The sequence below is a fragment of the Lacerta agilis genome, chromosome 7, assembly GCF_009819535.1.
Source record: "Lacerta agilis isolate rLacAgi1 chromosome 7, rLacAgi1.pri, whole genome shotgun sequence".
NCBI lineage: Eukaryota > Metazoa > Chordata > Lepidosauria > Squamata > Lacertidae > Lacerta > Lacerta agilis.
The window spans coordinates 77433264-77577442 of NC_046318.1; the positions used below are offsets into that span (position 1 = coordinate 77433264).

The 144179-nt window shown below is 44.8% G+C and overlaps 1 protein-coding gene across 2 annotated transcripts; it reads right to left on the minus strand.

The window, feature by feature from the left end:
* Positions 1 to 27304: 27304 nt before the first annotated feature.
* Positions 27305 to 99344, minus strand: ZFAT (zinc finger and AT-hook domain containing). 2 transcript variants are annotated; one of them, XM_033155890.1, is made up of 16 exons: positions 99244 to 99344; positions 93010 to 93180; positions 86282 to 86548; positions 82068 to 82241; positions 79160 to 79316; positions 77149 to 78593; positions 73368 to 73600; positions 60025 to 60112; positions 58322 to 58471; positions 53298 to 53471; positions 50678 to 50766; positions 45785 to 45923; positions 40009 to 40127; positions 38345 to 38462; positions 36766 to 36896; positions 27305 to 27829 (listed from the first exon to the last, which is right to left on the minus strand). In XM_033155890.1, the coding sequence occupies exons 1-16, from the start codon at positions 99260 to 99262 to the stop codon at positions 27587 to 27589; spliced, it is 3717 nt and encodes a 1238-aa protein (XP_033011781.1). In that variant the 5' UTR covers positions 99263 to 99344; the 3' UTR covers positions 27305 to 27586. The 2 variants fall into 2 exon arrangements, with proteins under 2 accessions (XP_033011781.1, XP_033011782.1); XM_033155891.1 differs by lacking the exon at positions 99244 to 99344 and adding an exon at positions 96052 to 96074 and having other exon boundaries at positions 27587 to 27829.
* Positions 99345 to 144179: the final 44835 nt, after the last annotated feature.

Genomic DNA, 144179 nt, shown 5'->3' on the forward strand with positions numbered 1-144179 from the left:
CTTGAAAGTGTACTTTTAACAATAGTTAATTCCTCCCTCTGGACATTCCTTGCCTGGCAGTGCCATGACACTGAGCTTCTCCCTCCTTTCTCTTATCTGCCCACCGACACCCTTTAGATTGTAAGCTCTTTGGGGCAGGAACCTGCCATACCCATTGGTGCAACTTTACCGATAGTAGTGAGGGCTGTGCTGTTTTGCACATTTCTCACATCTGTTAATTTGAAAGGGGGGATTACAGTGAGTCACTGTGGCATGAAGTGCTCCAGAGCATCTTTTTTTGATCCAGCGAATCACTGACGCAGAGAGGGAAGAGGAGATACAAATGAGCTGCTGGAGCGGAAGGGATTGCCAATCCATGAAACAAAAGAGCAGAATGGGGGGGGGGACTCTGCACAAATTTTAGTATCATTAGTGAAAGTTGGGGGTCTCTGGAGGCAGCGAACTTTGACCAGCAATAAAACACAGTATTTACTCAAAGCCGTTCAGTGTGCACAAATCATTTGCTTTAGCGCAGTAAGCCTTACGATAACCACATCAGTATTATTTCCCCCATACCGCAGAGAGGGATGGGCAAATCTTTCTATTTTGGTTTCTCTCAATTTCCAGTTTTTCCCATCTCAAGTTCAGTTCTCCACAGTCCCACATCAGTTTTCTTAAAAGAAAAAAAGTCTTCGTGAAAATTCAACAGCATTTTATTAAGATGTCTTTTTTTTGCAAAGCATTTTCCTCCCATATAATGCATTTCTGTGTTATTTTTTTGCTAATATTTGAGTTTTTAGGCACACTTTAGCCTAGCAAATATATTTTGTACACATTACTGGGCCGGAGAACTTGCATTGCAAAATTCAGAAAAGTACACATTTTGGACAATTTCTTTCAGTTTGGGTATCATACTGGAAAATATAAATTATGTTGTTGTTGTTGTTGATGATGATGTTGTTGTTGTTCAGTCGTTCAGTCGTGTCCGACTCTTCGTGACCCCATGGACCAGAGCACACCAGGCACGCCTATCAGTTCACCTTTAAATGTGAATGGAATCAAATTCCTCCTCCATCCCTAACCGCAAGGGATAGTTACAGGTGGGTAGCCGTGTTGGTCTGCCATAGTCGAAACAAAATAGGAAACAAAATAGGAAATTCTTTCCAGTAGCACCTTAGAGACCAACTGAGTTTGTTCTTGGTATGAGCTTTCGTGTGCATGCACACTTCTTCAGTGTGCACACGAAAGCTCATTTGCAAGGGATAGTGGCAGCTGAGCTTTTTTTAAATCTCCATCAGTTGCCTACGGCATGGAGACAGTTGCAAATGGGAGAAAATAAAGAAGCAATGATCATTAAACAGAAAAACGAAAGAATCTCCAAGTCAGCTCTTGATTATTTTATGCACCGCTGTAAATGATGAAACAGCAAGGCAGAAAAGATATTTTAATTTGTGTGATCCATCAAAAATATTTGGGGACTAGTCTTGTTTAAGGACCCTGGACTGAATTGTTTCTAAGACTCAGCATTCTGGCAAGTATATCTGCTGTGACCTACTAGTCCTTTGAGGATATCCACCATCTTACGTGGTGTGCATGATCAATGTTCATCACAAGTTCCTCCTTGTTTTGCCGAAGCTTATGCTGATCTAAGGGAGTATTAATGAGCTAGAACTTCTGGTTTTCCCTCTATGCTTTCTTTGTTCTCAGCCCTGAACTAGAGAGAGGTCTAATCCTCTATTGACTGGAGGTGATGTAAACGACACATTTCAATTTACCTGATCGATCGTGGCAGCTGTGGGGAGTCAGAGGCTTCTGAGATAGGTATTTCTCTACCATCAGCTCGTAAATATATCTTTCATTCATGACATGCACTTTTAAAATGTAGAGATCAAATTTATGGCCCCTTGAAGTATCAAGGTATCTTAGCTGGTCACATGCTGAATGTGAGGCAGCTGTGTGATCCAGCTACAAAAAATAAAATAAAATAAAATGAAGCTAATACAGACTAAAGATGCATTTACACAGGAACGTAATGTCCAGAACACAACCACTAATAACTCCATCCTATTTCACACTGGTCAAACTGCAAGTTGGTAAGGGCGGGAGACAAATAAGATTATATTTGCATTTTAATGAGAACCTACCTAATTTGCACTTCCCAAACCAATCTGTGATTCAAAACAGAGCTATCCTTCAGAATTCACATTTCTCTGAATTTTGAAATGCAGTCCTCCAATGTGTACAAAAATGGATATATTACTGAAAATAATATACAAAAAATATTAGGGGGAATTGCTTGCAAAAAATGTCAAGAGTGAATTACAAAAAATGTATATATTGGGAGAAATTTGCACTAAATTGCTAACATTTTCACGATTTTTTTTTAAAAAACATACAAATAAATCACAAATTACTTTGGAAACATGGAGAACGAATTGGGGGGGGGAATGAGAAACTGAAATGATCAAGGGGGTGGATCAACTCCACTATGAGGAAAGGTTGCAGCTTTGGAAAGTCATCCATTTGGACAAAAAGCAAGCAAGAGGAAACTTGATAGAAGTTTATAAAATTCTGCACAGTATGCAGAAAGTGGATAGAGAAAAGTCCCCCCCCCACCCTCTGTCCTAAGACTCAAACTCAGGGTTGTCTAATGAAGCCAAATGTTGGAAGACTCAGAATAAATAAAACAAATCACTTTTTCATGGAGTGCATAGTTTTACACATCACTTGGGAAGACAGCGAACTAATGCCAGTGTACTGGAAGGAGCAAAGGTCACCAGTGTCGAAGCGATGATTCTTCAACATCAACTTCGTTGGACTGGTCATGTTGTGCGGGCGCCTGATGATTGTCTTGCAAAGCAATTCCTTTATTCCGAACTTAAAAATGGAAAGCGTAATGCTGGTGGTCAACAAAAGAGGTTTAAAGACAGTCTCAAGGCAAATCTAAAAAAAAATGTAGTATAGACACCGAAAACTGAGAAACACTTGTCTGCGAGTGCTCCAACTGGAGAACAGCCTTTACCAAAAGTGTCATGGGCATTGAAGACACTTGAACTCAGGACAAAAGGGAGGAATGAGCTAAGAGGAAGGCACGCTTGGCAAACCCTTGATCAACTCCCACCTGGAAACCAATGTCCCCACTGTGGAAGGACGTGTGGATCCAGAATTGGCACCCACAGTCACTTACGGACCCATTGTTAAAATTGTGTTTATGGAAGACAACCTTACTTGGCTACGAGTGATCGCCAAAGAAGAAAACATGCAGGATATATTCTGCACAGGTGTATTGGTGGGCAGCATTTATTTTCTGAAACGCAGGGCAGCGTCAGGAGCCCAGGCTGCCATCCTGATAACACAGCACACAAGTCATAATTAGCTGGAAGATTTATTGGAAAACAAGCAATTAGCCTCTAACGCTCTAGCCGAGCGTCCGTGTCTTATGATTCAGTTGACCCTTCTAAGGAATGTTTCCAGCTTCTGCAGAATATCCTGAACCTATGACCCTTACATTTCTGGTTTTGTCTTCTGTCTAACACCTTTCCCATTCATCTACTCCTGGGGCTCATGGGGTTAACTGCCTCCTCTTCCAGTGAGGAAATGACCCCCCCCCTGCATTCTGATCCTGCCTCTCCAGCCTGCCCTCTGCTAACGGCTTATCTACATTCCTTTCAGTATCAAGAAGGGGGGGGGCATTCTCTATTGTTCGCTTGTGCTTCTTTGGCGGTGAGAGGACTGACACCAAACCCTACATATATTAACTAAAACAGAAACACCGTCACCCCCACCCCACTCATTTCCCCATCCCACCCACTTCTCTCCCCCTTTTCTTCCTAATGTCTCAACAACCAAAATGTTACATGGGAAAAATACGAGAGAGACATTGCACACACCTTTGTAAACCAAGAAAATCTTTAATAAAAAAATACTTTAAAAATGAAGAAAAAAGAAGGATGATGTATAGATGGCACATTACCCCAGTTAAACTAGCAAAGATGTATAAGTCAGATAATAAGTGTTGGAAATGTAAAGAAAGTGTCAGTACCTTTTATCATATGTGGTGGGAGTGTAAGAAGGTGAGAATGTATTGGGATATGATATATCATGCGTTAAGAAAAATGTTGAAATATAATTTTGTTAAGAAGCCTGAAGCTTTCCTATTAGGTATTGTAGGTACAGACATTGAAAAGAAAGACATTAGACTTTTCCAATATGCAGTGACTGCAGCTAGAATTCTTCTAGCACGAAAATGGAAACAAGAAGAATTACCGACGGAAGAAGAATGGACAGTGAAATTGACTGAATATGCAGAACTGGATAAAATGACGGGAAGAATCCGGGAACAGCGGGACCAGAAATTCATCAAAGACTGGTTAAAGTTTACAAACTATTTAAAAGACAATTTACAATTGAATACACTAATAGGATTTCAAGAAGTTTTGTAGTTATTGTGTAGAAATATTATTGTAAGTAGGGTAGTAAAAGTAGGAAGGAATCTTATGATAATGTAAGCAATGGTTGATTAAAGAAGTATAATATCAAGATATAATTCCGAAAGCCATGTGGAGGGATTGAGGGAAGTCATGGCTTTGTAAGCCAAAGCGGAAAATGTATGAAAATGTTTGAATTTTATATTGTAGTAGTATAGTGTAAAAATAATAAAAATTATATTAAAAAAGAAGAAGAAAGAAGGGGGAGGGAGTTGACAGCCGACTGCTTCCAGCTGTCTGAGAGAAAAGCAAGCCTCTCTGTTGCTGGCTACCTTCTAACTCACGCTGGACATCTCTACTTTGGACAGACGTGCTCATGACAGGAAGGCCTTTTACTCAACGCTGAAGTCCTAGCTCTCTCTCTTGCTATGCAGCCTATCTTTCAACAACACCCCCCCCGACTCTCTTCCTCGCGTGCCTCCTTTTCAAAGCTTCACGCCCAAGTTTCTCCAGGTGTATTGAATTGTTGGTACAACTCAGCGCAGCAGGAGGGGGAGATGCTCTAAAGCTTATCAATCAGCAGCGAAAAGAATTTCTTGTCTGTCTCGTAGATCAGTAGCCCCGGATAGATAATGGAAAACTAGCCCCTTGCTAGAAATCATTATCAGAGTCCGGGTCAAGCAGGAAGGCAGCGGGGGCGGCTATTCACGTAGAAAACAGACGGTTGCTAGCTCTCGGAGGAACGGGCAGCTCTTTTACTCAGGAGCTCCTTGAACATTATTTATGGGACTGTGGAATGTTAATATATCCATGCATCTAACACATTGTACATTATACACCTGGGCTTTCTTAACTTTCTCGTGGAGTTGGGGAGTGGGGTTGAGCTTCAATGGTTCTGCTCCTACCTCCAGGGACATTTCCAGAAAGTAGTCATGAAAAGTTAGCGTTCAGCCCCATGGGAGTTGTCCGGTGCTGTCCTGCAGGTTTCCATATTGTCCCCCATGCTATGAAGCCTCAGGAGATTTGGGGTGATGCGTCACCAATATGCAGATGACATCCAACTCCATCTCTCTGTCCCAGCTGACTCCAGAGAGGCAGCGGATGTGTTAGCCAGTGCTTGGACATGGTGATAGGTTAGACATCGACCAATAAGCTGAAGCTCAATCTTGGTATGATGTGTCCCAGGTTCTCATGTCTGGAAGTGAGTAAACAGAGAGTTATGGGTGGGTTGCACCTCCACCCCAGTAAGAGGAGGTCCGCAGCTTGGGGGGCGCTCCTGGATTCAACACTGTCACTGGAGGCTCAGGGGACTTTGGTGGCAAGGAGTGCCATTTTCAGGCTCTGGGTGGTTTGCCAGCCACAGTCCCCTTTTGGACAGAAACGACTCGGCCACTGTACTCTGTGTTCTGGTAACTTCCAGGTTGGATTACTGCACTGTGCCCTGCTTGGGGCTTCCTTTGAAGAGGACGCGAAAACCCCACTTGGTTCAAAATGCATTGGCCAGATTACTGGCTCAGGTTCCGTTAAGATCTCACATATCTCCTGTATTGGAAGCAGCTGCATTGGCTGCCGGTTTGTTCCTGGCTAAACTCAAGGGGCTCACATGAGTGTTTAAAAACCCTAAACGACTCAGAACTCAAGCTACAAGAAAGGAGACTGCGACTAAACATCAGGAAGAATGTTCTGACAGTAAGAGCTGTTCAACAGCGGCAGAGACACCTTCAGAAGGTGGCGGCCTCTCCTTCCTTGGAGGTTTCAAAGCAGAGGTTGGATGGCCATCTGTCAACAATGCTTTAGCTGAGATTCCTGAATTGCGAGGGGTTGGGCCAGTGACCCTTGGGGTCCCTTCCAACTCTACAATTCTATGATTCTACCTGAAAGACCATCTCCTTCCTTACAGACCCCCTCAGGAGATAAGATTGGCAGAGGGATGTGTATGTCCTACGGGTTGCAGGAGAGGTGACCCAGGGGGGGAGGGCCTTCTCTGCCGCAGCCCTTCCTTCCCCACAGAGTTGCTTCTGGCATCTTCATTCTACAGCTTTGGACAATGCTGAAGATACGACTCTTTGCCCTGGTGTTTGACCCCGGAGATGCATTTTAGGACCAACCTTATTTCTGCAACTAAATTGTTTTCAGGTGTTTCGAACATTGCGTTTGCAACCCACCTGTAGTGGAAACTCGCGGAAGATCTTTGTAATCACGAGGAGTCAGGTTACATGTCCTATTCCCTTTTCCTCCTCTAATTAGCAAAGTAAGGTTGCTTGTGAGGAGTCGAGAACACCTTCAGCTGCCAATGACCTTGGCCAAGCCACACTCAGGTGCCTGATTCCCTGACCATTCGGGAATGGTGCCTGATGGCCAGGTGAAAACAATCAAACTTAAGTCGGCTATATAAGCAAGGGAATGGAGGGGACAGATCGGGGCTTCGCCACAGACTAGGTCTTGGGTGCTGTGGGGTTTCTGGTGTGAGGGATCTCTCCCGCTGCTCTCTTGAAGCCCCGGGCGGCAGAAGAGGAGGAGATTTGTGTTTGGGCGTTGGTCAGGTACGCTACGTTTGTCTGATTGTATCTAGAAAATTAAAGCATACTTTTTTTTGTGTTCTTCTTCCATCTGTGTGTTTTATTGGATCCAGATTCAAAAAAAGGAGAACCCTGCCCCTTGGCAGAACATTTGGCGCTGTGAGCAGGATCTGGAGACAATGCCCTGGTGGAAGAAGAAAAGCCCTAGGCAGGAGGATGGCCAGAGCCACATCCCTGGTTGGCCCAGCACTAGTGCTTGGGCACCAGTGGCTCAAATTTTGAACCAGTTGACCCCACCAGTGTCATGGGATGCTGAGATGGCTGGGTTTGGAGGTGCTACCCCTATGGCTGTGTCTAAGTGTTTGCAGCTAATGGGGATAGAGAAAGGTGCGGGGCAGAAGACAGTGGGGGGGCTTGGATGGGTCCTACTCACTGCGCTCCGGAGTGTTTGGGAGCAATTAGAAGCCTCTCAGAGGAAGGTACAGCAGCAATTAGAGGACATCGCTGCTTTAAAGGACCAGCAGGCAATTCTTAAGGAGGTGCTAGAAAGCGCTCGGGGGAGGGAAGAACTGGCTAAGGAGCGGGCTGCCACTATGGCTATTCGCTTCGCTAAAATGAAACACCCAAAGCGGGTAAGAAAGAAGCGTATCCCTAACCCTCGGAAGGTTAGAGCCCTCATTGCTTCCCGGGAATGGGACCCCAAGACATGGAGTGGGGACATTTGGGATTCTAGTGATGAGGAGTCAGAATGGACAGAGGGAGAAGATGAGGGGAATGAAGAGGAATGGGTTGCTGAGGCACGTCCTCTAGTGACCAACAAGAGTAAGGGACCGCCAGGTAACCCACAAGCGGCCCAGGCCACCCGGATAGTACGGGATTACACTCAGCAGGAGTTGGCGGAAATGGCAAAGACAAACAGGCAAAAACCCGGGGAGGGGCTGAGCCAATGGCTGGTTAGGTTGTGGGACCAGGGAACTACCAGTCTTTACTTGACGGGGGAGGAGTTGGTAAAATTGGGGACCCTATCTCGTGATACATTGGTTAATCAGTTTTTGCGCATGCCTAATTTGGGTGCAACAGGTTCCCTATTTCAGTGGTGTGTAGAGGCTGTATACGCCAGATACCCCGCCCCAATGGATTGGGAAGAACAGCCAGGCCCCTGGCAAACCATTGAGGAAGCCATAGAACAGCTGCGTGGCATGGCTTTGCAGGCTGGGATCTATCAGCAAGGGTTCCAGGGACCAGAGAGTCAGCGTCTCACTGCCGGCATGAGGGCGCGGCTGTTAAAGGGCGCACCTTCACATATGCGTGGCCCATTGTTAGCGCTGCTGGGCCCCGCCCAAGGGAGACCTGTTGGTGAAGTTGCTCTCTTGATAGGACAATTAGGGGAGGCAGAGAGAGAAAATGTCGCTAAACCCCGCGCCCGAATAGCACAGGAGACGGGAAAGTCAGGGACTGATAAGAAGTCCTTCACCAGGACAGATAAAACATCCTCCACCCCTAAGGTGACGAGGAAGCAGATGTTTTTGGAATTATTGGAAGCAGGGGTTCGCAAGGAAGATATAGATGGCATTCCCACTGCAGAAATGTACAACTTGTGGAAGCAAAAATGTGCAGGGAAAATTAAAAAGGAGGGGACTGGCCCCCGGGTCAGGGGCACGGTTACGCCGACTGCCCCACCCCCGGAGTCACTGTACCCCTCTTTGTCAGAACATAGGTGGGAAATACCCCAACCTACTGGATAGGGGTGTGGCAGGGCTCCAGCGGTGAGGCCAATAAAGACGGCTATCCCTGGGGACCCGCGCCCACACATTCCCTTAACCATTCATTGGTCCAAAGCAAATGTGCAGCGAGTGTTAGCTCTCATGGATACTGGAGCTGAGGTCACTCTGATATATGGTAATCCAGCAAAACATAAGGGAGAGATTGTATATATTAACGCGTATGGGGATGGGGAAGAACTCACCACCCGAGTAAGACTGCGTGTGGCTTTGGGGGATTCGCTCCCCTTTTGGGCAAGAGTCTACATATCCCATGTACCAGAGTACATCATTGGGATAGACCTGTTGCAAGGTCGGGAGTTTTATACCCCGCTAGGAAGATACGTTTTTGGGGTCAGAGCAATCACAGTAGGTAGGGCCAAGTGGACCCCACTCAAGATACCACCACCTGCCAAGCCTGTAAATGTTAAACAATATCGGCTTCCAGGTGGCCATGAAGAAATATCTCGTACAATCCAAGGGCTCCTTGAGGTGGGGATATTAAGGCCGGCTGCATCTCCCTTTAACGCCCCCGTGTGGCCAGTGAAAAAGCCTGACGGTACATGGAGGATGACGGTAGATTATCGTCAACTGAACAAACATGCCCCGCCCCTGGCCGTAGCTGTACCTGATATGGTAACTTTGTTAGAACATATTGAGAAGAACGCCGGGGTGTGGCATGCGGTAATTGACTTAGCAAATGCCTTCTTCTCTATCCCAATTGATGCAGAATCGCAAGATCAGTTTGCTTTTACATGGGAGGGAAGACAGTATACTTTCCAAGTCTTACCGCAAGGGTATCTGCATAGTCCCACCTTATGTCATGGGCTAGTGGCTAGGGACCTGCAGCAGATTACACTGAGCCTAGCCCTGTTTTTAGCCCACTACATTGATGATGTCTTTATCTCGGGACCCACGGAAGAAGATGTGCAGCAAGGGTTAATAACAGTGATTGACCATATGCGGTCCCGAGGGTGGGAGATCAACCCCAAGAAAATTCAGGGCCCTGCTCAGCAGGTACAATTCCTAGGGGTGGTGTGGGCTGGACCAGTGAGGCATATCCCTGAAAAAGCTCTGAATGTAATCGCTACCCTCCAGGCTCCTACGTCCAAAACCGAAGCCCAGCGGCTGGTAGGACTGATGGGGTACTGGAGACAGCATATACCACATCTAGCCCAGATACTAAGACCCGTGTATAACGTGACACGAAAGAAGGCTCAGTTTGAATGGGGGGAGATGCAGGAGAAAGCTCTGTCTGATGCCAAAGCGGCCGTGGCAGCTGCTATGCCTTTAGGTCCTTACCTTAAAGGGCAACCATTTGAGTTACAAGTCTCTGCAAATAAGGAAGTTGCAGTCTGGAGCTTGTGGCAGAAAAGCCTGCAGGGGAAGCGCGTCCCCCTAGGATTTTGGTCTCGTAAATTGCCCACGGTTCAGTACACCCCTTTTGAAAAGCAGCTTTTAGCATGCTATTGGGCCTTGGTTGAAACTGCTAGGCTAACTGGATCCGACCCTGTTGTATTACGACCAGCCATTCCTATCATGGCTTGGGTGAATGATGATTCTACCAGTCCCAGGGTAGGGAGAGCTCAACAATCTTCCCTTATAAAGTGGAAGTGGTATATTGCAGAAAGAGCTAGACCTGGTTCTCATGGGGTGAGCGCACTGCAGGAGCAAGTGTTGGCTGTGACTCCTACAGGGGAAGAAATCCAAGAAATTCCTAGCTTAGAACTTAAAGATCCCCCAGCACAGGAAGCTCCCCCGTATGAGCAGGTTACTCATGACGAAGTCTGGTTCACCGATGGCTCCGCCCGTTACCAGGGAAATGAGCGAGTCTGGCGTGCCGCCGCTTTAAATCCTCGAAAACAAATTACTCTGACCAGAGGAGGAAAAGGGAAGTCCAGCCAATATGCTGAGTTAATGGCTGTATTAATGGTCATGGAACATGCAATTGAGCAAGGAGGGGATGTTGTATATATCTATACTGATTCTTGGGCTGTGTTTAAAGGGCTGACTGTATGGTTTCCAAAGTGGAAACAGGATGGCTTTTGCATCCACAACCGACCATTGTGGGGGCAGGACCTCTGGATAAAACTGGATCAAATGCTCTCAAAAGTACAAATGCACATTGGACATGTAGATGGACATACAACAGGGACACCTGTTGCCCTGTACAATCAGGCTGCTGATCGGTTAGCAAGAGTACGGACAGCTACTCCAGAAGACGAAGACGAAGAGTTATTGGTATTAGCACGCTGGGCGCATGTCAAGGCAGGGCATCTGGGGGCCAAAGCCACCAAAGAATGGGCCATCAAGAGAGGCATTCCATGTTCAGTGAGTGCCGCTGCCACAGTGGTTGCTAATTGTCAAGTGTGCTCCCAGGTGAGACAGATGCCTCTGTCTAAGACACCCATGGGAAAATTACATCGGGGAAGTGGTCCTGGGCAAATATGGCAGATTGATTATATAGGACCCTTACCCAAATGTGGACGTTGGCAGTATGCATTAACCATGGTAGACACCTTTTCAGGGTATCTTTTGACTTACCCCTGCGCACGAGCGAACCAGCAGAACACCATAAAGGGGTTGGAGATGTTAATACGGAGGTATGGAGCGCCCCTTCAGGTACAGAGTGACAATGGGAGTCATTTTGCAGGGGGAGAGGTAAAAGATTGGGCAAATGAATGGAATATCCAGTGGATATATCATATTCCTCACCACCCACAGGCTTCTGGGTTGGTAGAACGGCTAAATGGGTTACTAAAGCAAAAGCTTAAACAGTTGACCCCCACCCATACCCTGAAGGGGTGGGGTAAAGTTCTAGATCAGGCGGAATTTGAACTAAATAGCCGTCCACTATGCGCTGGCCAAACACCATTGCAACGAATGATAAGTTTGCCAGCGCCAGCACCAGTGGAGTACCTAAAGGTCTGGAAACTCCAACCTTATGGCCAGCCACCCCTCCGAGCGACGCCCGATAGTGCTGGGGCTGACCTCATAACCCCTAAGGATGTGGTGGTACCAGCCGGAGGGCAGGTACTAGTACCCTTGGGGATTGGGGTCACCGTTCCCCATGGAACCTATGGGCGCATCGCACCTCGATCCAGCCTAGCCTTAAAAGGCTTGCAGGTTTTAGGAGGGGTGGTGGACGCCGACTACCAAGGAGAAGTAAAGGTGCTCCTCCATAATGTCAGCACTCAAGATGCATCTCTGCTAACAGGACAACGAATAGCGCAACTCATTTGCGAGCGTATCAGTGTACCCGATATTCAGGAAGCACCAGGTCCACCTCCATCTACTGTCAGGAGGAGAGGAGAGTTTGGATCTACAGATACCACTCTCACCTCTGGACAGAAGGTATGGGTGGTATACCCCGATCAGCCAAACAGACCTGGAGAGATTGTTAGTAAGGGACCTGGGGCCACCTACTGGGTGCTTTTGGCAAATGCTACTGCACCCATATGTTTAGATGCAGCCAAGCTGAAGCGGCGAGAATAATGACTCTCCTATTTCTTTGTAATACGCCATAATAATTTTCTTATTATATGCTTCTAGGACACCATGAATTGGTGGTGGTGGGTAATAGTCTGCCTCTGTGCGCACATCTATGACCAATCGAATCCTCCTGAGTTGAACACGACTACGCTGCTGCTGTGTGAACAACCAGCTCTGTCTCAAAGGCGATGGCTCCCCGGCATCCATGGCAGATGTATGAATGTGACTGGACAGGGGACATGGATGATGTCTGCCAAACAACTGAACTTCTCCATCCCATGGACATATGATAATTTTATGCTGTCATGGTCCATTACATGGAATACAACGGATAACGCAGGGGAGTTGGCGGGATAAAGATCCCAGAGGACAGATTGAGGGGGGATCATATAGATAGTCATGAGTATAGTTTTTTCTTTGTAAATTTGATTAAAGGAATGATGTTAAAAATTAAACATGAGGGAGCGGAGTTAGTGCGAGTGATGCGAGATGTTGGGGATCTCACTGTGCATCATTGGTGGGACATATTCTCCGGATGGAGTCCCACCATGACCAATATTTTGAACCTGGCCTTGCATCCGGTTATCATTGTTTTGGTGATTATATGTATTTCCATGATCTTCACTTGTTTTTTGTTTGTTAAAATTAAGCAGCTGTATGCAAAGGTGCAACCTATGTGGGCTATACTCAATCAAATGACACCGAGGATGAAAAGGAAATAGGATATGTTAAGGGGTGGAGTGTAGTGGAAACTCGCGGAAGATCTTTGTAATCACGAGGAGTCAGGTTACATGTCCTATTCCCTTTTCCTCCTCTAATTAGCAAAGTAAGGTTGCTTGTGAGGAGTCGAGAACACCTTCAGCTGCCAATGACCTTGGCCAAGCCACACTCAGGTGCCTGATTCCCTGACCATTCGGGAATGGTGCCTGATGGCCAGGTGAAAACAATCAAACTTAAGTCGGCTATATAAGCAAGGGAATGGAGGGGACAGATCGGGGCTTCGCCACAGACTAGGTCTTGGGTGCTGTGGGGTTTCTGGTGTGAGGGATCTCTCCCGCTGCTCTCTTGAAGCCCCGGGCGGCAGAAGAGGAGGAGATTTGTGTTTGGGCGTTGGTCAGGTACGCTACGTTTGTCTGATTGTATCTAGAAAATTAAAGCATACTTTTTTTGTGTTCTTCTTCCATCTGTGTGTTTTATTGGATCCAGATTCAAAAAAAGGAGAACCCTGCCCCTTGGCAGAACACCACCCTGGGACCTTAGCTTGAAGGACAGGTAATTAATACTGGTAATTATCATAATAATAATACTCCAAACAACTGAAGTAAAAATGGCTGCTGTCCTGGGTTTTCTCTGCTTGTGCTTTCCTAAAATACTTCCCCTCGCATGCATCTGCCCACCCACAGAATACTATGGTTTCTATGATCACACGTAGGCAGCTTTCCCCTCTGAGGTGTCAACCTTATGAGTACCTGACGCTGCTAATTAGTGAGAAAATTAAGAACACTCTAAAATCAGCTGCATTTCTATTTGGGGTAGCAGGTTGGGGGGGAGGTTAAATTTGTCCATAATTATATATTATTTTTAATTTTAATTTCATAGTGAAAAGCACGCTGTATGAGGATGATCGTATGTGCAATTAACATTTAATGGCTTTTCAATATCTCTCTGTCTTACTCAGACCCTATTCAGGCTTTTCCCTGAATATCGGCATGTTTAATTTTTATGTTCCGTGTCCCGGAATTTGAGATCTTATTAAAAATAAAAAAGCAACAACATTAAATTGGTGCCTCAAGTTAATGAAACCATGTATTGCTGCTGTCTTTGTTATTCAATCTGGGCTTGAAGAAGCGTGCAAGCATTTCCTATCTGTGGGGGAAATATTTTACAGCTGTTCTTTTAATAATTCATGGCGGGTTGAAGTGACAAGGGAGAGAGAGCACTGGTGTGTGCCTGTGTGTCGGCGGATGGCCAACCACGATTTATTCTGCCTGAGTGACAGCGGTGGCTCTGACACCCAGCCTGTATCTTTGACTATCTGCCCACAAGACATTTTGCTGTCCTTTCTTTGTCATTCAGAGGATGAGATTGCAGTGACAAGTGTGACACCACCTGTCATCATTTCCACCTTCCGATAACAAATGGGTGACGTGGCCCCCACCCCGCTCTCTCTCTCCCCCCACCCCTAAGACAATGCTCTTTGCATTAATGAGATTCCATTATCACATTCTGTGTGTGCCCCCGCCCCCCCGCAGCCTACCTGAAATAACCATTTTGGAAAGGGACCACCTCTGAAAAACCCTCTCTGCCAATGCAGCACAATGATGTCCCTGTGGGATATTCCTCTGTGTGTGGGATTCTGCAGTTCTTGCATTTTCAGATGAAACACCCAATGACGGAGCTGTTTGACAGTGGAATTTGCTGCCAAGGAGTGTGGTGGAGTCTCCTTCTTTGGAGGTCTTTAAGCGGAGGCTTGACAGCCATCTGTCAGGAATGCTTAGATGGTGTTTCCTGCTTGGCAGGGGTTGGACTGGATGGCCCTTGTGGTCTCTTCCAACTCTAGGATTCTATGATTCTACAGAGTCGCTGGTGTGATGTAGGATCAGCTTAAGCTTACGCAGTTGGCTGCTGTGGACCTGGTTGTGGCACCATGGCATTTTTTCTCTCTGCACTCTCCCCAGAGGCCATTTCTCCTCTGGTCACTGCTATGGACACACGACTTGACTTACTGTCTCCAGGCACTGCGATAGTCTACAAGGGATTCCCACATGGCGGGTTGATCTTGTCAGCCTTCATGTCACGTTTGAAAACATCTTTGTAACGTAGAGTTGGTCTGCCAACTGGCCTGGTGCCAGAAGCCAGCTCCCTGTAGAGCATGTCCTTGGGGGGATCCTGCCATCTTCCATTCTGTGGATGGGACCAAGCCAGCGTAGATGTCGCTGAGACACACGCTGGGAATGTGGGCTTGTGTCAGGCGGCAGAGGAACCAAGCCCCGCGGCAGGTTGACAGGAACGGATAAGGCAAGGAAAAGTCCTTATATCTGCTTTTATTCAATATTTACAAAGGGAGGCTTGGGAATGTAGCCTCTTGGAATAATGGTGTTGTTCTGTGTGCACCCCACTTCTCTTCCACTTCTTCATTCATCATCAACAACAACACACACACACACACACACACCCACCCATGGCTGCCACTTAGGGCCATCTGTCTCTGAGCCCTTTGCTCTCCTACTTTTAAGGCTCGCCAGGTTCTGGGAGATGGTGGGTCTGGAATGGTTTCTAGTGATAACGCGCCAGCCAGCTGCTCTGGCTCCTCTCCCTCTCCCATTATTTCCCAGCTTCCCCCCTCATCTTCCTCTGAGCTGTGACCTCCCTCAAACCCCTGCTGTAATTCTGAACTGTCATCTTCTTCTCTGGAAGGGTCAAGCTGGGGAGGCTGTCTCCACCATTCCTCCTCTGCCCAGTCCTTGATTGACAGCTTGGGAGAGAACATTTTTGTTTGGAATTCTGTCCTGCCATTTGAGTTCCACCATAACCAGCAACCTCTCCGTTGATGCTGAACTGGACAAGCGTATCGGCTAGGCAGCTACAGCAATGCCTCTCCTCTCCAAAAGAGTTTGGGGGGATGTGATGAAAGTCTACCAGTCTTGAATGCTGCTTTATGGAAGTGAGCCATGGACCATGGGCCATTGTCAGGAGCGATGTCTCAACAGCTTCCGCATGGGCTGTCCCAGGAGGATTTGGAGTATCAATATTGTATTAAAATACAACATCAACAGTAATTTGAAACAATTTATTCCCCCCCTCTCCCTTCAGTTATGCTATAAAGTGCCATATAATGATGGTTCTCTAGGTGTTGATAAAAAAAGAAATGGCACACACTGATATTTGAAGCACGCAGCCCCTAATTCTCACATGAGGATTTCAAAATAATCTGCTTCCTCGCAAAAGCCTTGGCTTATTATGTTCAGAGCCACGGAGATTTCGCTGCTCCTTCTTTCCCTCTTCCAGGTGACAAAAGTTCACATTCTGTTATGAACAGTCGATTACAGCCGCCGAGGTTGCTGTTGGCTAGCAAAGAAGATTGTTTCTCCCTGCGCTGGGGGCTTGCAAGCAGAAAGGTCACCCGGCCTCCGCAGTGGCAAGATGAACCTCGCAGAAGTTGCAGTTTCTGCAGAGGCACAGCGTAATTACCTCTGCAAGCTTGCAAAAGGATTAAACAGACTTTATTGGGTTGACTCCAGCATGAGCCAGCCATTGCCATTGTTTCGTAATAATTAACATGCAGATTAGAGAAAATAAAGTTGGAAGAATTTTTTTTTAAAAAAACTTGCATTAAGACAAATATTTCCTTTCAAAATGCCAGTGGCCTTTCATGTCTTATTTTAGCACTTGTCTGCTAGTAAATGTTTGCACTCAGTCCTATTATTTTCTGTAAAGAATGAGACAGTCTTGTACGTTTCCAAGCCTTTTAATAAAACGCTGTATCCAGATGCTATATCTATTGGGTTCAAGAAGAGCACAGCCTCACAGCAGCTTAGATATAAATTGACTTACGGACTTCAGAGCCTGGTTGCAAGATAAGATGGCTCTTAAAAAAGAAGAAGCAGCACTCCTTATTTTATTGCATTACACTTAAGCTAAATAATGCAGTCCTTTTTTATGTGGGATGCAATTTAGAATAACAGAGTATGCAAATTAACAAATGTTTAGGAAAGATCTTCCACTGTTAGGAGAGAAAACATTCTTATTCACTTTCTCCACACCATTTTATACACCGCTAGCATTCAGAGTCTTGGCTCATCACAAAATACCAGCCTAACAAGAGCCCTTCTGGATTAGACTAAATGTCCCTCTAGAACAGTGGTGGCGAACCTTTTAGAGACCAAGTGCCCAAACTGCAAACCAAAACCCACTTATTTATCGCAAAGTGCCCAGAGTTGTTGAGCTTTATTGGGGGAGCTGGTGACCAACTTTTGGAGCTTTTTGGGGGGGAGTGCAGAAGGTGCTTTGCTTTTTTGGGGGGGGGACGCCCCAAAGCTGCTGAGCTTTTTTGGGGGGGAGGTGCTGACCAAAGTTTGGGATCTTTTTTGGGAGGGAGGGTCACCAATGTTGCTTTGCTTTTTTTTGGGGGGGGGGAGAGAGAACAGAAATAAACGACGAATGATACCTTCGCTGGAACTAACGTGCAGCACCGACATCATCGTCTGCCAAAGCGCCCCCCCAAAAAAACAGCACTGAAAGGGTTAAAAAATGAACACTGTTACACCCAGTCAGAAACAGCCACTGCCACAGCAAACTGAAAAACAGACCAATTGCCGAACGCAATCTCTGGCTACCGGCAAAAAAAAAAAAAAAGGTTCCAGGATTTAACAGTGGAGGCACGCTGTAGCGTGTGTTGGGATACATAGAATGTTGTGTAGCCTAGTAAGTCTGCAGGCTTGAGCTTGCTTGAAAAGTAAAAGAAGCGGATGCAATAGACCTGCAAACCTTACTGTTTCAGAGTGACTCAGCAAGAGTGGGCCGACGGCTGATTGGCTGTTGTCTTGTATTAAAGGGGAACCTGTTAAGCAGGGTGTGGTGGTGTAGAGTGGAGTCAGAGAGAGTGAGAGTTGTCCTACTTGTCTTTGTATGAACTGTCTGTATGTATATAGCTCACAATAAAAGAATACTGCAAGGAAGAACCTGTGGCTTTTGCAATTCTCTGCTACAGCGCCGTGGAGCAATCCGCGACTGCGTGAGGGGGAGAACAAATGGAAAAATAACAACAAGAAGAGCACGGACGGGCCGATGGCACGTGTGCCATAGGTTCACCACCACTGCTCTAGAACCTTCATCCTCCTTCCAACAGTAGCCAGCTATCCAACCACGATGTCTCCAGGAAGCCCATAATCCGCATATGAAGACAAAAGACCCTTCTCATTGCGGCACCCCATGAACTGATGGTGTTCAGTGGCACACAAGGAGAATCCAAACGGCCACCTTTGATAACAACCATTGACAACCTTCTCCTTTCCCGTGTCTAATACTCTTTTGAAGCCATTCAAGTTGGTGGCCAATCGTGACACCTTGCGGCAGCAGCTTCTGTAAGTTAACCAAACGCCATGAAAATAAGCGCCTTTTTTTGTGTCCCAGAATCTCCCACCACTCAATTTCAAGGAATGGCCCCGGGCTCTGCTGGTAGGAAAGGAAGAATAACTTCTCTTTTACCCACTTTCCTTGAACCACACATTTTAAGCACCTATAACGTGTTCTCTCCCTTACTTGCCTCTTTTTGTAAACTCCCAAACACTATGACTTTTTTCCCCACAAGGGAGTTGGCTCAGCCTATTGATTATTTGGTTGCCCTTTTCTGTCTTGTTGATAAAGGTGCCATCTACATTTGCATGACCAGGCTGCTTTCCTGCTAAATAAAAAACACGTTTCCTTGATCAATACGTGCTCATCCGTTCCAGCCTTAGAGAAGAATTTATGGCACCACAGAAACAGAAGATCCAAAATGCAACATTTGGGGAATAACTCATCCCTCCATCCCATATTTTGAGCAAATGGGGATATAAAAGTAACAGTTATGAGGAATATGAAACCAAAATTTGTGAAAACAAAATCGAAAATTCTTTCTAGTAGCACCTTAGAGACCAACTGAGTTTGTTCCTGGTATGAGCTTTCGTGTGCATGAAGTGTGCATGCACACGAAAGCTCATACCAGGAACAAACTCAGTTGGTCTCTAAGGTGCTACTAGAAAGAATTTTCGATTTTGTTTTGACTATGGCAGACCAACACGGCTACCCACCTGTAACTGCAAAATTTGTGAGTTATCCTGAAATGTTTGTTTGCTTGGCACCCATAAGACTTGAGAAAATTGGTATAAATTATTATCAAGCAAAATGCTGTTTTGTAGCTGACAAAACTATGTACTTTTCTGAAGCGATCTCCTTCACGCTAGCCACCAGACTGTGTTGTTATGATAACAGGAAGTTAGTACACATATTCAAAGATCACCTTTCCATTGAACAATGAGTGGTACGCTTTATTTAAGAAATTGCAATTTAACTAATACTTATTTCAATATCTCAAGAACAAAACTCTATTGAGAACATACACACGTTTAAATTTAACTGGTTAATTAATCCATTTAAGAGGCGAATAATATCAATTCAGTGTTATTTAATTGGCCGATTTAAATTATGCTGAGGCAGGAGTACAACACAGGTCAATCCTTTCTGAAACTCTGTCACTGTGGGTGATATTTGGTTAGAAGGACCAGTGGTCTGACTCATTGTGCGATAGCTCCCCAAGATCTTGAGACATTGCTTTGCCTTCTTGGAGAAGACAGAGACTGAAACGGGACCCTTTTGCACCCACAGCATATACTGTACCACAGCTTTTCTAGGACTAGACGAATGAAAATGTTTAAGTGCTAAGGCCCATCCCAAACCACAGCGTATGCTTCCCTTTGCAGGTAGCCCCTGCTTCTATGCTGATCTCAGCAGCAGGTTCAATTATACTCTTTTGGCTCCTTCAGTAAAAACTAAAGGAAAAAATAATCCCTGCCCCCCTCTCTCTGCCTTTTTGTTCTCTTGTGTCTCTTAAAAAAATTATGCTTTTTAAGTTTTCCTTCCAGTCTCCATTTCTCTCTCCATTTCATCCCACACGCCGATGACACAGTGGGCATTTTTCAGAAAAGGTTGTGAGGTTAAGTACCTGACCAACAAAGACTCTTGTCCCTACAGTAGCACCTTAGAGGACAACTAAGTTTGTTTGGCCAAACTGCGGGAGGCAGTGGAAGACAGGAGTGCCTGGCGTGCTCTAGTCCATGGGGTCACGAAGAGTCGGACACGACTGAACGACAACAACAAACGTTTGTTCTTGGTATGAGCTTTCATGAAGAAGTGTGCATGCACACGAAAGCTCGTACCAAGAACAAACTTAGTTGGTCTCTAAGGTGCTACTGGAATGATTTTTTTAAATTTATTTTTTATTTTGTTTTGACTATGGCAGACCAACACGGCTACCTACCTGTATCTTGTCCCTACAGAAGCTGTTGGGACTTCCACTTCCATCAGCTTCAGCCAGCATGTGAAGAGGACAGGGGTGATGGGAGCAGTACTTCAACAACATCCAGAGGGCCAGGGTGCCAGACTATGAGTTAAGCCAGAGTTCAAAACCCCACTAAATCATGAACAGGCCAGTGGTCCACCTAGTCCAGCATCCTGTTCTCACAGTGGCCAACCAGATGCCTGTGGGAAACCAGGGTCCAGAACATGAGCACAAAAACACTCTCCCCTCCCAGGGTTTCCATCAGCTGGTATTCAGAAGCATTGTTGCATCCAGCTGTGGAGGTAGAGCATAGCTGTCATGGCTGGTAGCCAATGATAGCCTTTTCTTCCATGAATTTGTCTAATCCTCTTTTAAAGCTGGTCCAAGTTGGTAGCCATCACTGCTCCTGTGAGGAGAAAGTTCCAAAGTCTGACTATGCACCGTGTGAAGGAATTTCTTTTATCCACTCTAAATCTTCCAATGTTCAGCTTCCTTCGATGTCCACGAGTTCTGGTGCTGAGAGAGAAACGTTTCTCTATTCCCTTTCTCCATGACATGCATGATTTCATAAACTGCTATCATGTCTCCTCTTACTCGCCTTTTCTCTTAACTAAAAAGTCCCAAATGCTGCAACCGTTCTTCATAAGGGAGTCGCTCCATCCGCTTGATCATTTTGGTGACTGTTTCCTGAGCCTTTTCCGACTCCACAACATCCTTTCGGAGGTGAGGCAACTAGAACGGTACACAGTACTCCAAATGTGGTGTCGCACCGTAGATTTGGTAAGGGCATTATGACATTGGCCGTTATATTTTACTTTCCTAACGATTTCTAGCGCGGAAGTTGTCTTTTCTACAGCTGCCACACATCTTCATCGAGTTAACTACTCTGACTCAAAGGTCTCACTCCTAGTCCATCACCTCCAAGCCAGACCCCATGAGGGTGTACATGAAATTAATATTTTTGACCTCAACTTGTATCACCCTACACCCTTTTGCAATGAATTGCATTTGCCATTATATTGCCCATTTGTGAAGCCTATGGGTGAAAAGTCAGTTGCGCACAAGACTCCTAATTCTCTCCTCGAGAAATACCCTGAAGCCACCTTCCTGGTCGCGGGAGATTTTAATGGTCGATTGTCCTATACTGATAAATCCTTATTTACTAAATATGAGATGTACCCCTCATTACCCATTATAAATACAGATCTTTTGCCCAGGAATTTTAAAGACAGTGTTGCCACATACGCAGGCTTTAAATGCAGGCAAACTTTGTCAGCTCTTAATTTTTACCTGTTAAATGGAGCTCTCAGCTCTGATTACCCAGCTCAATTTACTTTCTGGTCAGGTTCCCGTGCCTCTACCATCGATTTTATTTGGACACCAGTAGATTTGATCCCCAAAATTTCCAACTTTAGGGTGGTAACGAGACTGGAAAGTGATCATTTCCCCTTAGAACTCTCCCTGAACCTGGCTGGAGGACTGGTCGCGTATTCCTGTGTGCATTTAACAAACGATCAGTTGCAGATGAGGCCTACTGCCTTAAAATGGACCGATAAAATGGCTCGACGGATAAATGAACTCCCTTGGTCTGACCAACTTCAAATGACAAGGGACTCCCTTATCCAGGCAGAAGAGCCACTGCCAACATATGAGAATTTAGTAGAACTGCTAAAACCAACCATGGTACGGGCCCGGGTAATGAATAGTAACCATTTTTCTCACAAAAAAATGGTTTGATGAGGAATGCAGGTACTTCAAGAACTGTCTATACAACGAATTTTTGGCATATAGGGCATCAAATGATCCCTTGCCCAGCAGTCATCTTATGAACCTCAAGAGAAGATAGAAAGCATTATTAAAGGAAAAGAAGCTTGCGGCAGAAAGAAATAATTGGAATAACCTTTTAAAAGCTGCGGAGAATAGAAATCCCTCCTCCCTTTGGCTCCTAATCTCAAGGTTGTGGGTTCCAGCCCCCCGTCGGGCAAAAAGGTTCCTTCATTGCAGAGGGTTGGACAAGATGACCCTCGTGGTTCCTTCCAACTCTATGATCCTGGGCCTGTTAATCCCTCTTAATCTATTTAAGAAGGTGTGGAGTCTTGTGGGATTGCACTGAGATGATGAAGAACCTTTTGTTGGTTGTGCCCAAAACAGTCTAACACAGATAGCCCTCTCCGGCATCAAACCATGGCAGACGTACTAAACACACAAATAAGGTAGGATGGAAGTTATTAGAACAGAATGAAGACTAGAAGAAATCTTTGCCAAAAACATACACAGGGGAGGAAAAAAAAAACCCAAGCTAAATGTTATTACTGCATTCAGAGAAGCCATAAAGGTAACATTTGCATAGACTTACTGTTTGGCTTTCCTTCTGTAAAATGCACCACATTTAGTCAGGAAAAAACAACAATAATTTCCATCCTCAATCGGCAGGAAGCAGAACTACTGTTATCAGGCTCCAAACAAGCCAAGCTTTAAATTGCGGTAGGTGTGCATGACAGTGATATATTAGAATTTTTCTTTTAAATTACACCTGTCACGGACAGTGGAAGTGCAGAGTCAATTTGGAAATAATTTACTTGAAAATTTGTAAGCGATGCATGGCAAATTAGTTTTCGCATCCCACCCCTGCAGCCAGATATTAACACAGGCAATTGCTTAATTGATTCAGAAAGGTTTCTCTACTAATAGTGTGAATCTCGCTATCGTTTACAACACTGCTCCAAATGCAGTTTTAATGGCAAATGGGCTGTAGATAGAGTAGCTAAAGTTCGGGGAAAAAAAGAGAAACACATTTTGCAGCTGTTACTCTTCCTTTTCCCGATTACGGCAAAGAATAATCTCTGCAAACGAACAATGAAGTTTAACTGGAAACCACAATACAAATTCATTTGCTGCATTAGCCCCGGTTTTCTTTGCGTAGCGCCTAGATGATAATGAACAATCCCCATTTACTTCCAATTAATGAATGGGCAAGCATTTTACCTTACTTGCAAATATTGCCTTCAGCTCAACCTGGCTCCCATCCACTAATTGGCATTAGTGAGAAATAGTTACCCACCCAAAAGTAAGAATCTCCCCCAAATCACACTGAAACCCCAACACAGTGTATTCTTTTTTTGAATGGTCAAACAACAAGTGCGATGGAAAAGCCAGATAATTAGCTGGCACAGAAAGTCTTCTAAAATGTTTGCATTTCCTCCAGGCTTTGTGCCATATGGAATTTCGGTCAGCATATGATTAGGGTTGAAGCAATCGACTAGCGCTAGCCCAATTGGATGGCCAATTTATGCCCACTTCCAATGCAATAGCAACCTTTATACTGTGTACTGGGTCCCCACACCTGACCTGTCTATGTGCCAATCCACATTTCCAAAGCTTGAAATTCTTGACCCCAAACCGATACTGATCCTATTAAGCTCCAAGTGGGCTGGTTCCTGAAGGAGAGATGCTTCTGACATTAAGGTTTTCACAGGTCTGCCTAATTGCAAAGAAACACCCTTCAGCCAACTCAAGACTTGAAAAAAAAATGATTTATCGGGTTGGGTATTCTTTGTTTTGTTTTTAAGGGCAGGGAGAACACTTGCTGAATTTGTCTAATTTTAAACCCACTGAACAGAACGCGACAGACTTGTGTTATTAATATTTTTTTTGAAGTTCAGATAAAAAAAGATTACACCTCCCCAAAATAAATGAGATGCACATGATGAAGTCATGAACCACAATCTGTTAGACATGCTTCAGTCGTCTGAAACCATGCTTAACTCCGGGTTGAATTCTGGTCACAAGGATTAAGAATGACAAATCTCTTAGTTCAGATTCCCTTATTTACAGTCATTCAAGCCATCTGAGCATTACACTCGCAAACATGGCTGTTTTTGTACATATTAACAAGAACAATTCCTTAGAGCTCACATATCAGGCTTTTAGTGAAGGGTAGAATTTCAGTGCGTTCAGAAATATAGGAAGGCAATTTCCCATTTTAACCTAGAAGTGTTTGTGTCCCTGATTCGCGAATCACATGGCCATTTACACCCTGAATAATTTGTGTGTACATACAGAATTTCAAAACATAAAAGTGCAGGAAGAGGGGGAAATCTTTTACATCTCAGGGTGTCCAATTACGTATCTTCATATCAAGCATCCTATTAGAGATAGGATAGCTGATTTTAAAAGGTCATTTCTGTTTGGTGTGCATCCATTGTCTTTTTTATTATTTGTTTGTTTGTTTGTTATTATTTATTGGTTTTTCCAAATTATTGCAAATCCATGCAAATTTAATTTAATACAATTTCTTAAAAATAATAATCAGGTTTCCCACTCCTGTTACAAGCATATGTCCATCTCTTCCTCCTGTTGCCACATCATCTCTTCTTCCATATCCATTTCATCCTTATTTACTGCTTGTTGTCCGTTTTGTGTGCATCCATTGCCATGCCATTTAAACCATCGTTACTTTGCGGGATGCGACATAAAACCAAGGATGGAGCCATAGGCAGATGTAGCAGGTGGACTTACAGCAGAAATGTGTAGGTTCGACAGAAGCTAATTCCGCCCCACCCCACCCCCACATGCAGCTTGGGACATTGCACTGAATATTCATAAATGTGATCCTGTAAAACAGTGGTGGGAATTTTACATTTTCACCTTGTTTGATATTTATTTGAAGAACGGGGGTTTGAGATTACAAAAAAAGAAAGAAGAGAAAGAGTTCAGTCTCGCATACTGGATGACACCCCAAAAGAGTGTTTGTGTGAATGACAATACAAAGGATACACTGGTGAAAAAAGGCAGCAGCTATATAGTTGCTGTATAGTCAGCCCGCTCCTGCACTCTACCCCACAACCTGTCAGGCAGTAGAGGATCCAACCCCCACAGCAGGTTGCCAGGAATGGATAAGACAAGGAAAAGTCCTTACCCTCTGCTTTTTATTCAATATTTGCAGAGAGAGGCTTGGGAATGCAACCTCTTGGAATAATGGCATTGTCCCAAGTGAGTCTCCACCCACTCCCGTCTCTCTCACTTCCTCATGCGCCATCGCTACAGGTGCTGAAGAGCCCTCTGCCTTTGAGATCTTTGCTCTCTTACTTTCACTGCTCACCAGGTTCTGGGGTGGGTGGGTCTGGAATGCTTTCTAAAGACACTGTGTCTGTCAGCTGTCGCCCTCCTGGTCCTTCCTCCTCCTTCTATTTCCCAGCTCTTCCCCTCATCTGCCTCTGAGTTGTGACCTCCCTCAAACCCCTGTTGTAATTCTGAACTGTCTTCTTCTTCTTCTTCTTCTTCTTCTTCTTCTTCTTCTTCTTCTTCTTCCCCCCTGGAAGGGTCAGGCTGGGGAGGCGGTCTCCACCATTCCTCCTCTGCCTACTTCCTGACACAACCCAAGGAATTGTCACTCTCGCATGTCAGCTGTGAGATACCCAATGAGATGTGCCATTGTTCGTGGAGCCCAATGGATAAGTTCTCCGCTGATTGCACTGCCATGTAGCCCAAATCACAACCTGAACACGGGACATGAGATCAGAACACATAGGGCCAAATGAGATCCACTCCCCAAGGCCTACTGGGGAAAAAAAACCCACATGGATAAGCTGGCGTAGCCAACCTGGTGTCATCTAGAAGTTGTTAAGGCTCCATTAGCTCTGGTCAGAGGAAGCTATGGCGAGGGATGATGGGAGTTGTAGTCCGAAAACATCCAGGTGGTACCACATTGGTTTCCCCTGAAAAAGAGTCTTTCTCCAAATCGCACGTCCTTTTCTCCACCAAGAGCAGAGTGTCTGAGCCCTTACTTGCAGCAAGAGATGCTTGCATCTCTACTTTGGGTGATTCCTCATAGCAGATATCTATTTTATTATTTAAGAAGACAGAAAAAGAATAGGACTTCCATAGATCACCTGTGTCTAATCAATACAGAAGAGTGATTTGATGCAGCTCAAGGATGCAGCGATAGTGCTCTTTTTGGGGGGGAGAAAATGCTCAACGTTTGCCAGGCTGGGAGAAATAGGATCCCAAAATATCATTCTATCACTGTGGCTTCCACAGATTTTTTGGCTTGGTATTACTTCACAGTGATTCAACATGGCATCCATTGTATATTATGTGAGACATAACCCTGTAGCGGGTGTGTTAATCTAAAAAACTGTGCCCAAGCTATGATTTTTTAAAATATATATTTCTGAAGTTATTGCTATTGCTTGCAAAAAAGGAAAGGGGGAGACAAGGAAAGAATGCTCCACGGATAGAAAAAGAGAGAGGAAAAAATCCACTATATATCTCCAATATACGTGTCCAAAATATGTCACAACCATAAAACACTTGCATTTCGGCAGGGACTGTGCATCTGAAAGACCCTTAGAGGCGGAAGCTTTTAACTCGCGTGTCAGATTAGATCCCATCCAAATAAAAACATAGCATGCCAGGGAGGTGCTCACTGGCACAGAGTCCCGGTTTAAAAGATTAAAAGTTACAAGATAAAAGAGATCACATTTCTTCAGATAATGATCTCGGGTCTTCAACAATTCACAGTGACAAAGCAAGGAAAGCTCTCTTTGGGGAGCTTGAAACGCCGAACACCATTTAGAAAAACCGTTTAGAAAGGAGCACTGGAGAACAGCTGGCTCCGATTCACACCACCACGTTTTCTGCATGTTGAGTGAACCCAACCCAATGGAGCCTGTTCTTCTGAATAGCTTCACTGCAGGGCCTGTTGCTTGGCAAGTCTTAAAATCTGAACTTTCCGGGCAGTTGCTAAAATTGTCCTTTTCAGTCTACAGTCTTCTTAAAGTGCATAACACACACGCATTGTAGCGTTCATCAAGTGCTGTCCACTGCCATTGCCTCCTCTTGCTTTTTTATGGTTCACCTCTTGCTCTAGGAAAAGTACTGTATATTCTGGCGTATAAGACTACTTTTTAATTCAGGAAAATCTTCTCAAAAGTTGGGGGTCGTCTTATATGCCGGGTGGAGAATCTGCGGTCGAGTATATCTCAAACTCTGTATTTTAACTGGAAAAGTTGGGGGTCGTCTTATACGCCCAGTCGTCTTATAAGCCGGAAAATACGGTATCTTTTATCCCTAGTGGTCATGACCATGCATCTGCATGGATCTGTTTGCTGCGACTTCAGGCGTTCCTTACGAGCAGGGGAGTGAAAGGAAGCTGCGCATGGCTCGGTACGTACCAGAACATTTACTGGCAAAAAGAAGAAGCCACCAGTCCAGTCAACAACCACGTGCGCCATCTGCCAAAGACTAAACATATGATAGAGTAGCAGCTGCGGGAGGTTCTGTTCTTGCCCAACATTAAATACACATTGGAAAACAAAGCATGCAGCAGTTTGGCGGTACCAGAAGGCTGGTATCCCTTGGGAATTTTATCTAGATTTTCTGTCCAGGCTGCTGCTGCTCCTCCACCTGCTCCTCCACAGGCTGCATGTCTTGCACATACACAATAAGTTCAGAGGCCTCTCCCCCCTGGGTGTAGACTGTCACTGTCCCGATCCCTTCCACCTCGTCGGAGGAGACGACCAAATGGTGCTGCTCGCCCAGCTCGACGGAAGCTTGCTGCAATGTTTCCTGAATCATCACCGTGTGGTTGGCTGACTGCTCCTCTTCTGTCACCTGCGAGAAAACGGGAGATGTTACAAAGGGTTTCTCTGGATGGCGGGGCTGCAATGTTGCTAAAATGAGAGCAAGGAAACCTAGGTGCGAATAAATGACCGAGCCCCGTATTTCATAAATTATTGGCACTAAAGGAGATTGCAGTATTTGCTTCAGTTAAATAACAGATGAGCTCGTACAGCTGATGACCCACTAAGGAAGAAGAAGAAGAGAAGAGTTTGGATTTGATATCCTGCTTTTCACTACCCGAAGGAGTCTCAAAGCGGCTAACATTCTCCTTTCCCTTCCTCCCCCACAACAAACACTCTGTGAGGTGAGTGGGGCTGAGAGACTCCAGAGAAGTGTGACTAGCCCAAGGTCACCCAGCAGCTGCATGTGGAAGAGTGGAGACACGAACCTGGTTCCCCAGATTACGAGTCTACCGCTCTTAACCACTACACCACACTGGCTCTCCAGTGTGGGTCAGTGGTAGAGCCCTGCTTTGCATGCAAAAAGTCCCAGGAATACTGAACTACTGAAAGACCTAAGGGATGTGCATTCATAACCAAAACTTAAGGGTTTCACCGCATTTACAGGCGTTTCATCGCTGGCAAGGGAACAGCAGAGCTGAGGCGATGACAGGGGAGTTTGGTTTCCTTATGCACTTTCCCTTTGCTGAATTGTAGCCCATGAGTTTAAGCAGTTGGTAGCCAATCTGTGCCACAAGGGGAATACAGGCACATCAGCACACTGATATCCACTCAATGGACTAGAAGCAATTCCATACCAAGGAGATGCATCTGAACAGCAGCACAGATTAGCCCAGCACCATGGCTGGTAACCATTATTGTCAATTTTTAATCCCACCCACCCAAGGAACGTATTATCCTCAGAAGGACCACAAGAGAGACTGAAGGAGAGAACATGTCTTATCCAAAGTCGCCTAATGAGGTTCATGGTTGAGCAAAGGATCTGAAACAAGGTCAGCAACACATTATCCACTGTGTTATTTGCATCATCTGGAGAAGTAAGTCCAATTCCAGTAAGACATTCATGCTGAAGGGAGTGTGTTTTAATAATCACACCCCAACACCTGACACCTTCAGTCTCAGCAAATATTTATTCAGAGTGGTGGGCGCTAAGATGGCCAGCCTTGCAATGGTTATCTTTGCTGTGAGCCACTGTAGGGGGACAGAAGAGCATGTTAATTCATGCAGAGGTTGGCCACCACCATTTGTTCTGTTGGAACTCTTTCTCTGTCCACCTCCTCCCATGGGGCAAGCTGGAGTTTTGCCCCCCATGCGGTCTCCCAGACCAATGGCTACTTTACCAAAGGGAGCAAAAACGAACTGCATTTAATCTGCAGCACAAAGGTTCAAACACGAAACAAACTCCCTGGGTGTAAAAAAAAAGGGTCAATTTTCTCCCAACGGACGATTTTGGATTAACAACGAGTAACTCATAACACTTGAGCCCACTTTACTGTGGATTTTCCGTTCACGGATTTGCAATTGCCAATGCACAGTACTTTAAAACGGAAAGTTGGGGGAGGGGATCAACTCTCCCCCAAATACAACTTGCAGAGTACCTGCAAAATATATCAACTTAATGCCCGTCAGGCCAGTAATGGAAATATCAGATGGCTCAAGGCTCCCTTCATTTGTAGCAAGTATGCTCTCTGAAATAATAATGGTAATATCAATGAAGCATGAGCATTGGGGGGGGGGGACAAAAAGAAATGGAGCCACCATCAACATTATTATTCTGGAGGAAAGAAAAAATGCAATTGCATTGTGCCAAAAGGTTTGTTATATGACGCAGCTGTGCTCAACAGAAGGACATTTTATGTGTACATTGATCAGTATATGCCAAGCTGGCTGCGCCGTTTAATTGATTTAGGCTGGCTTCTTCTTTTGTTTGGAGAATGAATACTGTATATTCTGGCGTATAAGACTACTTTTTAATCCAGGAAAATCTTCTCAAAAGTCGGGGGTCATCTTATACGCCGGGTGGAGAATCTGCGGTCGAGTATATCTCAAACTCTATATTTTAACTGGGAAAGTTAGGGGTCGTCTTATACGCCCAGTCGTCTTATACACCGGAAAATATGGTATCTTTTATTCAGGTTACGTTTCTGTTTAATTTCATCCGAGGATGAAAGATGACAACGACGACAACAACACAGGAGTTGGAGCTCTAGTGAAAAAGCCCGACGCAACACCTCGCAGTGACAGGCGGCAACCGGTAAGCCATGCAGGCGAAGACACTCTATTGAAAACAACCATCCTTTACTCTTCCTTTGAATCCTCTGTTTCTAATAAGATTGTGAAGCAGCAGAGCTGGGAACTAGCTGGACCACGGGGGGAAAGAAAGGCACGTGGTAGCCCGAGTAAATAAAGATCATTGGGAGAAGAGGCAGAAGAAACTGATCATTAACGTGTTAGCTTTGTGAAAGGACCAAGCTTAGCAGTCTCATTCAACTACATTTCATCATCATCATCATCATCATCATCATTATAGAATTCTGTTGGTGCTGCTCTCCTGATGCATCGCGGATAAAACTAGCTTGTTGTGCTGCCTCAACCCAGTCTTGTGCCTCCAAACAAAGGGGCAACTGAGATCTTGTTTTTCACTTACTGCTTGTGGGAAAGGGAATAACAGAATCACAGAATTGTAGGGTTGGAAGGAATCACAAGCATCACCTAGTCAAAGTCCCTGCATTGCAGGAATCTTCTGCCCAACGTGGGGCTCGAACCCACGGCCCTGAGAATAAGGGCCTCACGCTTTAACGACTGAGAAGCATGAGCTTGGGTTCAAATGGAACAGCAAGCCACGCTATGGCTTATTTTTTGGCGTTGGGGCAGCGGGGAACTTCAGGAACTTCTGAGCAGCATGCCTTAACTCGTTGGCCCTAAACCATCCTTTGTTTTAAGCTGCATTTTAATACAAAGTGCAGACACTAACAAGCATGTCAGGATAGTAAAGATAACCAGAATGTACCCGCAGGGCTGCCATATGTCCTCTTTTTCCAGGACACATCCTCTTTTTCATGATGAGAGTCGTCACAGGGATCCATAGTCAAAAGTTGGCAAATGTCTCCTCTTTTTTGCTCTTCAAAATATGGCAACCCTAGAAGGTGCAACTGGCAGCAGGTTTTCCTGGCACACCACTTGTAAGGAAAGTTGGGAGGGGTGTGTGTGTGTGTGTGTGCAGGGTGAGAAAACCAGAGAATCAATGGGTAAATCGGAGGATCTCAGCGGGCTTCATGGAGTCTGTCAGCTGTCTACCAAGGCATTGGGCTATCCAAGGCAAGCATTAGGAACTGCACAGATTACACATATATAACAATTTATACTGCTGGATCTAGACAGGTAGCCAAATGAAAACATATACGGCCATTGAAATAGGTACGCAAACCTCTCTTTCACTGCTGTGTTTGCATCCAAAGAGATTTGTCACTGGTGATGGAATTTCAACGTCTTTTCAGATGGCAGGGGCAGGGGGCCGTTTAGTTTTCCAGGTGGCATCACAAAACAGGTTTGCAAACACCACACACGTTACTCCTGAGGCTACAAGCCTCACCGCCCAGCATTCGCCGAGACCTGCAAGCTAGTATATTGTAGCCTGAATTGGGATTCGAAATTGGCTTTGTTTACGCTGAAAGCCGCACATAATTTTAAATGCATCTGAGATGCGCAAATAAATAACAAGGAGAGGAAGATAAATAAAAATGCCGCTGACGCGAAAGTGAAATGAAACTAGAATCTCATTTGGCGCAAGGGCGACAAACGGAATGCTTATTCAATTTTATATTCTCCTGAAATGAAAATGGCCAATAAAGAAAGTTAACAGCCTCCCTACCTGCCTTTATCCAGATGTTTTTCATTGGTTTTGTCATTCCGGGGGAAAATGATTAACTGCTTTCACTTGTGGCGCTCCTTGTTCTCTCTCTCTCTCTCTCTCTCTCTCTCTCTCTCTCTCTCTCTCTCTCTCGGACATCTATCTATAATCCTCTTAGTGTGACAAATTGCTGTGTTTCTCAGGCTGGCACACTTCACGTCAGCTCAGCATTTACATGCCCTCTGCTTAGGTCCTATTGGATTGATCCACTGGGGGCCATCTCTCCCAAAATGTTTTTTCCCCCCTTTCTTTATCTCTCTAATAAGGAAGTCAATGAGACAACAGCAGCTACCAAGCCAAATGGAGAGGCCCTTCCATTTTTTTCTGGCGGCACCTACATTCTTTTCAATTGCTACCTGTCAGATCTGCCTGGCGGTTGCTCACGAGTAACCAAGCATGAGTCCAAACTGTCTTTTAACAGTTTATTAGTGCAGACTATTTACAGTGTGGAGAAACAGAAAAACACAACCGTCCTAGTCACTAGCAGAATCCGGGAGTGCCGGTTTCCGGCTGTGACCCCAACAAAGGAATTTCGGCATCCTCAGGCGCCTCCTCCCCTGTCTCCTTTTGACCCCCCTGTGCAACTGGGGCGACGGAAGTGGCGTGCTCCCCTCTAAACGAATGTCGTGGGAGGCACTGGGGCTCTCAGCAACATCCTGAAGCTGCTGCCTCTCCGGACTGCTGGTTCCTTGCCCTTCCCCACCAGAGGAGGAGTCGCTTTGTCCGCTGGGAGATGTATCACTGCTGAGGTGTCGGGGCTCACTGTACATCAGCGAGACCTCTCGCGGGGCCGAGGGCAGTTCCCTGACACTACCTGAAGCATCCTCCTTGCTTCCTGGCAAGAGCTTTATGCGCAATCTATTTGTGTGTGACCACGCACACACACCTGGAAGTGGTACCCAGAAACAGGGAGCACCCTGGATATCAATCCTGGCTTGCAAGCAGTCCCACCTCAGAGCCCAAAGAGAAACACAAGAGGGCAGTTTCTGCATGTGCTGTAGGGGGAAGTGAGGGGCACGTGAGGCACGTCCACTTGGGAAGGCAGCCCAGCTAGGAGAAGGAAAACTCTGATCCTAAACCTCCACTGCTTTGCGGGATATCTTCAGGAGAAGAAAAGGCTAAGGAGTAAACCCTACACAAAACCGGAGTGGAGTCCCTAAGGTGGTTGGATGGCACCTGGTATGCCTCCTTCCGGCAACTCCTGCAGCCAAGCTGCTGCCAAACGTCTTGCTCTGCTTTCCTTTGGGCCACATCAGCGAGGTCGAGAGGGGGACCTCCATACACGCTGCCTAGGCTTGCACTTTGGTGTTGCCAATGCAATGCAGCAGATTAACTTCACCCCTGGAGACACACTCCAATGTCTCTCAAGACAGATGAATGCCAACAATTTTCAATCTCTTTTCCCTGATACAGTGGTACCCCGGGTTACGTATGGTTCGGGTTGCGTACTTTTCGGGTTACGAACTCCGCTAACCCGGAAGCGCAACCCGATCCATGCGCGATCTGCGCATGCGCAGAGCGTTTTTGCGTTTTTTCGGTCTGCGCATGCGCAAAACGAATTGTTCGGGTTACGTCCTTTTCAGGTTACTTACTGTAACCCGGAATGAATTAAGTACGTAACCCGGGGTACCACTGTATAAAAAATCCAGCTAAGCCTTTATCAACAAGGAAGATGGTCCATCCTCTGGTTCATTTTAGGTGCCCCTGTTTGTACGTTCTATAGCTCTAGTCTAGGATGTATTTGATTTTTACATATGTCAAGATCAAGCATTGTTAGTGGTGATTTTACGATATGGCACCTGAACGAAGCAATCTCCTGTCTTCTGTGTTACATTTATGAAAGTTATTTAAAAGTGTGTGATGGTGGAACCTGGACACCATTTCTTTGGTTTCTTACACATAGCCCCTTACTACTAGATGTACCTGCTCACGTTTCAACAACATATTTCAGGAAGCTGAGGATGAAGCAACAAAGAATAGCTGGGGCATTTATTTTGCTCAACTTAATTGAGATTCTGCAGGGCTAGCCAATGAATTGTTCAAGTCCTCAGTTAGTTTGGTTCTCTTGGGCTGCCAAACTGATTCCCCAAGTCATCACTTCTACTGAGCAGAGACACCCTGGGGGACGCTGTGGAATACAAAGCAAACTACAAGGAAGAGTTGAGGGGTGGGAAGGAGCAGAAGAAGCCATGCAAATTTTGCAAATGGTTCTGGCCCGCTTGAAACCCTGTACCATTGCTACTCAGTTATTAAAGTGTAAAAGGTAAAGGACTCCTGGATGGTTAAATTCGACTATGGGGTGCGGCGCTCATCTCGCTTCAGGCTGAGGGATCGCAGACAGCTTTTCTGGGTCACGTGGCCAGCATGACTAAACTGCTTCTGGCGCAATGGGACACCGTGACGAGCACTAGAGCGCACAGAAATGGCATTTACCTTCCTGCCGCAGCAGTACCCTTTATCTACTTGTATGGGTGTGCTTGTTATCTTTGTCCATGGAGTTTTCTTGGCAGGGATACTGCAGTGGCTTGCCAGTTCCTTCTCCAGGTGACATCACCTTGCCGACAAAGGTCCGTATAGTTAAAGCTATGGTTTTCCCAGTACTAATGTATGGACGTGAGAGAAAGAAGACTGATGGCTGAAGAATTGATGCTTTTGAATTATGGTGCTGGAGGAGACTCTTGAAAGTCCCATGGACTGCAAGTAGATCAAACTTATCCATCCTTAAAGAAATCAGCTCTGAGTGCTCACTGGAAGGGCAGATACTGAAGTTCAGGCTCCAGTACTTTGGCCACTTCATGAGAAGAGAAGACTCCCTGGAAAAGACCCTGATGTTGGGAAAGATGGAGGGCACAAGGAGAAGGGGACAACAGAGGACGAGATGGTTGGACAGTGTTCTTGAAGCGACTGGCATGTTTGGCCAAACTGCGGGAGGCAGTGGAGGATAGGGGTGCCTGGCGTGCTGTGGTCCATGGGGTCACGAAGAGTCGGACACGACTGAACGACTGAACAACAACAACAACAATGGGTGTGCTTTCGAACTACTAGGCTGACAGTGTGAGGTAGGCCAGTCACCCCATCTCCTTGAACAGGGGAGCCTCATGCTGCTTGCAGTGGCTGCTAGAACTGGTGCCCCAGCCAACACAAGCAATATACAATGAGCACTGCCAAAGGTGAGGGAGAATAAGAGGAAGATCATGCCAAGAGTATTTAGAGTGTAGCCATTTTCATCTATCACAAAAGCAACGCTTGTTGCTCAGCAGTTGGACTGAAACCGAAGGGGTGCGCTCGGTGGGGGGGGGGACATCACACTACTCCGTAGCTCTGAGGTGCCACAGGATTATAGCTCAGGCCTTTCAGCAATCCTTGAGCTTTATACTAGTCTAGCTGCTCATCATTTGATAAGGACTCCCTGGAATATGAATCACCCCCCACACTCTTGATCTTATGCATATATAAATATATTTGCTTTATCATATGCATCTATCCCCCCTTTTTTTTCAACAAAAAAAAAAATGATTAGTATAACGTCACCAACACAAAGATTCGAAATAAAAGCTGCAAAGGCAGTCATTCGGCAATTAATTTATCTCACAGGGTGTCTACATAGAATAAAAGCTAACAGTATATAACAAGGAATCAATGCCTTATGGAAGTATCTGAAAACATACAATTTTATTGAAATGTGTTTTTTATGAGCAAACCACGATCCTAAGCCGCCCAGAGTGGCTGGGGAGACCCAGCCAGATGGGCAGGGTACAAATAAATAATAATAATAATAATAATAATAATAATAATAATAATAATAATAATAATAGTTCTTTATGAATAATGAAAGTCCTCATTATAAAAAGGGGTGAAAAGGAAGCCTCATACTACCATTAGAAAGCTATTTTTTTCTTCTTCTTCCTGACTCCAACAAAATCCTACAGATCAAGTAAGTCCCCAGCAGAACCTCTGCAACCTCACTGCTTCCAATAGCTTGCAGATTGCTACCTCATTACAGGACGACGCTCAGAAGTGGAACAGAATGCAGGTCAATTTTCTCAACCCTCTTGCCTAGAGGCCAATTTAAACAGCCACTTTCGCCACAATGTGGAAACCTATCTCTGGAAGAAATGTAGCTACAGTGGTACCTCGGGCTAAGAACGTAATTCATTCCGGAGGTCCGTTCTTAACCTGAAACTGTTCTTAACCTGAGGTACCACTTTAGCTAATGGGGCCTCCCACTGCTGCTGGAGTCTGTTCTCATCCTGAAGCAAAGTTCTTAACCCGAGGTACTATTTCTGGGTTAGCAGAGTCTGTAACCTGAAGCGTCTGTAACCCGAGGTACCACTGTACTCTGAACTAAGCAAGCCAGGAGGCAAATGGCACATGGTTTCATGAGACTGCAACCACCTGTTTTTCTTGTGGGGGATTGCAAGTTTGAGAGTGTAACTCCTGTGTCAAAATCACTCCTGTTCGTAGAATGCCAAAATGTGTGTGGGGGGGAGAATGATGCTCCAAGCTTTCCCCCACCTGCAACATGCAAGGACTTTGAATGCAGCGAATGAGAAAGGGAAGAAGTTTTCCAAGATTAACAATGCTTCCATCCTTTCATACACACCCCATTCTGAGCTGGAACCGTCCCGGGAAAAGATTGCATGCCTGATGTCTCGCTCACATGAGCTGCCAGTTGCTCAATGCACTAACATAATAGGCTCGCAATAAATATTCTGATGTCATCTATCAAAACCAGCCCTTTTTCTCCCCACAACTTTATATACGGGAATAATGAAGTTGATTACATTCTGTTTTAGGCAGAGAATTCACACATTGTGTAATGCCAAATCCAGAAACAAATGTGGTTCAAGGTGGTACTGCAAGGACAGCCTAGTACTGAGCTGTCTGGCTAAACAGCTGGGGTCTCAAATAGCTTAGAAATATTAACTGTTTATTTGCATACAACAAATAGCCAAAAGTATCACTCCTTCTGTCTAATGCACGCGCGCGCGCGCGCGCACACACACACACACACACACACACAGAGTGAGAGGAGGGGGGAAGGAAAGAGTTTTGACCTGCTTCACGACAGTAACAGTTCCTGGGGCCATGGCAACGACAGAGGCGACGGCAGCTGCATCGTGGGGCTCCGAGCCCAGCTCTATGATTTGCTGCAGGATGTTCACAGCCGTGGGGTCAAGTCGTCCCCCTAATCGGAGAGAATGTCAATATGAGGACCAGGCCGGCGTTAACAGGAACACAAACTTGCCCATCTTCGCTTCTGTTCAAACTCATCTCCTTTTGCTTGTGTTTCCGCCGCTGTACATCCCGCCATGCCATTGCAGCGAGAACTTCCCTCACTCATCCCTCATTCAAATCCCTCTTCGTATTCTTCCCTAGTTCCTTATAGAATCCTGTCTTCTCCCCTCACCACTGGTCTGGTCATACCCTGTTTCTCCTAAAATAAGACATAGCCATAAAATAAGCCATAGCAGGATTTCTATGCATTTGAGAAATATAAGCCGTTCCCCAAAAATATGCAATACCCCGAAAATAAGCCATAGTGACGTGGTACCTCCCATTAAAACAGCCTGGGGAGGCGTGGCTATGCAGCGTACCGATGCGACATGGTTAAAATAAGACATCCCCTGAAAATAAGCCATACTGTGTTTTTTTGAGCAAAAAATATATATAAGACGGTGTCTTATTTTAGGAGAAACACGGTATGCTTAGAAGAAAGCCCCGCTGGTGGCACTGAGTTTGCTTTGGAAGAATAAGAGATTACGCCCTAATAAACTGGTCAGTCTCCAAGGTGCCAAGAGTCTCTTTTGTTCCATTTACCTTTGGTGACCTCAGTAAGTCGTCAAATCCGACTGAACGGGCTGCACTGCTGTCACCTGACAGCATCGGGCCCAAGCTATAGGCTGACATCGCCTGGAGTGGGCTTTTGCCTGCCCCCCAACCCCACCTCACCCTCTTCACCAGGCATTAGTGGGGTTCAGAATGCTCTGCCAGTTCCTTTTCGATGTTAGGACAGAAGCAACCTGCCTCTGTGCTGTGCCCAATTGCTTCAAGTCTTTGCAGGATTTGGGAAGAAGCTGTGTTGGTGGCAGCAGGCCGCAGCCAATACAGTGGTACCTCTGGTTACGAACGGGATCCGTTCCGGAGCCCCGTTCGTAACCTGAAAGGTCTGTAACACGAAGCGCCTCGTCTGCGCATGTGCGCGGCGCGATTCGGTGCTTCTGCGCATGACGTAATCTTGCGCGTCTGCGCATGCGCGAACCACCGAACCCGGAAGTAACTTCCGGGATCGGCGCGTTCGTAACCCGTGACAAAGGCAACACGAGGTACGACTGTATGCATTTCTTTCCCAGAGTTGCTCCGGACTTGCCAACTTTGATGAAACAAAACAATACGCTCGCTAGTTGACAACATCATGATGGTGTAATAATGGAGCAGGAAGTACCAGTTCAAATGCCATCTTGACCATGAATCTCTCTGGGTGGCCCTAGGTTAGCTACTCTCTCTTGTTGTTACTCTACATTTGCAACTCGTACTGTCTTACCATGCAAGGATTACTGAGCTAATATATGGGGACTTGTTTTGAATACACTGCTTTTGCGAAACACTCGTTTCTCCTTAAAGAGAACTTTTTACCATTCTCCGAGGTATATCGCAGGTCCTGTAGAGCAGCAACTGCGGCCTGAGTTCCTTGCATATCTTCGGCTTCCGTGATATGGAGATACTGTGTTTCTTCAGCAATTTCTGCTTTGGGCTGCAAAAAGAGCCAGTGATCGGTGATCAAAGGGAATTAGCTGGCAGAAGCACATCACAAAGATGCCAAACAACTATTGCAGTATGACTATCGACGGAGCACTGTATTCCAAAAATTACATGCACAATTCTTAAAGTCACACTGATAGTTGGAACTAATTTTCAAATTATCATTAATTCATAATTTACACTTCTTACGTACTCTGAAACCTTTATCTTATTTACCTTCGCAGTAGCTTGGGATGAAGAAATTATCCACTTTCTAAATGGGGAAGCTAAGGCTGCGATCCAATACACACTTTCCTGGGGTAAGTCCTACGGAAGGCAGTAGGACTTACTTCTGAGAAAACATGCTTAGGATTTCACAGCACAGCTAAAAAACAACACTTTCTTCAAGGCCATCTAATAAACCTAATTTGAATCCAAGTCGCAATTCAGCACTCTATACAGCTTTTGGGAAATTATTAAAATCAGTTAATTTCAAACCTCTGCAGACTCAGAAATTTTCTCTGACCTTCTCTTTTGCTTCTTTTCCCATCCTAGTAAGCCACTCAGTAAAAACATATAGGTCTATGGGGGGGGGGGTGTGCATCTGGTCAGGCCACTTTTGGCATGTGAGTGGGGGGGGTGCCCACCTGTCAATCACCTGGTGTCATATGACACCAGGCAATTCAATTTCAAAGCAAGAATCAGAACCATACTCTAATCCATGGGTAGGCAAATTAAGGCCCAGGGGCCGGATCTGGGAATCAGTGTTTTTACATGAGTAGAATGTGTCCTTTTATTTAAAATGCATCTCTGGGTTATTTGTGGGGCATAGGAATTCGTTCACCCCCCCCCCCAAAATATAATCCGGCCCCCAACAAGGTCTGAGGGACAGTGGACCAGCCCCCTGCTGAAAAAGTTTGCTGACCCCTTTGCAGCTGCGGCTTGAATTCAAGCTGGGGTTGCAAAGATCCCCGACGAAAGTGGAATTTGCAGCTGACGCCGAATTTGAATTCAGAGCCGACAGCAAGCCCTGCTTTTGATAAGGACCAGCCCTATCCACTGAGTCTAGGGCTTGTCGATTGGAAGATCGGCAGTTCGAATCCCCATGACGGGGCGAGCTCCCGCCGTTCGGTCCCAGCTCCTGCCAACCTAGCAGTTCAAAAGCACGTCAAAGTGCAAGTAGATAAATAGGTACCGCTCCGGCGGGAAGGTAAACGGTGTTTCCGTGCGCTGCTCTGGTTTTGCCAGAAGCGGCTTAGTCATGCTGGCCACTGTCTGTGGACAAACACCGGCTCCCTTGGCCAGTAAATCGAGATGAGTGCCGCAACCCCCAAGTCGTTCGCGACTGGATTTAACTGTCGGGGTCCTTTACCTTTAAAGGGCAATGGGGGAAAAAGAATCCTTATGCCGAATAGCATACTTCTCTGCATGCCTACGCAAGAGGCAGTGCATTTTTTTCACCTCCTAAGGCAGTTTATGTCGTCGTATTCTCATTTTATACCAATTACATCCCACACCTTGAGCCTTCTAGAAAAGCTCAAGATTTCAGGGCCATTTACCTCCCACTTTGTCTCCCCGTCATACTCGACCAATCTGAGTCTATGTTTGTTCTTGAGGTGTCTGTTGAATTCCCACTTTGTACCATACACAAAGTTGCAAACTGGACACTTAATACCACCTGAAGGAAAAGGGGAGAGAGGGAAAAAAGGGGAGAGAACACGATGAACTCCACCAGCACAATCTTTGCCTCTCATTATTGATAAATTAAGGCATACAGGTGAAACTCGAAAAATTAGAATATCGTGAAAAGGTTCATTTCTTTCAGTAATTCAACTTAAAAGGTGAAATTAATATATGAGATAGACTCATGACATGTAAAGTGAGATATGTCAAGCCTTTATTTGTTATAGTTGTGATGATTATGGCGTACAGCTGATGAGAACCCCAAATTAACAATCTCAGCTTTGGGGTTTTCATCAGCTGAATGCCGAAATCATCACAATTAGAACAAATAAAGGCTTAACATATCTCGCTTTGCATGTCATGAGTCTATCTCATATATTGAACTCCAGTAGCTAATGAAAACAATTGCTTACATAAATGAACTTTTCCACAATATTCTAATTTTTCAAGTTTCACCTGTAAGCATACCAGTAAGACATCAGCACGCCAGGTTACCAGGTTGCAACTTTATCAAGTTTAATAGATGGTTACTTTCCGATTTGCCCAAAGCAGACTTTCAAGCAGCAACACGTTGTCAGTTATATAACTACTATGTTTTCACTACTGATACTGAAAATACTTTGCTCCTTGATTTCTTTCTTTTTGTCCTGATTCAGAAGCCCTGGAATCTTGCTGTGAAATCTCAGGGTGGGGGTATGCACAGCATGGTGGGAAATGTTACTTTGCACTGAGCAGCAAAACAAAACATAGCCCTGAGTTATGGATGCTTGAGGAATTCCTTATTTGAGAATTCTGATACGGACACACCTGACCCACTCATCCCAACCTACAGTGATTGGGGGGCACAGTCACCATTCAGGCTTTGCATCCTCCCCCCCCCCCGATTTTGCAATGCAGGTTTTTTTTTAACTATATATCTTGATATGTGCATACAATGTGTATTTTAGGTTTAATTACATTTAGAAATGTGCATTTGATTTATAAAAAATAAATCACAAAATCTTATGATTATCTTACTGGAACAGCATGGTGAAATGGTCATTTGCAGCAAGCAATGACCAACAATGAAGGTGAAAAACCCGGGAAACAGTTCCAGAGCAGTTATCCTGCTATCCTGTCCCCCACTGTTAAGGGCTAATAATCACACCAGTGATATATCTGCTGGCTCGCTGTGGAATTGGCTCAGCATGTGGTAGCATGTCTTGTGATCTTTCCTGTGCTCCTGATTGGATGAAGGGCGGTCTATGAGTGAACTAAATAACTACTGCATGCATAAATGGTTTCTCTACATCCCAACTCCACATGCTTTCGTGCAGTGGCAAGCCACCCTAATCTCGCAGCGGTACGTTGGAAAATTTGCCACTGGCACATTTGTTTATCAGTTGCAGAACCGTCATTGCAGCAAATGCAACAGCTTCTCCCTCTCCAAGCCAAACTCTTTCAAGATGGGATTTCATCAACGCAGCGGAATGGAGTAATTTCCTCTATTTCATTTCGTAAAACCTCATTAAAGTGAGGTTCATTTGCTGACATTTATTAGTCTTCAAGGATTTCCTAAGTCCTGCCTCTTATTACCTTTAACCGCTTTATTTTATTTTTTTATTAAACAACAAAAACAGAATACACAATAATTTCAAAGCACACATAAAGAAAAAGATACAACCCGCACATAATTTGACGGTATTTAAAAAGGACTAATCCTAAAAGGGGGTTCAGAGGACAAACGGAAAAAGGATAGAAAGAAAATAGAAAAAGGGGGAAGGGGAGCCTTTAACCGCTTTAGACAATGCAGGCTGCTTGATTTTATGCTAAACTGGAATAGCTTCTCTGTCAAATGTGTTAATATGCAACATTTGCACGGCTCCCTAGTAAGTACCTTTGGCACAGGATAGGAGAAAGACACCATCAGTTACCAAATCTGAAATGAAATATTCATTTCACGTCACCCTCTTAATAAAAACTCAATTAGACGCAAGACCTTCCTCTATTTCTTTTAAATTAAAATTACTGTAACAATAACACCCTGCTAATTAAAATGGGCACCTTTGTCACTGCGACTTTAATTAAGGAACAACAAATGGAAGCATGCAGTTGAGCCAGTAGCAGAAAACTGTGCGAGAGCTAATGGACACCACGGCTAAAGAAAATTAATTTCCACCCAATTCATTAAATACTTTGGCGATACGGAGAGGGGGGAAAGGTCACTGAATGACATACCTTATCTGCTTTTGACACCCGTGCATGTAGTCAAATCATATTGGAGTATTTCATATTTCTGAAATGTCAAAGGAGCAATTCCACTGTTGACCGCCCCCCCCATCATCCTGGACGCACACGCACCCACACACACACATTATTAATGCACTAACTGGTCGCTTGGAAGTGACATTTAGTTTCTATATTGCATTAATAAGGGGTCACAAAATGAAAAGAAGTCGCAGATAACAAGCAGCCAGAAAACCCCCGAGGATCTGTGTGCTACTGATAGTATGGGCAAAGGCTCATTTTAGAAGGCTTCCTATCTGCAGCTTCCCACGGCGAACCTCCTTTGGCTTCTTACGGTCCTTGAGTTTAAGCTACAGCATCAGGACACCCATAGGGAAACTTACTGGAAAATACTTCCATTAAGTACTTTTCTTACTAGAACTACATGGAACTGCATGCCCTGGGCTATTTCCTTATCAATGCTTACAGCTGCAGATCCTTACAGTTTGCCTTTTAAAAACGCAGGAAAGTTTAAGCAGCAAAATAATTAATAGGTTTTGCTGCATGGAGCAGCTCCCGCTTGAAAAAACAAAACCGCTTTGCTTCACTGGGCAAATCTGGCTGAAGTCTACAACCTATATTCTCGCCACAGTACCTTCTTTTTGGTGACAGGGATGCCATGTGGTTGGCTGTCTTTGAAGGGTATTTTAGAGATAGCTGGGATGCCCAGGCCCTGTTGTTAGTTCATTTTATCTATAATTATAGTGGAGTGGCTGGATGCAGAGGAGTGGGGGGGGGGGCTGCCAGCTGGGGAACCCCCAAGGGAATCCCCAGGGGAAGAAGATTCAGAGCCGGGGGGGGGGGGTCAGTGGAAGAATGGCGATGAGTGGTCAGAGGGAACAGACTGGGAGGAGGAAGGGTCGCAAGCAGAAGAAGTGATGGGATTTGGTGAAGAAGAAGTAGAAGAGTTTGGATTTGATATCCTGCTTTATCACTACCCAAAGGAGTCTCAAAGCGGCTAACATTCTCCTTCCCCTTCCTCCCCCACAACAAACACTCTGTGAGGTGAGTGGGGCTGAGAGACCTCAAAGAAGTGTGACTAGCCCAAGGTCACCCATTGCGATGCTTTTGTCCAGGGGTTGGCAAGGCTTACTGGGCATGGGCCGGATCACTCCCACGGAGATTGTCCATGGGCTGGACCAGCGCAGTACGATGCTGGAAATTGCATCTGGGCATGTCCACAGCGCCAAAAATCCCTTCTGCGCATGCCCATACGCCAAAAATCGCGCCTGTGCAGAAGCGATTTCCAGCATCTGGGCATCCGCGGAGGCGATTTCTGGAGCCGCAGAAGACAGTCCCCACGCTGCACTGGTTTAGTGCAGCACACAGGGATTTGCCGAGCGGGCGGCTCAGTTTAGGGGTGGCTCGTGGGCCACTTCCGGCCCATGGGCCTTAGGTTGCCAATCCCTGCTTTTGTCCTCCAGCTCCCATATTTGCAACAATGGAAGGGGGAGGGCAGACAGCATTTATTCTGGCTGCATTTGGCTTGTGTCACTGTTTCTCTGTTGTTGGAACATGGGTTAGCACTTCCGATAAATGTGAATTCTTTGCAGACTTTTTTTTTATAAGCTAAGAAACAAGAAAAGAATAATTTGGAAATGCTTTTTAGAAATGTCACGCTTGGGAGAATGATGTTTTATTCATTATCTGCAGCGGCTGTGCTAGTCTGGCATCTATTCTACTATAAAAAAGCGAATTTTGAAATCCCTGCAAGATGCTTTTTAAGGAGGGGGAAAGTTCTGCATTTTGTCATTCAGTATGGGGATAAACACTTGGAAACCATCAAAAATAAAACAAGGGAGTCAACTTCCACAAACAGCCCAGCATCTCCCAACAAAAGGCAATCAAATTTGGCTTCCTTTTAATTCCCCACTTGCAGTAGCGTTACATGCTTTTCAATGTCCTGAATCCTTGAATCCATTTCATACTTCAGAAGCTATCAGGACTGGGCTATCAGATTTCCAACTGCACAGCAGCAAAATGTCCCTTAAGAGTGCAGTGTGCACATCTCTTGCAGTTGCATCCAGATATTATGGTGTTCGGCAAAACCCACTTTTAATTAGATAGGGCCCAGAGTAGTGAAAAGAGTCCTCTCGAATTCCTCTCTCTCCCTGCTTCCTCTTTTATCTTCCCAGGCTCTAGTGAATATCAAAACAACAACAACAACAAAAAATACCTCATATAGCAGGAAGGACTGAAAAATGCTCAGGCACCTACTCTGATGCTCAGCTGGTTATTTGGCAGTGAGCTGAGCCGATTGCAGTGGAACTGAGAAATGTATGCAGGAACCAAGCGGAAGAGAAGAATACTTTGTGGGAGGAACGCTAGGCGTTTAACCTAGTAGGATTTGACCCACAGGCCGGTTTCACAAGTGACACAGAAGAGAACTGGCTAGGTTAAGAATGTAAGAAGATGGCCTGCTGAATCGGGTCAAAGGCTCATCTCTAGGTGGGCTTCCCCTTCCCCACAGTAAGAAGACTGTCCTGAAGCAATGAGCAGAATGTTAGGCTTGCTTGCTCCATCAGATGCAGTTCATCAAATCAAAGCTGCCATCCTGTGAAGCTGTTTCCGCGGAAATAAACAGGAGTTCCAAGGGGTGTGTCCGACCATGTCCATCTGTGGACAGAGAGCTACTGAATCCAGGGGATGCTTCTGTGAGATGAAAGGGGGGTGCATGCTGATTTCTGCATATCTCCCCTTTCTCCTGCTGCCCCCTGCACTGTTCCTAAATGTCCCCTACCTCTCTTGAGCTGGGGAAGGGCGGGGGGGGGGGGGGAGAGCTGCAGAGGGAAGGGAAAAATCGGCGAAAATGGCCTCCCCCTCCCATTCTATAATAACAGATGCCTTCTGCTGAGCCAGAGACTGATGGACAGGGAGGGACACAACTGAATACAACCCCAGGTAAATGCATTCAGGATTGGAGGTGCCAATTCCGATCACAGCTGCACAGCCACTTTTCAAAATGTAAAAAAAAAAAAAAGCGTAACTGGGAAAAAATAACCTTTTCTCAAATAAAGCAACAGCTTTCTTCCTTTAAAAGTGCCTTTGGCATCATTCCCATTAAGAAAGAGCCAAGAACGTGTTCTGTAGGAATTTAAACCTGGGCCGATCCACAAGAGGATGTTGGCTTCCCTCCAGCTTTCATTCATGTGGATTTTCAATTCGTACATACCGGTAAGGCTTGCTACAGGTTTTTTCTTTCAGGGAAGTGATGACAGTGTCTCTCTCACACACAAACACACACACACCCGGGAAGACAAAATCCCATCACTGTCCACCACTGAAAAGCTAAGCCTTCCGCAGCATATTCCCTGCAAAAGAAATTTAATTGTGTCTTAATTCAAAGGAGTATTTTTTGTGCGACAGTTTCAAAATAAGACAGGTCACCTTGCTGGAGAAGGGCTTCGGCAGCAAGCTCTCCAGAGCCAGCATTAACATACTCTTCATTGGGATGCTTTCTGTTGTAATGTCTCTTCAGAGAACCAGATATGTTGCAGGAATAATGGCAGTGTGCACACCGGAAAGGCTGCAGAAGGAGAAAGGAAATGAATTAGCCGTATCTGTTTCCTGTCTTCATAACTTTACAGAAGACCCACGCTTTCTGGTTTAAGAAACAGCAAGGCTCAAATCTATCTCAACATGTACGTTAGCAAGCTAATTTGTTCCATTAGGTAACGCTTCTAGAGCAACACATGCAAACCAATGCCTTATCTCCAGCTGTATTACATTTTTATGCCTTGCAAAGTTTCACAATAAGGCAGAAATTCGTTGGCACCGAACAGCTCCACGAAGTATTTATGTGTCGTGGCTGCTGAGTCCTGGTCTCCTCCATAAAAAGATGGATTGGCAAAGCAAGCTAGCATCACTCACTCTGAAGTTACAAAACAAAAAAAAAAACCCACAACTGCAGAATTTTCAGCTACTCAATAAATTACACTGCATTAAAATTAATGCCCTGTACTAATTTAGTGACATGCTTCTCCAAGCAGATGAGAGGAACGCAGAAATGACTAGCAAAAGAAATTGATGGGGGGGGGGGAGAGACACATGCAAAGGTTGTTCACAACTCTGCACATATAAATTGCAAATATCCCAACTGGACATTCAGTGGAATTCCTCAGCCTCGTGCACAAGAAGAGTGTGGCGCAAGGACGGAGCATCTGCTCAGCATTCAGGCTTTCAGCTCCCTATATCCACATCCCTCGTGATGAAAAAATGTAAGACAAACACTCTCCATCCCTGTTTTGCATGTGACTGGGACAGGCAAGTGAGAAAACAAACATGGTTGCCCCGGTTACATCTTCTCTGGCCCTCCCTAGAGCAGTGGCGCGATCTTCACTGACGTAGCATGTCCTCTAATTGGCTGGTGGACCGTTTCCTCTGTATGTTTGGCTGAATGTCTCCCTGCGATGAACAAGGCCTGAAGTAAGGAAGACGAGACCTCTCTGTTCCTGTCTCCTCAAATTATACACTACAGTGGTACCTCCAGCTACGAACGGGATCCGTTCCAGAGGCCCGGCCGTATCCTGAAGATTTTGTAACCGGAGGACTGTTTCTGTGCATGCGCGAGCACCAAACCCACTTCCGGGTTTGCCGCATTCACAACCCAAAGATTACGTTACCCGAAGGTAATGTAACCTGAGAGTCCACTGTATTTCTGTACAGTTTCTTGTTTTCAAGACTTTCTTCTCCAGACTCCATCTGCACTGTTTAAGTGACTTTCCTAGCAATGCTGAGGGGAAGTCAGTGACAATGAGAAGAGAAGAATGCGATATGGTCAACTTACCGATCAGTATACTGGTTTCCACTGCAAAAAAATTCATTGCCTGGGAACTATGAAAGCTCAGAAATACTATTTTTCCCTGACCAAACAGAGGCACTCAGTCTCCAGAGCTAGTCCAGTTAGAACTGCGTCGTACACTTTGCAAAAAATTAATCACTTCACAAAAATCAATCAGTACAGATGTCCTACAAAGTTTCCTTTAGAGACCTCAAATAAATCCATGTAAATAGGTTTCCTGACTAGAATATTGAACATAACAAGGCATTAACATTCCTGAAACACGTTTCGGGTGCACAACAATGCTGAGAAGCAGTTGTTCATATTCCCATTTTAACAATGGGGGATTGAGGCTGAAAGGTAATTGGGGTAAGGAAGGAGTTTCAGTCACTTCTCTTTACTAGGTCATATCAGAAAACAGCTCCTTGTGCATGTGGTCAGGACTCAGTAGTCCTATCAGAAAAAATATAGTTGGCTCTGTGGAGTTTTCACACGCACAAAAGGCTTAAAAAACTGAGAAATATGAACACTGCAACAATAAAATCTGTCTGTCTTTCAGTGTGTATCCTGCAAAATGTGTGTGGAAAGGAACTTTCAATATCTTCAAAAGGCTATTTCTTACAGTCGCAACACTGCCTATTATTGAAATATCATAGCTGCCTGCTTGGCTATTTAACAATAAAAACTGCTTCGACCTTTAAATGGTCTAAAGGTCATAAAAAAAAATATCTTTTCACCAATTTTGTATTCCAGCTTAGATGCCTTAACAAGAACAAAAAATTCACAGAGCCACTTGCAATGTTACAGTGTGATGGTGATACTGTGATACAGCTTTGGTTTTGGATGTGGGATGTTCTGGTCCAACTCCTCATTCAGGCATGACAACAACAACAACAACAACAACAACAACAACAACAACAACAACAACAACAACATATTTCTTATACCCTGCCCATATAACTGGGTTGCCCCAGCCACTCTGGGCAGCTTCCAGCATAGTAAAAGCGCAGCAAAACTGTCAAATATTTAAAAAATTCCTGATACAGGGTTGCCTCCAGATGTCTTTGGAAAGTTGTGTAGTTGTTTATCTGCTTGATGTTTATCTGTAAGAATCTTCCAATGTAGCTTTAGACATCTTTTAGAGTGCAAATGACCTTCAAAGTTACTGGGAGGCAAACCCAACATTTGGAGAACCTTGAGATACCAAGGTAAGTGGCATGTCTAGCCTTGACCTAAATGTTGGGGAACTTGAGGAGCCGGCAGAGCTCCTTGAATCCAATGCTGAGAATTCCCTTGAGGGGACCTCCAGGTTGATAGCCAATACAGCGGACGCTCGGGTTGTGAATGTGATCCGTGCGGGAGGCGCGTTCGCAACCCACAGCGTCCGTAACCCGCAGCGCCACGTCTGCGCACGCACGTGACGCAATTTGGCGCTTCTGCGCATAGCGCGACTTAGCGCTTCTGCACATGCACCGAAACCCTGAAGTAACCCGTTCCGGCACTTCCAGGTTCGGCGCGCCCGTAACCCGAAAACGTGCAACCCGCAGCGAGTTTTGGGACTACAACTCCCATCATCCCGAGCTAACAGGACAAGTGGTCAGGGATGATGGGAATTGTAGTCTCAAAACATCTGGAGGGCTGCGGTTGCCTAAGCCTGCTTTACTATGTAATTATGGTAAGTTGGAAGCAAGTCCTAACTAAGTTTAATGAGCCTTACTCCCAGCATGTAAGACTGCTTTAATGACTGTTGTAGGAACCCATCGATCCTCTTTATCTTTCTGTACTATTTGACCATTTGTTATTTATTTCCCTCCGAACATTCTTCAAACCGCGCCAAATTCTATTTTAGGATATTTATGCCTAGAAATGTAAAACAGCTGTCATTCTGAAGGGTAGGCTTCTCGATCATACGTGAGCCAAAATTAAGCGGAAGGGTTTCATGCAATTTTAAAATATATATATATAAGCATGAGTTTATTATTTATAATATTGCATTTTTAAGGATGTTGAGGACGCTGGTACAAAGAGAAAAGGAACACAGATGTAGTGAGCAAATAAATAAATACAGAAACGCATATAAGGTCATGGAGAGACCACACGCGGCACAAAGTGAGAGATCGTTAAGTACCTGCTTGGTGTCACAAAGTCCGCGCATACATTTTAATCTCTTTTGTTCAATTTATCACTTGTGATAGCTCAAGGCCATGTTTTAAAAAGAGGGCTTTGGAACCTTTTCCTACACCATGCAATGACTGCCGGGGGCAAATGCCAAATAGGCAGGGAAATATATTTGACTCTCTGAACTGTAGGCTATGTTCCATTCACACTAAAGTAAGAGCTTTCTGCATGTGTGTATACGTGCATGTGCACACACACACACACACACACAGAGAGAGAGAGAGAGAGAGAGAGAGAGAGAGCTAAAGCACTACCACAGAGCCACAGCTGCAACATACATTGAAATCACTATCGTACCACTTTAACAGTCATTGCTCCCCTCCCTGCAAGGAATTCTGGGAGCTGTAGTTTAAGGGTGCTGAGGGTTGTAAAGAGACCCCACCCCACCCCAATCTTCCTCCCAGAGCTACAGCTGCAAGAGCGGCTTGACAATCAGTTATTTCTGGGAAACTCTGCGAGTTGTGTCTCTGCGAAGGGGACTAGGGGTTTCTTAGCAAATCTCGGCTCCCCTGACAAACTACAGTTCCCATGATTCTTTTGGGGAAGACGTGGTTGGTACAACGCTGCTAGCTAGAATTCTTTTTGTAAATATCGGAAGGAAAGAGGAATCCCAAAAATGCAAGCATGGGGAAGGCAAATTGCATAAATATGCAATCCTGGCTACATTAACACACCACAAAAGATGTGTTCTTTTGAATGCCTGAAGAGGGCTAAAATACATCCTAATAACCCATGATAAAATGCACGATCACCATCTAGAATGTAGGTGCTTGGGCTTTGGGGGGTTTGTTTCTGTTGTGAAATGGCAGGTCTTTTGTTTTAATATCCCCAAATGCACAGGTTGTTTTGAGCCACAGATTCGAAAGCTACAGGAGGGTCGAAGTTCAGCCCAGGGGTCTGAGGCTTAAGGGCGGGAAAGTGAAACAAGACTAAGTGGCAGGGGAGAGAAGTGTACAGAAGAGATATCTATCTAATCAGGAGAAACAGATAATCAGCACCCCACACAGTTCTAGACATGCCTGTGCCAGTATGGTTTAACTGCAACCTGTGCAGGCGAAAACAGATGTCATCGTGATGCCAGGTGATTTGGAGGTGGGCAACCCACCTGCCAAACTTGGCCCATGGGAAAGGGTAGAAGATAGAAGTTATAAGGATCTCTCTGGCTCCAGCTTCCCATGCCGATCCAGGGACATCTAAGTCCGGACCCTCTAACCTTGGGCATGGTTTGCTGCAGTATCTCAGGCGTTGCCATGTGCTGCACCCGCAGTAACTGCTTGGCGGCACAGTGGTTCACGCAGCCAAGTCAGCAGCAACCTCCTTACCTTGAACGAAGCATGCTGCTCCATGTGCCTCAGCAGCTGTGGCTTTTGTGCGGCAGTATAATCGCACACTGTGCACTTGAACTGTTTCCCTGAAACAGAAAACCAACCGATTCAGATACAAATGCGTTGTCTCATTTAAGCAGAGGGAAACAGATATGAATCAGCGACTGTCACTTGCTTCAGACATCATTTCCCTGACCCTTAGGATTCAACCCTGCTAGTCCTGAATTTCTGTTTCTATAATGCTGCTTTTATTTGTTTCTGAAGCGGTGATTTAACCTTCTTCATGATACGGTTTTACTGTTACGTTGAGTTTCCATTTACGCATCTTCCTTGATGCGTGCTTGGTTAGTTGCCTTTAGATGGCAACCTTTGAAATCACTTGAATGTGTTCTATTGAGGGGATGAATTTGGGAGAATGAAGTGTCCTGAAGGAGAATCGCCACCTAAGGCAAAACCAGAACGATTTTGCCTCTCTTAAAGTCCACAGTTTCAAAGGTCTTTGAGCAGTCTAAAAGGTTAATTAAATGTGACAAGGGAACATCAATGAATCAGTTCTCCTGTAGGTTTTCATGGGTGGCAAATCAAGTTGGGGCAGCAGCGATAGGTCAGGAGGTGTTTTAATCCTTCCACCACAACATTTTCCTGATCTAAACTACCCTCCCCAAATGTGGTGGGGAATTTAGGCTAGGCAAATGGTGCTGTGGAAAAGGTTATCCCCCTCTTTCTCATAACCCCTTCCCTGTGGCTTCTTTAAGCTTCACAACTTTTTAAAATTGACAATAGATCTCGATCACAGATGCCCTACACCACATCTAGCTTTGCCCCAAGATATTCAAAAGTAAAGCAGGGGAATTTAAAAACTGTATAATTCCTGGTTTATGTACATTGGTATTGACACCTTAGATTCGCAGGACAAAAAACAAACACAAGGGAGTAACAGCCTTTGAATCCTGATGGCATAAAAGAAACTTTAAATAAACCTGAGCATGTCGTAAGTGCTGCAAGCAATTCTCTTCCCGAAAGCCTCTTTTAACATTTCACATCATTTATTTATTTGCTTGACTTTATGCTACACAAGTCTGGACTGCAGAACAGTTTACAGCATTTAAAGCATCTGCCGTGCCTCTCCTTAGATCTAAATCGGTAGCCCTTCTCTCTTCAACTCTCAGCTGTTTGCAAACTGTGGAAGACTCTCAGTATGATGCAAGCGTATTAAAACCTGCACAGAAGTCTGTTTTACTCCAGCTCCTCCTTTATTACGATGACAGAGAATTGCTGTTTGAAATCCTTTCAGCAACAGCTGTCAAAAACTTAAAAGGGAACCCCAAAGTGCAAGTTGAAAAGGCAAATCTATACTAACTTGTCAAGTTTTCTCCTCTAAATTCTAAGTTCTTGATGGATTTCCAGAGCAGCTTATGCATAAGGTTGACAGTTCCCATAAAACACAGTGGAGGGAAAAGGCTTGATGTTTAGAACGTTCACTGTCTAATTGAACTTAGAAGTCATGCTCTGTGCTTCATTAGTTACTGTGAACAGCAATAAACTCGGACAGAAATGCATTCTGTACTGATGTGCCATTCTTGGCAAGAGCAGGGAATAGAAAAACTTTGGACAGGGGACTGCTGAGATTGCAGAAACAGCCTCTCAAGTATGGAAGTGGCTGGCCAGTTGATAGACAGAAAGTGCTAGGGGACTCTTTGGTCTAATCTAGCAATGCAACTCTGACTATTCTTCATGCATATAATGAAACTTGGTACCAAAACACACTGCCAGCATTTAGGCATCTTTACAGAGCGTTGGAAAAGAAACCAAGGTGAGAGGTAACAGTGTGTGAGCAGATCAAATATTAACACTTTGGTGTGTGTTTTTTCGGGGTGTGTGTGTGTTTAGATGCATCATTGGGCAGGTGGTGATATCAAGGGGCCAATTGATTCACTCCATGCACAGGGCTTCTGTGTGGCATGGCGTAGCACAGGTCTTTATCTCCCTTACCACCCACTTGTCAATCACTTGGCATCAGATGGAGTTGGTTGGGACTTCAGAGCACCACTCGGGTCTTGGTGAAGTGCTCTGAAGCCCTGCTGATCGGCTGAGGGTTGAAGCCAGCAGCTATTAGTTGACAAGGGGCCTTGAAGTTACTGCCTTCTTCAGGGATTGGATGCATGATCCGACAGGCCTGGAGTCACTGCCTATCTGCTAATATCCCTGTGCCATGACCCCAGTGCAGCTGAACCCAGCACACTTGCTCTCCATTTCCAATGGGAAATCAGGAGTGCCTTTTAGGACTTCCAGTTGTGCATCAGCAGCCACAACCGTTTGCCCCGCACCTGATGTTATATATCACATCAGCTGTGGGGCATGTGGGCATGGCTTGGGGGAAATGACCTGGCAGGCCAAATCTGAACCCGTGCCAGGCCTTATTAGCCTTGTGGGGCAGAACTCCCCGAACCCCTGGCGCAAGTTTGTATAGGGTTTTCCACGCAAGCCATCCTAACTCCATGCAGCACCACGGCATTGCTCTGAGTCGCTGCTAGCTTGCAATTTCAAACGAGCAACATGATGCAAACCATCGCGGAAGGGCTTTGGGTGGCGTCAGCCCTGATAGGGAGCTACTTGCCATCGGCGGTGTGGAGGAGCTTGTGGCTCTTCAGGGTGCCTTTCGATTTGAACTTCTTCCCGCACATATCGCACAGGTGGGTCTTCTCAGTGCTGTGGCGGTTCATGTGAGCTTTCAGGTTGCTCTTGCTGCGAGTGGCATATTCGCACAGGGAGCATTTGAAAGGCTTGATGCCTGTGCAAAAAAAGAGAGAACCGAAGTGAAGAAAGGGCTGTCTGGAGATGACCGGTTAAAGACTTTGCAGGGTTACAAGGAATGGCCACTTGAAGGCGATGTTCTAGGACTGCTTCAGCCCCCTGAAACTCCATGTTGGGTGATGGTAGAGAATTCTATATGCTCCTAACTGCACACAGGGCCACTAGTATGCAGAATCCTTGCAACAAAGCTGTGCGATCCACAGCAGTGGAGAGTATGCCCGTGCTGCCCAGTGCGGTCGCTTGGGGCATGCCCTGGAGGGGGCAGAGGGTGCCCTCCCGAGCACCACACAGTCCAAGGGAGGAGAGGGGGGAAGGTGCCACCCACTCTCCTCCTGCTTTCCGCTGCCAGGTTAGGCCTGAACCAGTGGCCAGGCACGAGTGCCACAGCCAAGGCCTTGGCTCTGATGAAGGAGCCTGTTGTGGGGGTGCAAACAGGCTGCCTGTTTGTGCCCCCTCACAAAATTGTGCCCAGCCCCCCCCCGCAACGCTACGCCTCTACACTCGGCTTGGAAATGAGTACACAAACTCCTCCCAGTTCTTTCCAATGCATGGAAACAAAATGGATTGTTCCATGTGCTCTAAATACAGCGCCAGAGATCATGTAGGGTTTAGACAGTGCATAGATATGTTAATATGAATAAGAAGTTGGTTGTGAGTCGCTCTGGGTTGCCTTGGGCAAGATAAAGTGACTAACAAATTTAATAAATAATACGTAATAAAATAATAAAAATGAGACGCTCTCTATGAATGAGCCAGCACCTGCTATACAAGGCTTTCAACAAATACTACCCCCCACCCCTTATCTTGGGTGGCACCCACTGGTCCTTAAGGTACCATGGACCCAAGTTAAGGGCCTTGTTCAATGAAGTCTATAACCTTGAAATTGGCCCGGAATGACAGGGGTAATCAGTGCAAGCCTTCAACACTAGAGTTACGTCCTGGTGGTAGTTTGTCTCTACTGACAGTCTTGCTGCAGCTTTTGTTGCACCAGCTGGGGCTTCCAGACCAGGCCTAAGTGTAGCCTCACGTAAGAGCGAATTGCAATAAGCAAGTCTCCCCTATTCCTAGGCAGTAAGGGCAGGGGGTGATGCTGCTGCTGCTGCAATAAAAAGCGAGGGGATGCACAGAGCGATGATGGATGCAAAGGAGCAGGAGAGTTTCAGTTCTTTTCTTCTGCATTGATGGTGGAATATATGAGGCAGAGAGACTGCACTACCTGTATGCGTACACACACACACAAACACAGCTAGGTCATAACATTTTACTTTACTATGTGGAAATAATTTCTGGAGCTTTGAGAATATCCAGGCTTGAAAACAGCAGCCTTTTTGCACGGATGGCGGTAGTAATTTAATTTACCCTTTTGTGCGTGGATATTATCGGGCAGGAATACTCGCTGGACTAACTTGTGATTCATTAATTCAAAAACAAAAGGGATTCGAAATATTAATTACGGAATAACTTTTGACTTATCTGCTGAGGCAGAAAATCGCTAAAACGGGTAGCTTTGAACTAGATGTGCCACAAACAACTGATTTACATAGACTTTGCTGTAGCTCCAATAGAAGATGCAGCAGGAGACTTCAAAAAGATGACTTATGTCAGAGCTCTGCTTTCGGAGTACTAGAGCAACAAAGGGGGGGGGCGAGGTGGAAATATAATGCTTGCCATTTCTCATGTCAAAAATGCTATAAATGAGAAATGCAATAAGTAAAGTTAGCAGTGGGAATTAATGTAGAAGCCCTATGGCAGCAGGGCCTGTGCTAGCCTTTTATTCCTTCTTTAAAAAAATAAAATAAAAATCAGATGGAATATCCTTCCAAGTGATGTTTAATTACAGCATTATGTAAATTGGTCCTAGCAGAGAGTTCACCGGGACAGCAGCATCTGCATTTACCAAAGGTGTGCATGGTATGTTAAAAAACCTATTCTGCCAGGGCTGTAGCTAAATGTACCACCTGGAAGCCAATGGGACTTAATTCTAGCTAAGTGTGTTTATATTAGTAATGTACGGAAGTGAGAGCTGGACCATCAAGAAGGCTGATCGCCGAAGAATTAATGCTTTTGAATTATGGTGCTGGAGGAGACTCCTGAGAGTCCCATGGAATGCAAGAAGATCAAACCTATCCATTCTTAAAGAAATCAGCCCTGAGTGTTCACTAGAAGGACAGATCCTGAAGTTGAGGCTCCAGTACTTTCGCCACCTCATGAGAAGAGAAGACTCCCTAGAAAAGACCCTGATGTTGGGAAAGATGGAGGGCACAAGGAGAAGGGGACGACAGAGGATGAGGTGGTTGGACAGTGTTATCGAAGCTACTAACATGAGTTTGGCAAAACTGCGGGAGGCAGTGAAGGATAGGCGTGCCTGGCGTGCTCTGGTCCATGGGGTCACGAAGAGTCGGACACGACTGAACGACTGAACAAGTGTTTATATTGCAAATCTTACAAGTTGCACCCCTCTCCTGTTGCGACATCTGTGATGCTGCAAAGGTGCTCCTTGCACTGCCTTCAGCAGTGTTTTCCAAACGTGGTTCTCCAGCTGCTTGTGGACTGCAAACCTCATCATCCCTAGCTAGCAGGACCAGTGGTCAGGGGTGATGGAGACTGTAGTCCAAAAACAACTGGAGAACACTGACCTAGAGTAAGCACTTTTCCCTGGATGGTGACTGAGGGGCAGATCATGCACGCAAGTTCATCACCTGATGACTGCAACATCAAGTGACGACTTGCAAGCCTGAATCATCATAGATCTCAGGTTAATTGGCAACCACCTGCTACCTCCTCAAAGTGCAATACTTTCGAACAGAGTCGGCTTACATTTTCAGCTGCCGGTCCTTGCGTTAAGAAATTCTGGGTTGCATTCTACTCAGAATATACCCACTGATGTTAATGGCCCTAAGTTATATCCATCAATTTCAACGGGTCTTCTCTGAGTATGAACAACATTGGCTGTGTAAGGACGCTTAGTGGTTGCTCATGAGTAACGCGTCAAAGCAAAGAACTTCTAAAAACTAAGTTCTTTATTGTGAAAGCTATGTACAGTGGAGCAAAGTTTCAAACGTCCATCTCAATGCTCAGCAGAGTCCAGGAATGAAGTCTTCCGGTTTTTCTTCCAGCAAAAAAGCCGCGGGATTCTAAAACCCCTCCTCCTTCTCCCATGTCCTTCCTGTAACCAACCACGGAGCGTGGGAACCTGACCCCTATCCCCGCTTTCCCTGCGATGCTGAGGCTCTCTGACCCCTTCTGAGCCCCTGCATCGCCTTCCTGGCTCCACCTCTCCTTCCCCGCTTGAGGAATGTGAGCTTCCGCTTGAGGAAGGGGAGGGGGAGCTCGTAAACAGCGGACGTGGATCCCTGTACTCTAAATGCTCCTGCGCCGCCGCCCGCCGCGGGGAGGGGGTTTTCCTGACAGGCTGCAACCCGAAGTGTGAACAGCTTAATGAGCTGATGTTGACAAAAGTACTGGGAAAGCAGCAATTCTTTGCAAATGCCCACAGAACTGGGCTTCCAGGGTGAAGAACCAGGACTGCGAGCCTCAAAGGGAACTTCCAGACCATTGCATTTTCAGGTGGGATTCAAAAGCACCAGCAAATTCAGGTTGCTGATTGGGCAGTCATGTGCAGCAAACCTGCAAAGACTGGACTTTTTGTGGATAAGCAAAGTGATGGGGAAAATGCACTGAGAAGTGTGGGGAGCCACTCATTTTGATGCATCACCATCTAACCTCCCTAACATGCCCTGCAAATCGGAATGAACATTTGTTAAATAGCCAACATACCGTATAACACCGCCCCCATGTGTAAGACAACCCCTACTTTTGGGACGGCAGCAAAAAAAATTAATGGGGGGATTGCCCAGAGTTGTTCAGCTTTCTTTGGGGGGGGGGTCGACACCTGCCCGCAACTGCAAATCGCACACATCGCCACGGCCACCAATCGCCTGCACACTCGCAGCCACAAGCCCACCTGCCCACTCAATTCAACCACAGCCGACTGCATGCACACCTCACCGCTGACGTAAATCGACCGCCCAGTTGCCGCAGCCACAGCCAGTCGTCAGCAGGCCTCGCCGCAGCAACCAATAACACGCCCAATCGCCGCTGCCAATCTCCTGCTGGCTGCTGCCACCAATTGCCCGTCCCCCCTCTGATTTCCGAGCATAAAACGACCCACAATTTTTGCCTATAATTTCTAAGGAAAAAAATATCGTCTTATACACAATATGGCAATCTGCCTGCAAGCAAATCGGGATGGATGCTCTATGAACAGGCTGTCTGGAAGCGGCCTGAGCTTCCTAGAAAATTCTTGTTATGTATCAGCTTGGCAACAAGCGGTAAAATTATGTATCTCTGCAATCAGCCAAGCTTGTGCCAAGCGTATTGCTTTGCTTACCTTTGGACCACATCAGCGAGGCTAAGTGTGTGGGGGGGGGGCATATCTTTTCTTCTGGGCAGCCCAGGAACTCTGTAAACGCTGCCCAGGCTTGTGCCCCGTGGAGGTCACTTTGGTGCTGCTAATGCAGCTGTTTGACTTCACCCTCGGAGGCGCACTCCATTGTCTCTCAAGAAAGATGCCAACAACAGCAACGTGATGAACAGCAGCTGTAAATTAACACCTTCTCCCCCCCCCCAAGCTACCGCCTTCCCTTCTAGGGAAAACACCAGCTGCATGACATGGTCCCTAACCTCAGAGACCCCTCACCCGAAACAGCTGCTATTAAATTGTGTGATGGCATTCCATGTGTCTAGTTGGGCCATAACCAGAGCATCGGCGGGTCAGGAAGTGATCGCAATCTTTAAACAGATAAGTGCTAGCTACGCTGCAGTTACCTTGATGGGCCCAGATGTGACGCTGAAGGTCTGATCCATTCTTCATGAAGTAAAAATTGCAATAGGGGCATTTCACGGCTCGCTTTCCTATCAGCCCTTTTAGCTGAACTCTCCTGCCAACAATCTCGGAGATGGTGTTCATGGAAACCTCTGGAGAGAGGGGATTGGGGGGAAGGAAAAAGCACATGGGGGGGAGTTTTAGCCTTCGGGAAACACATGCCAAAAAACAGAAAACATAATATTTAGATTGCTCCATGCCACGTCATTTCAGTAGGTTTCCTTTTCCTTGTTTTCTCTTCTCCCTCTCTTCGCACCAGCCTTCCAGTGGGGTTGTGCAGTCTTAAAGAAACTGCTTCATTATTTTACAGCTTTTTCAAGGACTGGCCATTGCTTTTGTGTGCTGAGTTGCCTCCATGGTGACTTGCTATTTTTGTGACAAATTAGAGGCTGGTTGCGCCATTGCTGCAGAAATGGTTTTTTGTTTGTTTCTTTTTTCTGGCAGGGAGCACTCTCAGGTGGCCAATACCGAACTGGGCAGCTTCGCTAACCAAACATTTATTAGCTTCAATGCTCTCTGAGAGGCGTATAACATTTGCTTAAGGTTTCACCTGGGATTTCTAGAGGAGCCCGAAATACCCAAGCAGGCAGGTCGTTAACAACGCCAAAAGGCCTGAGAATACAGATGCGAGCCTATAATCAACTAGAAATAATGAAGTGATGGGACCACGTTGCTGAGTCCTAAGAGTGTGTAATAGTCAAGCTAATTGCATGCCTTTTAAAAAGATGCATATGCTGAGTGTATATTGCAGAGTTAGAAGGGAACCAGAGAGTCATCCAGTCCAACTCCCTGCAATGTAGGAATCTCAACTAAAGCATCCATGACAGGTGGCTACCCAACCTCTGCTTAAAAACCTCGAATGGAAATGACCCTGCAGAAGAAGAAGAGGAGGAGGAGTTTGGATTTGATATCCTGCTTTATCAATACCCTAAAGAGTCTCAAAGCAGCTAAACATTCTCCTTTCCCTTCCTCCCCCACAACAAACACTCTGTGAGGTGAGTGGGGCTGAGAGACTTCAAAGAAGTGCGACTAGCCCAAGGTCACCCGGCAGCTGCATGTGGAGGAGCGGAGACGCGAACCTGGTTCACCAGATTATGAGACTACCACTCTTAACCACTACACCACACTGGCCGGGGATCTTGGGGCCTGAGCTGAGAACCTCATGGGCCAAATCCAGATTGCGTGGTCAGGCCTCTCTTCAGAATTAAAAGGGGAACAGGGGTTGGCAATATCACCTCCTGTTACTGGCAGACAGTGTGAAGCCTCTGGATTGGCCAAGCGTCGGGCCTCAGCAGGGACCTGCTTTTGGTTTTTGCCTGCTGATGCAAAGGGAAATGGTCCAGACAGGGAAGCCAAAGGGTAGAGCATGCAGACTGGGTGTAGAGCCAGGGCCAAGAAGAGTTCAAAATAAGGCAAGCAAGGTGAGGTGAGGTGAGGCACCAGGAGTTTGCTGCTGCTGTTGCTACTAATAGCCATGAGCTGCTCAGACTAAGGGACTATCTGTAGGATCAGGACTCTGTAGGGTTGGACCGCTGTTTTCCATATATGATAACCAGCATACACAACACAGCTAAAATCTACTATTGGCCAAACTATTAAGCTACTATTAAGCTACATTTAAGACCATTAATGTGGCTCGTCTTACCTGGGTGGTTTGTCTTTATGTGCGATTTTATAAGTCGGTCTTCGGTAAAAGATTTCTCGCACACAGGGCAGGAATAACTCTTTTTGTCCTTTCGGGGGGGGGGGGAGGAGAGAGAGAGAGAGGAAAGTGTCTGTTATCAGTTCGCTGAGCTGATTGATAAACTCATTACTCGCCGAGTAATATATGGCTCCCAACAAGGTGATAACTGGAAGCCTCGGATGCCAATTTCAGCTGGCGTTATGAAGAGCAAGAGCAGTTATCATGATGAGGTACACCAAAGGAAATACAGAAAATTAGGCTTCGTTACAAAATAGTTTATCTCGGAATGATTTACAGCTTTTGACTTGAAGCGTGCACGCCTGTATGTCTCTGCAAACATGATCTACCTCTCCAACTCATGTACAAGCTGCATATGTGATTCAATGTACGTAGGCAGGATTTTGTTTATTCAATTTATACCCTGCCCATGTACAGGTTCCTGAGTTGACTTTCTGACTGTGGTTTTGATTGCTTCTCTACTTAAAAGTAAAAACCATTCTCTGCACGTACAGCCTTGTGCAAATTAATTGATACAAAGCCTGTTTTCTATCTTACTCATAATCCTGTACTCAAAACAAACGCAAAAAGTCAGTTGGTCATTATGGTGTCAGAAGCCTGCAGCCAATAGAAGGAATGATGCGCTCGCCACAATATATTGAGGTTCTATGAAAGAGAGTTATTCCAGAGCTGGAAAAGAGGTATCCTGACGGTACTGGGATATTGCAGCATGACCTAGCCCCCTGTCACACATCGAAAGTGGTGAAGAAATTCATGACAGAGCAGGAAATACAGGTAATTGATTGGCCAGGGAATTCCCCGGGCGTAAATCCCCTTGAGAATTTGTGGGATATATGCAAAAGTTGCCTCCGTGCTGTAGACTGTACGACTATGGAGAAGCTCATTCAGGTGCTGATTCAAGTGTGGTACAGGGATCCGAAAATCAACAGGTACTGTTCAAAACTAGTAGACTGCATGCCAAACCATGTTAAAATGCTGCTTAAAAATAGCAGAGGTCATATCCAAAACAAAATAAAATAAAAAAATTCCTTCCAGTAGCACCTTAGAGACCACCTAAGTTTGTTCTTGGTATGAGCTTTCGTGTGCATGCACACTTCTTCACACGAAAGCTCATACCAAGAACAGACTTAGTTGGTCTCCAAGGTGCTACTGGAAGGAATTATTTTACAGTGGTGCCTCGCTAGACAAAAATAATTCATTCTGTGAGTGTCTTTGTAGAGCGAATTATTCATCTAGTGAAGCACCAATGCAAACCGCTAGTTTTCACGACGGAAAAAAAAATCGTCTTGCGAGGCAGCCCCATTGACTTTTTCGTCTTGCGGGGCAGCCTTCCGCTAGCGAATGCCATTCGTCTAGCGAGTTTTTCGTCTAGCGAGGCATTCGTCTAGCGGGGCACCACTGTATTTTCTTTTGACTATGGCAGACCAACACGGCTACCTACCTGTAAGAGGTGATATCTGTTACTAATGTACATATATGTGAGTTTTGTACATGTATAAGTGCCTTGAGTGCTCACTAGAAGGACAGATCCTGAAATTGAGGCTCCAGTACTTTGGCCACCTCACGAGAAGAGAAGACTCCCTAGAAAAGACCCTGGTGCTGGGAAGGATGGAGGACACAAGGAGAAGGGGACGACAGAGGATGAGATGGTTGGACAGTGTTCTCAAAGCTACTAACATGAGTTTGGCCAAACTGCGAGAGGCAGTGAAGGATAGGGGTGCCTGGCGTGCTCTGGTCCATGGGGTCACGAAGAGTCGGACACGACTGAACGACTGAACAGAACAGAACAGTAGAAACCTTGTCCAACACGGTGAGGACAGGGCTAAAACATTTCTTCCAAGTGCACTACTAGAGCAATGCAATGGCAGGCCAATGATTCATAAGACCACTGCCATCCATGACTTGATTGTGGGTGGAGGAATTGAGCTGGCAGCTGGGCTTGTTCTTGCAGCTGCTTGTCCACCAGCGATGCAGGTTGTGTGGGTGCCGTGATTCGTAAAAAGTCCTTGGTTTTCACCAGGTGTTCTATTGGGGAGACACAGTTCTCTGAGTGCGTGTTCCTGAAGGTGGGCAATAGGGGCAGTACAAGATTTCTTTTGGTGTACCTGCCGCACCAAGCATTCCCTGCCTGAGCTGCTTCAGGCCGTGCCAGATGTTCTCCTGGAGACACCTAGTTTGGTGGTCCTGGGTGATTTTAACATCCATGCCAACACGACGTTACAAGGGGCTGCTCAGGACTCCTTGAAAGCATGCCCCACATGGGGCTGTCCCTGAATAAATCTGGCCCTACACACAGCCATGGACATGCCTTAGATCTGGGCTTTACCTTGGCGATCTGACACTAAGTTTGAGTGGAACAAAAGAAGTGCCACAGTCAGATCACTTCCTGGTACGACTAGACTTCTCTGCGATCCTTCCCCTCCACAGGGAGGTCGGACCGATTTGAGTGGTCCACCCCCGCCACTTATTGGAGCCAAATGGCTTCCAGAGAGTGGCAGGGGATGCATTAGCCCATGCTGGTGGCCTCTCAGCCGATTCCCTGGTGGCCTGCAATGCAGAGTTAACCAGGACTATTGACTGTCTGGCTCCTAAGCTCAGTCTACGATTACATGGAGCTCAGCAGCCCCAATTACAGCTTTTCTTCCCCAAGCCTGTCCTTGGAAGCTTTTAACAGGCAGGTAAAAAAATAAATAAATAGCCCTATTTACTCTGGCTTTGTGCGCTGTTACTTAGAAGCTCAAACTGCATCTGGAACTATGCATGCGCCCTGGGACTATGTGTCTGTCCTGGCACTGCTCTGAGCAGTTAACGCGATGCCTTTGCGAAGCGAAAAAGAAAGCAGCCTTGGTTTAAGCAGCATGTTCTTGCACAGCTGTAGCCATGCACAGGACTGAATGGTGGCAAGGACAGTTGAATCAGCTCCCGGAACCTTTGCAGTGTCTAAAGGAAGTGCCTGGCCTTATTCGGACAGCAAGCATTTCCCACTGGTAATTAGACAAAAGACTTAATATGCATTTTTGGGGGGAAGTGCCACTGCTTGAGATGGGGGCTTGAGGGTCACCTTTTGTCCCAGGCCTGAGGTTTTTGTGCCCCTGGTGTACAGGTGTGAACAGAGAAGATGTGTTGACAGTCCTTAAAGATGGATTGCATGCCACCTTCGGCCTCCATGCTGGGCATTCCTCAGCGCAACAGTGCTGCTGTTGACACCACTTAATCTAGCAGGCCCTTGGATTCTTGCCTTGTCTGAGGCACTGATGTTGTGAGTCTCTCGGAAGTGGATAAGTCACAGAGGGCTGACAGCTCCCTCACAACGGGCCTGTTACACTGAAATGGCTTTCTTCGGGAATTTTTTTTACTAAGGAATTGAGTTCTGGGCCATTTCATTCCAATGTCATCCGAGAGAGCAGAAGGAAACAAATGGCAACGGCTTCCAAGTCCCAAGATTATTCTTTCTATTTGTGTGTGTGTGTGAGAGAGAGATCATATATGCACAAAAGGGCCCGGATGGTTCAGGAACTGGAAAATGAAATACACAGAAGCTGAAGTATATTATAATTCCAGAGCTAATAATTCTGAAGCCAAGCTGATGAGTTTGAGACTCTAACTCAATTCTGAGCATATGGAGTTAGCTCAGCGAGGGCCCTTGGGAACCCTAACAGGCTGGAAGAGCCGTGCTGCTGCACTTCTGCAAATGCCAAAATCTGCTTCCTGGGAAAGCAAAATGCCAAGCGAGGCACAGAGACAAAAACGTGCGGGCCTCGCAGAGAAGTGACAGGATGCAAGTTGTGTCCACAAAGGGAACGCGGAAGAGTGCTACCGTCATTTAAATTTCGTTGCCTGTCAAGGAAAGAGTTCACGGTTGAGCTTTAACATGGGCGAGCGGAAGAAAAATCCGGACTGGCTGCCGATCATTGTCAAAGTGTCTCTGTATTTGTAGTTCTTTCCACAACGCACAGCTGGTGTTTTGCACACAAGGATTACAGGATTACACTCACAGCAAGTAATGCCCCCTATTGGGTTTTTGCAGCAGCGTGGATTGGGAATGGTTCGGTGGTAGAAGAAGAAGAGGAGGAGGAGGAGGAGGAGTTTGGATTTGATATCCCGCTTTATCACTACCCGAAGGAGTCTCAAAGCGGCTAACATTCTCCTTTCCCTTCCTCCCCCACAACAAACACTCTGTGAGGTGAGCGGGGCTGACAGACTTCAGAGAAGTGTGACTAGCCCAAGGTCACCCAGCAGCTGCATGTGGAAGAGCGGAGACGCGAACCCAGTTCACCAGATTACGAGCCTACCGCTCTTAACCACTACACCACACTGGTAGGCGGTGTTAAGATCACCCCATCATGGAATAAGTCCCTAGTGAGGTTTGGATTGACGGATAGTTCATCCCTCATTTGCTTCTAAACCAAGGCGTTCCATGCTTCCATCAGAAGAGTAACTTCCCAAAAGGAAGAAGGAAAACAAGAACAATACACGAGGCAGCCTTGTCCTATTGAGCTACAGGAATCCTATAATGGTCTGTGCTGCCACATCTAGTGCAGCATTCTAGCGGTTAAGGCGAAACAAAAGCTCAATTTACACATCTGTCTGAATGGCTGCTTGCGGCACAGCTCCACATGGGTGGTGGTAATAATTCTATGTTAAAATATTAAAAATGCTATGTCGTCATCTGATGCCCTTCTTTGTGTGCCTCATCAAGAGTTCTGGAGGGCGGCAACACGAGAACGGGCCTTGATTATTGTTTTTAGCTCTTTCAACGAACATGGTGTCCTTCTGGAGCAGCTCTCTGGTTTGAGAGTTGGGTGCACAATTTTATGGTTAATTTCCTTCCTATCTGCAGGACTGTTTCCAGCACTGGAGAGCATCTCCTTGCCTCTGTGGCTGCATGCTCAACCAAAAGGCATCCAGTTTTTTTTTTTTTTTAAATAGTTTAAATGCTAGCATTTTCACAGCTCAATCTCCCCCCTCAAAAAAATCATTTATGACTATTTTGCTTAGATATGCCCATGTCCTGTTTTTTCTCAACACCAGCATCCTTAGAATATAGCTGTCTCAACCTCATGCAGGGAATTCCCAGCCAAAACTTAGCAGCGGCAGTATCAGTCATTTGGTGTGGGTTTTTTTTTTGCAGAATACTCCAACCGCTGCCTGGAGAACATGCTGCTACGCTAATCCTTCAGAGTTAACCCTGTCACTCTTCCAGCTGGACCTTATGAATTTCTTGGTCCGAGATTCTGCCTCCCTGAGCCTGCCCAGGTCATAAGCAGGGAATCCCAAAGAAAGCCTCCAACACAGATCAGGAGCACGTCAGAGTGACCTTGTCATACTCATCTTGAGGACTCAGGTGGGGTCCCTTTCCAATAACTGCCTGTCACATTCTCGGCGCTTGCCTTTTCCCTCGGCAAGGAAGAGAGCAGTATATGGCCTGCTTTACAGAATGTCGCCTTTCGGAAATGTCTTTCCAGACTTTCTGAAGGGCGTGGACAAAAGCAACGGACTTTTAGACTGCCACAGCTACTGACAATTGATAGCAGCGTGTTGCAAACGAAAAGAACTTGGCAAACTTTATGATTTCCTTTAGGGCGCTGGTGGCAGAGGGACTGGGAAACAACGCCAAGCCCAAGTCACACGAAAGGTGGCTTCGGATAGTTGTCTGTCATGGTACAATGCGTTACACGACTTTACGCAGAGATACACCCCTACAGTACTACAATGGCAGAGTCGCCATCAGCCACGGTTGTGCATCAGCAAATATGCTCGCCTGGTGAATTTGCATTAATTCAGAACCAGCTTTAAAAAGCAAAATATTCATCCTTGTCAAACACTTTTAGGTTTTTTGGGGGGTGGGGGGGTGGGGGTCTGGGTATAACACAGGATCTATCCCTGCACAGAAAATCAAAAGTTTGCAGGAAATGTTAGGTGTCAGGTTCACAAAGCAGAAACCTCAGTTCTTTGAAAGGCTAGTTCTTTGACACGTGAGTTTTCTATCTGAGGGAAATGTTTTCTCCTCTCTAGAAAGGAACACCCCATAATATAAGCCTCTGCTTGCTTTACCGAACTGAAAACAGCCCAGACGTTGGTTGATCGCCTCGGTCAGGGCAGGCACTTCCATCAGGCAAACTCAGGTGGTGGAAGAAACTTGCACCTCCTGCTTTCTGGCTTTGTGGCTCATTTATTTACCTATTTACCCAGCTGGCCTTGTGGCTCACTTATTTACCCAGCTGCTCTCCAGAGTGCCCATCCCAACCCCATGACTCAATAGGAGGAAAGGCATTCCTCCTCTGGGTGAGGTGGCCTGGCGAAGGTCCTGCGCAGACACCACCTTTACAGGACAGCAAGAACTTCCTTTTAAAAGCAGTTCATTGAAAGTTTAAAGTTTCAACTAAACTCAAAAAGAATGACTAGTGGTGGTGCATGCACTCCCCTGGATGTCAGGGACTGGCTAGTATAGAATCAAGGGCTTCCACACCTCCTCCTCCTGCCTCCACCTCTTCTGCTCCATTGTCTCCAAGGACCAGAAGAGGGGTGAAGTGGGAGGAGCAGAAGGTGACACACAGGCGGAGCCCTCGCCTGCTTGTGTGCAGCCCGGATAGGGGAGATACACAAGCTGAGGTCCATAGCAGGACCTCGCTGCTGCGCCAACTGCCTCATCAGGTGCACACCTAGGAGTAGCTGGGAGACGTAGGACTGATGGAACTGCCTTTCCATAACTTGCAAGCATACTTTTGACAATTGTTAATTCCTCATTCTGGACATTCCTCGCCTGACAGGGCCGTGACTGAGCCACCTTTCCTGGAATACCTTGTTCTGAGGAAGGATCTCATTCTTCAAAACAACACAGGTAAATGGGGAAAGATTGCTAGTGCAAAAGCAAGCGTGGGGAGGGTGTGTATGCAGAACCACCTGCCTCGGGTGGTTCCCTTCCTTGCGCTGACCCCGACTTTGGTGTCTCAAATGTACCGCTTATTGGTACATTTGAGAACGCACTTGTCTACTTAGAAGGGGAGGTGCCACATGAAACCTTTGAACACACAAAAATACACCTCTGTTTGGTGTCAGAGCACAATGGCCAGGCACAAACAACGGTGAGAGCTATTTATTCACTTTGGCAGGGATCCAAGCTGCTATTGAAGCCCCGAGAGGTGTCAAACATTCCATTAAAACTCTGTTTTCTTCTCTTGCACTCCCAGCTCCATCTCCCCGCTTGTGGCCACATTTATTTCCCTACTGGCTCGAAATATTGTTCCCTTTGTTACTTACAAGTGTGAAATGGAGAAGCCTGGTAGTGTCGAGCTGCTGGAAACTAATCTGAGTGCTGGAAATGTTTGTTCAAGGCTTTCTATACATTTCTGCCAACACATTTCACCTTGCGCTGCACACAATGTGTTACCTCACCCTTGGGATGTGTTGCAAAGTGGCAATTAATTAGGCCCACTTTTGACTGTATTTCCCTCCTTGCACGATGAAAGGGACAGAAAGTCAATAAGAGCTCTTGTAATGTGGAAGCAAACAAGAATTTTATTATGTGATATTACACACACACACACACACACACACATACTTTTTACTTTCTTGGGCTCCATGATCACTGCAGATGGTGACAGCAGTCACAAAATTAAAAGACGCCTACTTCTTGGGAGAAAAGCAATGACAAACCTAGACAGCATCTTAAAAAACAGAGACATCACCTTGCCGACAAAGGTCCGTATAGTTAAAGCTATGGTTTTCCCAGCTGTAATGTATGGAAGTGAGAGCTGGACCATTATGAAGGCTGATCCCCGAAGAATTGATGCTTTTGAATTATGGTGCTGGAGGAGGCTCTTGAGAGTCCCATGGACTGCAAAAAGATCAAACTTATCCATCCTTAAAGAAATCAGCCCTGAGTGCTCACTGGAAGGGCAGATCCTGAAGTTGAGGCTCCAGTACTTTGGCCACCTCAAGAGAAGAAAAGACTCCCTGGAAAAGACCCTGATGTTGGGAAAGATGGAGGGCACAAGGAGAAGGGGACGACAGAGGATGAGATGGTTGGACAGTGTTCTCGAAGCTACTAACATGAGTTTGGCCAAACTGCGGGAGGCAGTGAAAGATAGGCGTGCCTGGCGTGCTCTGGTCCATGGGGTCACGAAGAGTCGGACACGACTGAACGACTGAACAACAACAAATACACACACACACACACACACACACACACACACAGAGTAATTTTATGTTATGAACCTCCCTGAGATCTATGGGTATAGGGTGGCATACAAATTTTAATAATAGTTTTGTGGCCTTTTGTACGTTTTCTGCATCTCAAAACACTTCCATATGCAACATTACAAGAAGGGCCTTTTCATGAGCCAAGTGGAGACAACTGTCTCAGGCAGCAGGTTTGGGGAACAGTGAACTGTCAGGCAACCCACCACCCCAGCCTCCTCCCAGCCCCCTCTTACTTTCCGCAGCTGCTTTTCACAAGTATTTCTGCCTTCTCACGCCTTGCTCTAGGAAAGGACCTTGATGTCCTTCCTCAGAGGGAGGCATTCTGGGCAAGGTGGCTTGGGGAGCATTTGCATCACACCTTCTGGAAATGCTCTTTCAACTTAGAACTTTTAAAAAAGGTTATAGAGCCTCTATAGGTGTTGCAGCAAACCGTAGTGGCAACAGAGGTCTTCTCTCTCAGGCACCTAGGCCAGAATGCCTCACTCTGAAGAAAGACCTCCTAGGGTGAGCCAGGGAGGATGTGGAAGGCGAACAGAGGCAGCGGTTAGGTGGATGAATGGGGAGAGAACAACGATGAACGGGAGTGGCAGTGATTCAAACAGTGCGACCTCTTGCACCTGCCCTGTGAAACAAGCACGCTTGAACTTCTCTGTGTGTCACAAATTCTGTTAATGCACGAAAGGATTGGAAGACAAACCGAATCTGCCCTGCAGTTGCAGCAGGTCTTGCATTCACGTTAGGAACCAATTTTAAAACATAGCCCACTTATTTTTGCTTGTTCTTGCAAAAATGTATCATACATTGGATAATAAACGATGGAAATGTAAAGAAAAAGAAGGAACCTTTTACCACATGTGGTGGACATGCCCCAAAGTAAGAGACTTCTGGGAAAAGGTTTATAATGAGATGAAAAAAGTGTTAAAAGACATTTTTATAAAGAAACCACAAGCCTTTTTATTGGGAATAGTGGGGGAGGAAATCCTCAAAAAGGACATTACACTCTTTTTGTATGCCACAACTGCTGCAAGGCTACTATTAGCTAAGAACTGGAAGACCCAAGATTTACCAACTATAGAGGAATGGCAAATGAAGATGATGGACTTTATGGAACTCGCCGAGCTGACAGGGAGACTCCGCTACCAGGGAGAAGAGACGGTGGAAGAAGATTGGAAGAAATTTAAATTATATTTGGAAACAAATAATGTAATATTTATTAAAGCTTAAGGAATCAATTATAGGTTTTCGCAATTTACCCAGGAATTGGGTAAAATTTAAATTGAAAGAAATTTTGGTTAAGAAGGTAATTTGTAAGAAACTGCCAAAAAAGATTAGGGAACTGAAAGTCAGAAGGGAGGGATTGGGGAGTCACTTACTGATGTAAAGAAAAAGTTATGTTATTGTAAGAAGAATCTCTTTTTATTTTATTTTTTATGTCTTTTTGTGTTGTATTTTTCTTTTTTCCCTTCTTTCAAAATGAATAAAAATTATTTAAAATAAAAATAAAACATAGCCCACTTAAGCTTCAGGCTGAAAAGTGCTTTCGGATCCTCTTGCCATGCAAGCAGCCATTTTATACCTTCCTCCCCCCACTGTGATTTCAAAGCAAAATAATGGACCATCAGAAGCTGACTTTGGAGCTAAACACATGCTATCAGGAGCATGGCACAGAGCATGTATTGCTGAGCTGCACTACTCCAGAGCGCAAGCAGAGGAACATCATGCTCGAATGCTCTCTCACATTTAAAACAAACAAAGCCACCACCTAGCGCACTCCAAACTGGCATGTCAGGGAGAACCTTTTCCCTGACATGCCAGTCATCTTTGGGCACAGAGCTCTTCAGGAGGGTGGATGATTCAAACACTAATTCCTTGCCTCGACCTGTAGACTGAATGGTACAGTCCAGGAATCACTGTGACATGATTCTCTCGGCTGTCTTTTTCATCCCTCTGTCAGTCAAAGAAACACGTTACTATGGACCTGCAATTCACACCTGTTCAACTTCCACAATTTCAACTTCAGGCGGTGGATATGGCACAAATTAAACATGCAGAAGGTGGAGAGCTTGAAAGCTCTTTTGACACTGGGTTTTTCCTGAAGCGGAAAGAGCTTTTAAGGCATTGTTTCTCAAACTGGGATCAAGCTCTCATCATCCCTAGCTAGTGGAACTAGTGGTCAGGGATGATGGGAGTTGTAGTCCAACAACAGCCGGGGACCCAAGTTTGAGAAATCTCTCTGCCCTTGCTTACCAGGCTCTGGCGAGATCTTGCAGGAACTCGGGCAGCCCGTCAAAATCTCGCGAGAGCCTCCCAAAGCCCCGTAAGGCGGGCGGAGTTAAGACTTCTTTATGGAAGACAATCTTACTTGGCTATGAGTGATCACAGAAGAAGAAGAAGAGGAGGAGGAGGAAGAAGAAGACATGCAATGCTTCCTTCCTCCTTATGGGTGAGGGGAGCGCACCTGCTCACTAGGAATCTACTGATGCAATGGCTAGGAACAACTTGCCCAGAAGAGTAGTTGTGCTTAGCCTAATGCGGTGACAATGACAAAGGAGTGTATTTTCCAGTACCCCTCTGGATCTTCGACTCTGCCCATGCAACAATGGAAAGATAGAGGACTTTATTCACTTCTTCCTCTACTGCCCACTATATGCCTCAATAAGATCTAGGCTTCTCCCTCTAATCCCACCGACTATCGCCAGGGACCATGACCGCATGAAATATCTACTGGTGGATGCCAACCCCTTGGTTTCACGTAGAGTGGCCATCTACATATTACAGGCCTTGAAACTCAGGACCACCTTTTTGGCCAACTTCCCCTAGCCTTAGTCTTATGTATATTCCCAACATGGACACTGTCGTCATGCCTGCTAGCGTTTTTTATTTTATTTGTTTTATCCAGTACGATTTTACTTCCAATTGTTTTAACTGTATCTGTTGTATAATCGTGTCAGGCTACTGCCTGTTCTTTTACTATGTGCTAAGGCCATAGGGCTAATGCAATAAATAAATTGATTGATTGACAAAGGAGTCCTTTAACAATCAGACGGAATCTTAAGCGTTTGTGGTCGAGGGTCTAGTACTTTAACAGCTGCATCTAATGCACTTGTCACAAAAAACCTCACGCCATAAAAATGTGTCCTCCTTTAAGGCAAGGGTGTGGGGAACCTGTGGCCTTAAAGGCAAAGCCTGTTGCCATATGTCCTTGCTGTCACGGTATACTAGATTTTTGGCAGGGCCAAAATGATGTGTGACGGACCCTGCCGTAAACACAATTGTTGCTTTTTCAGCAGGGCCTAGGGGTAGGCAGAAGAGAAAACCTGGTGCGAAAAAGGCAGCGACCTCCATTCCTAGTAACAGATGTTTGGAGGCTTTATTCTCTCCCTCGGGGCAGTTGTAGAAATCTTCCCTGCTATTTTCAGTCAATGTGCTAGATTTTTAAATCGCGTACAAGCTGTGAGTAACTTTCTGATGCACACGAACGCTCACGGGGGGGGGGGGGCAGCACCTTGTGCGAAATCAAATGTTGCAAGTAGAGGTCGAGAAAAATGACCTTTAAAACAACCACAGGTTTTCTCTGAAAAACAAATTTAAAGGGAAATTTTTTCCTCTTGCTCAAGCAAAATGATACTAATGAGGCGATCTGTATTTATAGACGGATCCCTTCCTTTTGCTTTGTGTCCCTCGCTGCCTTCTGAAAAGCCATCCTGCGGCTTCTGAAACCACAGCAGTTAGTCAGAGTAGGAGGTGAACTATTCTGTTCTTCACCTATTTTTTCCCCCCTAATAAGAAATTCTAACTGTTGGAGATATTGGCCCACAGCCCACCTCCTGTCAGCATAAAAGAGATCTGAAAACATGAGGTGTATCACGTTTAACTCGTGCTTTTAAGAAAAATGCACAAACACAGCCTGGAAGCAAAGAAGAAAGAATATTGAGAAAACTCCCTCTTGCTCTTCTGAAACTGTAATTCCCAAAGCTGCTCAGAAGGCGGATTCATGAGGGCCCTAGTTGATGAGGCTTAACTGTTGACTTTCTAAGGCCTTGAGTTTCAGCTCATAAAATGTAAAGCCTGCATTTAACGCAGAATAAATAAGCCCCAAACTGGGTTCACTCCAGCTCCAAGATATAAGTTTGACTCTCAAAAGGGAGGAATCTGAAAGTGAAAAGGCAGTGTGCCATGGCGTACAGTCATGACAGTGCTTCCAGCTGATATTAAGGTATCTAAGGCTCTGCATACTTCTTGGCAAAACAAGCCAATGCAAAACACGTTTCCTTTACATAATTGCTCAGAGTACATAGATACCGTGGTGGGCAATTGGCATTGTAAGGGTTGCACATGCATAACACTGCCCATACAATGCCACGTTCTAAGGGACCTGGGTGGCACTGTGGTCTAAACCACAGAGCCTAGGGCTTGCTGACCGGAAGGTCAGCGGTTCAAATCCTCGCGATGGGGTGAGCTCTCGTTGCTGGGTCCCAGCTCCTGCCAACCTAGCAGTTCGAAAGCACGTCAAAGTGCAAGTAGATAAATAGGTACCACTCCGGTAGGAAGGTAAACGGCGTTTCCGTGCGCTGCTCTGGTTCGCCAGAAGCGGCTTAGTCATGCTGGCCACATGACCGGGAAACTGTCTGCAGAAAAACGCCAGCTCCCTCGGCCAGTAAAGCGAGATGAGTGCTGCAACCCCAGAGTCGTTCGCGAGTGGACCTAACGGTCAGGGGTACCTTTACCTTAAGAACATTCTAGTGTTTGCCTTTACTTCTTTAGCATGCAACAACCCTGTCAAAATTCAGACTTTCCTGTGCCTAAAATGGGGCTTTGCATGGACAGTGCAAACCACAGAGAAACACATGTATTGTTTCACAAATAAGGCAGGACAGTAATAAGTAGGAAAGCACTAGGCAGTCGAGAAATGTCGGAATTGTACCTGTGTTCTTAAAGGGGGGGAAAAAATCATAGTGGGAAGCCATTGAGTCATTTTTATGGATTGAGACTCTCTCCCTGTACAGAATATGACTATGACTTTAAAAAAATAAATAAAAAAAAAAACAGCAGCGGCAGCAGCACTGCCCAGGATTCAGACTTACCAACTCTGTGTGCACTTTCAGATGGGCCTGGAGTTTGTATTTATCTGGGGTTGAATAATCACAGTCTTCCGTGGGACATTTCAGCAAAATGTTGCTGTGCTTCTGGATGACGTGTCGTTTAAGGCAGTTTTTGGTGATGGATGAGTAGCTGCACTGAGAGCAGTAGTAGAGGTGCTCTCGCGTGTGAGTGCGGACGTGCATGTCGTAATGCACCTGGTACCAAAACAACTTGCCTGGAAAGAACAATTCAAAGCACAGAAGAGTAAATTAGATGCATTCAAGAGTTCCATTCAAGCCTTGTGTAATGAACAAAATGCTAGTAGGAGAAGCAGAGGCTCAAATCCCAACTCCATCTTGAGTAGCAGTGATGCTTTTTTGAACTGAGCGAGGCAGGAATCGTAATCGGGACAGGCTTCTGTGTTTTGTGATGAAGCTGATGGTTCAAATGTGAATGGCTGCAAAATCCTGAGGCTTTGAAACAGGGTGCACCATGAAGTTAGTTTGTGAATCTAGTGGCTGAAGAAGTGTGCCCATGTCATGGCAAAAAAGTATGCAACATTTTTTGCCTCTACTTAGCTCAGATCGAGTAAAATAGTAGTTTGCGCTCATGATAAACGACATAGAAGCTAGTTAGGAACTTGAGCACACAATGAAACCGGAATCCTTGCACAACCCAGACGTACCACAACGTTCTGTTGCTAAACTGATGGCCATCAACTTGCGATGGCTTTAAAAGAGCACTGGACAAAATTCATGGGCGATAAGGCTTTTGATGGCAGCTAGCCAAGATGGCTATGTTCTAGCTCCACTGTCGGAGGCAATACGCTTCTGAGTACCAGCTGCTGGCAACCGCAAGTTCTTGTGCTCAGGTCCTGTTTCAAGGTTTTCCAGAGGCATCTGGCTGGCCACTGTGAGAAGAGGATGCTGGACCAGACGGGCCTTTGGCCTGATGTGGAAGGGCTCTGTATTCAATTATCAGCCAGTTTATTAATCAGTTGGTTGCTCGTAGGGAGTGGAATTCAGACAAATGCAAGGTAACCTTCCTTATGCTTACCCAGGATAGGGATGGGATAGAGATAGTAGCCAGGTTTCTGCAACACGCAATAAGGATTTGTGAATGCTATACAACACTAACTTAAGTGTTAGATACAGGACTTGGTGGGTTTTTTTTTTAATGAGTGTTCTTTTGTGTGTGTATTGAACGCTACTGGAATCTTGTACATATGCCAATAAAGGTTTGAGAATCTGAGAATCTGTATTAAATTATATTAAGATGCTGTATTAAGCGGTGTCTCTTATAGGTTACTCCACAGGCATAGAATACCTCTTTTCATACATATTGGCATAGCCCCTTCCTACTTGCCAATGTCACTTGTCCAGGGACTGTGAGTGAAACATTTCAGGCCTCAAGTTGGGATATAGCCTATGCATGACCACTAAGCTCTAGCCAAACAAAAGACCCAGTAACATCAGACAAACATCATGTACAACCAAAGAAGCCGTTGGAATAGCAACAGGCCAAAGCAGGGCATGCAGGAAGACCTGAATCCTGTAATACAGGGGTAGGGAAGCTTTTTCAATGCATTCCCTCTTTCCTCCCCTTGCTCCCGGGATCTAGCCTCCCTTTCCTTGACTTGGCAGGGGCCTGGATCTAACACAAGCGGGGGGGGGGGGGGGTAGTGATTGATATGGCTGGACTTCCTGCATTGGACCTGCGTAAACAATACTCTTTCATGCCCACGATTTCACCTTTGAATAAAAATGCTAAAATTCCCTTTGATCCGGTTAATGTAGGCAGAACGCTGCCCGTGACACACATTTAATTGTTATTTCCTAAAAGAGAGCAACCTCAACAGGGCACAGTTAACGTGCGATCCTTTGCCAATTGCATCCCTGATGAAAAATCCTTCCGAAAGGTATTTCACTAATTGAATTGCTCTTAATGGATGCAGTCCCTATGAAACGCAATTTTCAGAAAGCATTTGAATCAGGAGACTTTATTAGCAGAACTGGCGACGCTAGAGTACTGCGCACACGAGGAGATTGAATTTAGCTGCAGCAGCTGTGGGAGGGGACGTTGGAACAGGGTCTGGCTGCCTCAGGAACGAATGCAAATACGAGTGTGCAAAAGCGGTGCAGTGGGCTCGTCACAAGATGTGGAAGAGTTGAGGGCAAATTGAGGCCTGCAGCTGCAGGAATTGGGAAAAGGGGTGGAAGAGGCCCTCTGCTAGATAAGGTGGAGTATGTAGATATGTACGAACAGGCAAACGGTGACAGGAAGGACTGGGTGGGAGGGATAACAACACTGACCCAGCTTAGTGGAAGAACACGTGCTGAGGATGTTAGGATATTCGTACAGACCGAGCTGCAAAAGCAGCAGCAAGGCTGGTATGACTTGTGTTTTTCCCATGAGAAAGACAGCTGTTTTGTCTGCTTTCTCAACCATGTGATGTTACTGTATATCTTTACTTTCACTTTCAGTTCTGGCCCAAGAGAGATGCTAGATGCGTTATGCACAGCTCTGACTTACTGAGCAGGCAAGCAGAGGCATACTCTGCATCTTATCTACAATAAAATAGTTTAGCCTTAATGGCTTGTGTGTGTTGTTCTTCACGCTGGGGAACAATCGCATATCAATGTGCCACTGGACTCGAGTAGCCAGGAATGCACTCAGGCTTCGTCCCTGCCTGGGGGGGTCAGTCTCACAACTTGACCCAGGCGGGACGTTTGCTAACAGAGAATGTGTGAAGTCTCAGCATAGTAAGGTCAGGTCAAAGACTCATCTAGTCCAGCACTTTGCTCTCACAGAGCCTCACCAGATGTCCATGGGAATCCCACACGTAGGATCTGAGCATAACACCCTCTTGAGGCTTACTGTGGTCCAGGAACGTGAACTTGACCCCACAAGATTGTGGGAAGGGGGTTATTTGGCTTGCTTGGCTTACGTTCTTGTTTTCATTGTGTACTCTGCGGTTCTGTTCGGTTGTTTTCCTGCTGTGGACTGTCCTGAGATCTTCAGATGAAGGGCTGCATATAAATTTAATACACAACAAGACTCGCCGAGGGCTCAACTTCCTAAGCAGCTTCCTAAACTGTTTGCCACAAGAAGACACCCAAGGTGTCGTATCAAAACGCACAGGTATCAGGGCGAGGAAAGTTCTTTGCCTGATAAGTTACTGCTAGTCAAGACCTAAGTTGGAAAGGCCACTGAAAGGCGTAGGACAAATACGAGAGGTCCTGAAATCCACTGCTCCTCTGTTGGGCTCAGTGAATCCCCCCTAACTCAGATAGTTTTACTGGCTCTTAATCTTGCTCTGCCCCTTCCTATCATGACTGGTTCTTGCCCATTCCACTGCATATATCCCTTTATGTAAAATGATTGTCCGCTGCAAGCTCCTTTCAGGTGTGCAGTTTATAGCCCTGCTTCATCCTTCCTGCTCTGACCTGTTCCAGCTCTTTTCCAGCTTGCCTAACCTCTGTTTAACTTCACTGCTCTCGCTAGTTCTGCTGCCTGCCTCTCCCCCCCCCCCCTTTATCCCTGGCACACAGCTCCTCTTACTGGAAGAGAACAGTCTGCCCCATTTCACCTCCAGACTGCACACAACTATTGATCTATTAACACAGAAGCGAACTTGGTTTTTGTTTTTTCGACAGGAAGTGAAAAAACAACAACCCCACCAAAGCTTTCCACAAAACTACATAAGCCAGGAAGTACATAAGCCTGGATTCCCATGTATATTTTATTCCCCTCCCCCCCCCCCCGAATCTGCATACTCCTCACCACAGTATTCGCACTCCCAGTCTCCGTAGACTTTCCTGATCTTCTCGCACAAGGCGGTGTTCATCTGCCGTTTTTGCAAACTATCCAAAATCTGCATAAAGGCCGCAGCTCCGGTCCGATTCTCTGAAGGCAACGTGCAAGAATCTGAATTCTCGCTGATCGCGGTGTTGGATTCCAGATGGGACACTGGCGTGGGGGAGTCTGCCTTTTCAGCATCTGACTTGTCAGCTTCCTGAGTATCTAGACACAGGGTTTGGCCCTTTTCTTCAGGGACAGGAGCACACTGCGGAACTTGCTCGCTCTGGTTTATACTGGGGCTCCCATCTCCAGAAAGCTGCATTACTTCGCCTTTCGAATTTAATGAATGGTCAGGAGACAAGTCCTTTCCAGGGAGGGTCTTCGCTTCATCCAAAGCCAAAGGAGTACTTTCCTGTAGAAAGTCATCCGAAGCGCTAATTGGGCACGCATCTGGCGAGGCTAATTCTGCCGCAGGCTGGCACTGTGAATCTGTTCCACTTGCAACTGGAGAGCTATCAGATTCTACAGGAGGAGCAGGGAAAGTTTCCAAATTGCCACCGGGGTCCTCATCCTGGCTTCCCTCCACCGCACTTGATTCGCCCGACTTTTTCGGTATACACAACTCCTTCGAGTTTAAAAGCGAGAGCTCAGCCGCGGTCTGCGACAACTCCTCCCCAAGCGCTTCTTGCTGAATGTCCCCTCCCGGTTCCAGGAGGCAAAAGCTCCGATTGATGGAGCTGTTAAAAACGGAAGCCTCCTGCAAGTCCCGATGCGCTTCCTTGATGTGCGAGCGGAGCCTGATGGAGCTGACGAACTTCTTCGAACACTCGCTGCAGACGTACACAAACGGGTGCTTTCGGACGTGAAGCTCGAGCGCTTGGTACTTGGTGGCTCCGTGGCCGCACAGCTCGCAGGCGAAGGGCCTCTCGTCCCCGTGGACCACCATGTGCCTGTCGCGGTCCAGCTCGTTCTTGAACTTGCGCTCGCAGATGTGGCAGTCGTACAGCAGCTGCCTCTTCCCTTCGCGGGTCATCAGCCGGAGCTCGTCAAAGACGTCCTTCACTTTCTTGTCTCGCAAGTCGTGCGCTTCCTTGATATGCTTGATCAGGTTCTTGACGTCCGAGTACTTCTTCTTGCAGAAGCGGCAGTGCTGCTTGATCTTCTTGTGGACTCTCTCCACGTGCACCTTGAGGTGGCCTTTGCTCAGGCAGGTGAACGGGCAGTAGTCGCAGCCGAACTTCTCCCCCGTGTGCTTCCGCAGGTGGACGTTCAGGTTGGCCTTGATGGCGCTGGCGTAGCTGCAGAAGGAGCACTTGTAAGGCTTCTCGTTGGTGTGGATCCTCAGGTGGGCCTGGAGGGAGTGCTTGAACTTGAACACCTTGTTGCAGTATTCGCAGGTGAAGATCTTCAGCTGGGTCGCGCCCAATCTAAAGAGAAACGGGATTGAGAGACAATTCGCTTACACCGCTAAGGCAGGCAAGCAGGCATGCAAACGACGGCCAACTTGCAAGACCAGGTTTTGTTTGGGGCTGAGTGGGTGACTGTGGATCTGGCCCAAGCACCCTGCACATGGTCTGCTGCCACTAAGTGACAACTGACTTGCTCCCTGCAGCTCCCCCCTCTGGCCTCATGCTCCCTCCCTCCCTCCCTCCCATTTCTTCCTTGTTCCCTACCTGTAGGGCTACATCACCAGATACTGTCCTCATACAATCTTAAGTCATGCTAATCACCTGAAAAACTATACCTCATGGACCCCGTGACCGATACGAGGCGAGCAGCAAATTCCACTGGATGCATTTTTTAAATAAAAAAAACCATACTTACACTGTGTAATGAAATCAACAATATTTATGTGTTAATTAAATTTCTATACCCTCCAGGATCATCTTTCTGGAAGCTTGGCTTCAGCTGTTCGGTTCCCTTCGGTCGCTTTAAGGTTATGCAGTGTTTCTGCAGGGCGTGAAGCAGAACTTGTTGTGAAAATGGAAGTTACCTGCTTGATTTCATCGGTTGCTCGTAAGGGGTTTGCTGAATGGCATATTCCTGGTAGCCTCTTCGCTGAGAGGAGTCTGGCGGCACTGTCTCTGGGTTTGCTGGCTGTTCCGTTTCAGGAGCGGCTGCAGCCTCGACTGGAACTATCATTGTAGCTCCTACAAGCAAAATGAACACACCACAATTCAGTAAAAAAAATAATAATTAAAAAATCACCTGCAAAGTGAGATTTTAAATATGTTTTTGTGTATGTGTGTGTGTGTGTGTGTGTGTGTGCATTCACAATAGAGTAAGGCAGGCTTCCCCAGTTTAGTGCCCCCAGATGTTCTGGGCCACAACTCCAGATGTTTGGGCCTCAACTCCTAACACCCCCGTCAGTACGGCTGATGGTCAGGGTTGATGGGAGTTGTAGTGTAGTTCACCAGATTATGAGTCTACCGCTCTTAACCACTACACCACACTGTAGCATCCCGAGAGCCCTTCCACCACCCTGCGCTGAGCCGGGGACAGTTCCCTGACAGTAATGTTTATATTGTATGTATTTTAGTATTTCTGTATAATAAAGTTTGATTTAAAATTCAAAAAAAGAGAGAGAAGTGCAACATTTGGGCATCGTCACCAGCATGGTCCCAGATCGGAGCGTCTTAGTTGTACAGGATTCCCAGGGGTGCCGTGGATCCATCAGTAATTCTTACGCTGTTTTTCATGCTTTCTACTTGTGAGTTTTTTCTGCTTCCCTCCATGACTGAGCACACGTTGGATGTTGCAGCCGCTCTGCCGGGGTAACAGCAGACCATCTCTGGTCCGGCATAATAGGAACACTGGACTGCTCTGTTAGCGTGCCTGACCTCTTCCGACTAGAAAATTGCAATCAGATTTGATGAAAAGAATTTGGCCCAAGCCTCGTGCCAAAAAGGTGAAGAATGCCTCTCAACCTGATACTAAGCGTCATTGAAAAACAAGCAGATTGAGCAGCTAATATAAAAGTTATGCAAGCATTTCAGGACACCCTTCTCAATACCCCAGAAAAAAGAGACTGCTAATGCTCTGTCTTTCCTCCTACTGTTCTTCCAGGAGGATAGAAAGCTTACATGGCATCTTCTATCAGGATTTTATTACAGAACATCTGAAGAAGAAAGGGGCAATTGTGAAGTGTATTCAGCTCAGATGAAAGGTTGACACCGAGTGTTAAGGCATAACAAAATCCCTGCAGCTTAAATAATGTGAACCTGCATTTCTTTCCAGCTTGCAGATGATCTACTGTAGTCAGAGCGGGCAGAGGGGAATGCACGAGTTTATCTTATATATGCCAGCTGCAAACCTTATGAAATAAATCTCTCTTTTTCTATCTGGTGAAACTCTCCAGGGAAATTTTGCATTATTTAAGTAATGCCTTTATGGGTTTGTGGAAAGAGAAAACGTTACAGTGCCTTAACATCTCTATAGAGCAGGTGTTTTCAACCTTTTTGGGTCCACAGCTCCCTTGACCAACTACATTCTTTCTGCGGCAACCCTGTGGGGCTCAGGAGCCCAGTTATGTCACCCCTTGCCTGCAGAGCCGGCAGCCCCTCACCCCGTTTAAACACCCTCCCTTGTGGAGGGTTCGCTCAGCCTCCTCTCTTCTCCCCTCTGCTTGGGAGTCCTCTGGGCGGCTGCTGCTGCCACCCCTGGTCTCTGAGCTGTCATCCCCGTCCCCATCCCCTGCTGCCTCAAAGAGAGGTGCCTCCTCACACTGCCCCACAGGGAAGCACCCCCTGGCCAGCCCCGGAGGCACCATTCGCCTGGGGAGCTTGTAGCCAGGGCTGCTGCAACAAACACTCTGTGCAAGCCTTTGGGAGGCAGAGATGCAAGAGGGCATCAGAGGAAGGGAGGGAAGGAAAGAGGGACAGAGGCCAGTGTTTCCCGCAGCACCCCTGGCCATCATTCAAGGCACCCCAGGGTGCCACAGCACACTGGTTGAAAACCACTGCAATAGATGCATCAGAGAAATCAATGTGGGTGAGAGAGAAATAGAGAGGCAATAATCTGTGCATGACAAAACCTGCAAAAATCTCCAGCTTCCACTGTTCTGGAACATCTAACATGAGAACAACAGCTTGAAATCCACCGCTGCACAAAACAAGAGGAGGGAAGAACTTGCTTATCTACATCTCAAAAGCCTAATGGTGTCTTGCGTTGCTGGAGAAAAGAGCAGGTGATGTGCTGGCCTTTCTCCCTGCCCCCTTCTACTTCCCCAAAGACTTTTGGTCAAAGTTTAAGACTGTGCTTGATTCAGGATTGAAATGAGATGTCAGCTTGTAAAATCTTTGCAGGCTGCTGAGTTCTGGGGCTACACATGGTGAACAAAAAATGTGTGTGCACTTTTGCGAGTAGACACATTGTGAAAAACTCACACACACAGCTTTGGAGCTCCTTAGAGAAATGGCAGCATGCAATAATAGTACAAATCCTTAAATGAAAGAAAGAAAATGTAAATATTTATGTAAGCTAATAACTTAAGACAAGGGGATGGTCAAATTTCACCACTCGTTAGGAAACATAAAGTATCAATGGGAAACTTGATTTAAATCAATAATTTTAAAAGTTTCCCACCCCCCCGTTGCTGATTGAAATCATGATGTGAATCATCTACTCTGCCATGTCTTCAATATTTCCCCCCCCCCTGCAATCTTGATAACCAAAAGAAAAATGAAATGAAATGAAATTAGAGATTCTCAAGATTCTGAACTGCAATTGCAGCAATGCAGATGCCTGCAATTTAAGAGCTACATGGGGGGGGGGGTGAATCTTTATGATGAGATAAAGGGAATGATGAGGTCTGCTTCAGATTGCAAATGTTTGGAGCTGTTCATTTTATTTTAATGGCTTCCTGAAATAAAAGTTGCTAGGAGTGAACAGTTAACAGTTACCTGGAATTGCTTCGTGGGCTGTCAGAACCACACTTATAATAGGATTCTTAGCTCCCGAGAGCTGGTCTGCGTCCTTTGCTGAAAGGCTCTTCTCGGTTCTCTGAAGCCGTTGCCTCTTGGGCGTTTTTTCTCGCTCGTCTTCCCTCCTGTCAAGGTCAACGTCAGAATCATTACCTAAAGAGCAAACATCAGAAAGAAGGTAAAAGGAGGAAGATGTGGATTCTCATCTTGCGCAGCAAAGTTTCACCCTCAGCGGCTTCCCTGGGTGTTCCACTCTTTCCTTGTAAAAGCAACCAGCCTGCAAAATGTTTGCTACCGTGCCTCGTGCACTTTGACATGGGGGTAAGGGGAGCTCTAAAATGCCAAAATCAGGAAGCAGGAGGGGAACAATTTTGCAGCCTCATAAAGCTTTGCAGTCATAGAATCATAGAGTTGGAAGAGACCACAAGGGCCATCCAGTCCAACCTCCTGCCAAGCAGGAAACACCATCAAAGCATTCCTGACAGATGGCTGTCAAGCCTCTGCTTAAAGACCTCCAAAGAAGGAGACTCCACCACACTCCTTGGCAGCAAATTCCACTGTCGAACAGCTCTTACTGTCAGGCAGCTTGCGATCCAGGAGAGTGGGGGGGCGGGCCCTACAATGCAAGAACTGAACAGGCACGGTGAGGTTGCTTGCAAAGGTGGGAAATGGCATTTGAAACGGGGTTAACATAGGTAACAGTACAGGGAGGAAGTATAACTTCACTACCGCTGGAGAGTGTGAACGATACCATGAGCAGAGACGAGGGTACTGGGTAATCTATACAATGGTCAGATGATAGGGTTGCCATAAAAATAATGATGTTTTTGGCCAAAGTTATTGAGTAACCCTACCAGATGACAGCTGCAGGGGAAGGAGCCCCACAAAAGCCCTGTTGGTGGGTGCCTTACCCAGTTCCTCACAATCTGGACTTTTTGCCTTCTCCTCCTCTGCCTTCCATCTGTATTTACAAGCTATTTGGGGGTGAACGGCAAACCCATTCCGACTTAGAATGACTAAAACAGACGAAGCTGATGGAGTATATGGAGCTCGCAGACCTGACCGCCAGAATCCGAGACCAGAGGGAGGAGAAGGTGTCGCAGGATTGGAAGAAATTTAAGGACTATTTATCTAAATATGTTAAACTGAATGTTTGAATATTTGAGCAGAAATATATAGAAGAATCGGCTTTAGAAGTTTAAGGTTAGATACAATGGTTTAGAAGAAAATTTTGATGTGATAGATTTATCTGTATAAGAAGGTTTTAAGATATAGAATACAAGTTAAGAAGTATAGTGGTTTAAACAAATTTAAAGAGCATTAAGATACTGAGCACAAGTTAATGGGAAAAGAAATGAAGCTACCTAAAGAGCATATATGTTTTTGAAGACAGAGGAGGGACCAGGGGAAGTCCCCCCAAGAAGTAAAAAAAATAAGTTGAGAAACAAAGATAGGTATTTGGTAAGGTTTGTATAAGTTTTCTTTTTTGTATGTTATTGTTATGTTTTATATTGTTGATTGTGTATTATGTTTCTATTGTGTTTATGTATGTTTAATGTTGTTTCTGTTTTGTTTTATGGCAAAATAATAAAAATCTTATAAAAAAAAAAATAGAATGACTAAAACAAATGTGGGGTTTTTTTGGAGGATTTTTTCCCCTCCCCCTTGCAACAGCCTGATTGAGATGAATAGTCTTTACTCTGGCTCTGCATTCCTAAGGAACATTAAGCAATCAGTTTGAACAGCTGGCACTTTGATTTGGCAAACTAATAAACTGACCTCCTGTATCCAGATCTATGCGATTTAAATCCCAGTGTGGCATGCACAAGTAATTTAATGCTATGCTGCATCTGAATTCAGACTCCCATTTATGGGATGTTCACGTCTCTACTGTTGAGGAAGGCGGCTGTCAGTGACATATGAATCAGTATGTTCAACAGCATTTCGAGCTAGACTGTTCAAGCCATCAATATTTTCTGTTCAGCGTCCCTAATTGGTTCCTCCGCTGTGTGCCGTGCATTTGTAATTGGAGGGGGCTCCCTGGTGAATCTGCTGTACATGGTTTGGTCCTTTAATTGGCGCACTTTGAACTTGCTCTTCATTGGAACGCTGGGGTTTTTTTTTTGTTTAAAATCTTTACTACCAGTCCTCTGCAGGACGGTTGCCATTTTCACAATATATATTTTTTAAAAAAAAAATGGAGGGGGAACAATTATTTTTGTAACATTTGAACCAGGTGTGCAATGATGACCAAAGTGGCTTGGTGTTATGTGGGCCATTTGTTCCAATTCCTGGCCAAGTGTGCATAATAACCTGGGCACCCAGGGCTCCGCTGTTTGTTTTAAGCTTCACCCTGGTCAGACAACCAACCATTTTTCAGGCCCTGGAACCAGATAATATGGGTTGCCTTAGATAGGCATCTTCAAGGGGGTTCTCTTCCGCTTCCTGAGCTGGAGAGTACCCTGTTCTGTTGGAATCTGAAGCCCTCTCAGGGAAACTGGCAATGAAAACCAGAGCGTCTTCTGGGTCAGGTCGGGGTGGGGTGAGGCATGGAAAGCCAGAGCTCTTGACAGTTCCCAGTGGGCATTTCTAGCTGACTTTGGGAATATACTCTCTCAACCAAAGGGAGTATCTGAAGCCTTTAAAAGGTTGGCAGGCAGAATGTTAACAATGTAATACAATCAAACCAACATCTCGAGAGCTTGGAAAATGCCCCATGGGCATTGTCCAAAAGATCCAACGCATGGATAGCCAATGGATTGGCCTCCAGGTGTTGATGGACTACAACTCCCATCAGCCAGCATGGCCAGCAGTCAAAGATGATAGGGGTTGTAGTCCAACATCTGGAAGCCAAGCCATTGGCTATCCCAAGCTAGGTCATATTTTATATAAGTATCAAAAAGCAGGCAGTGGGCAGTGGCAAGAATTAATTTCCTGCATGACATGGACTGGTTTATTTTTCTCATCACCTGCAGCCAGAAAAGTTGTTTTCTTCTATAAAAACAGAAACCAATTTCAGCTGGAAAAACCGTGAGTACAGTCTATGTAAGAAACTGTATCAAGCTCACATTTTACAGTTTTAATGAGCTTGTAGGGTCAAGGACAGCGAGTTTCAGTAATGTACATAAAGTTCATGTTTAAAAGCATTTACTAATCCCAATTATGCTAGAATAGTGTAAGAGTACTGCTGAAAATAACATGTGGAGGAGACAAGGGACACATGTCACAAATGAGGCAACCAGACGGCTTCCTTAAGCAATGAAACAAACCAGGAAACAAAGAACGTTACCCCCGCAAAGCTCCTTTCAAGCCCTGCCAGCTTTATTTAGATGCCACAGCACCAGATACTACCCAATGCTACCTATAAATTAATCTCTGCGGAAAGCAACATGGGCAACCAACTTTAGTGGAAAATTTCCACGTGTACTCAAAATTATCTTGCAAGAGCAAAGTCAATGTGGGTGCTTAACTAAAAATGAAACCAGCCCACAGTTGCAAAAAGTTACCTATATAAATGGCGTGATGTACCTACTTTGAACCAAAATCCGCCAGCTGCACTTTGCACATGGCTATCGGCCACTTGCGACAAAGTGAAGATACCCGGGTGCCAGGATGGTGCCTGACCTGGAGGCGCATGCCTGGGTATCCTCGGATCTTGACAGTTTTCACACACTAATACCCCATCCTGTAGAATTCTATCAGTCATATTTTTATCTGCACAATCTGAATGAATTTCAGGAACCAAAAATTTGAAGAATACAACTTTTGAGCCCCAAATGGCGACTGTAACTCTGGTTTAAGGAGCCATATGGTGCCTAGCTTCTATATCTGAGCTTCTAACTCTGCTTTGAACCAAGGATTATGCCCTGCCCAAGTGTTTCAAAGCCATCCATCTAATACAATTTAAGGGTTAACCTTCCAATACCTCCCTACAGTAGTCAAGCTGTGAAGCCATGGGGCCAAACTGTGTAAAACCATGGTTCTCCTGAATTTGCCCAGAAGCCCAATCAATCCTAAATGATCCTTAGCATTCAACAGCAACTTGCCTGGCTGGCAACAGGAGCCACAACGGTAGACTTAGCAAACGAAAACACCAACTTTGTGTATGTTGCTGTCCCCCATGGGCACACGCGTTGTTCTTCTGTGGATCACAGCACATGCCTTCAGAAATGCACAAGAGAAAGCTCACCTACCTGCATCACCTTCCTCCTCCAAATCTTCGGGTTTAACAATAATGCAGATATGCTTCCGTAACTGCCGGGAATTGGAGAATTTCCGGTTGCACTTCCGGCATTCCAGGTTGCCTGGAGGAATTTCCGCCAGCTCCCCTCCTTCCTCCGGTCCCACTGCAGCACCCTCGCTTGGAGCGCAGTTGCTGCTTTCTGCCAGTTCTTCATCAGCGTAAAATTTCTTGGTCGATCCCTTCGGCCTGCCTCTTTTCCTCTTCACTACGAGAAGCTCTGTTGGGAGAAATGTTAAAAAGAAGTCCTAAAGCAGCTGTGTGTGGCTCTTCTGGGACTTAATGAGCACCTACGCTGTTCTCTAAACTGGTAATGGGCAAGTTTGTTCCAAGAATGCCTAACCTCAAGGCTGTTCCTCCATTCAAGTATCCTAAGACCTCCAGATGTTTTTGGCCTACAACTCCCATGAGCCCTAGCTAGCAGGACCAGTGGTCAGGGATGGTGGGAATTGTAGTCTCAAAACATCTGAAGGGCCGAGCTTGAGGATGTCTGTACTACAGGTTTGGTGGTTGGATTGTGGGGTCGGCCAGCCCAAGTCCCAAGATTATACCCTAAAGGGCTGCCATGTGTCCCAAGCACTTGCCAAGATACCAAGTTTCTTCCTTGTGATATTGCATTTATGTGCAAGAGGTGCAGCTTTGCGAAGAGATAGGGGAGCTAAGCACCAAAGAGCCCTGGACTCATAGAATCATAGAATCTTTTGAGTTGGAAGGGACCCAAGGGTCATCAGGAATCTCAGCTAAAGCATCCATGTCAGATGGCCATTCAACCTCTGCTTAAAAATCTCCAAGGAAGGAGAGTCTTCCACCTTCCGAGGGAGTCTGTTCCACTGTCAGACAGCTCTTACTGTCAGAAAGTTCTTCCTGATGTTTAATCGGAATCTCCTTTCTTTTAACTAGAAGCCAATGGCTCGAGTCGTACTCTCCAGAACAGGAGAAAACAAGCTTGTTCCCTCTTCCACGTGACAGACCTTGAGAGAAAAATACTAAGACAAGGACCTCTCTGGAAACTTCCGGTTCTAAAGCTGTGCACATTAAAAACTAAGCATTCGTTTTTAGGTCGGGATTTCTCAAAGCAGTTATTTCTAGGGTCTCATAGTGGGAAGCGAGTCTCCAAAGGGAGGCCTGCGGTCTTCCATTCCACTATCCCAGAAGGTATCTTCCTTGGGCTGAGATCAAGAGGGATGGAGCCTTGCCTTGACTGTCCATGGTGGGCTTATTAGGGAAAATATCCCTCCGACCCCCCCCCCCCCCGAGTTTACTGCTTTTGTTCAGCCCATTTACCTGTCCCCTCATTTTCCATTTGAGGTTTGAAGATCTAGGTTTTTAGGGCGGGGGTGGGGGAACCTTGACAGTCCCGACAGCTGAAATCCTTTCTGGGCACCTCTTGAAGGTCACGTGCCATTGGTCAGCAAGGCCAAAGCCAAAAGTGGGTGAAACAACACATGTACAATCTCCCTGTGTACTTGTTTCTACACATATATCTCCGCCGCCGTCCCCCACTTCTCTCTCTTCTCCATCCAGCCAAGGGGCATTAGCAGTTCACAGGCACATTCCAGCCACATTTGGGGGGGGGGACAGACCATTGGGGAGTTGGCCTGGGGACAGTTCCAAGGTCCAAGCAGAAAGGTCTGTAGGGCCACATTGGACCCCAGGGCCTCAGCCTCCCCACCCCTGGGTATAGGAAAAGAGCAAGAACTGCCCTCATCTAATCTAATCTGAAACCTGTCTGCTGGGGAGAACTGGCTCTTTTGTCATCTAGACTTGGGGGGGGGCAGCAAATGCCACTCAAAGCAATGCGTAAGTGGAGAAAACACATTCTGCCTGGACTAATATCCAGAGAGATGACATTTCAAAAAGAAATTGAGAAATAAACTACCTCGAGAGAAAAATCTTTATACTGTTCTTTCTCCAATGCACATTTTTCATCCAAGTGCCATCCAATAATTATGTAATTGTGTAAATTCTTTAACAGGCATGCATTGGGAAGAGGGGGGGAAGAGGATTAAATGCTGTCGCTGCAGCATAAGAGCAAAACCGTGGCTACCGTGCGGGGGGGGGGGGACCCCTACATTTTCATTATTTCCTTGAGATGTGCCTAACATGTGCTTGGATTTTTAGAGCACTGAGCTTCATTCATTATTTGGTATAGAGTCCGAATACATAGGGGAAAGTGTCGGGGGGGGGGGGGGATGGACCTACCGCTATTCACACATACACAAAGGGAAAAGCAAAGTTGCCATTTTAAAAAAGTAAAAAACAACAACAACACAAAATCACTTTTATCAGATGGTGGTCGTAGGTGTAACATTTAGCTAGCTGATTTGCATCTAGGAATAGATTGGCAAGCCTGCTGATTTTATCTCCGCAGAAACGTTGATAGTTTTGAGCGCTTCAAAAACAATAACTAATGAATGGCGGTTGCGCAAAGTCTTGATACCCCGAGCAGCAGGACTTCACAAAACACACAGACAGATCTGAAGATTATTTCCCCGCCATGGGTGGGGAGATAGCTCAAGACGACATATTAAAATTCCATAGCAAAAACTACACATGCTCTTTTCCTTCCATCATATAAGAAATTATACACTATGGAAGCAAGTTGGCATCACCGCTTGAAGGTAAGATTTTCAAGCAGTAAATGACTGGCCCATCACACAATGGCTTTTGCCATACAGGGAGATCACAACTCAAGTGAAATAATCCAAGACATTGGGGGGCGGGGCACTCAACCTCCACATGTTGGATGTTCACTGGAGATCAGAACAGAGCCTACATGTCTCGTAATCCCCAAATGAATGTGTGGGGGGTCAAAAGATGGACACCACTCCCTTTAAAAAAGAATGCCCGAAAAGGGTAACAAAATTAGAAATACTATTGTGCATACTAACATAACCATATCTGCAATTACCACATATGCAAACAAATAGCCAGTTAATTCAATGAGCAACAGAACTGAATTTGGTCTATACATCAAGCCCTAGATATGTGCTGGAAGGTATTTCTAATTTTTTATTATTATTATTATATTTATACCCCGCCCATCTGGCTGGGTTTCCCCAGCCACTATGGGCGGCTTCCAACAAAATATTAAAATGCAATAATATATTAAACATTAAAAGCTTCCCTAAACAGGGCTGCCTTCAGATGTCTTCTAAAAGTTTGGTAGTTGTTTTTCTCTTTGACATCTGGTGGGAGGGCGTTCCACAGGGCGGGTGCCACTACTAAGAAGGCCCTCTGCCTGGTTCCCTGTAATTTGGCTTCTCGTAGTGAGGGAACGGCCAGAAGGCCCTCGGAGCTGGACCTCAGTGTCCGGGCAGAACGATGGGGGTGGAGACGCTCCTTCAGGTATACTGGACCGAGGCCCTTTAGGGCTTTAAAGGTCAGCACCAACACTTTTAATTTGATTTATTATAGCCATCCTGGTTGACATATAAACAAGACAATATTAAAAAATGCAATATAAAATAATTAAAGGCCTATATCAATTGTTAGTCACATCAAGAGTCCAACCACTAAAATAACAGAAATTAAACTACTTAAATGGGTTGGCTCCAAGTCTGAGTAACATTGGATATCACCCAAAATCAACAATAAGCAATAACAGATGCTTCTTCCAGTACATTGACCCCTGAGCCTTGTTATCATTTATACAATAATGCAGGTGTGTAAAAACCAAAAAAACAACAACCCAGATTGTCTGTGCCAAGAAAGAACTGCCTCTGGACGACTGAGCAGAACAGCTTTGCAAATGTGGGTCCTTCCCGCTTTTTCTAGGCCACAGATGGCTTAGCTGGTAACTTTTGTAAAATCCAGTTTCCAAACTGGGCTTAGAAAGCCTTCATGATGACTTCAAGCCTGAAATCCTTTATCATCAGGGGCAATGTTGTTCTTAAAAATGAAGAGAAGTTGAAATTGTCACTCTATTTAGTTGGTGGAGTTGACGTCGTCATCAGCAAAGTTGTTGTTTTTTTGTTTTTGCTTAATAGCACCAGTGTTAATTTTCCATTATAAATTATGAATAGTCCTTGTTCTGCCTTTGCATAAAAAGAGAGCTATTATCTGAAATTAATCATGGGGAGAGATTTTTTTTTCTTTTGGCAAATAACAATATAACATCCAGGCAATCAGCTCGTCAAATGACTGAAGAGTTTTATTTTTATTTTGTTGCACTGGTGACTTTCCAAAAAAAAAAAAGCCTGAATTTTCCTTCTCATTGGTTGTTAGGCACAAAGTACAGCTTTCAAAAAGATGTGTCGGTCATCAAGTAAATGAGCCACGGCCACAACTCCTGCCGCTTGAATGTGAAAGCTACCATCACAAAGAAAGCCTCCACGTTGCTGCCGTTTATTTCTAGTGGTGACGTTCACAGGAGGCATCATGCCACATTGTGAGCCGTGCTAGATGTTACAGCTGCAGTGCTGTCTCCTTGCCAGATGGGAGTTTGGTTTATCCCCTGTAATGGCCGCCAAGCAGCAGATATAATGGCACCCACATTACGGGGGCTGAAGTCTGTGTGGAGACACCGACTTCTCATCTGGACACACCCAAACAATTCAAGACCTGCAGAAGGTAGCCTCCCATTACTGCTCTTGATTCGCTTGGCATTCAGCAATCCAGCTACTACTATGACTGGCCAGCAGGCAGGCAGGCTCATGTGTGACACTCAACCATGGAGTGCAAACGCAGTGATGGCCAAACTTGGCCCTCCAGCTGTTTTTGGACTAGAACTCCCATCATCCCTAGCTAACAGGACCATTGGTCAGGGATGATGATGATGTTGTTGTTCAGTCGTGTCCGACTCTTCGTGACCACATGGACCAGAGCACGCCAGGCACCCCTATCCTCCACTGCCTCCCGCAGTTTGGCCAAACTCATGCCAGTCGCTTCGAGAACACTGTCCAACCATCTCATCCTCTGTCGTCCCCTTCTCCTTGTGCCCTCCATCTTTCCCAACATCAGGGTCTTTTCCAGGGAGTCTTCTCTTCTCATGAGGTGGCCAAAGTATTGGAGCCTCAACTTCAGGATCTGCCCTTCCAGTGAGCACTCAGGGCTGATTTCCTTAAGAATGGATAGGTTTGATCTTCTTGCAGTCCATGGGACTCTCAAGAGTCTCCTCCAGCACCATAATTCAAAAGCATCAATTCTTCGGCGATCAGCCTTCTTTATGGTCCAGCTCTCACTTCCATACATTAAGATGGGAAAACCATAGCTTTAACTATACGGACCTTTGTCGGCAAGGTGATGTCTCTGTTTTTTAAGATGCTGTCTAGGTTTGTCATTGCTTTTCTCCCAAGAAGCAGGAGTCTTCTAATTTCGTGACTAACACCATGCAGTGATCATGGAGCCCAAGAAAGTGAAATCTCTCACTGCCTCCATTTCTTCCCCTTCTATTTGCCAGGAGGTGATGGGACCAGGGGCCATGATCTTAGTTTTTTTGATGTTGAGCTTCAGACCATATTTTGCGTTCTTCTCTTTCACCCTCATTAAAAGGTTCTTTAATTCCTCCTCATCATGATGATGATGATGATAACAATAATTTATTATTTATACCCCGCCCATCTGGCTGGGTTTCCCCAGCCACTCTGGGGGGCTTCCAACAGAATATTAAATGCAATAATATATTAAATATTAAAAGCTTCCCTAAACAGGGCTGCCTTCAGATGTCTTCTAAACGTCTGGTAGTTGTTTTTCTCCTTGACATCTGGTGGGAGGGCGTTCCACAGGCGGGTGCCACTACTGAGAAGGCCCTCTGCCTGGTTCCCTGTAATTTGGCTTCTCGTAGTGAGGGAACCGCCAGAAGGCCTTCGGCACTGGGCTTCAGTGTCCGGGCAGAACGATGGGGGTGGAGACGCTCCTTCAGGTATTGTTGTTCCAACAAAGCTGGAGGGCCAAGTTTGGCCATCAATGAGTTAGAGCATCCTCTGGAAAGATGCCCAAATCCCAGCATCTGGCCTCCCAACCACCTGATCTCTTCGTGGTTGTGATGCCATGATTGCTGCAGGCTGTATGGGAGGATGATTCAGCCGCAACTGTGAAGGGAACAAGGAGAGGTGATCAGGTGGCAGAGAGCTTGTAGTCCCCAGCAAGGAGTGTGGCACCTGCAGCATCATCCCGAATGACATTTTCTGTGGCTGGGACACCAAGGAAGGGAAAAGAAGAGGTAGCAGGAAAAGGAAAGTCTTGGGGTGGGGAGAGAAAGCAGGATAACGGGGTGTTGGGGGATTGTGGGATGAATGCGAATGAAAGGTAATGGATTGGGTGCATGCTTGTTCGTGAACAGGGGTGCAAAAGAGTTAGTGCAGCTGTTTGGGGTTTCATGCACATACACACACAAAGCTGAGTCTGTAAAGTTCCTTAATTAAGGCTTCTTTTCTTTTAGAAAAGGAAGGGGGATAGCTCAACATAAGAAGTTGCAAACATTAAGCAAATATTATAATTCATGAAACAAACAAATCCTTTGGCAGACTCATGAAACCATCAAAGCTTTCCATGCCTTATGCAGAGACATTTAATCACTGCAGTTGGAAGCGTTCATGAATTAGGCAAAAGACTTTCCTGCTGTCATGAATTAAGCAGAGGATCTGGTCGTTTCTGAGGCTGAAGCAATTTTATAAATTTAACATAACACAAAGAACAGCGGTAATAATTATTTGCATCCTTGCCAACTTCTGGCGGTACCTTCTCCATTTTTATTTAGATTTGCCGGCGTCGTAAGAGGTCTGAGAGGAATAACGATGTCATCCACCTTTATCCCTTCTTCGGAATGCTTCTCGGAGACATGAGACAGCAGTTGTGACTGGTTCGGGGAAAATAAGTTACAGAGCTTGCACATAAAGATGGATCTGTTTCCTGGAAAATATAACATAAATTAAGTGGGTTATTAACTTCTTTTTCCATTTTAACAGTTAATCTGAAAAAGGAAACCCATGAAATTATTCAAGTCAAGATCTCTTCTGTTGTTAATTTGGTTTGATTGTTGCTATCCCCCACCCCACCCCCAAAGAAGTGTTGGGAAAACACTCTGGGGAGGCGGTGAACTCCCCAAGACTCCTGAGCGTCCTCCTGGTAACCCTCTCTGAATGGAACATCCCTTCAGTCCAGAGCACCAGTAATCTGTGACCCTTTCCTTATGAAAAGAGCACACAGGTCTTCTAGCATCACGCTGCAAGAAGAAAGACTCATCTGTAGCTCTAAACTACTTTATTTACAGTCTATATACAGAGACTCCATAATCACGTCTGTGTTCTCCGAACAAGAGTACAAACTGCGACACGACAGAAGTGAAACTAAAACATACAATAACAACACTTCGACGGAAGAGATAAGACAGACTTCTGTTCCCACACTCTCTCAGGCACTCATGTGATTTACACTAATCACAACAGTCCTGCTGAAGCAGCAGAGGATATATAAAAATCCTAACAAAAAGTACAAGCCCAAAGTTTTTCACTGTCACTCTGCTTGCACTCAAAGTTCCCTAACAGTGGGACTTGGAGGCATGCAGGGTGCCCTGGAGAGCAGCCTATTGCCAATAGAAAGGAATAAAAAGGAACAGTATCTAGATTAACCATTGGCACATGGTGCACCTTGCTGGAGTGTGCATTTGTACCCTTCCTGTAGGTTAGCAGCACCTCCCAGAGCAGTTGAAATTCAGTATTTCACTACACCATGCACAATTCACATTATGCTATGCCCACGGAACACATAAAAGTTGGTTGCCTCATGCTATTGGATCATGAGCGTCGTCTACGCTCTTTTGGCTCTTATTTCTCTATGATGGCAAGGGAAAGAATATGCTTTCTGGATCGGCCTTACTGTTAGGCAGTGTGTGGCACGTGCCTCAAGTGGCTGAATTTGGGCAACAAGAAAAACAAGCAGTTAGTTAGTTAGTTAGTTCGCTACCCGATTATGACTGCCCACTTGCACTACAGATTTCTCCCTGTGCAATGGGACTTTCCTTCTTCCTGTAGCTCCATCCACACCCAAAATCTGCTCCAGAAAGAACCGCCCCCCCAACACCGTAGAACAGATTTTAGGAGCATGTGAGGGACTGCAGCCAGGAAAGACGGAGGCGCTGCTGCACAAGAACAAACCTTGATCACACAACACTGGATGTCACCCTTCATTATTATTGTATTTTTACTGCCAGGGTGATATGATTGTGGAATCATCTGCTTGGGTAGCAAAATAGCTCTGCTGGCCTTGGGATACTGCAGCGTTGACTTGGTGGAGTCAACCGCTTTCTGTTCTACCTCAAGGAACAAAATACAAGTTTTACTTTCCACACTTGGTATGCTGTACTCACATATTCTACAATCAGGCATCCTTAAAATTAAACCATAAACAAAAGAACATGTGGCCTTCCAGATATTAATTTATTTATTTATTATGCCGCCGATCTGACGGGGTTGCCCCAGCCACTCTGGCAGGCTTCCAACAAATTATAAAACCACAGTAAAACACCAAACATTAAAAACTTCCCTGTACAGGGCTGCCTTCAGATGTCTTTGGGAAGTCATATAATTGTTTATCTCTCTGACATCTAAGAGGAGGGCATTCTACAGCTCAGGCGCCACTACCAAGGAGACCCTGTGCCTGGTTCCCTGTAACTTTACTTCTTGCAATGAGAGAAACACCAGCAGGCACTCAGAGTTGGACCTCAGTGTCCAGGTTGGATAATTGGAGTGGAGATCCTCCTTCAGGTATACAGGGCCGAAGCCATTAAACTCCATCAATCCTGATCCTTGGACCATGCTGGGGTTTATCTGTGGGGGCAAGTGATCCTCATGCATGCTTTGAAGGATTTTATTCTATTCTGTTTATTCTCAAGATAGTCTTTTTTGCAGAAGATGATGAAGAAGAAAGCTTGCAGATCTGAGCTACCTAGCTCAGATTTAGCAACACTTATCTTACAAGTGCCAAGAAGTTGGGTGCTATAATGTACTGTGGTTTAGTTGAGTGAACTTCACGCCTGCAAACCGATTCCCTGCCCGTAAAGTCAGAATGATAATGAACAGCTTCTCATATTGGTTGAATGGAACTGCAGAGGGAAATCACACAGCACACTGTATAAATAATTACTAATAATAATAAGGCTGCCGCCGATCCCTGTAGCAGCTGAACAAATATGCAACGGGTAATTGATAAATCAGTTGATAATTAGGCCGGGAATCAACAGGACAATAACAGAAACAGCCACTTAAGGGCAAAGAATCAAATAAACAATATTCCAAATTAAGCATGAATGGAATTGATGAGGAGGCAGTGGGTAATTAACTAGGAGGGGAAGTCAACAGAGCAATTAATTAGACAATGAATAAAATATGCAGAGAATCAAAGAAGCTGTTAATCGGCTAAGTATGCAGGTACACCATGAGCAGAACAACGGTGGAATTATTCAGCTTGCTGCACACAAACTTCTCCTACCAACCTAAATCCTAATTCATTTCAGGACCAGTTTATTTGACACAAAAGCATTGCGAAAATAAAAAAATAATCAATTGTTGTCACTATATCAGTCAAACTGCACCCTCCTAGGGCTGCAATTCTAAACATTCTTAGTAAGGAGTAAGCACCACTGGATGCAGTGAGACTTCCTTCTGAGTAAACATGTAGAATCTCACTGTTAAGTTTCCTTACAATGCCCTGTTCTTCTTGCAAGTGCTGCATTCCACAGCAGGAGGAAATAGACTGGGCTCCTGGCTTCACACAAAGCTGTACCTCGGTTCTCAAACTGTGGGGCAAAACCTCAGAGACTCCCTCTGCTACACCAAGCAACACTCTGCCATCAGGGATCAGAACAATGCTTAAGAGTGGTTGGCATGAAGACAGCACCTCATCCTCTCCTTCTTCTAGGACCAAAACAGGGTGCCCTCCTTCTGCCTGGATGTATGATTCCTGTTTGGTTTCGGTTGCATTGTTGTGACCCACCCTCAGACCTAAGGATAATTAGAAGCATCACTAATAATAGATGGAGCCACACTTTCAGCCTTCTGTCCATCGGACTCTCCAGACCAGGCATAGGCAAACTCGGCCCTCCAGATGTTTTTGGCCTACAACTCCCATGATCCCTAGCTAGCAGGACCAATGATGGGGATTGCAGTCCCAAAACATCTGGAGGGCCGAGTTTGCATATGCCTGCTTCAGACAATGGCAGAGCTAACTCCCTTGCCCCTGCCACCAGCCCCAGCCCCCCCCCATTGGTAAGGCAGCTGAGGACAAAGCAAAAGGCCTTTCCTTGAGGCTACTCACCTGGCACCTAGTTTAGAGAGCGGCTATTTGCACAGGCGTTGAACGAGAAATTGATTTCCGCTGCTGCAGCTAAGATTTTATGGTTATTTTATAGCCGCTTTGTTATTTCTTAACTCTTTTATTGATAGCTTTCAATTGCTTTTATTTATTTCTGCTGTTTTAAATACTGGGTGCCGCTGTGATGTTATTTGGAGGGGGGAGAGTGCCAAGAGCAATAAGAAGCATTGTGCCGGTGCAGTTAACTATTCAAAGAAACCAAAGCAGCGCAGGCCTAATGATCCCAAAAACTCTTCCCAGTAAGTCTTGCCCCAATGAGGCAGTTGCAAGGACTGAAGGCCCCCGCCTTCCCACCCCTCTTTTAAGGCTGCTCTGCTCTGCTCTTTCCATTTCTCTCTCCTCTGGCTGATAAAGGTTCCCTACACCTGCAACATCTGAAACAGGGAGTATTTTATACTCAAGGATACACCCCCTGTGATGAAGAGCCTTGTACTTCATTGGCCATGAAAAACTGCTGAAGAAAACGTCAAAAATCTCAAAAAGGCACGCACCTTTCGTTTTGGACATAATGCGGATTTTACTTAACTGCAATTAATTAATCGCCTGCCTTTTATCCAATCAAGCAGCAAAAAATTATTTAATCGGCCGGCAACCCTGATTATTAAGCCAACAGCTAGCAAGTTAAGCCTGGCATCCAGCTACCGAGTTTGAAAGAGCCTCGTTCTGCGTGCAAACAGCAACCTCTAGCAGCCGCTTGCAGCAGCTGCAACGCAGAGCTCAAGACCAGAGGCACGCTTGCAAATGTTACTCCAAGGAGGGCTGATCCAAATTGGGGGGGGGAGAGAAGGAAGGGGGGCAGAAATATTTTCAGCACCACTGACAAAACATCTCCTTCAGAAGTCTTTCGTCATTTTTTTTTTCATGAGGAGGTGGAACAAAAAGAGGACAATTCAAAAAAAAAAGAACTTGCAGCAACAGTTTATTGGTAGTTACAAAAGTCATCCCCAAAGCACATAAGGCAACAGGCTAGGATCGGGTGCTGGAAATGGCAGCAAACCCAGGAGATCGAACAGGAAAATGCTATAGCAGAAATGCAAGGAGAACAGAGGCATCATGAACATAAGTTCTATTGGAACTGTTCCACATACATAGGAATGGCAATTTGCAATTTCTAGACTTCTAAAGCTCGAGGTGCCAAGTACTCAAAAGGGTGCCTAGTAGGTCTTCCTGATTTGAAGCCTTGCATGTCTTTACCACATGCACTGAAGGCTTATGGAAAGAAAGCCATGGACAGACAGAATCATAGAATTTTAGAGTTGGAAGGGACCACAAAGGCCATCTAGCTCAACCCCCTGCAATGCAGAAATATTTTGCTCAACTTGGGGCTCAAACCCATGACTCCAAGATTAAGAGTTTCATGTTCTACCAACAGAGCTACCCCACAGTTACTCAGAAGAATGCCCCACTTACTAATCCTGTACTTACTCCCAGGTAAGCGTGTGTAGGACTGCATCTTAAATGGAATCTGACTATTTGCCTGTGCAAGAACTCATTTTAGTAGAGATATACTATCTAGGAATCCAGATAATTTTGAGAATAACCCCCAGTGTGACAACTCAGAAGTTAGGCACTGGCTTAGAAAAAAAAGGTTTAGATCCCTGTTATACGTAACGATCCACAACAAATCAACTTCAACGGCAAAAGCTGGCTAAAGCTTTTTCAAAATGCGAGGACATGAAGCATGAAACTCCTGAGTAAGCAGATGCATTGTTTTATACATTCTGGATGCCCCATGATTATTCTACGTTATAAATTCAGCACTGCTAGTTTTTGCTTTTGCTTTCCAATGTGTTTCTTATCAATAAAAAAAATAAGGTGGGGTGCGAGCAAATTTTTATTCTGAAAATGTGGCCCATAGGGCATAGAACTACTGGTCTAGGAAAAGTGGAAATGAGCTTCTTTTCTTTATCTCCCCCTTTGAACTTGTGGGGCATTTAAAAGCAGGATGGGCAGCTTTGGTTAAGGTTTTCAATGGGACAGTTTGGGGCAGATAAAAAGCAGCGCTTCCTTCACTCGGTGCCAGTTAGGATTCTCTGATCCATTAACGAGGTTTCCCGTTCCAAGGCCTCGGCGGCTGGATAGCTCAATAGGTAGAGCACGAGACTCTCAAACCCCAAGGGTCGTGGGTTCGAGACCCATGCCTGGGCGGAATATAGGTGGGCCCGGCTAGATGACCCTCTGGATTCCTACGGCGAAAAATAAAATAGAAATACTTTATTGTCACTGTACCACATGTTTACAGTGAGATTAAGGGGTTGTGGCGCTTCCACTGTGAGAGGAGGATATCGGGCAGCTTCGCTCTCCTCGCGTCCTTAACAAAAAAGTCGCTTTCTCCGCCCTGAGGAAACACAGCCAACCAGGCGAGTTTGCGCACCGAGATGACAAGCCAGCCGCGCGCGCAAGCGCAAACGCCCACTTCCGGTCCCGACGCGGCCGACGCCATGCCCGCCCACTAACTAAACCGGAAGTGCCGGTGACGACGCCACCCGCTCGGGACTCTCGCGCCACGTCCCGTCAGGCCCCGCGCGGGGGCGGAATCCCTCCGCCGCCTAGACGAGATTTCCATATACATTATAAAGGGCCCCCCTCGGCGCCCGCACTCACCTGCCGACGGAGCCTCCATGGCCGGATATGAGGGTGAGGGGTGGTAATAAAAACTGTAGAATTAAAAAAAATAAAAGGAAGAACTAGCACTTTCGTCCCCTCAGGAGAATCGCCGCTGCCATATCCTTTCAAATTCGTCTGATACCGAGGGGCGCTAACATTTTGTTAATAAATAAATAAATACGTATCTATGCATTTTGAAGCTGTTATTATTATTATTAAAACGGCGGCGCGCAGGCCCCGGCAAGGAAAAGGTTATGGCGAATCTGCCGCGTCCGACATGGCGGCTTCCTTCGTCTTCCTCGAGTGACGTAGCGGGAGGCGCGCGGGCGGGGTGTGTGTGAAACGCTCCCCCGTTGGGCAGGTCCGGGCACGCGCCCGGGCGGGCCTGAGCAGCCGTTGGACGGCGCGCGCGAGCTCCCCCTCCTCTTATTGGACTGCCCCAGCCCCTCCCACCCTGCTTAAGGCGCATGCGTTGCTCCTGGCCTGCGACCTTTTTATTAGTAAGAGTCCTACGTTCCTGGCCGTTGTAGTAGACGTCGGTCTTGCTGTACCAGATCTAAATCTATTGTATACGTTAGTCTACATGCTGCCACAGCCAGCTGTTTTCTCCATAATTTTTATTAAATTTTCTGTTTTACAATTAAAAATACTCATTTCAAGAACCTTAAAATATCAATGACTTCCTTTCTTCTCTTTCCATGGTTGATTTTGATTATAAATCCCTGCATATTTTACAAAATCTTAACCATTCGGTATTCCATTACTGCATCCATCAAAACTTAATTACACTGTTGGAATTTATCTTAAAACTGCCAGTGTTTTCAGATGTACACAATTCCCCCCCCATATATTCAATAAACGTTTTCCAATCTTTAAACATACGTTCTTCTTGTTCTCTTATTCTATATGTTTAATCTGCAACTAAAGAAGAACAGCAATTTAAGATGACGGAATATGCGCAGCTTGCAGACTTAACATACAGAATAAGGGCAGCTGATTTCTCTTAAGAGGGGACGTGAAAGGGAGTAACATGTCTCTAAAGCATTCACTGGCATACTCCCTTTCTGGCTCAATTCAAAGTACTGGTTTAAAGGTAAAGGTACCCCTGACCGTTGGGTCCAGTCGCAGATGACTGGGGTTGCTGCACTCATCTCGCTCTAGGCCGAGGGAGCTGGCATTTGTCTGCAGACAGCTTCCAGGTCATGTGGCCAGCATGACTAAGCCTCTACTGGCGAACCAGAGCAGCGCATGGAAACGCTGTTTACTTTCCCGCTGGAGCGGTACCTATTTATCTACTTGCACTTGGCATACTTTTGTCAAGTGGGCAGGAGCTGGGAGTGAACAACGGGAGCACACCCCGTCGTGGGGATTCGAACTGCCAACCTTCTGATCAGCAAGCCCTAGGCTCTGTGGTTTAGAGTTATATACGCTTAAAAGCCCTTAACTCTGGGCCAGGTTACCTGTTCTCAGAGCCACCTCTGGTCATTCCTAAAGCACCAAGGATGTGGCCTTTTCTAAGATGCTGTCACAACTCTTCTGCTGTCAACATGTCCAGCTTGCTTTTTATGTGTCTTTTAACAGAAACTGAAGGCGCTCTTTGTTTTGTCAGGATTTTAATAGGCAACACTAGTTTCATTTCTGTGTTAACATCTTTTTACTGAAGAAGTGGGCATGCACACGAAAGCTTATGCCAAGAACAAACTTAGTTGGTCTCTAAGGTGCTACTGGACAATTTTATTTATTTTTTATATATTTCAACTGTGTCAGACCAACACGGCTACCTACCTGAATCTTTTTACTGTTAGGTCCCCCCCCCCCCACCAAGTGTTAACTATACAGCATATTCTTTGTTATTGCTTTTAGAAACTGTTTGCTAGACTTTCAGAGGTTACATAACGTGTTTTTATGAGTATGTTGTGCACCACCTTCTGGGCACTTTTAGTAGAAGAGCAGGCTGTAAGAATGGCTGCTGTGACACACCTGCATCATCTAAAGTAAAAACAGAATATGCTCCTTGCTCAAGGGGCAAACACATCATTAATAGCCAGCCATTTTTTTCCTTTCACTTTTATTCTACCCACCCCCTCTAGGGGAAGGACAGGGTTTTCCAATGTTATACAAGGGATGGGAGGGAACCCATTCCCCTGCGTTTCTAAATTAGTATGACATCAAGAGTCTTTGTGGCTCTCCCAGCATAGGTCAGGAGATTATGCTACCAGGAGAGCAAAAAGAAATTACTTGCATATTGGATTCATCAAGTGACAATTCTGCTTAAAGCTGATTTATAAATAAAATCTGTCAAGAAAATGGGGCTAGAAGCTTATTTATGTCCCATAAGAGGGGAAATGGGCTTGATATCTGAGCAATGGGGTATATTATGGTAGGGATTTCCCTGTATCTTGCAGGGGAAATAGCCCTGTCTACAGCTTAGTAAATAACACTTCCAAATACAATAGCCCTTGCTCATTTTAATGTATTGCATTAAAACAGCCACCAGGGACTACATGTATTAGAAGACACACTTTTGAAAGCAGTGGGAAGCATGCTTAGAATCATACTGTAACACCTCGGCTTCCAGCCAGTCATTTCTCTGCAAACCAGTTAACAAGCAAAATCTGTGTTGGCTCAACGAAGTAAAAATAACATTATCAAATATTTTCAGAAGAGGTCAAGACGTTTTGAAGACTGAAGGCAAAATCCACATGGCATCGCCTAGTGTTTAAGACATTCTTCCCTCTTCAGCAGTACTCAAAGTTCCTCATTTTAAGCATCTTCTTCACTGTACTGCAGTACTGTTGACCCTTTATATTCTATTAAGAACTGCCCCTTTGCAAAATGCAGAAGGAATGTTTTCAATTTAGAATGCACTCATGCTCAGGTTGGACATGCAAGAAAATTTGAAGAGAAATGGCAGATACCTGGTTGGAGGCAAGGCAGAAACCCACTTTTTGGATTAGAGCAGCATTTTGTTAATCATGCTCCAAAAGGAACAAAATCTAGAAGTTTAGCAATAACAGTAGAATGGGATTCAAATTATATATAATGCACTAAAACTGCCGCCCCCACATTCAAGCGAATGATCTTAAGAGCAAGATGAGAGAAAAGGGAAAAGGAAAGATCAGCTGGGATGAGAAATAGTGAACAGATTTATCTTAATGAGGTACTTGAGTGTAAAAACAGATGGATGTCAAGAGAAATGAATAGCTGCATCTCCTGCCGTAAGCAGAATAAGGTCCTAATAAAAAAAAAGCAGACATGGTGTTGTATAGAAGAAATATGCACTGGAATATGTCAGGAATGCCACCTCCATCTGCCTTCCATGCTTCCTGAGCAAGAGTCCCGCTCCTATTTCTGTTTGTTTTAAGGGATTTTGGGATATTTTCTAGGAATTTGGTCAATTTCCTATCTTCTTGGCAGACAGTAACCTTTATTTTCTCATGTAACCTTAAATGAGCAGTAGCTGAAATCAGTGTGCTAGACTTTACTCCAGTATACTGACACTGGGTAGTGAAACTTGCTTCTGGGTAAACATGCTTAATATTGCATTATAGGTTCCATTAATAGCTGTTTTTTCTTCCAGTGACTTGAATGGGGTTACTTACAACTAACATTCTGTTTTGTTTTGTTTTAAAAAGAAATGAGCAATTTTGAGGAAATACTGTACCACATTTCAGGAGAGAAAGTGTGACGCTTCCTCAAAAGCACGGGCCGTAATAAATCTGGTCCTGAAGAATCAGCCAGAGAAAAATACATGCCAAAATATATATAGTATGCACAACTTAAAGACAGTTGTGACTGTATGAACATTGCACACGAGAGCGAAGTGTGTACTATACATTCCACATTTCCCAGAGTGAAGAACCGTTCCAATGGGCTTAGGCTGTAATACACAGAATGAAGTGTAACTCAAAAGCCACAGAGAAGTTGGGAGAAATCAACGAAGACATTTCCCCTGTCTCTCTCCAGAGATCATCATACCAGGTGACCAAAGTAGTTTCTATGCCAAAACCAGTGTGGTGTAGTGGTTAAGAGTGGTAGACTCGTAATCTGGTGAACCGGGTTCGCGTCTCCGCTCCTCCACATGCAGCTGCTGGGTGACCTTGGACTAGTCACACTTCTTTGAAGTCTCTCAGCTCCATTTACCTCACAGAGTGTTTGTGGTGGGGGAGGAAGGGAAAGGAGAATGCTAGCCGCTGTGAGACTCCTTTGGGTAGTGATAAAGCGGGGTATCAAATCCAAACTCCTCCTCTTCTTCTAAACCCCAACTGAAATGGATCCAGAGAATCACTTTCCTCCAAGAGCACCTGGACCTGGTCCACAACCACCCGCTCAAGAAACTTGCCCAAGGGGATATTGGTAACTGCCTTGTAATTACTTTGTTGTTGTTGTTCAGTCATTCAGTCATGTCCGACTCTTCGTGACCCCATAGACCAGAGCACGCCAGGCACGCCTATCCTTCACTGCCTCTCGTTTGGCCAAACTCATGTTAGTAGCTTCGAGAACACTGTCCAACCAATTACTTACGAGATTCTAAATCCAGATATTCCAAATCCAGTGAGGGTTTCTCTTTTTGTTTTGTTTTAAATTTTATTTACTGATACTTATTTTACTGCTGCCTTCTTCAAGCAGGCAGGGACCATCCCTTCTCACAGGGAAGCATTAATCTCCTCCCTGGCCCAGCCAGCTGCTCCCTCCTCACTAGTTTTTATCAGCCAAGATGGGCAAGGATTCAGAGTGCAAGTGGTCACCTTGGCCCATCCAAGCACCTAGTCCATATCCTTGAGGCTTACTAACTGAAACACATCCAACACAACAGGACTAGACAGTGCTCTGGGCATCTCTCAAGATTCATCTGCTGTAACTGGAGTCATGACCTGGCAGATGCAGGCAATTTTATCCTTAAAATGTTTTGCAAACAAGTCACAACAAGCTACCATCGGTAGAAACCCAGGAAAATTAAGAAACCTGGGATTCTAGTGTAAATGTGACTGGGCAGTAATGTGCCTACCCAGAAGGAAATAGTAGCAACAAATACTGTTTTTTTTAAAAAAAAAATGTTTTTTTATTGAAAAAATATCCAGAAGTACAATCCTACAAACAAACCAATTACAGCCAGTTTGAGACATATTTTTTTTGTTGCAGACAGTGTAACTCAGGTTTAATTTTATACACCCCACCCAAATGTTTAATATAAACATTGACACCTGGGCTCACTATCTTGTGAGATAGGTTAGGCTAAGCTAGTGGCCCAAGAAAGTTATTCTAGGGAGATTAACACCACTATCGATTGTTTTCATATATTTAAGTAGAAGAGAAAGCTAAAAAATAAACCAGCTTGCTTTTTTCAGGGCAGGATGCTAAACCATGCCAAATTCTCAGTACAACAAAACCAGCTTATAACTTGAATGTAAGTAAGTGACCAACCAGTCTAAAATTTTACATCCAGAATTTTTATTTATACAAGTGATAGCTAGGCATTGTCCAACAGAGAACCAACTTCCAATATTCTCAGGTTCTGTAATAAACAGGCAGTGCTTAAAACCTTACAGAGATATAATCAGTCCAGGATCAATACAGCGGTCAAGAGGAAATGGGCTGAATTCAGCCACATAGGCGTTCAGCATCTCTGTGGGGCTGGACAGCTCCTTGCATAAACAGTCCCCAAGAATAGTTTCAATAGGGTGGACCAGGGGTACCCACCCACTCCCCATTACAGGCAAGATGAAAGCTGGGAGGTTGGGGGGGACGGACGGACAAAATGCAGATGGATGTGATCAGCAACAACTCCTGCAGCACTAGAGGATAAAAGATCTTGGGCATTTGGTGTCAGACAGTGTGAATATTGGGGTTCACAAATAAAATTGCATCCAGAGGGGTCCAGCTTTATTAATAATATTTTACAAAATGGGGTTATGCCTCTTCAAAGCCATCTCCTTCTCATGACTGAGCTATACAATCCTGTTCTCATACAGTACTGCTAACCACCTTGGGTCTCAGCCACAAAATGCCTATAGGCTGTGCTCTCTGCCAGCCCGTACACCACCAGGAATCCGCTGTGAGGAGCAGAAATTAATTACTTATTTGATTTCTGTCCCGCTCTTCTTCCTGAAGAAGCTTGGGGTGGCAACGTTTTAATAAATGTGGGAATCCCACTTTTTAAAAAAAAGGCACCCTGCTCGGCAGCGTAGAGCCAGCAGTTTTCGTCCGCGTCCCCCGCTCCATATATACACACGTCACATACACACAGTTAAAAGCAAATGAGGTTTCTCTTTAATACAGCTGACAAGACTTAATAAGGCTGCGCATCAATGCACCGCTACATAAGGGAGAACAAATTCTCCTTACTTACTGCAACCTGTTGACACTTTCTGCCCCTCCTCCTATGCCATCTGAAGCTATGTGTCAAAGGTGGCAAAACGTGTTCTGCCGGATGACGAACCTTATGGGGAAATCGCAGCTGCAAGGCAGTTTAAATCACATTGCTTGCTCCTGTATTTTACAGGAACCTCAGAATATAAAAGGGACCTTCATGCCAGACTCCTTCCGACTAAAAGGCTTGCCAGCTTCAACGAGGAGCGACTTAAGGTCATAAATATATTCAGTACACCCTCAACATGGCCGCCACTGAATGAATACAATGTGTTAAGTGAGTCTTCAACACTGCTATCACTACCATGGCAGGCCAAATAATATAGTCGGCGTGTTGTGACAACAATGCAGGCAGAATATCTGTAATTCCATAACTCGTCTAATGAAGCCAAGTCTCTATTTAGCACAAGAAATAGATACTTCTCGCAGCACACAATTAAAATGTGGAATTTGCTCCCACGAGAGCTAATGACCACTAACTTGGATGGCTTTAGAAAATTAGATGAATTTATGGAGGATGAGGTTATGCTAGCCATTGTGGCTATAATCTACCTCCAGTTAGCCTTGTGATTTGCAGCAACTGGTATTCAAAGAGGGAAGAGCATTGTTGCTCTCAGGTTCTGCTTGTGGGCTTCCCACCGGCATCTAGTTGGCCACTGTGAGAACAGGATTTTGGAATAGATGGGCCTTTGGGCGTCATCCAGCATGACTTTCCTTATGTGGTTCTGAGATCTCCTAAGCAAATGAGCCAGTTTAATTCACCTGTATCTGGTTAGTTTAAAAGTTACATAAGGTGACCTTGATTTTTATTACAACAGGAGCTATTGGATAATTACTAGGAAATTACTCGAGGTGCAGAGTTAGCGTGACCCCAACGAAAGGCAATTGGGAGTGACATTTCCATACCCTGGGTAAGTGAAAGGCACTCAACTATCCAGCCTGCCTGTAGGTGAACAGAAAAATCAGCTTCAGGTTATGTCAACAGACAAGCTCAGGTTTCAGGGTTTAGGCCTGGTTTTGAAACACAAGATAAGAGTACAAGCCAGAAATCAACAGTGATCTTATGCCAGCTATAATCAACTCTCAGAGGGAGGTTTTCCTGTTGTGGCTACCATGGAAAGCTAGTTACACATGAGAAGGAAAATCGTGTCTTTCTTGGGGGAACTAACCTCTAAAATACGTATTTAGAATATATATATATATATATATATATATATATATATATATATATATATATATATATATATATCTCCACATGGAAATGCATAATGATCTTAACATTGTACTGTTTCAAAACTCATTTCTTCTGCAATTTCCCCCTGGATGAGTATGTTGTTGTTTGGTCGTTTAGTCGTGTCCGACTCTTGTGACCCCATGGACCAGAGCATGCCAGGCTCAGGATGAGTATAGATCTGCTAATTAAATCTCTCCACTCCATCCTCTTCTGAAGCCAATTTTGTGCTCTCCCCTAGACTGTAATGCCCATGGAACTTCAACCATAAGCCTCACATTGTGTTCTGCCGAGGTTACTGGCAAAGACATGCACACACAGGCCATCTCTCTAGTTTGCTGGGCTTTGCACAAAATCCTTCGCTTCCTTGAAGTCAATAAGGGCACTTTGTCACAGGGGGGTTTACATTCATCATGCATATATTCACAAAGAGACTGGGCCGATATCCTGAGTCATCCCTGGAATTAATGGGATAAGCAGAAGGAACACAGGAGAGATAATGCAGAGCTAGCAGCAGAATCACCAAACCCCCAGTATGAATGGCTATGTTGTCTTTTAAGTTCGTTATCTTTACTTATTCTTTTTTGGTACTATCAGAATGGTTAACTGGCATTATAAACTGGAAAGGAAGACAGCAGTTACTACAAATTTATGCCACCAGGGCAAGTCAAAATTCAACAGCTGCCTGGAAACAGTCTTTCTCTAGCACGAGAAATTAAGTTTGATGCAGTGCAGCAGTTCTGTGAAGATCACAAATGCACAAACACGGTCAATGAGAAAGCAAAACAATGTGCATGCTCCACAACTTTTGAGATGGAAATCACCAGCAACCATCTACAACTCAACCTCAGCTTTCAGCTAACCAGTGCTCACTGCAGTCTATTTCAGCACAAATGGTTTGTAGATTTCAGGCAGAAACTTACATTTTAATAAAGAGATTCCACACTACTTAAGATGCTTTTAAAATGAGCTACTTGTCACTTGCAATACAGCATCACAGTGGCAAGCAACACTTCAATTATATTAGCTAACCAAAGTGTCTGTCTGGACTTGTTTTAGTTCTTGCTTGAGCATTCCCTACAATATGGACTATTTTTTTCCATCTTTGGAGAGAACAGACAGGCACATCAAGGACGTGAACCAGAACTATATAAAGGTCACAATGAAAATGCAAGATGTTTTGCACAGATATGGCATTCCACATACATTGACTATTGTGTTTAAGACCAATCTCCGCTTTGCCTCCTTTATAGTAAACTATTTGGAATTGGTTTACAGCAGATGAAAGGGAAATTTTCGAAAATAGGCCTTCAGCGTAGATCTTGAAGCAAACCACTGGCACAAAAGGTTGCTAGGGCAAATACTCACACAGTATTACACAAAACCCAAGACAAACTATTTCATGGACTACCACTTTCAGAGATAATTGGAGGTTGCATTTATTCAAATGAGGTGGGAATCAGCACAGTTGACAGTTGCCCTCTCCTGAGGTCCATCCGGTTTCAGGGCTTGATTATTCAGGAAGGCAGATTTTCCAAATCAGTTGAAGTAAACACCCACCTCTCAGCCGTTCCATCTGTTAGAGCTGAGTGTAGGATGTTTACATGAACTAAGAATCAGGGATAACAATGTGAACGCAACACTGATGCACTTCAAAGGAGTCCATACCTCAATTATTTCAAGATACCAGGTACACTGAATGCAATGGAGAGAATCAACATTACTTTCCAGCCTTAAATCCCCCTTGCTCAAGGCAGAACTTTTGTTTTAAGGGAGTTAAAATCTCAACTAGGACACATTTGCTTTTGAACAGCACATGTCTATACAGTATTATTATTATTCACCTTTCCTTTTTCTGTTAATGGCATGTTAAGTTTTTATAGTTCAAAGAACAAGCAAAAATTTAAAAATCAGGGCATGAAAACCACAGGAGGCAATAAAAGCAAGCAGACAGTGGTCACACTATTCCATCGTGGTGCAAGTAATATATCTTATTGACATTCCCCTACGATCTCCCAGAAATTTGAATTTAAAGCATAGCTGAGGTGAAAATTTAAAGATTAATTGCTTGTACATTGTAGCAGGGATCCCAAGAGCTACTTGAGATGCATCCAAGAGTTTGGGTGATCTCAGCAGGACTTTACTTTCATATCTCTAAACATAGCATCCCTCTGCCATACTACAAATTGCTTTTAAAAGTCCCCACAATTTTGTTTGCCATTTGAGTCAGTGATTCACCATTCATAAGAACAAGTTTCAAAGCCCCTTAGACACAGAACCGTTTGCATACTTCATGGGATCCCAACCAGCATACAGCTTATGACACAAAGGTTATTACAAAGGCATTGTGTTTGCTTTCATGTGTGTAGACAAGCACCTTGAAGTAAGCTAGGAAAACTCATGGGTGGGTGAGGAGCTTGGTATATTGGCCTCGCCATCGATTTCTGCAGAGCTAATGTTCATATTTCAGGTTGATAAGGAATTCCCCATCTGAAGAATGACCAGCAACTGTTTTGTCTTCTTTTTTTTTAAAGCCTCCCCCAGTTGCACATGGCTCATTTCACTTGCTTCAGTGATCTGGATTTTCCTTTTAGGCCTGCCCTGGGAACAATGGCCCTTAGAGCCTTACTGAGAAACTATCCAAATGAACGATGTTTTTGTTTGGGATTTGTGGAGCCTGCATCCGTGTAGGAGGCTGGGCAGAGTGACCTTCAGCAACCTTCCAGGAAGGCTAACTGTATTAGAAGCCCTGTTTCTTCATCAAAGAAACAAAAAGCATTATCTGGCCCAGGGTTCCCCAACTGGGTCTCCAGTTGTTTTTGGAATACAATTCCCATCATCCTTGACCATTGGTCCTGCCAGCTAGGGATGATGGGAGTTGTAGTCCAAAAACAGCTAGAGACTCGAGTTTGGGAAAACCTGACCTAGCCCATCAACTGGTTATTATACAAATAAGGTGTGTAAATGCCACTTGACTGGGCAGATAATCTTTTCTACGTATACTACCATGCCTTCCTCCAGCAACCTCAAGTAGAGAGACATCCCATCTATGCAGTGGAACAGAGCAGGAGCTTGTGTGTTTCAGCAAGCTTAGTGTACCATGTTCCTGCAGCCAACACCCTGTTGAGACAACAGGTGTGTAAATGACTCGTGGTTGTACATGGCACAAGTGCAGTGTCTGATTTAGCAGACTCACAACGGCACCAGTTTTAGAATTGCAGCCATTATTAACACCAGTACTCAATTGGCTCAGGTGACACTCCAATTCACAAAGGAGGTTTCGAAATGATCTGAGCCAGAGAGCAAATGGAATGGCAAGATTAACACTCTAGTGCTGCCACAAAGTAGGTGAAAATAAAGTAAAAACAAAACAGGATATCAATATGGCCACTTCAGCTGGTAAGAGCATATGTGAGAGTAAATGAATCCACTTCAATCGCTTTGCCAAGAATGAGACATATTTTTAGAACTGTTCTAACAAGAGTATCTGAAAGGTAAGCATCATATTGATATTTAGACATCTGAAAGTGAGAACACTGAAGAATTCTTGTTAGTCGCAATAAAGTATACTGTCTCCCTATCATCACAACTTACGATCAAGTCTAAATGCTTATTGTGGATACCAGTAAGAAACAATCAGTTATTTTAAAAACTGCTGATTGACACTTGAGAGGATTTACTTCTGACAAACAAGAACAAAGCATTTTCTATCGGTTATTATACTTCCTAGTTGCTGGCCTGCTATATATAGTGGAAGAGTACCGGTAAATATAAATGACGTAATCTAAAAAGGAGCCCGTAATGGCAGAAAGCCGCAGTCTATCCTTTCAGTGCATTTTTGGCATTTAGGTGGGGAATAGCCTGTTGAAGCATACACATGAATGTCACATATGACATCACAAGGATGTTGCGCAAAAGAGGGTGCTTCCTGAGCACCCTGCATTTCTTGTCCCTTGCATTCCTGCCTTTTTAGATGGTTGACGCCAGATTTTATTACTCAGTTCCAAGCTTAACTTCCAGAGGCTTCACAAACATTACGCAAACAGAGGTATAACAAATATTCTAAGATGGGATGCAGGGCAGTATATAACTGTTTAAAATGGACAGATAAAATATTACTAAATAATATGTATACTGCACCCCTTTGTATACGTGCGTTTGTGCAAAAGGGCAGGTTCTAAGGCAGAGAATGCAAAGAAGGTTTAGGAAAAATGAGGGAGGGGGGAAATGGGCAAGAGTGCATGCTTTGAATACAGAAGACCCCATGTTCAAATCCCTGGCATCTATTTAAAAAGTGTTAAGACACCCCTCCTTGCCTGTCAGCTTAAAATAATGTATCTTTATAATGGATCTTTTTCTTCCACCGTTGTTTATGAATAGCCGGTGGCAGCAAACATCTGACTGAAAGCTAAAGCTTACAGCTTCCAGTCGGGGATGTTTACAGCTACAGGCTACTTACTGTGCATCTGGAGCAAGGAAGTCACCTTTGAAAAGAAAAAGAAAAGTTAGTTTTTTTTAAAGGGGGGGGGGACACCACATTTCCACATCTCCTTTGAACCATTTCATGGTACCAATTATGACAGCACTGCAATCCATCACCCTCGATAACACAGCTGCCATATGTTGAGAAAGCACAGCAGTTAAGCGCTCAAAGACTAACGTTTAAGTTATGCAGAAAGGATCTCACTCAAAATATTTATGTAAGCAAAAGTGGGGTTTTGTTTTTTTAAAAGAGGATTCGGCACCACCAATACAGCCGACAAGCTTCTGTTGAAGAGTTAGGAAATAGGTTTTAAGGCTTTCTCCAGTAGGAATCAAGATGGGGCCTAAACCCCTGGCAGAATCTTGAATCCCAGCTCTCGCTGATTATCCTAAGATTCACCTCTATATAGGGAAGTCTGGGAGCGAATGAACAAGTAGGAACCGAGAAACAAGAAGGAAGCAAGGGACCACTTGCAAAGCTGTGGGAGAGATTTTGACAGGTGTGAAGCTCCGCTCACCTAACAACTATGTGGTTGCCAGCAGCTTCACCTGTCAAATTTGGCCCATGAGGCTGATCCTGATTAGGACTTGGCCCACAAATCCAAAAAGGTTCCCCATCCCCAAAATAAAACCACCATTAAGTGTGCAAAAAATAAAAATGCATTCTCCCCCGCCCCAGTCAAATCTTTCAGTTAAATTTCATGTACTATTGGAAAAAACTATTATTTCATAAAACACAAGTGTTGGAAGGGACCCTGAGAGTCATCTAGTCCTATCCCTTGTAATGCAGGATTCTCAACTAGATCATGGATGAGAGCTGGCCACCTAAACTCTGCTTTAAAACCTTCAATGAAGGAGAGTCCATCACCTCCCAAGGGAGACTACTACTGAACAGTTCTTACTGTCAGAAACTTCTTTCTGATGTTTAGTCAGACTCTCCTTTCTTGTAACTTGAATCTATTGGTTCAGGTACTAGTCTCCAGAGAAGGGGCTTGCTCTATCTTCCATGTATCATATCTCCTCTCGGTCTCCTCTTTAAACTACACAATCAGCTGGTGCAAGGCTAAACCAGAGATGAGAAACCCATGGCCCTCTAGATGTTGTCCAACAATTCCTCCCATCACCCCTGCCCACTGGAAATGCTGGTGGTAGGTCCAGCAACATGTGAAGGCCACAAGCTTCTCACCTCCAGGCTAAACAACCCAACCCACGTGCTCTCAGATACAAACACTCAACATTCCTTAAATCAAACAAAGGTCCTGAATTTTTCAATAAAAATAAATAAAAACTCTGGATACTGGAAATGGAAAATTTATTCTGATCACAAAAAAGTGACACGATCAATTCGTCAATGCTCATCATCAATATTGCTCCCCCCCCCCAAATTCGAGGTGACACTTCAGAGGGAAGGATCAGAAGGGGATCAGTAGCATCTTGGCACACAGTCACTGGCAGTAGTATGATCAAAGGCGTTAGCAAGAGGCAGCCATCTGAAGAGGTGTCAGGCAAGCGAATGAACCTTGTAAAAGACCAGGTGGGAACCAGCTGTTAATGCTGCATGCCCTATTTCAATAAGTATTCTGTCATTTGTTATTAGATTAGTTTGGCATGTTTGATTTAAATGACAGTCCTATAACTTGTATCCTTTTTAAAAAAATTATCATTGCTAAACTTGTCAGGTGGAAGCTTCCTGTTAAATAATAGGAAATGACAACAGCAGTTCATTAAAAAAATACTCAAGTTTACAGAGGAACCATTCAAGGGTTATTGAGTAAATGTCCAAAGAGTTGGGGGTAGGGGGAGAGAGAAAAGGGAAGATCCAGGTCAACTCTTTAGGCTTTACTCAACAACCCTTGGATACAAGTTATAGGACTGCCATTTAAATCAAATACTGTAAGCCAAACTAACCCCAAAATCACTGGGCCATTTCTTCAACAGTGCAAAAACTGAAATAGTACACATTATCCGCGAGGAGACACCTACACAAAGAAACCTGGCAGTTAAGCATTTTCTAGGTGAGTGAACACATCTGCATGAACAGCAGGCTCACAAAGAAACACAGATGTGTACATTTAAAAAGAATGGAATGAGGAGACCAGAAGCAAATCATTTGCCATGTCTTCATATTTATAGATTGCTGGTGGTACACAAGTAGTTCTTGGTCAAGGTTGGACTGAGGAAACTACATGCACTCTAATAAACTGACCTTTACTGACCTTTTATTTTATATATTTTTAGGACCAAGTGTAAAAAAAAAGTAATTATTTCCAAAAACACACTCCACCAGTAATTCCACAACTAGAAATCTGGAAAGAAATGTGATATTTCACGGAGAGATAAGCACATGGTATTTGACTAATTAAAGGTAAAGGGACCCCTGACCATTAGGTCCAGTCGTGTCCGACTCTGGGGTTGTGGCACTCATCTTGCTTTATTGGCCGAGGGAGCCGGCGTACAGCTTCCGGGTCATGTGGCCAGCATGACTAAGCCGCTTCTGGCGAAGCAGAGCAGCGCACGGAAACGCCGTTTACCTTCCCGCCGGAGCGATAGCTATTTATCTACTTGCACTTCGTGCTTTCGAACTGCTAGGTTGGCAGGAGCAGGGACCGAGCAACGGGAGCTCACCCCATCGCGGGGTTCGAACCACCAACCTTCTGATCGGCAAGCCCTAGGCTCTGTGGTTTAACCCACAGCGCCACCCGCGTCCCATATTTGACTAATTAGGCTGCTCTTAAAACTTTCCGAGAAGCCACTATTAGAACTTTCTCCTTTCACACAAATAAAGAATTTGCAGCAAACAGTAGGTTCATGCAAGAAGCAGTTGCCATCACTTCTTGCAATCCTTTTTCATCATTAGGCCTGCGGCATCTTTGCACTCTTACATAAGAATTAAATCCCACTGAACCTAAGAGGACTTACTTCTGAGATATTTTATTGTTAACACCTTTTTTATTGTTAACACAGTCATGTTGCCTCAGCTGCACTGAACAATATGTGGAAAAGCAAGCTAGAATATATATGGAGTCAGGTGTGTAAATTTCATTAAGGGTCTCCCAAGCACCCGCAGCCCCAACAATTCAAGCACTGGCATTGAGCATGTAACGTAGCTTTTTCTTATTCAAAAGCATTTTTTCTTTGGTTTCCTTTTTATTTTTCCTAACAGGTCACTCAAAAAGCAGTCCAAGTCTGCAGCTCTACTCATGGAACAGACTTCTGTGGGCACAACAGAATTTCCTCCCCTGTGCACACTCAAGATCAGCTCCAGAGGGCTGGGGGACCCTCCAGATCAGATTTTGGAAGCACACAGACAAGCAAAGAAGAAGAAACAGAAGTCGCAGTGTGCAAGCAAGACTTAGCTCAGGCAGGACTTTGGAAAGAGGCCCCCAGCTGCAATCCTATGCACACTTTCTTTAGAGAAAGTCCCAGTGAACTTAGTTGCCCTTCCTTTGCGGTAAGCAGATATATTATTACACATTCTTATTCCTACATTATCTGTGATAAACCATGTGTAAACTAATTAAATCTTTAGATAAAGTGTACAAATTTCATTTTTAAAAAAAGTCTAGGGAAAGTTCCTGCGTTAACAGACTACAAACTGAAAATCTGGATAAAAATATTACACCCATTCATTAAATAGCTTTTGAAAATAACTTTTTGAAACTGACATTTTGCCACCAAAAGCAGATGCAGCAGACAATCACAGAGGTGAGATGGGGGTCCTTATTTTGGAGAGCGAAAATATGTAATTTCAAAGACTTAATTATTTTTAATTACATAGTAGGCGATAAAGTGGCGTTCCAGAAATTAGATTTCTGCAAGAAAAATATGAGACTATTTTGAGAACAGTTTGGGGCAACAAAATCTAAATGCAGAATGCAAGAGTAAAATGAAATAGAAGTTACAGCTACCTATGCAAAAAGCAAAGACTCCTTCTCACATTAACTTCAGTGGTTGGACTGGGTGGTGACACTCAAGAGTCCCTGACAACTCTACAATTCTATAATTCTCTGACTGCTGTTTCTTCTTCCCAGTCTGAGACTAGTGGCAGATATACCAGGTTCAATCAAGGCAAGGGGTTATGGAGGCTGGTCTGTTTGAAAGGGGCACACCACACTGCCATTTTTTTGGGCCAGAAATGCTCACACATTCCTTTTCAAAGAGGAAATAATTGCAAGATACTGGTGGATCTCCCAACAGTAAACTAACACTCCACTGCCGTTGTTCTTATATAAATCTTACAACAGCAGGAACACTTGGAACAGCAGACCAGGTGCAAGCCTGCCATTGTGATGAACACCTAATTTAGAAAAAAAAATTAAGATGCACTTGGGAGAAATTCTATACTGGCTCCTTGCAAGTAGTCTTGCTCCTGAATGGGGTTTGGATCTGCCATAATTTTACGCCAGCTTAATTTACGCCAGCTTCTTGTGTATAGGATTACTCCCTTGAATGTATGAAATGGTTTAATCTAGTGTGCATCTTTTGAAAACTGCAAATAATAGCTACTGCCTCCCCCACCCCAGACTTCAGTAGGTGATGGCGTGAAGTTTGATCCATTCCACCCATCACGGTTCCAGCAAAAATTGCTCCTCTGGAACTGCTATTTTAATCAGAAAGCAACCCCTTCCTTCCTAACGCAAATAGCACTTGCCTATCAACCATATTTGTTGGGACGAGACAGGGAATAAACTTTGCTTCATCATCTGGTACAGTTCTTTCAGGGGCTGTTATTTGCAGTTTTTAAAAGATACACCTGTCATTGAGCAGTGTTTTTAATGTCACATATAGCTTGGGACTTTATAAACATTGTTGATGAGTGCTCACAAAGCCAGGAGCCAAAACACTTATCCTATGTTCCAGCATTTCTGATTTCCCGATAACAACTTCAGGCGTGTGCGTTATTATCTGAAGCATTCAAATCTGAATCAACAGCTGCTGAGAGTGATTCAGAAAGCACTTCTGCTCTTTTGTATTTGATGGTAACATTTGAGAGAGGGGAGACAACCCCCTTCCTTAGATATTTCTCGGCCCAACTGCTATTTAGAACTTTCATTTATACAGGGACGTTTCGTATTTCAAGTATGCAGACAATCTTTAACAGAAGCACAAAAACAAAGTTATTTGGCGATTTAAAGACTGAATTTCCTCTCATCAATGACCAAAGCAAGTTTTAGGACCTCTCTTGTTAAGGACTTGGCTCTCAAAAGATGCAAGTTTCCTTAACATTAAACGGTGCTACTGAACACTCAGAATGAAAAGCTGTTTTATTCACAGGAGCACCTCGTTTGGTGTTTATACTGTATAAATGATACTAACGTTTAGTAGCATTTTCCCCCTACTGGTTTCCAGTTGCAACTACTCGTTTCAGACTAGTGTCCCCTTCCATGGCATCAGAAAGTGATGTACAGAGTATGTATAAGAATATCAAGGTCCAACAAGGCAGCGACAAAGACAGCCTGAAATCAGAGGAGAAACCCACCTTTTGAGATGCGTGAAGGGAAACAAAAGGAGGGTGAGTTGGTTGGGGATGGTTGAAGCAGTGCTGAAGGAAGAAAACACCAGGAAGGCCACAGAAAGTAAAAGAAAATCAACAACGTAATATATCCTGCTAAGAGAAGAAAAGCAATTGTGGAAATAAAAGTGAGACCTGGTGTCAGCTACAATAAAATGAATAAAAGAGCACTCTCTTCTTTGGAAAAAAAATGCTATGGGAACTGGCCACAACACAGGATGATATTTGAGACACAAGGTTTTGGACCACAGAGCTGTTTTAGTAATTGTATCTCTGTTTGAGATTTATAGATTTGCTTGGGAGTTAAGTTAATGTGAATAAGCAATAGATGCCCAATGTTATTAGGATCCCTTTAACAAAAAAGTTTATCAACTGTATAACAAGAACACCACTTTCTAAGAAATCGCCAACAGGCAACCCACCTGCCAAATCTGGACCCAAAGGCAATTTCAACATAGTCACTGGAAGTCTTACCAAATTTTAATCAATTTAAAATGATAGAATTGTAGAGTTGGAAAGGATCCAATGGTCACCTAGCTGCGCCAACTTACACAATTTCAATCACAAAGAGAAGTAAAACAATGCCAAGTTATAACTAAAGGAACGGATATCTGTTTATTACAAGTCCCCTTTTGGGTGCAATTTGTAAACTTTTATAAACTTGCACATTTGATATTCCACAAAGCTCAATTGGTTAGCGCATGGTGCTGATAACATCAAGGTTGTAGGTTTGATCCCTTTACGGGACAGCTGCATATTCCCACATTGCAGGGGGTTGGATTAGATGAACCTCAGGGTCCCTTTCAATTCTGCATTTCTATGATTATATGAGCTCTATAAATGTGGTGGCCAACTATGACGCCTGACTACATGCAAAGAGACATGTTTGCAGAACAAAACTAAACCCCCTAGCTCACAAGACATGGCAGAAGAACATAATAGGCCTAGATTTTACAGAAGCTGGACATCCCTTATCAAGATTTATCACCCTAGATTAATCCCTGCTAGGGCAGATTATAGCAATAAAAACCAAGATGCACAGTGGCTGGCGATAAAGAGGCCTGCAAGATAAAGCCAGGAATAATCTGTTACCTGTAGAGCATATATATCCTACAGGGCACCTTGACATCCAAGTTGCTGTGCAGAAATTGGGAAGCATTTTACTACCCTAATCCAAGTGTGGCAAAAAAAAGCAGCCTTTTGGAGTCCTACTCATCTTTCCCTGTATCATCTCAGTGGCTTGCTGGAAGGAAGAACAGCATGCTAGGGCAGATGACAGCAATCGTTCTGATGACGCCAAAACATGCTCATATTCAAACTGTCCTAGAAGATGAGTCAACTGTGCTGCAGTTACCGGATATTGATCAGGTCTGCAGCTGAACTATTGCCTCTTAAACTGTACGTTCTGGCAAGCAAGCAGGCAGTTCGTTAAGCAGCAATATAACCCAGGCTGAAGTGCAAAGTTCCGGTAATTCAACATGAAAGACTGCTTCTGTGAGCGTTCCAAAGAGATCAATACATATTCAACCACGAGAGGCATTTACATGATAAAGATGTTAGGAACATCATTATGCCCAAGCATGCCAATTAAGAAGCAACTTCCAAGTAGGGATACAAATCATGATCATCTGTTTCTGGCTTTCAACAGCCGGCATTCATCCCAATCATGCAAAATCTCAATCAAGGTTCTATTCTGCCAGTTAGCAGACAGAAATTCAAAGGCCTCAAAAGGGTGAGCAGGGCTTTTCCTGTACCTTTTAAAGGACCACAATTGCTTTTAGCAACCACACAACTAAAAACCCTAGCTTACCAATTTTAACTCGAAGTGGCAATTTTAAGTTATTTTAATATACTGTTATTCTGTTAGCCCCAATTGATCATATTTTGCCAAAGAGTTAAAAAAAAAAATGCTAGTAGCTTGTTATGATGAGTATTTGCAGGAATGCTTTTTCTTCTAAAAGTCTGTTATTAGTAGACTCACAGTGATGCTCTGTCAGTAAAACCACTCTGTGCGATAGGCAAGGCTAAGAGACAGTACAAAGTCACCCAGTGTATTGCACGACTGGGTGAGGATTTGAACATGGGTCTTCTTAGTCCAAGCCAAGCACTCTAACCCTTAATTGCTTCTTACAGAAAGCTGAAGCTGGACTCTCGACACAATTTCTTTACTTAGTATATCAAAAGGAACAACCACCACCCAGTTGTAAAACACAACCTTTGTGCATAAAAGGCCCCGGGATCTTCATTAAAAGTCCAGGTAGCAAGGCTGGTAAAGAGAGAGATGCTGGAGAGATCCTGCTGCCATTTAGCACACATGTACCCACCATCTGACAACATGTAGCAATGTCCTATGCTCATACATTTAAATGTTCTTAATACTGTTCAGCCTTTTGGCCATTTCTGGCACTAACTGTTATACAACTTTTTCAGTGGAGTAGTTCCAACTCTGTCAAGTTGATTTCGAAGGTTCTCTGTTCATCTTCCTCCTACTATACCCGTAATAATTTTAGAGGACAAACGTTTTCATTACCCCACCCCACGTGAAGTAACCCTCCAAACCTCCAAGCCACTATCTAAACTTACCAACATACTGTTAGGGCTGTTTTCTTGAATCTTGGAGTCTTCTAATGCAACTTGCCACAAGCCAGCATCCAGTAGTCTACATCCTACAGAACAGAAATACAATGTTCAGTGCCGGTTGTCTGTCTTTAAAGTACCCGCGCAAATATATTTGTGCAGATCTCAAGATACAGCAAATTTAAAAGTGTAAAATTGCATCATCTGTCTTGCTTCTGTCAGGCCACATGCTAAAGATGCATTACCCATCTACCAGTTGTTGAAAATGTCCCTAGGCCAAACCCCAGGTAATTTCACATCGTTTTTAAAATAATAAGACTCGATGAATAGCTCAATTGGTTAGAGTGCTGTGCTTATCCGCCAAGGTTGCAGGTTCGATTCCCATATGGGACAGATGGACATTTCTGCATTGCAGGAGATTTTGAACTAAATGGTTCTCAGGATCCCTTCCAACTCTACAATTCTATGATTTGCAAATACGTAATTAATTTCTTTAAGGATGGATAAGATCAAACTTATCCATCCTTAAAGAAATCAGCCCTGAGTGTTCACTGGAAGGGCAGATCCTGAAGTTGAGGCTCCAGTACTTTGACCACCTCATGAGAAGAGAAGAATCCCTAGACCCTGATGTTGGGAAAGATGGAGGGCACAAGGAGAAGGGGAGGACAGAGGATGAGATGGTTGGACAGGGTTCTCGAAGCGACTGGCATGAGTTTGGCCAAACTGCGGGAGGCAGTGGAGGATAGGGGTGCCTAGCGTGCTCTGGTCCATGGGGTCACGAAGAGTCGGACACGACTGAACAACAACAAATTTATTTCTGCAACATTTTATACCCAGTCTTTCTTCAACAAGCAGCAAAGTTAAAACAGTAACGTAATCGCAGTTACAATTTCACAATTCAATATAATAAAGCAGCCATAAAAGCACTAAAATTTAAAAATAGAAAGCACCCTCCTATTTAAAAAAAGAGAACAATTATTTATGTCCCTTTCTGGAAATGGAATGCTTTGACCATCCTATGGGAAGCCATTAGAGAGGAAATAGGATAAGCATCCCTTAGGAAGAAAATCCAGGACTGGAAACAACCAGGGGGAAAGCTCTCTCTGTGGTCCCAGCTGGGTACAATTCTCAGGATAATGGGACACATAGGGGGGCCTCAGACCATTACCTCAATGGGCAGGCAGGTTCATAACTTGCTTAGGATGGGGGCATCTTGGGAGAACATCCCATTTTATGCTGGAGTCTAACCATCAACTATCTAAATGTTAGACAATAAAAGCAAGCAAAGAACCCACCGGTGAGCAGGCTTCCTTGCAGACAGCTTTATCAAGCTCTCCTGTTTAAAATCTGGTCTTTTCCTTTTTAAAATCTAGGTATCGTGTTACTCTAGAGTAGCTATTCACCAACCTGGTGCCCTCCAGATGTTTTGGATTACAACCCCCATCAGCCCCCAGATGACCGAATCAAGTCTTAAATTTGTTTTAATACCTTCCTGTGCGTATCTGGGCACAATTCAAAGCATGGCCAATGTTTCTGTTGTTGTTTTAAAGGAACTGTAAAACTAAATCTGAACTTAATACAAACATAAAGTATCCTTCAATTTACGGCCTTCTTAAAACGTGTGAAATCTGTTTTACTTTGTAAAGAAACGATTGGAAGGAAAACATCCTTGTCAGTCATTATACAAGCAATGTTATCATTTTATAACATAGAGAGGGAAATAAATATTTTAAGAGGTTTAATAAAGGACACCCACAGAGATGACCTTAAAAGGAATTCCAGGAAGACTCGTTTGCAAACACAAATAAGTAATGGGTTTGTTTTGCTTTTTAATAATCTGCTTTAAAATGTAGAAATGTTTTGATTTTGAGGTTAATGAAGTTAATTATTCTGCTTTTTAAAAACGGGAAGGTCAAACAGCATTGTTTTGGGGAAACCAAAAATAGCTTTCCTGAATGTAAACAATGTGCAAAGAAAGCAATGCACACAGCCCAGTAGCACAGGTTCAGATCCTTGAGTCTGGTGAGCTGCTCACATGTGTTTGTCTGTTGCAGCCTTTACTCCCTATACAAACTTCTCACTTCCCTTTCAGACAGCTGATCTGTTGACAAGGGGGGGGGGAGAAAGAAAGCTAGCCTGTGTATAATTCGATTTGTGCATATTATGTTACACAGCTTAAGAAACAGCTACATTTATTATTAATATTTAACTTTGAGGTATGTAAGTAGCTAACATTTGCATTTCTTCTCCTGTTCATATGCTAAGCAATAGTGCAGTTCCTGTTGCAGAATAGATGTGTGTGCCTTTTAATCCTAAACACAAGGTGGGTAGTAGAACAGTCTAGGTCTGAGACACTTGGAGGCTCAATGCTGGGCCTCTTATACTGAAGGTGTAGCAGGTCAATCTATATACCAGGGGTGGCCAACTCCCAAGAGACTGCGATCTACTCACGGACTTAAAGACTGGCAGTGATCTACTCCCTTTTGGGGGGTTCAGGTCAAAGTTGTTGAGGAGGAAAGCCCTAGTTTTTGGGGGGTACAGGGCAATAATATTTAGGGGAGCCAAACTTCTTGAGCTTCTTTGGGGGGAAGCCAGTGATCTACCACAGACACCTAGTGATCTACCGGTAGATCACGATCTACCTGTTGGACGTGCCTGCTATATACAATCTAGTGTAAAACAAAAAACAACTGAGGTAGGGGAACCAACTTTTTCCCATGGCTTCTAAATTTCCCCTCTGCCAGCATGTTTGCTGTCATGCCAACAATGGCTTCTGTAATATTATGCACCAAATGCTGTGCCACATCATGATACATGACACCACCAAACCTAACCACCAGCCTACTCAAAAGGTCACATGAATCGGGATAGCAAAATTCCACCATGCAATTCTGTGGCGATGCCACACAAATCCCACAAGGAAAACTTGTAAGCAAAGCAGCAGAGAAGATGGCAAAAGTCGTAGCAGATAAAGGGGAAGGTCTTGAGGGATAGCCTGGTCTGTACAGCACGAGACTCTTAATCCCGGGGTCATGGGTTCAAGCCCCACATTGGACAAAAAGGCACCTGCATTGCAGGGGGTTGGACTAGATGACCCTCATGGTCTATACAATTCTGTGATTCTATGGAAAAGCTAAAAGAGAGAAAGCCCATTTGCAAACTACAAACAGTTTTGAAAGGGAAAGACGTATTTCAGCTTAACTCTAAATTGTATTTTGGCATGTTTTATTTTGTGTCTTGTCCCTCAGTGCTGGTTTCGCTTATTCTCTACTTTAGCCTTCTTCAGGTAGTATTCTGAGGAATTTCCTCACAAGCTAATCAGGACTCAAATACTTAGTCATAAACTTTAATTTCGGTGGGTTCACTCAGTGTAAAATTTAGTTGAATATCACTCTTAAAAAAAAAAGTTGTCGACTCAATCACTCCTTCCATTCTTGCATCTTTCATTCACCTTCCGTTCTTTCAAAACACAATGAAGTTCCCCAGCTGCCTTACTCATAGGGGATTTAAAAAAAAAAACGCCTCAGAGGAAATTTTGGACATGGAATAGAAATGCTGCCTAGGTCACTGATCATTAATATTTTGTTTTCCTTTAATATTTCTAACTTTCACTTCCATGTAAACTCAATTACCATTACTTGGGAACAAGATTAACCACAGATTCTGCTGCAATATGGGCACACAGATTACAAAGAACAAGGCCCTATCTAATGAATGTTGTAAAATTACAAGGAATTCTGGGCACTACTTCACTCTTTCTTCAAATGTCTCCCTCAAAAACTATTTATTCCATGAAGCCCTTGCACAGCCCTCTCCGGTCCTCCTTTTATCATCTCCACTCCTATCAAAACACCAGACTGCAAGCTCCTTGGGACAGAGCCCTGTATCTTTTTTGCTTATGTTCCAAAGCTTCATGTCCCAAGTAAATAAACTTCTATGCAGTATTGCTAAGGTATTAAGTCATGTCTTGGAGGTTTTCCAGTTATGCTCATGTGCAGCATTAGGGCCAAACTTGTGCTTCTCCAAAAGGGAATCAGCTTACAGTCGATTGTGAGTTGTGCCATGTGCCAGCACAGGATGACAAATCTGGCAGGAACATACAATCTTGAAAATTTTAAGGTGGTTTAGCCTTCATGGTCAAGGAGAAAGCTTGAAGATGCAGAAGTAATTGCTTAGAAAACAGAGAAAAGCCAAATAGACATTTGCTGTCAATAACCTTTGAGTTATATGGCTTTTAATTTATATGAGCTCCATCACCTATAACACAACCCATTTCTTCCTTCACACCACCTCTGTCCTTAACTCAATGTCCAAATTTTGCAGCAACTAGGCCCCGAGATGAAACCCAATTACAAATATATCACGGTTTTTACAAAGCTAGTGATCTGAAGCTACACCACTCACCCATGATCTAAAAGGCCAAATTCCACCTCAGCCGTTATGAACTCTCAAAGCGATTTTGGGCTACACGGTCTTATTTTGTCACCTGCAAAATCTGAAAAATATACCTCATACGATTATGATGACCAAGGCTTTCTAAAGCACTTCGCACAGTGCAAGTTCTGCATAAACAACTTTTTAACCACGTGCATCGTCGAACCTGCATGCAATATTTGAATTATGGCAGACAAGATGTCGAGTGCCCTGTTGTACAAAACAAATGCATTAGTATTGGCGTTTTTAAAATTCCACTGATCACCAGAGACAAGCCCTCACTTAAGGATAAAGACACATGTAGATCACGAGCAGGTTGTGATAGGATGATCACATGCAACACTTGCTCGTTCTCCTTCTAGCTTTAAGAACCAACACTAACTGCAGGGAGGAAGAGAGTCCTGCATTTTGTACCCAGAGTGCTGTACAAATAGTTCTCACTCTCCCATCTGTCAAGAGCTATTGACCAACTAGATGGGAGAATGAGCACATCACAAATGCTGTTTTGTGTTAAACAAGGCAGTACTATGAAGTGCAAGCATGCAACCATCGCCCTCAGCCCTAGAGAACGCTTTGAACAATCCCTTTAAAAAAAACAAAAAAACAACCAGCAGAAGTGTAACTGGCAGGAATGGTAACACAACGAAGAGAAGAACAACAACAGCAAACGATACAGGTTGCGGCTGAGCAACCCAGAATAAATTACTGCAAAGTTGCACAACCCACCCATGCCTCTCCTCCCACATCTATGGAAACATGGCATTGCCCCTGCAATTTATCCTAGCATTTGAGAGATAAAGGCTGCAATTAAATATGTACCTAACACTAAGACTTGCCAACTTTCACATGAGAGCTGGCCCAATTTATTAACTCCCACTAAAAGCAAAAGATTAAAGCAGTTGTGAGCCAAGTGGTTTGGGAACTCACACAGGCTTGAAGAATATTCAAGAAGTGAAGTCACCCCTTTTGTTGAACCCTCTTATCTCCCAAGTGCCTCATCCAATTTACCTCAAGTATTCCAGAAACATTCTAGAATAAATATTACACAAGGTTTCAGGCAGCAAATGGGGAGTGAGCAGGGAAGGGTGGGAATAGATGGAAATTGGAACAGAAAGAATTTCTGACCCACAAGTACCTATCAACTCTGATTGCATTCATATAAACCTAGAGACAGAGAACTAGAAAATTGCAGAAGGACTTCAAGAAGGTTCACAACACATTAAGCTCCACCCCACATTCTTCAATTCTCCCTAAAAAGATTTAAGATAGACTTCAAGTCGGATAGAAATACCTCCTAGAGTTCACGTTTTCTTTCTCCAAAGTAAACACCTGGTTACTACCCGGAATGTTGTCACTAATGTTAAATTGCTTACAAACGTTCATCTATACAGTATAGAATTGAGTTTAGAAAATCCAGTGGCGTGGGGTGGAAAAAAAATTCTTGTGCTTTATTTTCCTATGCAGAAATTCTGTTTTTGTAAGCTCATTTGCAGAAAATGAACGGATGCCAATTGCAAATACAATACTAGACAAGCTTGGAATGTAATACTTTTTTGCTTTGTCTAATAAATAGGCTACCTGTACAAGCAAACTGATCATGCTAAATTAGATCACACTCCAGCATGTAAGAATATTTTCTTATGCCAACTGATTTTTTTTCCAATGAACGCTATCCTAATGCAAAAAAATAAATAAATCTCAGTTAAGTCTTCCCGTCCCGTCCTGTCCCCCAGAAAATCCACATCACTGTGCTTTAATATATTGCTGCCTCTTGAAGAAAGCTGGAGTTGTTGCATTTTTAAGACAGGACTGTGTGAGATGTGCCCAGGACAGGGTAAATTTTGAAAGCAGGCATTGAAAAAAGACGCTTGGCAACAACTCCCTGGTAACTGTCAACTGGAGGAACTCCTTGAACACTGCACAGAAAGTGGCAAATTTCTAGGACTTAAGCACTCTGACATCCTCATCTTTCTCCTCTTCAGCTTGGAAGAAACTGTTTGCCGCTTTCCCTTCTATTGCCATCTGTCCCACTGACCACCTTCCCTAAGTTTTCTTCAGATTCTCTCTGTGACGTTGGTGTTCCACATTTCCCCCCAGAAATGAGCATGTTTATTTTACTTGCATTTAGCAAACAGGACTGCAATTTGCAGTTGGAACCCATTGTTACGAATTAACTTATGAAACGGAAAAGCTTTGACAGGAAAAATAAAAGATATATCTCCACCCCACAATAAGCTAGAGCAATAGTGTCAATCCCCAACAAGTAATTAGCTGATTGATTTAACCTCTGGGCTGTTCCCCATACAACTCTGGTTTGAAAGAAGCCAATTTTAGGATTCATTCACACAAGCATTAACTCTGAGAAATGTCAGTATTTGGAATTTGCTCATGGAAGTGCCACAATAAAGGATTCCCTAGAGCAGCTGAAATTACAGCTCTGTGAAGTACTTTGAAGTGCTCTGGGGGGTATTTTACTGTGCAACAGGTGCAAACATACTTCGCGCAGTGAAGTGGCCACACCTGAGGGGCAGCAAGAGAGGGAGAAAGAATTCTCTCTGCTCCCCGTATAGGAGATGGTTGCTAAGGCAGAGTCCCAGCCACTGCTTCATCCACCTACGGGGAGGGCCATCGACATAGCCAAACACTGCTCCTTATATTTCAGGAGGGCTTATGCTCTGTCTTCTCCTGGAAACCAATACAAGAAACAGTAGATGAGAGAGACTGTACAGATTCTTCTACATTTGCCCTCCCTTCCCCACAACTGCATGGCAGTATTTATTCTTAAGACATGAACAGGTATTTCACTCTAGTACAACTATTGTTTTAATATGGTGGTGTATGTAGATATGCGGGTGGCGCTGTGGGTTAAACCACAGAGCCTAGGGCTTGCTGATCAGAAGGTCGGCGGTTCGAATCCCCACGACGGGGTGAGCTCCTGTTGCTCGGTCCCAGCTCCTGCCAACCTAGCAGTTCGAAAGCACGTCAAAGTGCAAGTAGATAAATAGGTACCGCTCTGGCGGGAAGGTAAACAGTGTTTCCGCGCGCTGCTCTGGTCCACCAGAAGCGGCTTAGTCATGCTGGCCACATGACCAGGAAGCTGTACGCCGGCTCCCTCGGCCAGTAACGCGAGATGAGTGCCGCAACCCCAGAGTCGTCCGTGACTAGACCTAATGGTCAGGGGTCCCTTTAACTATCTAGATGTCACCTGAGAACAACCTGAAAGCTGAACTTTTCTCCTCCTACCACACACTGTTCTAGAAACACTGTATGCATGGATAACACTTTCAAAGTGTTTCACTTACGCATGTATATAATCTAAGGCAGAAATGAGGAACCTCCAACCCTCAGGCCAATCCTGTCCCACCAGGAGCCCAACTTCAACCACCAGGCTATCTCCCCAAAACTATGCTCATTCACCCATTGGCTGACATCACTCATGATGTCACCTAATAGGCACTAGATAATTGTTAAATCCTGCAATGGCTGGGTACGTGTTCCCAGAAGTGCACAGCCAAACTGAGCAGGAATGAATCCCCACTCATCAGCTGAGGAGCAGGGTTCAATCCTGCTCAATTTGGCTGGTTTCCATGCAAACATCTTCCTGTTTCAAGGAAATGGGCTTCCTCTACATCATTTAGGCAGTTTTCCATGAAAGCCTGCATTTGATCCCCTGCCAAAATAGCAGGACCCTCCCATTTTTAGCAGGAGATTCCAAACAGCATCCTTCCGGATTCAGAAAGAGAAATGCATCAAAATCAGCTAAAATGGAGGGTTTTTTTCTTCTTTTAACCACTGTTTCAGCAGGGGATTCTATGCAACTCTCTGCTAAAATGAAGGAACAACCCCTCCCTTTTAGCAGCCCGCAAGGTGCTTATAAGTCCCAACTCGGGGAGTTCAAAGTACTTCAGCACATGACGTCACTGTGATGCCCTGCGAGCCACACATTGGCAGCCTTGCACACCTGCCGGATTTGGTCAGAGAAGCTGATCCTGATAATGGTCTGGCCCACGTAGACAAAACAGGTTCCCTACCCCGGTCTAGCCTGTACCCAAACTCCCATTTCCACACAACCCAACTGTAACTGCTGCAACCTGTCCAACACAGGAGATAAAGGAACAGCACATTCTCCATAATGTTCAGTATGAGGGAAATCCCGATCTCAGGGCTGCTTGGAAGGCTGCAGGTGGGATAGGATGGAAAACTCTATTACATAACTACTTCCTCATACTCATGATGCACATACAAATATCCCGACAGGCACTACCACTGAGAATATGTCTCACAGCAACACTATCTTTACTCCCAACAAGTTAACCATCTCCTCAGATTTGAAAGGGACTTACAACATGACATACCTTAAATGAAGAACTGTGTATCGTACTGCAAGAGATTGTGTACTTGTTCCAGATCTCAGGGGTGAAAAGATGTGCAAAAAAAAAAGGCCAATGTGAATAAAACCTCAAGGTTTTGAGAAAAGATGCTTGTCCCACTTGCTATAGAGAACGCAAACATATTTAGGCTAGTGACCTCCACAAACCCACTAAGGTCATAAGATCTGGAATAATCTGCTGAGTTACTGCTTCTTTCCCACACTTCAATATGTGGACAGCAGCTATGAAACTGGTGACATATTTTCCAGGAGCACATTAACACACCACAGACAGAGCTTAATTTTTAACCCAGTTTGTTAAAAGGCCAATGGAATCTCCACTTTTTGCTTTCAATACCCCTTCTGAGGTTATGCCTTCCCTCATGTGACATGTTATTAGAGCAAGCGAACTCAACTCCACTGTGTTAAGTCCAAACTGTTCGGGAAGGTAAAAGGGAAAGCGGTGCCATCTCTCAGCCTCCCCACAACTTCTTACAAACAGCTAAGGCAGCCCCCCCCCAAAAAAAAGAAAAGGTGAGCAGCCTACGAAGAGCCCCACCCATATGAGGATAATTTTAGCAAAACCAAAATAATTCTAGTCCTTGGGAATTGTGGGGCTGAGAGAGGGAGGAATCGGGCCAGAAAACTGATATTTTATATAGCAGCTAATTGAGCTAATTGTGTCCATTTTTATTCAAAACAACAAAACTGGATAAGCCTCCTGAGGAAAGCAGCTGGGAGGAAGAATTCTCTACCCTGATGTCAAAATGCTAAGAAGTTCGCTTTTCATTACTTTGTGGAGTTTTGCCATCACCAGCATTCTTTACTGCTGTTCTGCAAAACGAGACAGGGTGGGAAAGCATTGAGTAAGCATGCTGACAAGTCTGGCAGGTTCAATTAAGACTGTGCTGTGATGAGCTATCGGCTGATGGCAGAGAAGTCATCCTATGACTACAGCAATTTACATCTGTTCTCATTCTAGAGGTTTCACACTTATTCCGAACAACCATCTACTTAGGTGTACATGTGATTTCTCCATTTAGCTCTGTAAAAACACACACACACAATATAAATACAGTGGTTTCCTGATACAAAGCATCAACTGCTCATATAGTGAACAGGCAACATCCACATCTCAGATGCACAACTGTCAATCACCGCAGGCCTGGGTGCAGTACATCAAAATGAAGTAATTTCAATGAACCACAATTTTTATTTTAAAAAAAAAATCCTGAGCAGCAATGCTGCATCAGCAGTCGCTCAGATTCTCCCTAAGAAGTGTACTGTCAGCAGAAAGTTTCAGAAAGCAGAACCCAAGTTTCCAGCTCATGAGCAACCTCCTGTTGCTATACGCTACAGCTCCCGAGACTTCTCGTCTCATTCTTGCTTGCTCGCACAAACTCCCCTTTCCTTCAATCCAACGCTGCTTGCAATGCCCATGAAGAAAAATATCTGCTGTTTTAGTCCCAGTCCCTCCCTATCAGACATCATGGGCTGTGTGTGTGTGTGTGTGTGTATATATACACACACACAGTCCGTACAACATCACCCATCAACAATCTTAAAGAAGTGGCAAGCCTAGCTAAGGAAAGCAGATAGATAAACAGGGAAGTGAAGAGTGTTACACAAAACTGTCACTTGATACCCGTCTTTTATAGAAACTATTTTGCTGGGAAGCTTGAGGGAAACACTCCGGATATCCCCTGCCCCACTTCCTCAATTCTACGGAGAAAGGGAAAGTTGTGCTCTCTTTCCCCAAACACCCAGTTGCCCCCTAAAGGACTACTAAAGTGTCAAACAGCAATCACCAAACCAGGGTGCTCCAAAAATATAATCAAAGCAAATCAGAGCTGCCTTCCTATACAGTACAGCTGCCCTAACAGGGAAGACCTCTCAGGGCAAAAACGACAGAACTCTTTTGCGTCTTGTATCACCAACTCTTCCAACCCATCTGTGACATTCCTCCCTAAAGGAATCTTGACAGCAAAGCAGGGAAAAACATATTTATCTCCCCACTGCATCACCCAACGTAACCAGAAAAGGACCCTGCAAGGCATGCAGAGGTCAAGGCATGCATATATATATTTTTGTGTGTGTGCAAGCTTCCCCATAACATATGGAACAGAGACCCTTTTTCAAACAGCACCCTTCCTTTTTGTACCAGTTCACTTTTCAGCAAGCTCTCTCTCCCCCCCCCCCCCACTTCACATTCCCTTGGCATCCTCAATGCCAAGAAACACTGCAAGGAGGAAGCTTGTCAACTTAGGTAGGAGCAGTAGTTTGGGACGTGGAGTGGAGAGAGACAAGCACAGGACTGTTAGTACTTCTGCCAGGACACTTGGGACAGATGTGGGGGCACTCTAGCATGGTGCCCGCCCTATTAAAAAAAAATAATAAACAACCCGCAAAAAAAAAGCAGAGAGATTTCTTTGGGGAGACGAATATAGGTGTGTTTCAATGTGGGGTTTTCTTTTCTTTTGGAGAAGTACCAAAAAAGGGGGGCAGCTTCCTGCTTTGGACCCCATAAGAGGGGGGGGGGCAGGACTACATAGGTCTGAGGCACACAGACCACGAGGAGGGCTGGCACCTTAGGGTGGTTATGCGTGCGTTGGGGGGGGGGGGAGGGACACATTACATGAGGGGAAGCAGAGACTTCCCAATTTAACTCTAGGGGCACCTGAGGGCAGGAGGAGAAGAACAGGGGTCACCCCTACTTTGGGGTGGGGTGGCTGTTGCTGGGTTTTATTTTTATTTTATTTTTTTGCATAAGTGCCAGAAAAAAGAGGGGGGCAGTTTCTGCGTTTGACCCCAATGGGGAAAGGGGGGGGGAGAAAACTATAGGAAACATAGGGGGACAGCCAGAAGCACCTAAGACTGTGAGGAGAGCTGGCACCTTTGGGTGCTTAACTGTGTATGTTGATTTGTGGGTGGGGGGGCACACATTACATGAGGGGAACCAGAGGCTTCCCCCCCCCACCCTGCACGTCACCCCTATAAGTTCAGGGGCTCCTGAGGAGAAGGAATGAGAAAAGGGTACAGGGTGGGCAGAGGGGGGGGCACCTCTTCTATGCCCCCCACAAGCCCCCCCCAAGTGAGGAAGGGGGCGTGGCCACGGGGAACAGCGCGCCCCAATCCTCCTCCTCCCCCCCCCGCCCGTACCTGCTGTGGGGGTGGGGGGTTGCGGGGGGGGGCTCGCGCTCTCTCCCCTCCCGCCCAATCCCCCCCCTCCCTCCGCCGCTCCGGCCGCTGCCGCCGCTTCTCCTCGCCTTTAGTTTGACCTTTTTCCGTGCCTCAGCTTTCTCCCCGCCCTCCGGGTCTCTGACGTCAGCGCCCTAGCAACCAATCCCCGCGCTGCCTTCCCTTCCTTCCTTCTCCCTCCCCCCTCCGCGCGCACGCTTCGCCCCGCCCCCTTCCGAGCTCTCGCGCTCGCCCGCCGGTGAGAGAGAGAGAGAGAGAGAGAAGGGGCGTGACGGAATGGGGGGAGAGTCGTTCGTGTAAGCCCACGTGGGCACGCGGGAGCCAATCGAAAGCGCAGACTGGCGATAGGCGCGCTGGGGCGAGAGCGGTTCATGGTTCTGGCCGCGCAGGGGCAAGAAGCGAAAGGGGCGTGGCGTAGGAAGGGCTTCCCTGATTGGAGGAGCGAGATATGGGTGGAGAGAGCGGGGCGGGGCTCGAGGTCCGGGGAATTAAATAAGGAGTTCCCTGTTAGATGAATAGGCTGAGTCGGTGTTTCTTTTTTCTGTTCGTACGTGGGTTTTGTTTGTTTGTTTGTTGCTCTCCGATTTTGACAGTGAGGCGCGCGCTTTGCTGGACATGAGAGAAATGCATGCATTTTCAGAGTAATGCAAAAAAAAAAAATAGTACTAATCTAGATAGATGGATAGGTGCACACATGCGTTTGCAGAGTGATGCGGAAAAATAATAGCACTTGCAAGATAAGTGCACGCATGCATTTTCAGAACAGTGCAAACATAAAAGCACTCGCGCAATATAGGTGCAGACATGCGTTTGTAGATTAATGCAAAAATAACAGTTCTTGCGAAAAGAAATTAGAAACGCATGCACTTGCTTTGAGCTGTGCAAAACCGGCATTGCTTGCTTGAACATTGGATGCGCGACTTTCACTGCGCTCCTAGACAGCGTATCTGCGGCTTAGGCACATAGGCTCCTGCTCGCCTTGCTTAGCGCCTTGACAACGCTCCCGTCCGCCTTGCAGAATGCGGAAAAGTTTGCAACATTCTCGGGGAAGTTTTGCAACTTTCTTAAGGGCGTTGAGCATGTGATGTTGCGTTAAGGTGTTCTCGTGCCTCAAGTATTGAAGCTGATTCCCGTGAGGGGTTGGGGGAGGCAGGATATAAATAATAATAAAATAATAATAATTCAGAAATGCTACTGTGCTAAGCATGCCTACCCATAAATAAATTATATTGAATTCATTGGTGCATACACTGGAGAGTGGGATTAGGATGGCAGCCTAAATTAGTTAAAGTTAAATTTGTCTGTGGCCATGATGCATACCCTGAAGATCAAAGACGGTATGCTCTGCCATCATAGAGTTGGAAGGTACCCCCAATGGTCATCTAGTCCAACCCCCTGCAATGCAGGAATCTCAGCTAAAGCATCCATGACAGATGGCCATCCAACCTCTGGTTAAAAACCTCCAAGGAAGGAGAGTCCACAACCTCGGGGGGGGGGCATTCCACGTTCTAACAGCTCTTACTTTCAGAAAGTTTTTCCGAATGTTTAGTCTGAATCTCTTTCTTGCAGCTTGAAGCCACTGGTTCGAGTCCTGCCCTCCAGAGCAGGAGAAAGCAAGCCTTTGAGATACTTGAAAATGGCTATCGTATCCTCTCAGTCTCCTCTTTTCCAGGCTAAACATACCCAGCTCCTTCATCCATTCCTCTTAAGACTTCCCTTTTCCTTGATCATCTAGTTTGCCCTCCTCTGCACACCTTCCAGCTTGTCAATATCCTTCGTACACAACAGCGAACACCAGCAGGCAATACCGCTACTCCTCCACCATTTCTGCTCATGCATTCTTCTGTTCCCCTGTGAGAACACCGGGGAAGATTTGTTAATGCCAGTGTACTGCCTCAAATTTAATCACTTTACCCATGCGATTTTCTGGCAGGAGGTACTGCAAATGGATTTTTTTTTTTCTGGAATCAAATAACGGCAATGCACACTAAATAAGAGTTATATTCCATTGCTTTTCCAGAAGTTCCTTTTATGTCATGTGAAAGGTCAACCATAATGCAGATATTCACAGTCAGGGAAACGCCAGGACGATGGAATAAACTGCTGTGTGAATCCACCTCTAGCTTAACATGTCCTGCCTAGGCTTCACCCACACTAAACCATTTTCCTATGGATTCCACACTTGTCTCCCACTCTGGTCCTGCCCAGAGTCAAAGCAGCCTTCGGATCCAAAGCGGACTTCATAACTCACGTGGTGGGCAGCATGGCAAACTGCATATTCACCTACCTTTCCACAGGTCTTCCCCCTTTTCACTTCTATGGGGCCCTGGGAGGGGGAGGGGAATGAATACAGTGGGAATTTACTGGTAGGTCTCGTGGGACCTGACCTTTGCTTGAATCGTGCGTTGGTTTTGATCCCGTATAATTTTGACGGCTTGAAGGAGGATCAATCGTTGGATATGCCAACCTGCAAGGCACACACCCAAACTTTGCAACTCCATGCATCGTGATTTTCTTTTCTTTTCTTTTCCTGGCTTCTAAATTATGCACGGTTTCTGATTTTTCTCATGTAGCTTCACCTCACTCAAATCAAAGGCATGCAAATGGCTGTTTCCCTTTGGCTGCTTGCATTCATTAATAATGAAATAAACAAGCACGGTTAACATGTGCAAAACAAATCTTTTCCTAGATAGGCAGGCTGCATTCTGCCTACAGTGTTGTTGGGACGGCTGGAGCGCATGGGCTCTGTCTTCTCCATCGCAAGAGCTATTTAGGGAGGTATCCAATTATTAATGGGAGCGATTGATTTCCCCTGAAGCGAAGAGCCCCTTACTACGCTATTTGGCTAGCTAACCAGACCAAATGCATTATTTCTCTAGAAGAGGCAAAGATGCGATTCTCAGAGGGGAAATGTTGCATTTTGTATTACTCACATTAGTGGAAAGAGAAGGCTGGCCAAAAGCGGCCAGGTGAGATTTGGAGGTTACTGAACTCTGGAGCTTACAACAATTCCGTCCCGTTCAGTCATTCAGTCATTTGGATTTGCAAAGCAGTTTACAAGAACGAAATAAGGTTTATCATTTATATATACGGTATGTTGTTGTTCAGTCGTTCAGTCGTGTCCGACTCTTCGTGACCCCATGGACCAGAGCACGCCAGGCACGCCTATCCTTCACTGCCTCTCGCAGTTTGGTCAGACTCATGTTGGTAGCTTCGAGAACACTGTCCAACCATCTCATCCTCTGTCGTCCCCTTCTCCTTGTGCCCTCCATCTCTCCCAACATCAGGGTCTTTTCAAGGGAGTCTTCTCTTCTCATGAGGTGGCCAAAGTACTGGAGCCTTAACTTCAGGATCTGTCCTAGTGAGCACTCAGGGCTGATTTCTTTGAGAATGGATAGGTTTGATCTTCTTGCAGTCCATGGGACTCTCAAGATTCTCCTCCAGCACCATAGTTCAAAAGCATCAATTCTTCGGCGATCAGCCTTCTTTATGGTCCAGCTCTCACTTCCGTACATTACTACTGGGGAAACCATAGCTTTAACTATACGGACCTTTGTCGGCAAGGTGATGTCTTTGCTTTTTAAGATGCTGTCTAGGTTTGTCATTGCTTTTCTCCCAAGAAGCAGGCGTCTTCTAATTTCGTGACTGCTGTCACCATCTGCAGTGATCATGGAACCCAAGGTATATACGGTATACCTGACATTTATATCCCACCTTTCTCCTCCAAGGAACTCATGGTTGTGTATTTGGTTCTCCGCCTTCCTCATTTAATCCCCAACAACAACCCTGCAAGGTAGGTTAGGCTGAGAGGCAGCTTCTTTATACTATTAAGGACAGATCCTAAAGCTGAGGTTCCAATACTTTGGCCACCTCATGAGAAGAGAAGACTCCCTGGAAAAGACCCTGATGTTGGGAAAGATGGAGGGCACAAGGAGAAGGGGACGACAGAGGAGGAGATGGTTGGACAGTGTTCTCGAAGCAACTAGCATGAGTTTGGCCAAACTGCGGGAGGCAGTGAAGGATAGGGGTGCCTGGCGTGCTCTGGTCCATGGGGTCACGAAGAGTCGGACATGACTAAACAACTAAACAACAACAAGAAACTGCCAGATAGTTCAGTTGCATTGCAGGAATAGATTATTCTGCTCTACAATTATATGATTCATTTAGCAGGGGGTGCTGATGCAAACCTTCCTGAATTCCTTGCTTTGCTTTGTGGCAGGCTTTCCATGCAAACCCCATTCCTGTGTTGAATCCTGTTGAACTGAGCAAGATTTCACCCCCAGCTTATCAGCCAACCAGCAGAGAGTTAAATCCTGCTAGTTTGCTTGTGGAAACAGGCAAACGGTGGTTATGCAGGATTTAACCCCGCTTCCCTTCACCATCACTTGGCACCACAAGTAACACCATCTGATTGGCAAGTGGGTGTGGTTTGGAGAAAATGCCATTGTGGGCTCTCTCAGACCCCCGGGGCAGGACTAAGTTGCAGACAGGTCGAAGGTCACCTATCCCTGTGCTCAGGGATATATCTGCCATGGATTCTTTAGTTGAGATTCCGGTATGGCAATGTTGGACTTGATTACCCTTGGGATCCCTTCCAGCTCTGCAGTTCTATTCTAGGAGTGCCTTGATCCACTTCAGTTTTGCAGATTCAGGTACGCGCTTGAACCCCTGTTGCTCTTGGTGTAACCTCAGCCAATTACTTGTTATAAAATAAAGGAATGTGCTTTAGAAAGGTGCGCGCTCTTTTTATCTCCACAAGAAGATCTGAGCTCGTGAAGGGAAAGTTACGGGTCTCTCCCCGTGTGGTTACAGCCATTGTAAAAATGGTATTTAAATTGTCCATTTGGTTTGACAGGCCAGGAATATATATATATATATATATATATATATATATATATATATATATATATAATTAAAATCTGTGAGATAAAACCTCCTGCCATTTTCAGATATATCCTAAGAAAAAATAGGACTCCTGGATCATTGATATTCCACTAAAAATGAGAACGAGTGCAGAGATTTCCCCTGTTCGCTTTGGTGTCCCTTTCTGTCATTTTTGTAGAGCTATAAGTTACTAAAGTCCTCTGTTCGCGCGGTTTAGAGATAGCCATCTATCAGCATGGCCATTAGGAAACTCGATTTTTATCACTGAGATATTTTTTTTTTAAAGAAAATAAAATAAAAGAAGACCTGCTTGCAGTCCACTCTTTTTCTAAAGTATTGTTCTGGATTTGTGGGGTGATCAGTTTGGATGAGGTCCCAAGTTCCTTGCAGTTCTTGGGGTCCTGCACCCAGTGATTGTTTGAACCTAACGGAGGAAGTTGGTCAGACAAGTTTCTTTATAAACAGACAATGACCTTAGCTCCTCCTCAGCATTCCCAAAAGAATGAGCTAGGTTGCAAGAGCTACACTTAAAGAAGGTCGTCTTCTTCTTCTTCTTCTTCTTCTCCTCCTCCTCCTCCTCCTCCTCCTCCTCCTCCTCCTCCTTCTTCCTCTTCTTCTTCCTCTTCTATGATTACACATAGCCAAGTAAGATTGTCTTCCATAAACATGGTTTTAAAAGTGAGTCCGTAAGTGACTGTGGAGGCCAATTCTGGATCCACACATCCTTCCACAGTGGGGACATTGGTTTCTGGGTGGGAGTTGATCACAGTCAGGGTTTGCCCAGCATGCCTTCCTCTTAGCACGTTTCTCCCCTGCATCGCGAGTTCAAGTGTCTTCAAAGCCCATGACACCTTTGGTAAAGGCTGTTCTCCAATTGGAGCGCTCGCAGGCCAGTGTTCCCCAGTTGTCGGTGTTTATACTACATTTTTTTAGATCTGTCTTACAAGAGAGTCTTTGAACCTCTTTTGTTGACCACCAGCATCACACTTTCCATTTCTAAGTTCAGAATACAGTAGTTGCTTTGGAAGACGATCATCAGGCATCCGCACAACATGACCAGTCCAACGAAGTTGATGTTGAAGAATCATTGCTTCGACACTGGTGATCTTTGCTTCTTCCAGTGCAATGGCATTCGTTCACTTCAAGTGGTGGTGCCCCCTTGGTTAATGGGACCGGGGCATTTCTTCCACCCCTTTCTCCTATCTGCTGTGTAGGAGAACAGTAGCCAGGGAGAAATGTGTGAGTAGAAGCAGGCTGGAAGCTGGAAACACAGAGACAAACTTGAACTGTTCTGGGTCCAAAGTTGCAACTAATGGAGAGGCAATACAATTTGGGGTGCTAACTAACAGTGGTAGAAACAGATATGAAAGCTAGAAGGTAAATGGCATCTTAAACATAGGTTATGGGCGCCACAACGAAATGTCTAGGGAAGCTATTTTATAACAAGAATACAAAACTGGAAATGAATGAACTGCAGCTAAAATCTCATATTGATTTTTCACATGGTCTAGTCCACTTCTGAAGATTGCAAAAAAGAAAGAAAGAAAGAAAGAAAGAAAGAAAGAAAGAAAGAAAGAAGCCATACTTCTCCTGCCCTAATATTCTTCTGTGGGTCCCTTCTCCAGTCTTCAGAGAGAGGCTGGAAGTGGGGAGGCAGAAAAGGTCCTTTCATTCCAGCAGTTGCAGCTTTAATCTGAAATCATAGGCGCGGTACTGCGCCCAGAGCTCAGAAACTGCTCTCACTAATGAAATTCCCTGTCGCAAAATGTGCCTAGAACAATGGGAGTTTGAAGTGCTGGGTGCTAAGGTTGTACACATATATGTCTAAATAAAACCCTAAGGCCCTGAGCAATGAAAAGACAACAGTGCCCCCATATGTAATTGATAGAATCATAGAGCTGGAAGGGACCCTGAGGATCATCTAGTCCAACCCCCTGCAATGCAGGAATATGTAGGTTCCTTGCAACCTTGGTGTTGTCAGAATCACGCTCCAACCAACTGAGCTATCCAGGCTATAAAAAAACAATACTCAACCGGAAAATAAAATTTAAAAGCAAACATAAATAAAACATAGATTTATTGCAACACATTCATTTGATCTGCATTAGTAGGGGGATTCTGATTTAGGTGGGGATCAGTAATAAAAGAGAACAGAAAATTTATTATTATTATTGTTGTTGTTGTTGTTATTATTATTATTATTATTATTATTACAGTGGTGCCTCACAAGACGAAATTAATTCGTTCTGCGAGTACTGTCGTATAGCGAAAATTTCGTCTTGCGAAGCACCAACGGGGGAAGAGCCGTTTGATGGGAAAAAAAGAAAAAAAATCGGAAACTTTTTCGTCTTGCGAGGCAAGCCCATTCAAAAATTCGTCTTGCAAGACAGCCTTCCGCTAGCGAATGCCTTTCGTCTAGCGAGTTTTTCGTCTAGCGAGGCATTCGTCTAGCGGGGCACCACTGTATTATTTTCCAACTTTATTTAGATTTAGATTTAACAATTTCACAACAAATTTAAAAACATTTCGCAAAAACAAATACAAAGGAATAACAAACAAAAGAAAAAAAGAAAAGCAAACAAACAACAACAAAAAGTAAAAGAAAAAGAGGAGACACAAATAAAATAAATAAATAAATGTAATTCTAAATACACATTATTCAACATATTTATCTTTCCTATGTTCCTCCTTGCATTGCTACATTTCCCTACAAATAGTCTAAACAGTTACTTCCACCTTCCAAACAGTACTTCAATTCAAACTCATCCTTCCGTCTGTTTTATATCATTTTCCTGTCCTTTATCTTTCTTAATGTTAATTCAATATACAGGTGAAACTCGAAAAATTAGAATATCATGGAAAGGTTCATTTCTTTCAGTAATTCAACTTAAAAGGTGAAACTAATATATGAGATAGACTCATGACATGCAAAGCGAGATATGTCAAGCCTTTATTTGTTATAATTGTGATGATTATGGTGTACAGCTGATGAGAACCCCAAATTAACAATTTCAACTTTGGGGTTTTCATCAGCTGTACGCCATAATCATCACAATTATAACAAACAAAGGCTTGACATATCTCACTTTGCATGTCATGAGTCTATCTCATATATTAAACTCCAGTAGCTAATGAAAACAATTGCTTACATAAATGGACTTTTCCACGATATTCTAATTTTTCGAGTTTCACCTGTATATCCTCTTACTTTTCTTTCATCTCTTCACAAATTTCTTTCACTCTAAACTTAACCAGATTATCAATTTTGGTCCTTGGTTGTTTTTTAAATATTCATTCAGACATTCCCATTCTTTTTAAACTAAACTTCTGCGTTTGCATCTTATTATATCTGTTAATTTTGCTAATTCTAGATATTCACATACCTTACAAAGCCATTCTTCTCGGGAGGGTGTATGTTTCTCTTTCCAGTATCTTGCCAGCACTATTCTTGTCGCGGCCGTGGCATATAAATAAACTGTGGTTTTATCTTTTGGTATCTCCGCATTTAATATCCCTTGTTGTTGTTGTTGTTGTTGTTGTTGTTGTTATTTGTATACTGCCATTCATCCCAGAGTGGTTCACAACAGAAAAATACAAAATGAGACTACAAAATACATAAAATCAAGGGAGCGGAGTGTGAGAGAATCTAGCAAAGATCAGGTTTCCCCACGATGACTACTTTGGTGCTTAAAAATAAAATAAATCAAAAATCAGATGAGGGTGAATTTTTTTTGGGGGGGGACCTGTGGGGGGATGGGAAAGGTAATGGGAAGGATTGTGATGGACAGGAGGGGGGGGTGGAGTAAAGGAGGAATACTTAAAGGGGATATTATAAAGGCTGACCATGGAACTCCAAAACCAGAGGGAAAACGGTGTATGAGACTGGAAGAAACATTTAGGTAAATGATAAGATGTGATTTTTTAACATTTGAAAATATTTTAATATTTGATAATATTTGAATATTTAATATTTGAAATTGGAATCAGAAGAAATATAGGCTACAGCATAACAAAGTTTAGCTAAGAGGATAAAAGAAGTTGAGATGTGGAATGTGATGTTTTGTTTGATAAGAATAAGATTTAAGATATGTTGATTATAATTGTAAGATTAAGATTAGGTCTAAAAAAGTAGATTTTACAATGTTACAAAGTTACTAAAGAAGATTAGAAATGAACGCAGAAGAGAGGATGCGAGGAAGTCCCAAATTTAGGATTATAAAGAGGATAAGGATAGATAAATAAGTGTTTTGCTTGTGTATATTTTGTTTTGTAGTTTTTGTAGTGTTTGTATTTGTATTTGTGTATGTTTATTATTAAAATCCAATAAATTCTGATAAAAAAACAAAAAAACAAAAATCAGATGATGATGATTTTTAAAAGTCTTATTTTTGTTCCTCTGCATTGCTGGTTCCCAAGCACTTGCTTAGTCCCACTTATTGGATAATCCCGCACTGGGGGTGGGGGTGGGGGTGAGGAGCCGTCCTGGAGCAACAGGTAAGAGTGCCAGGGGCTGGTACATTGCATTTAACTTAGGAGATCAGAAATTGCAGTGGGTGGGGTCTCTAGGAATAGTTCCCCCGTTTTGCGAACGTTATCCCACTGCCCTTGAATAAAACAACAGCCTCGTTTTGTCAGCTTTGGAGATTTGTTCATTAAGTTTGCCACTGGGCTGTGCTATAACTCTATATATTCAGCACACTGGTTTCTCAAAGACCCACTCGCTGTGCATTATTCAGTGGAACGAACATGACTGATGCAGGTGCAAGTTGTCGAATGTCATAAGAAGATGATCAATAATTAATGCCAAGGTAACTCTCCGAGTTTGGTCTGCTCCTTTCGCACTAGGCTAGCAGATAGCACACCTGGTTATCTGCTCCGAAGTCACTCTGCAGAGAGAATGCTACGAAAACTCACCATTTCACTTTGGTATTCAGTGTATAGCTCTGGAGACCTATATAAGGCACCGCAAGTTCTAAACCTTATGACAGATCCATTCAACTCAATCTCAAGAAAAGAGTGGGGGAAATGTGGACTTCCAGGTGTTCAGGGCCGATGGGAATTGTAGTACACGAACATCTGGAAAGCCGCATGTTTCCCAGCTGATGTTGTCCAAGGTTCATATGACTTGGCTCAGGATAAAAGCCTTGGCTATGCAAAGTTCTCACAGATAGAAGGTGTTCCACCAATGAACTTGTCATGGGGACAACCTGGCATAGACAGGTGTGCCGAATCCTATAATCCAAGGATGGGGAACTGGAACCAGCTGGTGAGATGGATCTTTATCTCCTCCACTCCCAGGTTTGGCAAGTGTGTGGGGCTGACTACCTGTCAACTGCATGATGCCACAGTGACATCAGACGATCAACAGAAGTATAGTGTCCAGATCAAGGGAAGTAATAGTCCCACTCTATTCTGCCTTGGTCAGACCACACCTGGAATACTATGTCCAGTGCTGGGTACCACATTTTAAGAAGGATATTGACAAGCTGGAACATATGCAGATGAGGGCGAACAAGATGATCAAGGGTCTGGAAACCCATCCTCACGAGGAACGGTTGAAGGATCTGGGTATGTTTAGCCTGGAAAAGTGGAGACCTAGAGGAGATGTGATAGCTATCTTCAAATATCTCAAGGGCTGTTGCAAGGAGGATGAAACAAGCTTATTTTCTCGTGCTCCAAAAGGTAGGACCCAAACCCAATGGCTTCAAGTTACAAGAAAGGAGATTCCAACTAAACATCAGGACAAACTTACTGACAGTAAAAGCTGTTTGACAGTAGAATGGTCTCCCTCGGGATGTTGTGGAGTCTCCTTCACTGGAGGTTTTAAAGCAAAGGTTGGGTGGCTATATGTCATGGATACTTTAGTTGAGACTGGTGTAGGACAGTGATGGCCAAACCTGGTCCTCCAGCAATTTTGGGACTACAACTCCCATCATCCCTAGCTAACAGGACTAGTGGTGAGGGATGATGGGAATTGTAGTCCCAAAACAGCTGGAGGGTCAAGTTTGGCCATCACTGCTCTAGGATGACCCTCAGGTTCCTTCCAACTCTACAATTTTATGATTCTGTGACCCTTTTTTGCATAGCGCTGTACACCTAAGCCCTGAAGTTCATCTGACTGTTGATGGTGAAAAATGTCTGCACACAGGGCATTGCAGAGTGTTTTGCAAGGACTACTGATCAGCAGTAGCTGCAAACCCTCTTTGGCCTAGGTGTGTCTTTACCTGCTCTTGTAGGGTAGGTGAGTGTGAGGCTTGGGGCTCACAGGCATAATTACACCCCCCCCAACTCTACTAGAGCTTCTCAGCTGGAATAACTCAACTGTAGGCTTGCTCTGTAAAGGAGTTTAAATTTAGCTGATGGCTTGACGCGTAGCTGTGAGCAGAAATAAGCCAGAGCCTTCTGAGTAATCCTTACAGGAGCACCTGAAATGATAGGTCTTTATTTGTGTGAACACAGCTTTAGAAAATATGATATTGATGTGGAATAATCAGCATCTATAAAAATGCCATCCGTTTCATTCATGGTTTTTAATTTCTTCTATTTCCCCCCACCAACCCCCTGTTAAATGACTGATATTATTTGATTCAGAAGTTGGTCTTTTATTTCCTCGCAGGCTGGCTGCCCGCCAGCTTTTAAAATAGATAGTGCTTGAAATATTAGAGGCTTTTTAATTAATTACTTGGATGTTTCTTAACAAGCTTATGCATTGTAACGCACGTATAAAGGACAGAGAAGGCTCCAAATGACGGCATGGGTGGACTTCTTCTTCCTCCTCTTCTTCAGAGCTGATCCTCTGCTAGAGCAACTCCATGCCCCGTGGACCCACCTCATTCCGAGGTCCCCCCTCAAATTCCTGCATTTCCTACTAATCTTCTCCATCAATTAATGAGGTGGGGAGGTTGGAGCTGCATTCAAAGGGGAGAGAGAATTTTGACAAAATTCTTACGGGAGCAGTGTAGGGTTGTTTTTTTTTTTGTCTTACCTTATTTTGAAGTGGCTGGGAGGCATTTGTGAACATTCTTCCTTCTACATACATCTATGGTACATACATACTTTGGGACATGGGTGGCACTGTGGTCTAAACCACTGAGCCTCTTGGACTTGCCGATCGGAAGGCCGGTGGTTCAAATCCCCGCGGCGGGGTGAGCTCCCATTGCTCTGTCCCAGCTCCTGCCAACCTAGCAGTTCGAAAGCATGCCAGTGCAAGTGGATAAATAGGTACCGCTCCAGCGGGAAGGTAAACAGCGTTTCTGTGCGCTCTCGTTTCCGTCACGGTGTCTCGTTGCGCCAGAAGCGGTTTAGCCATGCTCGCCACGTGACGCGGAAAGCTGCCTGTGGACAAATGGCGGCTCCCTCGGCCTGAAAGCGAGATGAGCGCCACAACCCCATAGTTGTTCTTTGATGGGACTTATCCATCCATGGGTCCTTTACCTTTACCTTTACATACATCTCCAGTGATATGCACTCTGCAGCCTTCCCAGGTGCCTGCATCTCAATTACAACTCAAGGGGAAGACATCAGGAGGCTGGAGTCAGCAATGCTTCAGGATACCAGTTACTGGAAGACACAGACTGGGAAAGTCATTTTATGCTCAGGTCTTGCTTGAGGGTTTTCCACAGGCATCTGTATGGCTGCTGTGAGAATAGGATGCTGGACTAGATGGGCCATTGGTCTGATTCAGCAGGATGTTCTTAACTCCCACCATGTGGCCTTCTCAGGTCGGGAAGCAAGGGCATCTGGGGAGGCTGCGGAGGGTAGGACCCAAACCAACGGATTCAAGTGTCAAGAAAGGAGATTCCAGCTAAACATTAGGAAGATCTTTCTGGCTATAAGAGCTGCTTGACAATGGAATGGACTGCCTCGGAAGGTGGCAG

Bases quoted from the DNA above. Each gene is read 5' to 3' on its own strand.
- ZFAT (XM_033155890.1), bottom strand. The intron at 86,549-93,009 runs GTACCGCCAGAA...TTCTCCCAACAG, and splicing joins TCTAAATAAAAATGGAGAAG to AGCTTCTCGTAGTGAAGAGG. The intron at 78,594-79,159 runs GTAACTTCCATT...GTTTCTCTTTAG, and splicing joins CAACCGATGAAATCAAGCAG to ATTGGGCGCGACCCAGCTGA.